This window comes from Pezoporus flaviventris, unplaced genomic scaffold, assembly GCF_033815535.1.
Source record: "Pezoporus flaviventris isolate CSIRO_AGI_PZ_B2104156 unplaced genomic scaffold, CSIRO_AGI_Pfla_v1 ptg000025l, whole genome shotgun sequence".
Taxonomy (NCBI): Eukaryota; Metazoa; Chordata; class Aves; order Psittaciformes; family Psittacidae; genus Pezoporus; species Pezoporus flaviventris.
In genome coordinates this window covers 7824087-7968265 of record NW_026892573.1, presented here as the reverse complement: position 1 = coordinate 7968265, position 144179 = coordinate 7824087, and the positions used below count along the sequence as shown (strand labels likewise).

Sequence of the window (144179 nt, the reverse complement as noted above, 5' to 3'; positions counted from 1 at the left end):
AGCAAGTTGGAAAGCAATGAACTGAACCAGCGAGGTAAAATATGACTAGCTAGTCAAACTGGATATTACTTTCTTTGCCCTTCAAAGAAAAGACTAGTGGAAGTGTTCTCATGCTTACAGCCAATCTTAAAGAAGGGCGCTGTGGTATTACATCAGCCACAAGATTACTTTGCTTTCAATATCACTACTCAAAGAAGAGTTAAACACACATAATAAGACTACATCACAGAGAAATCATCTTCTATAAAAAAACTGTTTCATAATAGGTAACTCTATTACCTTTCCTGCCTGCAAGAGATGATGAAAAGGGGACTTATCACCAGCCACACTGTCTCCAGCATGACAGGCCAATGTGCAAGTGATATTTCACTCCACTTCATGAGTAAAATTGGGAATTCGTAATTCTGTCTAACACAGGAGGACTTGAAAGCACTTTGGAGGAAGCTCATGGGATGTGATGCCAGGCAATGATATCACGGCCCCAAGGGAGGGGCATTTTAAAGACTAAAACAATAGACTTTGTTGGGGCAAACCTCCAACACCGGATGAAAGACGGGTCCAATTGTGTATGTGTGCATATGTACATACATGCATACACACACAGACTCAGTGGAACAAGCATGTGCTTAGCTTAACGTAGCTATCAATAGTTGTGGCACTGCATTTCTCCCAACCTTCACTAAAACTGTTTCAAAAAAAAACAAAAAAACAAGCACATCACGATACTTAACAAGTTTTGCAGGAGCAGTTTAATATGTAGCTTCATTAAATCTCTACATGTTGGGCTACCATAGCTGTATCAACAAGCAACAAGCTGTCACCAAAAGAGGCTGTTTCCATGAAGCAACACAGCAGAGCTCTCATGATGTGTAGGTCAGATGCTTAAGCAGAGCCAGGCCAGACTCACTGCCCATAAAGACAAAGGATGAAAAGCACAGGGAAGAAAACAAATAAACAGAGTGTCCAGGCTGTGGTGGTCACACATTTTGTCTGAGTTGCCAAGTGTGACACCGCATCCTTCTACTTACTTTCCTGAAGAAAGCGTAGCCCCTGTTAGAGCTCAAAGGCAGCCAGCTCCTACCAGAGCTCCCCTGTCTGCCAAACCAGCAGAAGGCAAAGCATTATTTTAAACCAAGAACAGTGAGGAACAAGATGTTGTGAAACAGGGCAGCTCTGCCTGCAGGGAAGACTTCTCACGTCTCCATGCCCTTTCTCTCTAAGCAGGCTTCTTTTCCAGGGGAGAGACAAAGGGCAAGAATCTGCCCTTCTACATTCGGAAGCTTAACACTGATGCCTGAGGTTGTTATCCTTTGCAGTGGGTGCCCAGAAACTGATGTATCAATACAGGGTGATACATCTGACTTGTCTTAGATATGGCTTTGGCAGTGAGATGAACATCAAAGCTTGGACAGATGAATCCTATTCAAGGCTCCAAGCACCAGAAGACACTTAGCAATCTCTTTTTCTTCCACAGCTTGGAAGCTCTTGTTCTTGCAGAGTGCAACTTTCCTTGCTTTGCACTTTCTGTCCACTCTCTTGAAGATCCAAAGCCCCATCAGTTTGTGCAGGCCCATGGCTAAAAGGAATTGTGCAACCTGTAACTGCTGCCTTCTGATTTCAAAAGTCCAAAGGACATTTTAAGGAAGATAATGGGTGTCCTGCACATTAGAAAATGGTTCCTTTAAGTGTGTTTATTACAGGAAATTATACCATCCAATAGAGACGGGTCAGAGACTAAAAGTCAGCAGACCCGAACTCCACAGTTAGTTCACTAATTATCAAATAATTTCAACTCTGAAACCCATTTTCTTAGTCTATAAATTGTGAATTGTAACTTCAGGTGTTTAAAATACTTGAATGCTGCTTAATGAAAGGTGACAGAAGGGAAGAATTTGCTGCTCTTACACCAAATCAACATGGAGATTTTTTGTCCCAGAACACTTCTTTCATGTTAACGCATTTGCTAGACTTCATTCAGTGACACTTTAGAGTGGGTTACTAGGGAACTCATCATGCAAATCTCAAAGAGAAGAAGGCAGAGAACCCACTGCAGGAAGGAAAAAGAGGGTGTGCTTGGTTTGGGTTTTTTCTTTTATGACTCAGTTACTGATGAAAGAATGTGGGGTGGTGTGGGGGGGATCTGAGAGAAAAAAGTGATCATGAAATGGCAATACTCCTGAATAGGAGTAGAACTGTGACATTTCATTTATCCTAGGCTGTGGGCAAATGCAGGTTCTGAAGAAACAGGAGCTACAGAAAGCTGATTTGTTCTTGAAAATCTTAAAACCCTTGCTTGTAAATAACTTTTTCTAAATTTCTTTAGAAGTGTTTCTTTTTGGCACTAACTTGGATGGAATTTATTGTTGAAGGATCTGAATTCCGGCTCCTTGTGTTTTACATGTGTAACACCTAAGTGAAGAGCTGTGTGCTGTGAACACCTTTGGGCATGCCTGCCGACTTAGAAAAGGTGACTTGGAGCTTTTCAAGTCTTTTTAGTCTTTTTATAGTTCTCTGTTCTTCCCCTCAGCGTATTTCCTGTTTCCTCATCCTGTAATAGTTATGTACACTTAAATGGTGGATCAAACACCTTTTGAGCTGTTGTTGTCAAGTTTTATTAACATTTCCCACATCGTTTCCTGTTTTCATACTAATACCCCAGCAAAGGTCTGCATAAGTGAGCAATGTAGCTGGTCGGTATTCAGCTACCCTGAGTGCTGCTACCCTGCTTTCATACTAATATCCCAGCAAAGGTCTGCATAACTGAGCAATGTAGCTGGTCAGTATTCAGCTACCCTGAGTGCTGGCAGATCATTCTCTTCATAGACCATCAGCCATCCCAAAAGATATTAAAATGATGTTGCTGCAGCCATAAACTTAGTAGATATTAAAGGAATAATTTCATCCACCAACAACGTTCACTCAGCTTTGAGTGAAATGGAAGCCTGGACACAGACCTAGGCCAGGGAGTAACAAAGGATGATGCATGTGCCTGAAAACACAGGGGAGGTGTATGTTGGTACGCAGTCTTTTTCCAGCCTTGTATAGGAACAATGCCTTTCACAAAAAAATGGAAAAAAAATGCCATTTTGTTCCTGCAAGCTGCAGCACCTCAATACCATGTTCCATTCCTGAGGTTACACTTCCAACAGTGCAGTGTCTCAAAGACCACTGGAGACAGGCACTCATAAATTTAAAAGAATAAGAAAAGTTTCCATAAACTTCAAAGTAGCAACTGCTTGCAAGCATCAAGTTCTACTAATACATAGCATGCAAGATGCCCAGTCTATAAGTGTGTCATGCCATAGGAAAACTGATTGCCCAAGTCAGCACCATGCAGCGACTTTATGGTGGCTGTTAACATTGCTTTCCCATGCAATCTCCCTGCAAAATACAGCAATATTTCTCTATGGTAATACAAATTATGTGTGTCAGTAGGGGAGAACAAATCAAGTGCTTTGTGTTAGCCAGCAATATTAAAAGCAGCGGACACATCAAGGCGTATTCAGAATTTGTCAGACAGTGACTGAAAGCAGTAGGAAAAAAGCCTACATTCTCCCACATCAAGCTTCAACAGGGTTTGAGGGAGAGGAGTGGAGCTTTACATGGTTTGGGGCTTAAAAAGAAGCCAGATCACAAGAGAAAACCATTTCAGATCCAGTAGGTCTGTGTTTCTAACCAAAAGTCTGTGTAAAAAAAAAGGAACAGAGAAGTGTGTTTTTCACAATTTTCTCGTGGTGTTTTGCTAAGGCTGTTACTTCACAGGATGTTCTATTGTCTTCACTGCCACAATGCACAGAAACACCCTGCAAGCCACTGTGGGCTCTGATACAGTGCCTGGCAACATGAAAGATGTGTTTTTGCTTTCAAGACCAACAGAATGAAATTCAATATGTGAAAGCTTTGTCACCCACACCTGGCAGGCAACCTTCCTGGTTCAGTAAGATTTTGATGTAAAGGAGAAAAACCACTAAGCCCACTGCATCCAGATTGGTGTTTGCTGGACTCCTGAAGTCCTTTTGCTAAATCCCAGGATTCAGCCATAATTGTGCTCTTTTTTGTTTCCCAAGGTGCTTTCTGTGAACTAGGAGGGGATGGAAAGAGGACCACTGACTTTTTAAGCTTTTATTTATTGTGCTGGAGACAAGCTATTTTTCCAAAAGTATTCACAGCTGGGATTGCTGTGTAGTCCGGGGCTAACACTAGAAAAGAAAGAAGCTTTTATGTGGAAGTCATCAGCACAGGCCTGGGACTCCATGAAGATCAGCATGTCTTTGCTCTGGTGGCCTGAAATAAAGGTCCAGCATAAGAAAGCAGGAAGACCAGACCTTATACCACAAAAAACAAGATCCTTTTGTTTTCAAGTTGTCAAGCACAAGTCCCTTTGTGCTCTTTCATCTGATGGGGACCTGAATTCCCCCATTCTCCATGAAGCAAGTTCCTGAAACTGTGGTGGGTAGACATGAGAAAGGGCTGGTGACCAAAGATCTGAGACCACACTACAATAGGAGAAGACCTAGGGATATGCTTAACTGCACCAAGACCTATGGCCACTATTTGTCTGCACATCCATAGCATGTGACAACTTAGGTCAAAATGGGCATTTGCACCGGGCTGACTTTGCGGAAGTAAGATCAGCAAGCGCCTCTTACATCAGGCTCCCCCTTGAGCCAAAACAAAGAGGTCCTTGTGAAGAATAACTTCAACAGCCCCTCACTGGTCATGCCTGTGTGCACCACAGCCTACTCCAGACTGGGACATTAGATGCCCAATAGAACTCTCAAAGAGGTGCAAGATGAGCCAAAGTGCCAAAATAACATCAGTATGCTAGCAAGCCTGCATTCAGTTTTAAGGTGGCTATGTTTTGCAAGGGGGGGTTGAAGGTACAGGGGGAGGTTAGTGTGTGTCATAAAATGTCGGTAACATTTTTATACAACCAGAAAAAGTCTTTTGGGGTTTGGTTTTTTTTTTTTACACCTACATAGTCTATACGTTATCTTTCAGATGCCTCAAAAATTCCCCTTAGCACTTTTATCATTCAATATCACTCCAGAGTTTAGTCAGCCAAACCATACCCTTTTCCAGTTAGATGAATTGCATCTTGAAAACAGCACAGCCACTAGTATCACATCGTCCTAGAGCTGAGCCACATGATAGAAATCTCTATCCTGTTTTTCTACAGAGATGAGTAAGATTTTCCTGTGCAATTAATTTATGATATCTTTCCGTGTATTTGTGTAAATATATAGAACAAAGATACCACTGCAAAGATAACAATTTGCCAAAGTGCTTTTTTGCATTCTTTCAAGTGTGGTTGTTTTATTTGCAGTTTACTGTATTTTAGTCATGTTTTGACATTTGATGAATTTTCATTGAAAATAGACCGCGTACTAATAACAGAACCAGACATAAAACTCATAGTAACAAGGAGTAGCAGATTTACTATTATTTACTATTTATTATTGTAATCTTAAACAACAGATTTACTATTTATCGCATACATTTATTATGTAGTAACATTAGAGTATTTGAGTAAAATGGAAATAATTGTATCTTTTTAATGAAGCTAAAAACATAATTTACTTGCACATATGTAACAGTAATGACAATAATCATGATAAATATTTTTGGATGGGTTTTGCCACTTGCAAATACTTCACCCTCTTAAAGACAACAGATCTATTTCTATGAGTAAGTCCTGCATGTTGCAAGGAAGGCTGCAAATTCTCCAGTAACACAGAGGTGAAGAATAATTTACAAAGACATAAGAAGACAAAGTCCTGATTGAAAGGAGCCTAAGTATTTAGAGCCAATTTTCTATTGTCCACTAGGCCATTATCACTGAGATCTGGACAGAATTGGGAATTCTGTCAGTCTTGGCTTCGATACTTAGTTAATAATCCAACAATTAACTTCAAACAATCAAGCAGACCAAAATACTCTATTTAACAAGTGCTTTTACAGAATAAGGGTTGCCTCATGATAAGATGGGGTATATGACCTTATGGAATTTCATGCTGTCATCAAACAATGGGATAAAATTGTCAATGATTCATGAGCAGCAAACAGGGGGCATAGAAAGACCGGAACACGCAGAAATACGGACAACCAGCTTGATCTACACCTGCTGATTTTGGACAGGAGGCATTTGTTCAAATGGATTCATTTGTAATGGAAGACTTTTCCTCTTCCCTGGGCTTTCCTGGAAGTGTGATACTTCTAATCTCTTGCAGTGATGTCAGATTTTTCAGTAACATCTGAAGCTCTGCAGCAGGGGAGGTCACAGGGAAGCTGTTTGGCTGCTCAGCGTAGCCAAGCCATGCTCAGCCAGCAAGACACTAACTCAGCTCCACTGCTCTGAGCACACCTAGCACAGACCTTCCTCCTCTTCCTTTCCCCTTTTAGACATCCCTTGTGCCTCCCAGCTTGAATTTTTCATATTCAAAATAAGGCTGCTTGCAATTGCAGCTGCAGCTGCAGTCACGACGATGCCTCCTCCCAGTTGTGCAAACCCTTTGCTTTCTGTCCTTCGGGTGGCCTTCTGCAGAGCCATACATCCCATTTATATCCCCTGGTTTCTATTGTCACTCTTTGATAACTGTAGGACACATTAAAGTAGTGCAATTCACTAAGGACAGCTTTCTATTTGCTCTAAAACCTGAGCAAAACAGTTGAGCAATGTGACATTGCCCTTGTTCTCACCCTCTCTTCTCACCTTTTTAGGATTCATTGAATTCTTCATTAACAGACACAGACAAGAACCATCTGCATGTCCTATAGATGCAGTCCATGTGTGCCAACAACTCCACGTCCCATGGTGCACTCCAGCCTGGAGCACCCCACCAAGAGCAGGTTCAGGCACAGGGGCTGACTGGATCTGACAGAGCATGATGTGGAAAGGCAAAGGGAAAGGGTATCTCATGGGAAGGGTTTGGGAGTTTGAATTTTTGTCAGCTTTGCTTCAAATAATTAGCACTGCTTTGGAATGCAAGCTGTGCAGTGGATAGGGAGTTGTCTGGTTACACACACTGAGGTTTTCTCCACGTCTGCCAGCAGCATCCAAGATCCCATACAAAGCACTGTTCTCCTGCACACGGTGTGGGGCTGTGGTCCTTCCATGAGGCTGGACCCTGCCCTAGGGCTGGGCAAAAGTGCAGGACTCTCCAGGAGGGCAGTGGGCAGGGGCTGGCTAGGGAGCAGGCAGGCACATGAAGTGCCCACTGTCCTCCTGGCACCCAAACATGTTTCATCATCTGGCACACTTTGCCTGTGCAAACAGGTCAAATTCAGGGAAAAGCAAAACCAAAAATGGCCATTTATTTCAGAAAGGCAGGTCTAAACATTGTCTTTTCCCCTTCTCCCACCTCTGCATAGCCCCATCCTCAGACCAAGGGTGAGAGAAGTGGTCCCGTGCAGTGGGACATGCTGCAAGAAGCATGGGCATGACACAAATATCTTCCCAATGAACAGCATCTGTCCTACTTGCACTGCACCATCACACAGTCAGATGTGCCTGTGTCATATGGAAACTAGGTTAAATTAAAGGGGTGTAGCTCTGTGAACCTTCACTTCAGCATTGTTTTGCACCTTCTGGATCAATACCTGAGGGTTTTGGTCAGTTCTGGTCCAGGTAGAAGAAGGTCTACAGGAGGTTTGCCTGAGTAAGAACTAAAGCAGGAATTTGAGATTTCAGCTGCTGTGAAGTGAAAAGACACCTGGAAAAGATGTTTTATCAGCCTAAAAGTGCTACTCTCTGTGGTTTGTACTGTTTTTAGCTGACACACCAAAGCCAGACTTCCCAAAGGATGCATTGGAGCCTCAAGCCACAAAGCTGCCAATACCCCACCTTTCCAAACACTCCTACTCTCCCTGTCACAACAAAAAAAAAGCCCAAGTTAGCACATTGTGCTGGGAGCAGGTGGTTGTCCCCTGCCAGTGCAGGCTCAGTCTCCATCCCTCACCCCATTCCTTCCTGGGGCAGCAGCAGCTCTCACATCCCCTTTCTGCCCAGGGACAGGGACCACCTTCCCCAAAGCCTCCAGGGACATGATGCACCCCAACATTAAAAATACCATTGTGCTAAAAGATGTGGGAGAGCTGTGAGCAACCTGAACCTTAACTCTGGGCAGGTTACTCATGACTAACTCCTACACAGGCCAGATCTTACTCAGCAAACACTGGGCTGGGGCCTAGGTTGCGCTTTCACAAGCAGTTCAGCCCACTGAGAGTGAGAAAGGGTGTTTCATTCCTTGTGGCAACAAAACAGTAAAGAGCTTTCTCTGGTGATATTGTACCTACCATGCTTTGGGTATTCGCCATTTAGCCAGGGAGAGGGGACTCGTGCAGCCTGGGTCCCTCATTAAAGGGAATATTGACTTGCAAAAGGTGATCTAAGGTTTAACTAAACAGAATTTAATCTAAAAAACAGCTTGCAGTGTTTCAAGCCAATTTGCAATTATTAAGCATCATTATCGATCCATTTTGCTTTTCAGACCATCAGGAGATACTCTCCTACTGACTTCCACAAGGTGCATAGGAGCTGGGTCAGTAAGTTTACGCTGTCTGTAAACTCAAGTTTTGTTACAGGTGATATATTTAAGTGCTGCTTGTTAACAAGAATGCCAATGATGTTGTGCTGCGGTATCTGTTGTTCCGTGTGTATCCATCTGTAGTATGGCCATCGGCACCAATTTTGCTTGCCTCACCCGAACTGTGCCTGCTGGTACTAGTGGGTGTTTAAAAACAAGCCCATCAGCAGATTCAGAATATTCTTTCACCTCTGTTTCCTTCTTTTCCTTCCTGAAAAGCTCCTTCTGAAATGCTGTTTAATACATCTAGAGAACAGCAGAAAATTAACATCGTACATTTGTGATTGAAGCCCAAATACCAACCGAGAAGATTTTGAGATATTAAAAATGATGTTTACAATGCGATAACAGCATTTTCCCAGTGCAAATGGTACTGTTAATCATAAAAGCCAACACCTTAGGCCATCTCTACTGAGCACAGCTTATGGTATTGGTCCCGAGGGAGCACGAGTACTCCAGTGCTCAGTGGAGGAGCTCTGGTATAACATATCCACTGACCTGCACTTGAACCTACCACTTGCTGTGTTCCTCTTATAATCTAAATCTGGAAATGTGCTGTCTGGTCAGTAGCATACTACCAAATAATTCAGTGAAATGCTCTGGATGCCATAAAAGCGTGCCTGTGCTTGCAGCGCCGTAGAAAACCAACTTGTAAAATATAGCCAGAGCGCAGCTCGCAGCCGCCACCGGTATCGCAGGCAGCCCATGTGCTGCTGCGGAGGCACCTCTGTAACGCAGCCAGGCAGCAGCTGTGTGCATTGCAGACATTGCGGGCGGTGGGTGGCTGTCTGTCTGTGTGCTCAACAGCTGTCCCCACTGCCACGCCAAGCCAGCACCCGGCCTCCCCAGAGAGCACCCCGTTTGGCTCAGCCAGCGCCGATTCAGAAGCACCCTGTGGGAGCAGTGACACTGCTCGCACCCATCCTCCTCAGTGGGGTCTTGGGGGAAGCAGCCACCTCTGCCAGCCTCAGGCTCGGGAAGAGCCCAGTGCAGTGTTTGCCTCTGGGTAACTCGATCAGCTGCCACAGCCGTCTTTGTCATAAATGACTACAGACACCAACTATTTACTGGACAGATTTGTGTTAAAAAATACCAGGCAGTAAACTGCAGATTTGGAATTTTGCCCTTTTTATTCCCCAGCCCTGAAGTTCAGTTGAATCCATTCACTTTGGTGAGCCTGTACGTCTGTTGCCTTTCAGCAAATCCTGTGTGTTGATCTTGGTTGTGCGAAAGACATGTGCATGTTTATGACATTTGTAAAGGATGGCATTAATCCGTCCACAAACCTTCTTACTTTATGCCGTTTGGTAAGAAAAATGGAGTTTAGTATTTGTTACGAAAAAAGCCCAAAAGCCTAAATTTCCAGGTCTATTCAGTCTGCCATCAGCAGAGGGATGCTCTTGGCCATGTTTGCAGAAGCCACCACCTCACAGTGTGAGGGTCCTGGGGCAGGCCAGCACCTCAGAAACATGAACCTTCAGAACTGCATCTTCTCACTGCAGTTCAGAGACTGTTGTAGCAGCTGTAAGACCACCAAGGGCTTGGATGGCAGTGAGCACCGAGATCACTGGCAGCTGGAGGGAGCCAAGTGCGCGATCTCACCTAAAACCACCTGAAATCAGTATGTGTCTTTCAATTGACTTCAGTGATCTTTGCCTCCCTCCCCAAATGAGTAACAAGGATCCCCACAGATTAGGCAACATGCATGCACAGATAGCCACACAGTTTTAAATGTGCTTACTTATGTTTAGATACTTTAAACTTTCCTGAAGAGACTGACACTCTCCATGAGTCGTCATGGGTTTGCTTCTGGGGTGTTTTCCAGTTTCATAGCAAAAATCCCCACCAGCTATTTCAATCACTGCATTGAGAAAGGAGTATTTTTCAATGTAACGGGGGGGGGGGGGGGGGTCAGGCTGTATATTGCACTGACACTTAACATTAAGCAAACTGTTTAATCTTCTCAATTTATAATGTGTCACTTAGCAAACTTTTAAGCAGAACTATACACTTTGCTCATTCTGACTAAAATACTGGATTTTTTTAAAACCATACAATATGCATGAGAGCACCAACTGAGCAAACAAAACCTTCTTTTTCCTTCCCAGGGTTACTGCATGAGCTCTACTGAATTTTCCATTGTGATGCGCTCCGGCTGCAGAGGCAGGGCTATGACTGTTTTGGGCATAGGAGGTGGCTGGGCTGGGCACACAGAGACCTGAACTTTTAGGACTATTCTGGGAGTACACAAACCATGAATGTAGGGCCTGAGTTTAAAAATAGCCTCTTCTTTACAACCGACACTCCAGCTCAGGACACAGGGATTGCAATGAAGCAAGTAAAGATTAAACAGCTTCAATGCAGGACTTGGAAACCATAGCTCTAAACCCTTCCGCAACATAGAATCATAGAGTGCTTAGGGTTGAAAAGGACCTTAAGACCATCTAGGTCCAACCCCCTGCCACAGGCAGACTTAATGTCATGCTGGACAGAATTCTTCTAGGCTTGGAAGAACAAAAGAGGATGGGAAAATGAACAGGATTTGTAAAACTCCTTCTCTGATGGTGTTTTGTTGTTGTTTTTTCACATAAAAAAAATTCACCCTTCTTCTTTCCTCTCTCTTCATCTGTCAAAGCAGCTCTGCTGCCTCCAAACAGGGGCAACCACAGGTTAAGTATCAGGGCCAGTTGGACAAGCCTTCCACATTGCCAGGCTAAGGTCGTTTCTCAGCTATAAGGCTGCTCTACCTTATGCAGAAATGCTGTTTAAAAGCCAACTGAAAGAGGAAAGGAAAACTGAGTTACGCAAAGAATTTCTGTCCCTCTTGCTCCATCTGACCAAGCAGAATAGAGAGGCAAGCAGAAGAGAAAACAAGCTCAGAGGAGTCTTTTCTGCTTTTCTGCCGTCTGAAAACCCCCTTGGCATTTCCTGTGCACTAAAGATAATCTCAGAGCTCATATCCAGTGACAGCACAAACATCATGTGTCTCAGCACACCTGACGCCCTTGCACAGTTTTGTGATATTAAAGTTGCTCCATTTAGATAACAGCGAACAACAAGCACGGGTACCCACTCTTCTCAGCAGGCCTTCAGGGCTTGGCAAGGGGACACAGGGCATCTTCGGGACCTCTTTATCCTTGGAAGAAACCAATTAAGAAGCCAAAGGACATACGTAGATCTGTTGTTTCCAGTGAGGCTGTGGCCCAATGCTAGAAGCAAACCTAAATGATAAACTACACACTGCATGAAATTATTAAATCCTACACCGTATAAAGAAGCGTATGTTAAGAAGTGTCCAGAAACAGTTATTTTCATTACTCACTGAGGACCATCTATTTAGCAACTGATAGATTTTGGAAGTCGTTTCATCAGCACTTGCCAGACACCCACTTCTCTTATCAGACCTCTGCTCCCAGGGAGGGCGGGTTGGGAGAGCCCTCCTATGCTCACAACTCCTTAGATCACAATGAATTCTTTATATTTACAAAATCTTTATTAGCCTCTGGAGACCTCAGACAAAGACAAAAGACCATAAAAATGTCCATTGGAGCTCAGACCAAAGGTCCCTCTAGTCTAACATCTAATGCTGGCAATAGCAGATGCCTAGGAAAGAATACAAGATTAGGGCAAGCCTATAATAAAGCTACCATGACATACTCTCTCAACCTCCAGTGATTTGGAGGTCAGGGACTTCCTGACCCAGATATGGTATGTTCGTGTTCGAGGGCAGAGAAGGATTTGAACCTCTATTCCAAGCATTTGAATGCTACAGGAAAAAAACACTTAACCCAGCTGGTGAGAGAAATAAAATGCTCACTGTAAATACAAAGCTGGTGGAAACAGACCAAAAGTGCATTTCCAAGCCCAAAACATTACCTCTAAGAAAACACTCAGCCTTCTGAGGCCAAGAAGCATCTTTAGCCTGAGAGGCTCCAGATGCTCAGCATTCCCAGGGCAGTGCTCACCCAGATCCCTTCTTCCTTCAAGCTGATCGCCCAGAAGAAAATGGGGAGAATGAAGTAGGACCAAGCCATTCAAAGCCTTCCCATTAAATAATTCAACTAGATACTAAAGGCTCTTCTCAGGAGAAATCTCAGGTTGGATAGTCAGGCATCAGACCAAAACGGTATCTTATACTGGGAAGTGGTGGGCAAGTGAATCATTTACTGGCCAAGCACAGCTATCCTGGATGCAGTTAATGTAAGGAAGTAGCTGTGACGTTGATGTCAAAGGGTTACCATGGTGGCCCAAGTGCAGACCAGATCATCAGGCAATGCCCATGCACTAGCACGCATATGCTGATGGTAGCCCAGGGCAAAATGCTGCCGCATCATGAACTGTGGTCACCAGGACAGATATCACAATAGGTCTCGGTAGCAACAACAACAAAAACAAGCACGGGTCCCTCCACCACATGAAAGGCTGCACATTCATTCCCTTGCAACATTCTGCAGGGGCCCGGCACTCACATGAAAGAGCAAGAGCGCATCAGACGTACTGCACTTTTCTCTGCCAGCCACCACATCCCCTATCGAAATAATTTCCTGTTTTATTTGTAAGATTGCTGTTGTCATAAGCTGTTGCTGGGGTGGGGGTGGGGATGGGAAGGTGGTGTCTGACCAGAGAGCACAACAGCCTACTGGATGAGGGTCAGCTTGGCTGCTGATCCGTGGTATGGCACTGTGGTGGAGCAGCACCATGAGGAGCAAGGGGAGGGTAATGCTCACTGCTCCATAGCATGTCTCCTTGAAAATCAAGGAAAACAGGCTTGATAGGACACAGGGAGAGAGCCTCATCAATGCTTTGACTACAGAGCTGATGTTTCAGGCCCTTCTAGTTGAAGAAAAGCAAAAGCTGTGTGGGACAAGAGTACCTGTTTGAGGATGAGTCTCAGTAACTAGAACAGAGATACAACACACAAATCCAAATTCTAGCATCAAGAGCTACAGCCAGCATAGCCATCCCCTCTCCTTATGGTAGGCATAGCAGAAAAAGTAAAAAAAGGGAACTTCAAACCAAAAATGGTGCTAAATCATGTTGTTAAGCTACAACAGCTGCATTATTGCTGGTGTTACCTTTGCCTCTGGGTTCCACGTTCATGTTTCATTTACACTGGGACAAGTCTGTTGGTCCACTATAGCCTCCTATTGGATTTTTTTATTTGTCTTAAAAATACACAGAGCGAGCGGCAGTTTGAGCGAGGTGCAGGTCAGATGGGAAGGCAGGACTGAAATTAGCAACAACCCAGCTGCTGGAAATTATTTTGCAGGCTCTGGAACAAGCTGCTCAGTTTCACTAGGGGCCACTGTGCAGCACAGCATTTGCCCTTTCCACGGGGCTGGCAGGAAGGACCAGCGTCACATCACGGGCACAAGGAGGGAGGGGGAGGAGGATGTGTTTTGGGGCAATAAATTGATTTTTGAAAAGCCAAGACTTTTGTTCAGAGGAACTTTTCAGAAATTCACCAGCAATCCGTTTCCAAAGCCAGAGTAACTGCAAAATTCAGCGCTTTTTTCTCTTTTTTATGCCAGAACTCAAGTAATTTTCATGGCTGTGAATCAGAACATCTTCATTCTTGTGGCATGTTTTTCACTTTTATGAACACTAATTTCACTACATTTTTAGAGTGGTGACTTTAGCCACAGCGTGGCTGCTGCTAAGTTCCCACGGCTACCAGTAGGCCTTTTATGTGGGAAATCTGTGGGCAGCAGGGAGCCTCCCTGTTTGTATCAATATGAACTTCCCAAGCACATCAGCCTGACATTTTCTCAGCCCGAGATCCGGAGCACACATGCTCTCACTTAGAGCTCTCTTTTCCTAAGCTGAAGGACATGTGTGATCATTTTAATTCCGACAGTTTTCTAGGAGCCTTTTGCACACACAAAATTCCTGAGGGTTTTTTTCTCTTCCGCCATGCAGAAGCCCAATCCTACGAATTGCTGAGTGCCACTGCAAGGCACTAAGGGACTACAAATCCCAGGAGATGTAGGAAGCATCCTTCCAAGACCCTGAGTACTGCAGAGGCACCCACGTTCCCTCTCCACCATCACAGATGGGGCTGTTGGTGCTGGCGGGTCATCGTCGGCACAGCCATCCCGCAAGTTTCCCAGCCTACACATTCCAGAGATGACCAGACATAAACATATCTCCTGCACTTGCATACTGGAGTGTTTTCTGCAGCTGGGTAATAAGTTGAAGAGCACATTAAAAGAATATATATTATCTGCCCAAACTAAAAAATAAAAGCTGATTATATTTTGTTCTCAGAACATAAAAATGCGGTGGGAGGGCAATGGGTGAATCGTACGGCTTCAGCTTTATTAGAGATAATATACGGCAGGAAAAAAAACAGCTGTGGAGAGACACCTTTTAGACAACATTTAAAAAACGCACAACCCACAGACATGACAGGACCATGCTCAGTGATTCTAGCTGACTATTGCTTCCTATTTCCACAATTGCAACCACACTAGCTGTGGAAAGGTTTCAGGTCCATAATCACTAATGATGGACATCCATGCTCAGGAACGTGAGGCACTGGGAAGCAGGGAAGCAGAAAACCTCCATCAATTTTTATCACTTTAGTTACATTTATCACTTCAGTCAAAAAGGCTGCTTGTCAGTGAGAGATGCTCCAGCTCTGCAAGAAGCTGAAGCCAAAGGAAATCTCCAAGTCCTGATCTTTCAAAACCCTCATAGCTCCCCATTTTTGATCCAAAGTGTTCAACTACTTTATGAACCCATCCTTTGGCAGCCATTGCAACTTCTACTCCTCATACCTGTGCAAGTGAAGTGCACATGACACTGCTCTGGGCATATTCCTCAACGTCATGCCACATGTTCCACAAGAAGACAGGAATATTGTGAGATACACTGCTCTTCAGCTAGCAGTGAGAATGTTAACATAGAATTTACAAGGCTTGAAATGAAAGAGAAAATAGAAAGCTGAAGGTACTTTCACAGTTGTTGCAGCCAGGATAGTCCAGGGCTATAAATGTGGTGAGGTTTATGGGAAGAGGTAATATCTTCCCCAAGACCAACAGACATATCTGGGGGAAAAATAAGATAACCTTCCTCTAGATGAAAGCTATCACTGCTGGGCTTTAAAGTTCTCCAAGTGTGACTGCTAAAACTCGGAAACTGTTTCCTCAGGCAGAACAGGGCTTCCCCAGACACTTGCTAAATGGTGACTTTAGAGATGCTACGTTTTGGCAGTGCTTAAACCATGACAGTCAGAAACACTCAAAGACATCACAGCTGAGTAAAATTCCTGCTGAAAATACTCACCAAAGGCTAGTGCAACCAGTAGTAAAAGAACACCCAAAAGATTTCTCTGCTGTCTATAACTTAGTCCCACTTTGTAAGGCAGTCTCGGTGTCTGTGTGGGCACATCTGTGCCTTTTCCCTTCAAAAAGTGGCTGAACTCCTTGTCCAAAGGAGCCAAATGTGACAAAGATATCAAAGTCACCAGCATTTCTAAAAGCCAAGTGAAAATATTTTGTCTAGTAGAAGAGAGGACACCCATACACAACCTCTACAAGCAGTCGCACTAAAAGTGGAGCTGTGGTATGAACCTGACATTATGTCCTCCAACACCTACTGTAGGGGAAAGAATCTGTAACACTTCAGTAGGGAAATGGCTTCAGCACTGATTTGTACTCACCCATTATACAAATCCATCAGGCTTCAGTGGTCTTGATGTTCAACTGATTATTTACTGACATTAAGAGCGTGTTCATTTGCAGGGTATGGGGCTGGAAATAGGGTTTTGCTAGGTACCTCATGGTTTCATCTCATTGAGTCAGTGGCCACTCTTTACTGACTCCCTGGCCTCAAATAACATCAATCCCACAAAGGTGCCTGCAGGCAGGAGTCATGTGTGGAGGTGCCCTGAATGACGGTCTGGTGAGAGAAGCTGAAAAATGAGAAATGTGCAGAAGAAAAGCAGAGAGCAGCAAAAACAGGGCAGAAGGTAAGACGGAAGGATGCAGGAGGTCAGTACTTTGGTCTCTGCAAAACTGGTAATGACTTTTTGGTGTCAATTTGTAAGAAGGGAAAGTGGGTGGCTCTAGAAACACAGTAAAAATGAGATTAACTTGTCTACCAAATTCTCAGTCATCCTTCTCTCATAACCACTGCCAGGAAGTATTAATAACCCATCTAAATTTAAATAGAACAAAAAAGAAAATACTATACAGTGTGGCTCGACCACAAAGAAACCATGAATTTGCTCTTTTAATAATTAAAAGTGACCCAGCAAATTTTCTACAGCAATCATCTCTAGTTCATGGAATAAAAGGCTATCTTCATTCACCATGTATGCATAGTGTGCTGCATTATCTGCCCAGATAATTGCATCATTTTGCCTGTTTGGATGAAATTACATTTTGTGAGAGTGACAAAGTAATTCCCCATGCACCAGTTATATTTCTGCTTAGAAAATCCATGCAAAATTATTCCATTCATGGAAGAATTGCAATGCCTTAACTACCTACTTGCTCATATTTTGCAAATTATAGAAGAAAAAAAAAAGCTCATTGCCTCTGCCAGCATGACACAAATATTTCACTGCATATGACTAGGGCTGACAAAATTTCCACCCCAAGCCCTTTTGAGTTCAGCCTGGGACATGCCTTACAGACTTCTCTTTGAACTTTCTGCTCTGCAGAACCAGTGTGTTCCTCCAGCTCAGCTAGCGCTGTGTGTGCTTTGACCTTCAAAACCAGATTTCTAGGTTATCTTCACCCTTGGATATTTTAATGTACTTACTTCACTGAATGGGAGAAACGTCATTAATATCTGTGTCTTGAGAGTTCTCCAGCAGGTAATATCTGAAATGTAGCTCTCTGGGAGCTATTAGGAGAAAGACTTCACCACTTTTAATCCTTTGCAGCACAACCGCTTCACACAAGACAGTGAGAGTAAATACTGTGCAAAATGAGTAAAGATGGCAGGAGTGAGTTTGCAGGCAAAACCCACCATGAGTCAAACTGTCCCCCAGCTACCACATTAAATCATGCCGATAGAGGTGAGATTGCGCAAATGCCATGAAGACAGCTTCTGTTCATTAACATCTGAGAGAGCTTTTCTCAGATATGAGTGTGGTCCCAGATCTGAAATCCATTAAAACCTTGAATCATTCCGGATCTGGCTTTGAGAAAGAAGGACAGTTACTGGTGTTGAGTGTGACTGCATGTATTGAAGCAACCCAAGTCATTGAATTCTCAGTGCTGCTGCAATGGAAACAAAGAAGGAAACAGAGCTGAAGGGACTTCTGAGAAATGTTGCAAACCAGTTAACCGGACAGGAATTGGAACAATCTATCAAACAATACGGAAAGAGACTGGTTCCTAGGGATACGTCATGTACAGCCATTTTGTTCATACAGCGCATTTCAGTACTGTGTATGAGACCCATACATAAGTGTTACACTACTGAACAAGAAAAGAAATATCCTTTAACAATGTCCATAGATTAAAGCGTAATTGAAGTAAAAAATAGCTTTTGTTGCTGTACCACTGTGCACAACAGCTCTTGACTAAAAATTAGTAATATATTGCTTACTGGGCCTACATACCACATCTCAATGAGTCTAATTTCACTGATTTTAGAATCACTAGCCTTTGCCTTTTATCAGATAGAGAAAAGGGAAATTAGCACTCTCTTTGTCATGTTTCAGAACAAAACTATGAGCTTTGAAGTTATGCATTTGTGAAAGAAACCATCATGGGCTGTTAAAACAAGTTTTTGGTACTGAAAAGGTTAACTAATTTTGTTTCACTGATAAGTTTATCTATGATCAGAACTGAGTCATACAGAAAATACTCCTACAAGAGCTGACCTTTTACTTGTATCCCACACTGAGATAATATTATACTTAAAATGGATATCAATAAGAACTTTGTTTGAAAAAGTATATTTAAAATAAATTACTTTTAAATAACAGAAACTGTTTTCAATTAGCCCTGTTAAAGGAAATCAACTACAAAGTTATGTATGCTTTCTTATTTTCTTTATATAAATTATACCCAGGAGTCCTATGATAGCAGCACTGTACAAACTATGCACTACCTTTATATTTATTTCTTATCAAAATAAACTTAACAAATTAGATTTGTTTTTACAGCACTTTATATCCAATAATGACAATGTTGTATTGGTCCCAGGATAAAAACAATGAAAGTAGCAGCTGAATGGTATTTTTATTAAGAGTTAACAAAAATGTCTTATGCAAACAGAGTGTATAAAGAAAATTAATTCCATAATTCCTCATGATGAAGGCATCATTCTGTTTTTCTTTTTTACCCACAATATCAATCTCATTTGGAAAGATCATTCTGAGGGGAAAACTTTAAGTTTTAGCATTACTTACTCAGCAAAATGATATGGCTGAACTTAAACATTGCTGACTGCTAGGATTTAATATTAGGACCTGGCAAATGTTTTGATAACTTAATACTTTTTAAAAGAAAACTTGTTTGTTACCAAAGATTTTGGGAGCCCAGAAGAAATATAATCTAAAAAATAAGAGAAAGTGCTAAAGATCCAAAGCAATGTTTCTTCTTTTTCCCATTTTTTCCATTTCCTCTACCTTGAACTGGTTCCTCCATGCTAGCAATTTAGAGGCCTTTTTATTGGTGGCAGATTCAAGTATCTCTGAGATATTCACCGTACAACTCAGCAAGAGTCCATGTTTTCTTCCAGCAGTGGCAAAACAGCAGAGCTAATAGTCTGGGGCTTGTTACTAAAAATGAGTCCTTATAAAAAAAAAAAGAGAAAAAAAACGCAACCATTGTTTAGAACATGTGGTTTGCTGCTATTAAGTTAATAGTGGAAAACCTCATTACTTTTAAAGTTCTTTTTATTTTGTGGTGGGATTGTTCTCTAGACTGAAGCAGATTTTCTCTTAAGCAGAGCCTCTAATTCCACCTTACAATCTTCTGTTCAACAAGTCACTCTTTGCTTGGCAAGATGCATGTTTTAAGTCAAAGTGCTGAATTAAAAGGGAAAAAAAGAAAACAAACATTTTCTCACACGTGCCTCTGGGGCTGCTAGCAGGCACTCGTGTGTCATATTCTCCAGCTTTTGCTCTGACAGGAGGAGTTTTCCAATAAAGATCTTGGGTTAAAGGTGCTCTTTGAGCAGTGCTAACAAAGTTTCTGTCTCTACTGAAAGATTAGATGCTGCTGAGGGCTCTGATGAGGTCAATTAGAGGTTGGATAAATTCCGATGCCAGCTCTGTGCAGGAAGCACCACAGAGAAGCAGAGATGCAAGAAAGGTGTAATATGGTTTGATGGAGCCATGGGTTCTGAAAAGCAAAGTGGCCAAACAGAGAAGAAAATAGAAGATTGCAAAGGCTTCTAGTTCAGGTTTCTTCTCAAATTTTGGAAGCATCTAATCTGAGTGTTCATTGAGGCTATAACGATTTACAATAACGGAGAACCAAATCTGCAATTTGAGAGGAAAATAACCCCAGGCAGAAGCCTTGCTTACAGCTTGCGTGCTATATATGCCTATATATATATATATCTCCTACTTACAAGTTACTATGACTCAAATCTGAAACTCTCGTGGTTTAAAATACCAAGCGCAATTCAGAGTCACACAATATTTGTGTTCCACCAACAGCCCAATATTTTTTCAGTTACATATGTTCACACCATATAAAATTCACTCTTGTGTAACTCAGTCTTTGAGCTGTATTTCAAGATACCCTTAAACCTTCAAATTCAGCCATTCCCCTTGCACTCTGCACTTTCCTAGGTACCAGTTCAACATGAAAATTTGACATATGAATAAGCAAAATTTATACACACCACACAAGATCACTGATTATCTGATGATGGGGGTTTTTTCCTGAACATCACTCTAGCTCTTCTCAGCAAAGTTGCCAAAGCCTGAGATCTACATCTAGAAGCTGACTCACTTGGCCTCACTGCTGCTCAGGTCTTGCTTCTCCATCAGTGGTAATTCTGGAAGCTCAGGAGTTCAGTCCCTCAGTGTTTTGGGGGAATGAAAATGGATCAGCTGCCCAGCAGACAGAGGAGCCCTGACCAGTCTGAACTCATACACGCTCAGCAGTGACTACCAAAAGTAGCTCTGTCTCACTGCAGTTCACAGGTTTGCTTCAAGCCAGTTATACTAAGCTTTGCAAAAGCACAGCAGACGGTTGCTCATCGCTTCACTGTAAGTAAGAGTACCTCGGGAGGAGAGGTCTGATCTTCAAAGGGCATGAGCACCTGCAGCTCCCATACCAGCTCAGAAGAGCAGCAGGTGTTCAGCATCTCTAAAATACCAGGCTTTGAACTTAAAACACATGAATGCTTGGATAACCTTGCAGAGGTGGGGTGACTCTTGCCATGTAGAGATTTAAATAATTAGTTCAGAGCTGGATACAACTATAAACCACATAAGGGCCAGGACTGGCCTCTCAAGTCCCTTGTTTTTCAGACAGATGAAAGCTGTATGTAACCAGCCTGGGACTGAGAAAATTTCATCTCTTGGCAGATGTCTTAAGTGTCAGCTGAGATGGAGAGTGAGACCTTGCTTGGGCAGAGGGTGACGCTTTAGAGCTGCAGTGTTTCTCTGTTGGTGCAGTGAAACCAACTCATTTTTGACATCTCACACGCATACAATTGAAAAGTGAGCTTGTAAAAAGGGGTTACTGCAAGAGCTGAGTGAAACTAGCTTGTTCAGTTCGCAGAGTTTTTGTGTTAACTTTCTTATGTTTTGTTTGGTACAGTCGTATACTCCAGGAGTTTTGCTTTGAGTTTTAGCTTCAAAAAAAGCAAAACTGATTGTAAACCACTGTATTTTGACTTTTCATTTTGAAACTGCATCTCTCCCAGAAAGTTTCAAAAGACAAAGTGCAGAGTACTGGTAGCCTGGGGTTTAACTCAGCCTGTGTTCAAGCTGTCAGACTGAGGGTCATAGACAAGATTCGCTTCCGTGCAGTGATGCTGAGACCTGGCTTTTCCGTGCAGTCTCATGTCTGCTATGAAACTACACAAAACTACCCGATTTTATGTAGTTTCTTCCAGGAATAATAGGCAAACCCATTCCAGAGTTGTCAGATTAAACTAACATTAAATAGTGGCAATTAGCAATTGTTATTTTTAATAGATTTGTTTCCAGCTAGGTCCAATAAAATTATTATAAACATTTGCTTAAACAGAAATCCAGAGATACAGATAGCACTATTTACTGGTAAATGAATGCTGTTTGCTTACCTTCACCTTAACAGACACAATTTGTCAGAAGCAGTAGGGTAGTGTCCAGAAACACCTTCCTGAAGGAAGCTTTGAAGAAACACCTACCTAAACATACTTTTATCCTTATTTTATCCACTTCCACATTTATTTTCTTAGCAGCCGTTCAGCCCAATGGTTAACACATTGGATTATCATTCCTAATGGTCACAGAAAACCATTTCTGTCTAATTTACAACAGCACTGATTATCATATTTCCATGGTCATCATTTAACTTTCCACTATATTAATAACCAAGACGAATTTTACCTAGTGAGTAACCTGACAAAAATATTGCACGCTTATTTCTCTTTCTAACCATCAAAGGTCACGACGATGACTCTGGGTATCAGCATTTTTCCTGTGTGATTCACTTACACCAAGAAAACCCTCTAGACATATATTCTTTTTTTTTGAATTCCAGCTTAACCATGAGGATCAACAGGTCCCTTTCTCTGTGGGTGGTGATAATGTCAGTACACCACTGCCCAAATAAGCTTTCTCTATAGGGAAATGCTAACATTTAATTCTTTAAATTTAAACCACATGTATTTTGGTCTCATAACTGCACTCTGTATTAACTGCCTTTTGTTATTAATTTGTATCACTAAAGCTCCTAACGAAACTGGTTATTTAAATTGGAAGTGTTAGGTGCAGTAGAAATCTAAAATTTCCCTACAAGCTATAATAGATCAAAATATTTAAATATTAACTAAATATTTTACCTAGCCATTGTAAATTCATTTTCAGAATTAATAATGACACAGCTCTGTGTATGTTCAGTGTAAAGCTGTGTCTCAGAAGAGCTGTTCTTTTCAGCCCATTTCAGGGAACATAAACAATGGCTTCCAAATGGTTTCTATCTCTTACCTTCATCTTATTCAGAAACAAGAGGTGTCATTAAAGTGCTGTCTGCATGAGACCTCCACCAAGAAGAGCAAATTATGTGTGGGTTGACCGCATCCAGTTTTCCTCCTTGGTCCTGTCTGGAAGAGTCACTGCCACTCTATACATTCTTTGCTTACATTGCTGTAGGGTGACTGCAAATACATAGCTGCCAATGGAGTAAAAATGTTGGTATTTGGGACAAATGCTCAGGGACTTCTTGTTCAAATGACACAAAACACAGTTAGGATTAAGTGCAACAGTTTCCCCAAACTGAATTGTTCCTCAGTAAAATGTAACACAACTGCAAATATTAAAAAATGAATAGACAGATTAGCTCTAAAACTGCAATTACACTAAAAACTAGTAAGGGTAGAAAGACCATAAAATTGAGTATTTTCTGTAATCTCTGGAAATTAAACAGTTTATTTAACATTCACACATATGATTTAGATAATATTTGCATAGTTCTATACTTATGGTCATTATTTTAATTATACATTTCACGTTTCATTGTACAGATATTTAATGCACATAAACCGTAAACCTTTATGTTGCAAATAGCAGAGTTTAGATACAAGCACATTATCTTTTGAATAGCATTTTTTGAACCATGTGCCACCTCCCAGGGACAAATTCATGCTGCCTTTTTTTTTTCAATCTGAATTCTGCAGCTAATTCCATAAACTACATCTTTCACTGACCAGAGTGCGCTTCAATCTCCTGGACTAATATTAATAAAAGGAACTTTTCCCACTCTGGCTGGGAGAGCTTACTGGGGCCTGGTAAATCATATCAAAAATAACAGTCATCTGAGATGGTTCCAATAACTCAAGAGATATTCTCTGGGCTTGGCCACAAATGTCAGGGTGCTTAGGTTGTAACTCTCTGAGGCTTGCCATAATGCACATTCTTTACAATTTCACAATCTTTCAATTAATTCCCAGTCCATAAACTTTTATCATGTGCTCTGGTATTTAGTAAAAATATTAAAAATGCCGTTATACCCTTCTTAAGGGACAAACCATTCCCAGCTCTCTGTAGGAGCCTTCCTCCACCTTCATTCAAGCTCAGATTCCCAGTGATCAGTGAAATGAATGATACCAAGAGGGTATCTGTTTCTTTCAAACCACTGCAGCCATGCCTTGGGGGTTGGTCCTGAAGAAGCCTGATAAAGACTTTAAAAAAAAAAAAGAGTACATGAAAACAGTTCTGCTTCATTTAGAAATGATAAAATTACTGCAGTGCCCCACTAAATCAGATTTCATGATTGCTTTTTAAGTGACCCAACTTCGTGCCTTTTTCTGTAACAACTTCATTTTCTAAACTTCTACAAAAGTAGTCCAAATTCCTATTGCTCGTAATGCTAGTGACTGATTAAAAAAAGCTCCTGGGAAAGTGTTCTCTATCCATACAACCCTAATTAATGCCCATTTATCCAGAATGTTCTATCTTTCAATAGGTTTAATTTCATTTTGAAGATGAGTTATGTATTTTATATGCATACAATTTATAATTGGTATAAATTATATACAGCAAATTCTTCTTTTTATAGAACAGTTCAGTACTTCTCAACGTCACATTTACAATTCATATATAATTACACTAACTAATATATTCAAGGTTTTTAACTTCCCTCTGATTCAGTAGACCATCAAAACAGGGTCTGATTAACATAGGTTTCTAATTGCCTATGTAATTAATGCAAGCATTTCTCTAATTACCTCTATCTGAGTTCCCTGGTACCTGAAATTACTGCTTTCTTCAGTGAAATTAGTCTCCTGCATCATGCCTGAAACTGAGGAATTAAGATTACTTTTGCCAAACTCTCAACAGTTTTGAACATCAGACTGCTGTGTTCCTGATGAAAAGCCCCAGATTTCTGGCCAGGACCTTTCATAGTGTGTACCCTCAGCAAGAGCAGCTCCCAGCTCACGCACAGGTTCAGCTCAGACACCGTAATTCAAAACAGATTCTTGATAGCACCCCACTGAACACACTAACTCTGTACTTGTTAGATACAAAATTATTTTCCTGCCTCTATGTCTTGTTAAACTTAAACAAAACACCTCGGACGGAATTACCTTCACAGCTGTGCTATCTTTAATTTTGTTAAGCATTTGTAGAGGCATATTATCTTCTACATCACTTATCTAAAGGACAAATTCAAATGCCTAAAAGAAGGTACTTAATGTCTGCTGAAATACCCTGGAGCATGCAGGGCTGGAAGAGATGATGTGGAACTTACAGGAGACTCACACCTTTAAACTAGCAGTGAGAGGCCAGGTGGGATACCCAGGGGCTCTGAAATGACACAGGTCTGTGTTTAGACACATGCGTTTCTTCTAAAATTAATAAAACACTAACACTGAAAAACAAAAGAGACTAAAGAAATTTTTATATGATTTCACTTAACTAAAAGCATGAAAAAAATTTAAAAACTCCAAAGAAATAATAATTTTGTCTAAATCTCATACCTTACTGCATAAAAATGTCTCAGAGATCATCACCACTTGCTACATAGGTCCAATAGAAATAAAGCACATCATGAACTGGTCACATTCACAATACTTTTATACTTTGTAATTTCAAATTTTAGAATACCACTATGTTTCCAAAGTTAAATACCCAAAAAAATCAGAAAAGGCTTCATGCAAACCCAAGACTACAGCTTTTAGCTATTCTAGAGTGAAGTTATTAATTCTAAATGTATATACTATTTTGTCTCATTCAGCAACCAATTGCTTGATACGGGTCACAAGACAAGCGTTGTGACATCGGTAGTTAAATGATGCCCTGATAAAGTTATGGTTGACTACAGTACAATCATTTTACATCACTTTGTTGTGATTACAAATTCTAAAAATGTATAATTAATTCCCACTTCAAGGTGGTTCTTGCAGCGAAGCCTTGGAGCTTGTTCTCATAGTTTTCCTCAAGCAAATTTCCCTTTGATTCCAAGAAGAGTTTTTGGTGGAGCATCACATCAGAGTAGCAAATAATCCTTTGTAGTAGCATTTCTAGAAATGGCTGAGGAAAAAATTAGCCTGGCTGGGCTAGCCAACTGGAAGATGACTGCATTGAAGGTACAAGAAAAGTAGATACAGTGCTAAGATGGATCAGGTGAAGTATTTCTAACAGAGTGCGAAAGCTGTTGCATTAATGTTGTATGCAAGGCAATAACTAAGGGTACACACTTCTGCTTGCCTTTGTTTAAAAGCAATCAATTGAGCTTAAGGTAATGCTGGGGGATAAAAAACTAAGCTTCTGAAAGAAAACATCCAATAGGATATAGGGTGGGCAAGACACCCTCTGCATGGATTTCACAGTAATTTTGCTTTTCACTGCCAAAAGACTAAACTTGGTAGACCAGGAGCCCTCAGCAATGAACCAGCAGGATCTTGGGTCTTTATAACTCAGCCATAGTTTTCTCACTCTGATTATGAAACACCAAAAAGAGTCTCTTCATATTAAAAGAGACTGCAGCTAATACCCAGGTGGACACTTAAAGGAAAACATAAATGTTACAACAGACATTAAAATGATTACGTGATTATTTTCTGCTTGAGGCTTATTTATGGAGTAGAAAATGAAATACTACTTTTGGTTACTTTAGCCTAAATCCTAAGCAATTCTACCGGTTTCAGTTGCTTCAATAGGATTACTTCAAGTTCACCTTGAAGTAAATGAGAGCTGAATTCAACATCTTAATTCTGTGTTTCCTTTGGGGGAACTAAAGCCAAAAGGCCACCATACAGATCGATGAATATCACTGATTTTATAGTCATGGGCAGTGAGTAAGCAGTGGTGAACATGTCACAGAGAACAGCAGAAAACAGAAAACAGCTTTAACTAGACATTGGTTTGCCTTACTAACCATCTGCCCTTTGTTGGCTATATGGCAGGATTACATGCTGCACAAAAAATTAATGAAAAATGCAGACCAGCCAACTTGCTTTTGGTTTTGATTTGGAGTAGAGTATCCTTCAAAAGCTATATTTTAAGCAAACATTTTTTTTTTCTTGTCACAGCCAAATTCTCCAGTTCAGGAATTTACAATATTTTCCTTTTTCCAGAATGACACCTGCTGGTGGGAGAAGCATGGATGAATTGCAGATACTTTATAGGTTTGATTGCAGCTAACCTGACATATTCTCAGAGCATGCTCAGCATCTGTGTCCAGGTAAACTATTGCAAATAAAGACTTGGAAACTGTAAAGGTGCTATAAGGAGTATCTTGCAAAAGTAATAGTTTTCCAATCTGATTTAAAACCCTCCCTATCTTACCCAAAAAAGCTGCTGTGCTGCTTCAAACCATCAAGTGCAAGTAAAACCAGCTGCTAATGCAATTATTGGTGTTTAACACCCCAAAAGATTAGCATCTCAAAGACAAGTATTGTGCACATGTTCCTGACTCGGTATAGGAGGACACTGCTAGGAGAGACAGAAAGCAAGTTGTACCTTTGCCAAAGCTGTGACAAATACTCTTCAATACACCAAGCAGCGTTAGGCTCTGTAATGGGCTTCCATATTCATAGCACCTCTGCTTCCTGGGTCTATTGGCATAGCCTGCCCTCCAGCTAAATTGAAGCCAGGCTTGAGATTTTGATGCTTTCAACACATTTGCAGCAATATTTCCAAAAGTGATTTCCAATGCTAAGAATACCCTCATTAGGAAGGCACAAATTTATTTCCTCTTTCTGAGATGCCAACTATCCGCCATCTTCTATAATGGCAAGCAGAACAGTAGGTGCTCAGGACCCTGAAGAAAAGTCTACAGTTGGACTCTAAACATCTAGAAATGTGAATTATTGAAGCTACTCTAGGATATTTTTGGACAAGAAGTTGTGGTAATTTTAAGAAATCAGATTTTGAGACCTTTGTTTTAAACATGACTTGCGAAGAAATATTTGTGGAAAAAAATGCTCGCTTATACAGAAAACAGTATTACAAATACAATTCAGAATTAGAATTTAAACAGTTCCTTTGAATTATTTAGAAGAGCATAGGCAAACATACAGATTCAAATGTGCTCCCCTTGGGTCAATTATTAATATATAGGTATTGCTATGGCATACCTCACTAACATCAGAAGGCAAACTGTCTTGTTGATCACAATATTTAGTGGCATTAAGCTGCAACTCAGGAGACTTGGTTTCTGTTCTAGATTTGTCACTGGTCTTCTTTATGGCTTTGAGCAGATACATGGCTTCACAACTCTGTTCCTTCAGTTCTCCCATCTGTGAAAAGAAGATAACATTGCTTTAGTATGATAGTTAAGTGACTGATTTACAAAGATGTTTTTATTTATTTTGGTAAATGCAAACACATGAAAAGGGAGTACATTGGTGTAAACTAAGGCACTTTAATAGACTTTCAATGGATAGTTTAGATCTGGAGAGTTTCTTTAAACGTATTTCTTGTGAAGTTCATCAAAACTTCAGTCCCACCTCTGGTTGTACATACTTCTGTTTATAAAGTCCTTGCTTATCACATACGATTACAACTATCAAAAGCTGGAACCTTACCATAATTTTGATTTATCCTCCGTAACAAAGCAATGACTTCATAAGGAGCCCAGCTACATCCCAACATCTTCAGAGTGGGGCTTCAGCCCAGGGTTAAGTACTTTGCTGAGAACAGAAGCAGGCTGGAAGCAGAAAGACTGATATAATCCCCCAACCTATGATAGCTTGGCCTTCTCCACAAGGTTTGAGCTAGCTGAAAAGCATAGAAAAATGCAGAAAAGATGCTTGTGCAGATATGTTCCTACCTTTTACTGCCAGAGCCTGAGGAGATTTACTGAAAAAGGTTTTCTAGCTGCTCCACTTAGCTCAAAGAGTGTCTCCTTGAGTATGTCATTATCAACAATTGACTGACAACTGTGTTATAATGCAGCAAAAAGACCCTTCTCATCCCAAAGTGATAGCACTGCTTGTCTTGTCAGAGTAAAGGTCAGCTTGAGCTTTGAGATCAGGTTACTGCTTACCCTTAAGTAGTCTTTCCAGCTTTTAATGCCACACATGGTGAATAAAATACATGCATGGGACAGACGCAGCCTGGGATTCAAACAAGCCTCTGCACAAAGATGAGAGCTCTGAATCTGGCTGAATTTGGCAGAATTTTTCTGCTCTCTCAACTCCACCTATTGAGCTCACATGGCATGGAATAACCCGGTGTTGGGATTACTTTCATGTCCCATTCTTTTTATTTCACCTAGGACATTCTTAACTTAAAGCTTTTAAGCCTTGCTTGCCAAATCATTAGATATGCATCATCACCACAGATCTATCCCACTTCTTAGTAGGCAGCTACTAGGAAACTGGTTTGGACCGAAGCACTGCAGCTACAGTGTTTTTAAGCGCTCTCATCATTTCTGGTAATGTGTTACCAGCATCATTTCCCACAGAAATGCTCCTATCCCTTCCCCCATCAAACAACATATGCCCTATGACCAGTCCCAGCTGACCCAGACTCCCTTAGCTGCTAAACCATGCTATCACCAAAAAGCTCCTCCTCAAATGCCTCTGGCTTAAGCTGACCTCCCTGAGGATAGCACTGGGCTCTGCAGAAATGATCTCCAGCATCAGAGTTAAGCATTACTTTAAACTGATCCGCACGGAACAAGAAATAGCAATATATCACACCATGGTTTAATTTTCTCACTAGTTTTGCATGTGTAGCTTTTCCTCTGCATGATGGACAAAACTTTTCTTCCTCCTGTAACCGGCTGCCTCCAGCTTTGGTTGATTCTGTACTTCAAAGAGTACTTTCTTCCCCAAAAAAGACTATGATGTCCTTTTCTTCTCTCATTTGTATCAAGCTTTCTTTTTTTGTCTTACCCACATAAATTCAGTATTTGTAAGGGACTTTATCAGCATGTACTTTTCTGTGGCCTCTCTCAAAGGACCACAGAATCACAGAATGGTTGAAGTTGGAAGGGACAACCAGGGGTCATTTAGTTCAACCTCCTGGCTCAAGCAGAGTCACCTAGAGCACATTTACTCAGGATCGTGTCCAGACAGCTCCTGAATATCTCCAGGGAAGAAGCTTCCACAAGCTCTCTGGACAATCTACTCCAATGCTCAGTCACCCTCACAGCAAAGTTCTTCCTCATGTTCAGGTGGAAGGAACTTCTTGTGTTTTAGTTTATGCCCATTGCCTCTTGCCCTACCACCTGGTACCACCGAGAAGAGTCTGGCCCCATCTTCTGGACACTCTCCCTTCAGATAATTCTATACATTGATCAGATTCACCCTGAGCCTTGCCCCTCTCCTCTCATCTTCTCTTTTTCTCTCCTCTCTACTATTATCTCTTCTTTAGGCTGAACAGGCCCAGGACCCTGAATTTGCCTTTGTTGAATTTCAGAAGATTCCTCTCTGCCCATCTCTTCAGCTCATCTAGATCCCTCTGACTAACAGCAAAGTGCGGCAGGGGATCAGCCACTCCTCCCAGTTTTGTATCATCAGCAAACTTGCTGAGGAGGCACTCTATCCCTTCATCCAAGTCACTGATGAGTAAGTTAAACAATACTGTACCCAGCACTGGCCCTTGGGGAACACTGCTCTAAGAGAAATTCCTCTCCTTCCAACTGCAGTCCTTTGCAACCAAGTCAGAGGGTTATTTCTAGGGTTCAGTAACTGCTTTGGGCTGCACAGATACTGTGCAGACACTTCTCGGTGCACAAGCACTTGTCCCACAAGGATGTATACCAGGTAGCCTACATTTTCTGAATGCAACTTACCCTATATTGACCTGAAGAGACCTGAAAGGCTCAGGTTTGCAACTGGGAAAGTATGCCCGTTTCTTCAGAGCACTAAAGGCTGGTGAGTGCTGGAAGTCCCCCGTGTGCAAGGGGAGCACACACAGGGGAAACACTAAGAAGTGTACTGCTGTGTAGAGAACCAAAGCTCCTGGAAACCTGGACCAACCCATCTGTCTGTACTGCCTGTGGGACAGATCTGAACACAGCCACAAGTACATGCTGCTCCCACCATACTTGAGGAAAGCTCACTATGCTCTTGGCTGGGCAGTCTCCCTGCCCAGACCATGGAGCAGCAGAGGAGGTGTACATCAGCCCCTCCTTCCCTTTAGGAAAGGTTAGTGCTATACAGGAGTTTGACCCCCAAACTTGATACAGATCCAGAACCACAAGAGCGCCTCTGCACAGAGGAAGTAAGAAGGTTCCTGAGTGTTGCATATTTTTGCATTTCTATTTTTGCATTGTCTTTTTTTCCCTTTTACATGGTTTCCCTTTCTCTGAGTTGTCACTTTACAATCCTATCCCAAACACCAGAATTATATTTATGGTTTTCCAACTAAAAACATATACTTTCAGCCAAAATGTCATATATTTTAAACTCTGATAAGAGAGAATCTATGCTGTGCATGTCTTCCACGTCTGCACATGACTGCAGACTGCACAGGGTGTATTGTCAGTCCATGGAGAAAAAAAAGCATAGCTACCTCACCCAAACTAGCCGGTGAACTTGATCAGAGAATTGCTATTTCACTATTCTAAGCCTCTTTATATCCCCCCAACTTCCTTGTTTGTCTTCTCCTTCTCAGAGAAAAATATTTTCTGAGGACATATTAAATATGCTGCTGTACCATAGTAAATTCTTCACTGAGATCCAGAAAGGTTAGATTTGAAAACATGTCACTCTTCCAGCAAATCAATGAACCAGATTTCAGATCTGCACACCATGTTCAAGGGCTTTTTTTTTTCTTGCTTTTTTTTTTTCAATTTTTTTTTTCCTATTTACTGTATAGAAATTTCTTTCCTTCAAGAACTGTTTCAAAGCTTTGCACCCCAGAGGTCAAACGAATAGGCCTGCTTCTGTCCATGCAAGTCTCTCCTCCCTTCTTACACAGCGAAACTGCTCTTGTCATATGGTCCCTTTCCTCCTTATGAGACATTCACACATATAGTTTCATACACATGTTCTGCCTGAATTCTGGGTCAACATCCCACTCCCCTGAGTGAAGCCCATTAATTGTCCTGAGCTTTGCTCCCTCATCCGCTGGTTATCTGCCATTCCCATACCCACAGTAAGCCTCCAGACTGCCCTGGTGCTAGATCACCATCAGTTTATCATCTTCACAGCACAGGAGCCTTTCTCTTTCCCACATTTTTTCCAGAGGAAGAAATATTTGGTATTTCTATCAAGCTGATTTCATTTATTTCCTTTATTCCTACATACCCTGCCTTCTGAGATACAATGTTCTTTGCTGATCCCTCTTTTAACTCTGTCCCTGCACTACCTGTTAGCATCTTTCCTGTGATGATTACCCACTGAATTAGATATGGTGCCTTTCCCATTCTTCTGCTTAGGATATAAGTTCTAGGCAGTTTTCACATGAAAACTTTAAAAACTCTACACCTCCTCAATATTTCGACCCCTTGTGTCCTTAGTCTGGATTACTTCAGTAATTAATTCATGTAGTTTATCAAAATATTCCTTTTCAAAATCAGTTCTGCAGTCCTGCTTCTGTTTATTCTTCTACGTAATGTGAACACAGTAGACTTGTGAGTACTTGTTTCAGTGTTTCTTTTGTTACTATTCTTCCACAGAAGCCATGGTGCTCATCTATGTCTAAAATAGGACTGGTTGAGAAATTATTTGGTGAAGAGGTATTTCATCTACCATGTTTATGGATGCCCTGAGAAATAGGTCCCTACTTCATAGAATCACAGAATCCCAGGTCAGAAGGGACCTCAGGGATCATCTGGTTCAACCTTTCTAGACAAACATGACCTAGACTAGATGTCCCTGAATGCTGTCCAGACAACCTACATCTAGGAAGGATCAGTCTCCCATAAAGATATAATTCCCAGATGTAATTTATTTCTCTATACAGCAGAGATCTCTGTTCACGTCTAGATGATAAAGATTAACTAAGGACTACAGCAGCCATCTGGAATGTTCTCTACAGGTTCTCTTCTAACTAACTTTTCCCAAAGTCATTTCAGCACAGACAAATTTTGTGTTAGGTCAGCAATAAATCCTAATAATTGCTTTTTTCTTTTTTTTTTTCCTTCCTTTTTTTTTCTGAGGGAGAATTTATGACACACTGGGTTTTTTTGAGAAAGCCAACATACAATATTTCCAGCTTAATCCCAAAGCAATTGCATCATTGGACAGCACAAACCCCAGGGCTGCTGGACTCCTGGCTGCCTTAACACTAGGATACCTCAAAAAAAGCAGCCACCTGTAAATTAGGAAGCCTTGGGGCTGGGTAGCCTAAAGGGGCAGCAGCCTGAGGACTCAGGAGGCTTGGGAAGGGTGTCTAAAAGGCCTGATCCTCCATCAGCCTGGTAGGAGGCACGGGGAGGAAAACAGAGAACTGTTAGCCCACTATGTGGACAAGGTGAGCTGGTTATGCTGGAGCCAAGGGAGACCTGGAGTGGGGGAACCAGAATTTACTCCTTAAGGGGCGACTTTACTCACTTTGTTATTTTCTACCACACTGGTGGTCTATCAGCCCATCAAAGAAGTGAGGGGTGGCTGGTGGGAGCCACAGGACAGTGCAGCAGCCCCCCATCTCAGCTCCCTCCGGCGCTTCAGTGGAGCTGATGCACCACATGGACAGCATTTTTATTCCGCAAAAGTGGCATTTGCCAACTGAGCATGGCTGCGCCCAAAAACTTCTGATGAGCTCTTGCCCGCAGCATGCTACCGGCTCCAGTTACCCACACAATATTTAAATCTTTCACAAGCATTGAAAATGTGAAGCAAGACCAGCATTTCAGCCACTAATGAGTAATACCTCTGAAGCAGACTCAGCAAGAAGCTTGTGGGAATTTTTGTCTAGCATTATTTACTACTACAAATTACTTACCAGATCTAGCCTGTTCAGGCTGCTGTGCTTGTTACACTAGCAGAAAAAAAGCTGAATTCTGGGAGTCTTTTTTTGTTGTGGTGTACTCTCACTCACTCTCACTAACACCATACAAAAATGATGCCTGGAACTACAATAGCATCATGGAAACTTTCCACTACACGTCAGCGATCCTTAAGGGAAAACATGTACGTATGCACTACAGATACTGTATGCATTTCCGGGAACCTTGTTAAAATAGGTCACATGAAAAAAAAAACAAACAAGTCAATTAGGAAGAAAACTGCTTCATCAACTTCTTCCGTTACTCATACCATAGGGCAGATAACAAGACCAAAACCAAAAGTGTAATTTTCAAAAGCCTTTTGAAAATCTAGCTGGGTTTTCTACCTTGTTACCTTCATGAGCCACACAGACAATGAGCAGTCCATGATCTTTTGACACACAAAACACCTAAAGTAGTGACAGGTTTCAGGATTAGGTCCAAACACTGAATTGTTTAATTCAAGAACAAACCACATTGTATTTTGCTTATGCATCTGTAAACAGAATACGGTATGATGAAACAGAAAAGTCTCCTTGCGGTTTTGTGTGCATCATCGTTGCCACTTTCATAATTAGAGGACATAGGCTACCATTAAAATCAAATGCAAAGTTCCCATTGACTTTAGTAGATGTAAACCAGGCATTAACATTATGCTTTTCAGTTTTCTTGAGGTTTAAACACCTCATAAAATAAATTTACAGATGAACTAGTAAATGTATGCTTACAAAGAAACCTCCTAAGGACTCCCCAAAGCCATATTTCTAAATGCTGCTATTCATTCAGTTTATATCATCAGACAGATTAAGGGACTGTCAAACAAAGGTGCATAGATCAAGAACAGCAATAAGAAACGCTGAAAATACATTCCAGAAATATAATTCCAAAAATCATTTGACATATTTGACAAAATGGACTTGGAAGAGGGTTTTATATTATGCGACATATTACATAAGCTCAGAAAACCCTACCTATTTATTTATCTGCCTATCCATTTCAGCAATCTGTAAATGCAAACACATACAGTATATGCACCCAGGGTTTTTTTCAGGAACCCTTTCAAAACCATTCAAATAAAAATGCAAGAAAAGCTAATTGAGAAAGACAGAAAAAGTGAGGGGGAAGAGAGATTCTAACCAATGGGAAGTCAGAAATACTACCATCCGGAGCTGACATTTTCTTCTTTAGAACTATGTGCCCGTTGGGCATAATTTCTGATCTCGCAGACTTTCCACGTGTAAAACTCCAATTGACTTCAGTGCAAACGAATGAACTGCAGGATATAATTAAGCCTGTTGAGGTCTGAAAAACAATCTCATTTACTGCCTGAACATTTCTGTGAATTTCAGAGATTTTCAAGATAGTTTGCTTCATTCATTGCCAAATAATAATTTATAAATAATTATAAGGTGTAAATATAAATAGAAGGTTAAACATTAGATATAAGGAACCAACAATTACCTGACTTAATGAAGGTAGTATTAAATCAAACATCATACATGACATTACCAAAGAAAGAGTTGTGATTGATGGATGACATTTGCACAATCATCTTGTTCCAGATACTACCGGCACAAGCAGAAAGGTGCTTTTGACAATTAATAACCACTTGGGAAGTGTTTGCCCATTAGCAAACATGAGCATGGTAGAAGAAAGGATACTGTCCAGCTCTACAGAGAGAAATTCAACTATCTTAACCTGGAGACCTTGTTTTCTTTTACTGTCATGCCCTGCTTTATTCAGAAAATACTTTGTACCTTCTCAACAAGTGGAGTTCTACAGTTATCATCCACCAATTCTCTTCACTGCTGCTTCATCTCCAGAAGAGGCTTGTACTAGACAGGGATGAAGCCATATGAGAAAAAAACAGTGCAATCACAAAACTAGGGTCAGTGTTTCAATGCAAGAGTGTTTCAAAGCAAGAGAGATCATTCTGTTATTCTTAATTTTAGGATACTTGTCCATGTAGCTTGAACATTATCTCAATGAGGTGTTTTGCATATGCTTGATTTTAAAAACAAACTAATCAAGATTGCTTCCACTATGTGCATCATGCCCACACCAATCCATTAACTAGGATGGTGCCTTCAGGCCCACACAGACTAATAGAGAAGCATACAGTGAAGAATCACAGAACCATGGGCATTAGATCACAGAACATGGAGCATTAAGTCAGGAAGGATCTCAGGAGCTCATCTGATCACACACGCCACTCTTTGTAAGGCTAATTTCGACATTCGATGTGGTTGCTCAGGACCTTGTTGAGGTTGTCCAACCCCTAAGTGCATTCAAGCTAGTGGCAAAGAGGAACTACACTGAAGGCTTGCCAACAGCACATGGATGAAAACATTTGGGAGCCCCAAACAGGGGTCAGACTCCCTGCTCTCAGTTCCACTGAGAAGCATCGCTGCAGCTCAAACTAACACCCAGGGACAATACTACAGGGGTTGTCTCTGGTTTGGCCTCTGGTGCAACCAGCTCAGTCATTCTGTGAAGATGCTGTATGTGTGGAAAATCTGATCATGGGAAGGAGCTGTGCAAGGCAGAGAAGACAAAATCTGGAAATATTTGCTGTTAGGCTTTAGTAAATCTCTGTGGAATATTTGGTAACCGTGGTTTTTTCCATGTCTTGAAACAGCTGACCAAATTTGAAAGGCTTTGTGAGTATGGCAAAAGGCACATACCAGACTCAAAGGCAGAGAAAGGTCTCTCTTTGCTCCACAACCTTTAAAAATACAGGGGTAAGATTTTTCTTTTTCTTTTTTTTTACATAACAGAAAAACATAATTTTTACTAGCCTTTTCTTTATAAATAGGTCAATCACTTTCAATTAAAAAGAATAAAAAACCTAGAGACTGACACTGAATAACAATAAATTTAGCCCAAATACATTAAATTTGGCAAAGCTCTGAAAAAATGAAAACAGAATCTGATAACAGGAAGTGTTAGGAAACCTTCATCATGGGCAGAGCTGCCCACCCTGCCTGTAATATTGCTTGGTAAGTGCTCTGGAATCCTTAAAAGTGAACAGAACCACATAACTGAAGCTGCTGGACTGCATTTCTCTGCTCCCCATTTCTGCTGCCGTATCTTACTGTTAATTATTGTCCTAACCCGCAGCTGGCTGGTGGAAGCACCAGGCAAGTATGTTTTCCTCTGGAACTAAACTGCAGGAAAAGAAAAAATTCTGACTATGCACTGCATCAGGATTAAAGGCACATTTTGAAGTTTGCTTCCAGACAAAATGCTGGTGCATTCAAACCCTATTAATGTACAGCGGAGGGAGTGCCAAAGGACAAGAGCACTCCACAAATACAGCTGCAATTCCATGAAGTCAGAGCAAACAGCTCCTTGCCCACAAGATGAGGTAACTAAGAGATGTAAGTGTAACAGCCCACATAACCCAAATGGATCTTGAAGCTATCTGGGCTGTGAGGCCCCAAAACTAACAGTACAAAACATATTGTACGTATAGCTTTTGTATTCAGCTTGGATTTTATTTGTGGATTTTATTTAACAGTTCTAAATCCTGATTTTTTAAAAGTGTTCTTCCTACCATCATCATTATTATGGGCTGGTTTTTTCTGAGCTTCCAGTATGCATCATCACTGGTAAGGGACTGGAGCTGGTAAGGGATCACCGGTGAGATCTCTATCCTCTTGTACTCAGCAGAAATTTGCTACTGATTTCAGAGGAGCAAAATCTTCACCCCACAGGAAATCAAGGTAAGTGGGAAATAATACTTGTTTCGTCTTATTAAATAGTAAAGTTCACACGTTTTCAGGATCTCAGTCCACAGACATTTCCTTTTTCTGTCAGAAAAATACAGTTGGGAGGATATGTAACATAAAGTACAAAAAAGGTGCTGTAACACAGGGTGAGACAAGGGGGGCAAAGCTGTAAATTCCTTCCATCGACATGGTAATCTGTATTTGTAGAAGGCCAATATTGAGCAGGCAGTGAAAACAGAAACGCATAACCACATCACATCGTTCCACTGCCAGGAACATTCATACTAATTTCACCATCAAACGCACAGTATGACTACTTAAAGCCTTTTTTTTTAACCAATCCTACTTATAAAAACAAAATCCTCAAGATGGTATAACTTCACATTTTCATATTCTGTAACATGAATATACATCAAATTGGCAACAATCTGCACCTTGTGTACAAGCCTCCTTCAGGGTCATTAACATGGAATCAACTCCTTGCAGTAAGTAAACACCTATTTTTCTTGGGGTTTATGTTAAAATTTGAAAATTAATCTTGCAAGTAATTTTGAACCAGCAAAACAGGGCTGACAAAGCAAGCACTGTAGTACGGTATCTTTTATTAGGCCAACTTAGAGCTCAAAAATATGCAAGTCTCCTTGACCACACACAAGTTCATGTATGCAGAACTCCAGGCTGGACCCATAAAATGTATTAAACTACTTTGTCGCTACAGGTATATATAGTACATATGTATATAATGCATATGCATACACATTTTGAAAGTCTTCAGAATAAACTCTTCATTGATAGAGGTTTAAAATAACAATTCTGAAGGACTTCTGTGGGTTGGCATGTAATCTTGCTATATATCACCAGGTTTCATGAAGAAAATTTAGCAGCACACAAACCAAACCCTGCTTCTGATTTCTAGTGAGGTCTAATTCCTATGAAAAACTCATGACTCCTAGTAATAGTGTTAGCAACCATAGGTTCTTTGCTGCTAATAATACCAATGGTAAAACCCAGCAGAGATATAGCACTGTTTGTGGTTTACATCAAGTGTTTTACAAGGAACAATACAGAGTCAGTAACCTTGTAACAGATATACTTCAGGATTCTATATGCAGGTAAAACCCACTCTAAACGGATGTCTCTTCTGCATCAGAATTCAAATGTTTCTAATGTTACTACATGTCCACAACAAGGTGTGTGCATAACCCACTCACCTCTGCTTTTCATCCACAAGCATGTAAACAGATCACCATTCAGTTCCTCAGCAGCACTCAGTCCACATGATGAGCCTTCCACCCAGGGAAGAGAAGGGATGGTTGTGGGAGCTACATACAAAGAACATACCAAAGAATTACAGTATGAAGGCAACCACTTTCTTCTTTCTTCAAGTTCTGGCACCTGTGAAACTGTTTCTGGGTGTTTTGTCAGGAGTGCAATCACCCCAGTAAATGCAAGCTGTTCATTGGAACAAAGACTGAAGAATCAGTGTCCTTCAAGCCTTTGTGCCACCAGCCCAAGTACTGCTTCATGACTATCAGTGATCGTGTGGTGGTTCTACAGTCTTCAGCTGCTGGAACTCTGCCAACACATGCTGTGGCAGTACCTTATGTTCTAGTTGTATATGCCTTGAGATGGGTTAGTGGATCTAACCTGATAGCATCAAATGTGGCTCTGATAAAGTCTGCTAACCCATTTCTAGTGAGTTTGAAGTTGATGCTACATCTTTTTAGATTTGATTGTGAATAACAAAGGCTGTTTGAGACCAAAGAGCGTCACAGATTTGCAGAAGAGCTTTGTCTGGCTAAGGCAATACGTTCATGAAGGATCAACATTTTGATCCTTCTGCTGGGGAACTGGGTCATGGAAAAAAATATTGGTAAGTGGATATAATGATTAATAAGAAATCTGAAACCACCTTTAGAATAAATTTAAGATGTGGCCTCAGTGTTACCCTATCCACCTGAAAATAATACGGAGGATTAGACATAAAAGCTAGAACTTTATTTACCCCTGAGCTGAGGTAATGGCTACTAAAAATGTGGATTTCATTGACAGATGATTTAGTGAACATGATGACAGACACTCAAACATGGCTCCATTAAAGATAAAACCAACATGCTTAAATCTCAGGAGGAGGGATTTTTTCTTATTGGTAGAGAATGCATGTCAAGACCTTTAGAAACCTAGGAAGCACACAGTGAGAAAAAAACAAAGAATCAGCACTCATAAGCGTCTGGCTGAAGTTCCCACTAAATGGACTTTGATAGATCATTTTTAACTGACAACAAAGGCACCAGAAAGATTGCCTGGATTGTAGCTCCTCACTGAAATCTGTGATGAAAAATACTTCCTGCAGCCAAATGGAAAGCTAAGGAGAGAACTTTCTCCCTAGAAATATGTTTTTTGCGGATACAGAGTGAATCTAGTCTAGAGATACCATCTAAGAATATCAATATCGTCAGGGGCAGAAACAGGAGATGTACATACAGCATCAGACAAAAATATTGGAACATCATGTTCCTTGAAGATGCCAGCTTTATCAGTGACTGGGAAGATACTGAAGATCTAACTACTAAAGTTTGCTATGCTTTTGCTTCTGAGACTTCAACCTCCACTGCCTGCTGCAGTACCAGTTGCAATGCACAGGCTCAGCTGGCCTCAGTGTTCTGTCTTTTGCTGTCTGGTATCAGCGAGGGTACTGAAAGGCTGACTAAGAGCTGTCCTCCCTGTCTCTGTGGGCCTCAGCAGCCACTGACTGCTGCTACAGTTCTGGTCTTCTGGAAACCCTGGTCAGTGGGTGACTTCAGCCCTCTCATTAACAGGACATTAGAGGAGAGAAACAGACACTTCTAACACGTGTTTCTTCTTATCATAAAGTAAATGCCAAAAACAGGTTGGATGAATAATTCCCCAGAATTACCTCCTCCTCTCCATTAACCATAAACTTTAGCAAGATGACATGCTTAGATACAAACATCCATACTGCAGACATCTACATTTAGATTAGAAGAATCCCACCCTAGACATCTGCATTTCAGAAGAGTAAAAATTGGCGCCTTATGGCACAGATGCATATAGGAGGTGGTATTACCATAGTATTACAGTCTTCCACATTACAAAGACTAACAATTTTGACTCCCAAGTCTTCTCTGAGCATTCACAATAAATGTCAAACTGCACATTTGGAAGGAATGTGGCCTACTCCTCAAGAGCAAAACGTAGATCATGGCCACCATGTTATCCTTCTTTCACACAAGGCTTAAAATCTGGGAATTTTATAAAGCTCACCGTTAAATGAAATTGCACATATGTTAACTACAGTTTTATTTATTTGCCACAAACACCTGCTGTAACAATAAATACAGAAATGAAGTACAGGAGTAACAAACCATCCCTGATTAATATGCCCAAAGAAACACTAGGGCTAATCTGCTTCTTTGCCAAGGAACTAAAATGTAGAGATATGCAAGGTTTGAGACTGCTTTTCACCCCTGGATGGAGTCCTGTGCAAAGAAAATACATGTTCTGTGATTTAACAAACTCAGGGAAAAATAAGCTTTTCCTGTTGCTTTGCAATAAGATTCCTCCATAATATTTTCATAATTAAAAACTAGGAGTAGGCAGGTGAGAGGCAGAGCTGTTCCATGCGAACAAAGAGATGAGAAAGAAAGGCATAATTGGGGCTCCTACTTCCAGTTCCTACTGCACAAGCTATAAAATCACTGCAATGTCTTTCTCGGAGAGCTTTAGTATGTTATTTCATATTGTCTTCCAAGCTAAAGTAGGCCTACAGACCTCCTTTGATATGTTCACACCGAATTAACATCAATTAATGATGAAGGGTACAATGAACGATCCGTTCAGGTGACCAAATGTAGATGCCTACATAAGACAGAAATGAATTGTCTCTAAGCTCCATTGATTGTATTGATTAGTCTGACTACAAAGACCATTTAGACACCTAACTCACATATGGACACCTACATTTACTCCAAAGGTAAGTATCTAAAATTTCTCCCAGTTCTCACAACTCACTGGCAGATAGGTAAATATTCCAGACTAGGTTAGTAATGAACTAAATGATCTTAACAAAAGGGAAAAATGCTCTGAAAACAATAGGAGGCAATTCTACTGAGACAGAATAAAGCTCTACTCTTAGGCAGCACCTGAAGGATGGGAGATGATAGAAGCAGTTCTGAGAAAAAAATTAATAAACTGAAGATCAATTAACAGTATCATTTGTTTATGAAAAAAGCAGTCATAATATGATGGGATGTACACCTGACGAGGCATATGAAGGAATCCTTACATTCTGTTTGGCACAGGTTACATTACATTCAGTTTTGGGCACTGCACATCAGGAAAGATGGAAAATAAATGTAAAGCATCAAGAATGCCTGGAGATCAAGAAAATAAGTTATTCTCAAGCCATTTCAAGTCAAGATCCAGAAGAGGTAACAATGGGCTTAACTTGGAGCAAAAGAGATTCAAGCTACAGATCAGGCTTACACATGTGACACACACAAGTAAAAAAGGACAGTTTTCTAAAATGACACTAGAGTGAGCAGCTTTGTAAGATTCTGAAATGTCCTTTTTTGGGGACAAGTTAAAGCAGGAAAGCAGGTTAGTCAAATATGTATTACGGAGAACATAGGTTTATTCAATTTAATTTTGCTTTGGTCAGAGGGAAGGAGTAATGACCTCAATCTGCTCTATCCCTGCCTTCTATAATTTTTTGATAACAACCCATTTTAGAGATAAAGAAGCAAAAATATGACTTGCCTACATGTATGACTGCAAGTGTGGCACATCCAGAATTAGGACACTGTGGCTTATATCATTCTTTTAAATAACACCAGCCACTAGTATCAGCATATTCTTAAAAAAAAAAAAAATCTTTTAAATAGCCCCATTTTTAAAATAGATCATAGGACCATAGAATAATTGGGGTTGGAAGTGACCTTAAGGTAAAAATCATCTAGTCCAATCCCCCTGCCATGGGCAGAGACACCTTTCACTAGACCAGGTTGCTCAAAGCCCCGTCCAACCTAGCCTTGAACACTTCCAGGGATGGGGCAACCACAGCTTCTCCGGGCAGCCCTTGCCAGTGTCTCACCACCCTCAGCATAAAAAGTTTCTTCCTTATGTCCAATCTAAGCCTACCCACTTCCAGTTTAAAACCATTGCCTTTTCTCCTTGTCACTACAGTTTCTCTCCATCTTTCTTACAAGCCCCCTTCGTATATTGAAAGTCCACAATAAGGTCTCCCAAGAGCCTTCTTTTCTCCAGGCTCAATAACCCCAATTCTCAGCTTTTCCTTATAGAAGAGGTGCTCCAACCCTCTGATAACTTTTATGCCCTCTAGACATCTTTCATCTCCTCTGAACCTGCTCCAGCATTTCTGTCTTGTACTGGGGACCCCAGAACTGGATGCAGTACTGCAGGTGGAGTCTCATCTGAGCACAGCAGAGGGACAGAATCATGTCTCTCAGCATGCTGGCCATGCTTCTTTATATACAGCCAAGGACATGATTGGATTTCTGGGCTGCAGCCACACACTGCCAGCTCATGTCCAACTATTCATTGACAAGTATCCTGAGGTCCTTCTCCGCAGGGCTGCTCTTGCTCCATTCATCCCCTAGCTTGTACTGAAACTGGGAATTGCCTTAATCCCAGGTGCAGGACTTTGCAGTTGGCTTTGTTGAACTTCATGAGGTTCACATAGGCCTACTCCTCAAGCCTGTCAAGGACCCTGTTTATGCATCCCTTTCCTTTAGTGAATGAACTTCACCAATAAGCTTGGGGTCATCTGCAAACTTTCTGAGGGTGCACTCAATCCCACTGTCCATGTCACTGATGAAGGTATTAAATAGTTATTAGCCCTACTATGGACCCTTGAAGGACACCACACATTATTGGTTTCCACTTGGACATAGGAGCATTGACTGTAACTTTTTCGACACAGCTACCCAGCCAGCTCCTTATCCACCTAATAATCCATTCATCAAACATGTGTCTCCAATTTAGAGATAAGAATATTGTAGGGGATTGTACCAAAGGACTTACAAAAGTCCAGATAGATGACATCCATAGCTCTTCCCTTGTCCACAGATGCAGTCACTCAATTGAATAAGACTTCTAATCAATCAGGCACGATTTGCCCTTGGTGAAGGCATGCTGGCTATCTGCAATCACCTTCCCTGTCTTCCACATATTTTGATATAATCTTCCAGAAGCACCCACTTCGTGATCTTAGATGGCTGGAGGTGAGGCTGACGGGTTGGTATTTCCCAGCATCCTCCTTTTTTAAATATGGGTACATTATTTCCCTTTTTCCAGTCACCAGGGACTTCAGCTGATTATCATGACATGGTTTGGCATGGTTTAGTGGGAGGTGGCCCTGCCCATGGCAGGGGGTTGGAACTAGACGATCTTAAGGTCCTTTCCAACCCTAACTAGTCTATGATGACTTTTCAAGTAACACAGAGAGTGGCTTGTCAACTACATCAGCAAGTTCCCTCGGGATCTCTGTGATGAACCTCATCAGGTTCCATAGACTTAGATATGTTTAGGTTCCTTAGGGGGCCTCAAACCTGATCTTCTCTTACAGTAGGAGGGACTTTGCTCTCCCAGTCCCTGCCTTGAAGTTCAGGAGCTTGAAAGATGTGGGAAGGGAGATTACCACTGAAAATTGAGCCAAAAAGATAGATAAGCACCTCGGCCTTCTCCACGTCATTTGTCACTCATCTTCCTGTCTTACTTGGAGGGGAGGGAGGAGTGCAACTTGCAAATTAAAGTAAGTGCATAAGTACATTATTGTTGAATCTGTAAATACTGTGTAATTTCACTATTTTAATGTACACAAATCACACTCACAGTTACTTAGCATAATTTAGCACACATCAGTTACTTAGCATAATACATATATTATGTAGCAAATAGTGATACAAAACTGTGCATGCAATTTCATGCAGTATTTTTGTATCTTTTTAAGTTGCCTGTAAAATCCCTGAAACAAAGAAAACTCAAAAGACTGCAGCAGTATTATCTCTGTCGTATGTAAAGATCACTTTCATTTTCTTCAGTGTCTTCCCTGCAGAATAATCCTAACACAGACCCAGAAGTATGATCTCATTCTTTGATTTTTTCAGAACAGATGGGTTGGGGGATCACCATGAAAACTGCAACTTTGCAATCTTCTAACATGACTGTTAAATCCATGTACCTTCTCAGAAACTGTGCCAATCATTTGTACCGAATTAAGGCAATTTTCTGGCATTATATTTCAATGACCTTGGAAAAATACTTAGTAATTTGTTCTAGATGGCCCAAGCATATACCCACTACTTCTGTGGGGTCCTACAGCAATACTACAGAGCCTCCCAGCAAAGTAAGGAGCCTTCAGGAGGAGGAGATTTACAAACCAGGCAATTAACATTTTAAAGCCAAGTGTTCTTTTACATCCGTGTGGGCTTCACCTGCCTATGCTCCCTTCTGCAATGAATTATCATGGTTAACTATTTCTCAGGAATTCTTACCAAGTTTTATAATTTAATTGAATTTCCCAGTTCAGTTTCGGGACAGATATCTACCTGCATCATAGAACTCTGGGGGAAAAGTCTAGCAAAAATGGCATGTCTGACAGAGTCTGATACATACAACGTCTCTTCTCTGTGCCTTGTGAAAACCCCCTTCAAAATCAACGTTCAGCAAACTGGGGTTTTATATCCTAAGCTTAAAAGACTAGTCACACATGCTACCAGACTTTCAAATCTGTGACCTTATAAGATATCAAGGTCATCAGATCTATCAGATTACAACAAAACTCCCATGCTGTTTTCAGCTTTCACAACCTCTCAAGCAGCAATGTAGAAGCCACTGGCTCTAGGAGAGGCACTGCCTTTTGGAACTCTAACAGTGACACTCACCATCCAGATCCAACTGCAGCACAAGCAGTTCAGCCCTGTTATCAGGCCAAAAACATGCTCAGGATTTGTCCAGACAAGGAACTTCGAGAAAATTAATCTGGATCCACCAAGTGAAATGAACTGTATGATACTGGATTTACACTCTGAATAAGTGAATAGGGTGTTTAATACTATTTAGTAAATTTGCATTAGAAACCTATTAAGATTAACTTTCATGTCTCACAGATAGGAGTCTTTTGTGCTCTGTGACAATGGCAGTTTCTTAGTATGAGCTCCGTAATGCCAGCCTTAAAGCCTTCCTTTTTCTCAAGACTTTCTCAGAGCTAGGAGGAGCTCCACCTAAACCTGCAGCTCTTAACCAGGCATCAAGAGGAATCATGGCAGTTATGAGAGCAGCAATCTATCCAGATGAAAAGCTTATGCTTATATTTGGGGTTATAACTAGAGGCATTTAGATATTGTACATTTTATTAGTGCCCTGCTGATATCAAGCTTTCCTAAAATTTAGATTAACGGTACATCCCCAGTGAAGAGATATTGTCCCTCCCTCCACAAGAAGTAAGAGACCAGAAGTGATTCATTATGTGTTTGACTCAAAAAGGAGAAAATGCATAACTGAACATTAGTCTAAATACAGATGTCTACACCTGACCTGTCAGATCATGCTCTACACAAATGGGGCACAACTCCTCTCTAAAACAGACTAGATGAATTATGGACTCGAAGTACCTGCTTCTCTCTTCTATAAAGAGGTGTGATGTGACATGTTTTATGCTGTACACCTGTAAGGATAAATAATGACCGTCAAGATTTTCCAAATCCTGGTTTGATCTTGGCATGCCCTGTAAGGATGATCAAGTTAACGACTGTAGGTTTCAGATCTCTGGCTGCATATTGTATTTCCCCTGTCCCTCTGCAGGACAGCTTCTGTGCATTGTCATTACATATCCAAATGAAAGCCATATTTTAATGGTTTATTTTTCTCTTAGTGTGTTCCAGAAATCCAACTGTTTTCTTTTTCTTTTGCTACAAAGGGCGTCTGAATGTCACCTGGCTCAAACGCTAGTGTCTCAAGACACCATAGCCACTTGTAGAAAAGATGGATGGAAAAAGGCTCTAGGGCAGTGTCTGACATCAGATTGCTCTAGCAGCCCCACTGCACAGACTGTGACACCACATCAACCCTGACAGATGTACTTCAGCTTGTGAGCCCCTGGTTTGACTTCAGTCAGGTTGATGCCTCCCTTTACAGGCAGTGCCTTTGGTTGAGGTGATAATTTGAGAACTGCTGCTCCAGGCCTCATAAAGGTTTGAATTGAGCGTATACAGTCTTTTCCAGATTACTAGACTAGATAGTGACATACTAATCTAGTTTCCTTCTGCAACAGGATAACAGATGGGAGAAGCAGGAGGTGTCATATCTTGACTGGTTTTTATACTGACATGTATTCTTCTACCTAAGACAGAGAAACACAGTTTAGAGGAAACTAGCATGGGATGAGTACAAACTGTCTGCGAAGTCATTCACTAAAAGCATTTATCAATGGTTAGTTATTGAAATGAAAGGATGTATAAGCTAGGATTCCCCAGGAATCTGTGCTAAATTTAGGGCTTCTCAGTATTTCCATTAACAACCTGAACAAGAGAAGATAAATTATGCTTATTCATTACTGCAGATAATCCCATGCTAATAGAGTTTGCCAGCGCACTGGAAGATAGGTTTGAAATTCAGATTACCTTGACAAATTGGAGAAATAGTCTTAAAAGCAGGTGCCAAATCAAAACAGAGTATACAAAGTCCAGCACTTTCACATTGCACAAATACAAGCTAGGCAAGAATTGGTAAGACAACAGCCCTGTTTCCACAGGAGAGGAGCACAGACAGGATATAATCAACTACACTGCTGCATTTAAGTGAAAAAAGAAAGCTAACCCCAGAGTGGGATATATAAAGAGTCAGACAGCCTTCAGGAGACTTGAGTTGTCTGCTCCCTCACAGCAGTCAACTCTCAGCTGGAATACTGGGTCTAGTTTGAGATATGTCAAAAAAAGGAATTGGATGGAGTTCAGAAAAGAGAGGTTAAGAATTGTCAGAGGTCAAAAAAACATGACACCTATGGAGAAAAAGCAAAAGGATTGGCATGGTTTAGTCTATAGATGACTACAGAAAACACACCAAGACTTCCAACATGAAGGATAGTTAAACACTGGCATAGATTGCATGGGGCTGGGGGGGGGGGGGTGTTGGGGAAGCAGTGGGTGTGAAATCTCCATCCCTGTATCATGGTTTAAGTCCAGGCGGTAACTCAGAACCACACACCCACTTGCTCACCCCCTCCCAACCTCCCCTCCAAGGGGGGTGGGGAGGAGAATCGAAAGAATGTAAACCACATGTGTTGAGAGAACAGTCCAACAATTGTTGGACAACACCCGCTGACTGATACCCAGCCTGACCCAAGCAGAAATCTGCCCTGCAGAGTAACTCCCCCCAGTTGCTATACTGGGCATGACGTGCTGTGGTATGGAATACCCCTTTGGCTAGTTTGAGTCAGGTGTCCTGTCTCTGCTTCCTCCCAGCTTCTTGTGCACCTCTGCACTGGCAGAGCATGAGAAACTGAAAAGTCCTTCATCAGGATAAGTACTTTTTAGCATCAACTAAAACATTGGTGTGTTATCAGCATTATTCTCGGAATAAACCCAAAACACAGCACTGCAACAGCTACTAGGAAGGAGAAAAAATAACTGTTAAAGCTGAAAGAAAGACACCCTGGATGTCTTTAGGAACAGGCTTGACAAATGGAAAAGACAGCGGGTCATCAGTGCATAGGGAGAGGTTCATTGAGGTCCTTTCTAACACTGTTTTCTAGAATGCAGTCATTCTGCATCTTCTAAACATTTTGTTGTGAGTAGTTGTGTTTAGAGTAATTGTGGAACGACCAGCATTTCTCATTCAGCATCCTTGGAGCTGAATGAACCTGAGTTTTTTACTTGTTATAAATTCAGTAAGCCTGCTAGTTCTCAGAGTTCACTGCACTAAAGCTAAGGCAGTTAGACAGCCTGCTTTTATAATGCTTTCATTGCATAAATTTGCACAGCTGCTACCTAGAGTCTACACTATTGCTCAGCACCACTTTGTTAATTTGGAATCCAGATCTGGTGACTGATTTAGGAAAACAGTTCAGCTAATCCCTAGTGAATAGAAATCCTCAGCCTAAGATTGTATGGCTCACTAGATTCCCACACGTGCAAATGCAGCAGCTGCCTTGCAAAGGGAAGTTAAAATATCAAGCCCAAATGTTGGGTTTTTTTCATATGACATGCTTATTTTCCTTCCTCAGAGACAAGGGCTCCGAAAGGAAGGAGTAGAGATGATCACAAACTTCTCCAGTAGCCAACTTTTGCTGCAAGGTGGCAAGTGCACATATGTATTCTAGAAAGCTCCTTGAGGGCAGCAATTCTGGCAGTAGAACATTCAAAAATGTTCTGTTAAAAAAAATTATTCTGCTAATTAGCCTTGTCTTGTTTCTTCAATCAGCCAATATAATTAGCATAAGTATGCATGTGATATCAGTAATCCATATATTTTAAATGATTTCCATATAGTTGCCTCCTGTGTGATAGCACGTTCAGGCAGAGTACGGTAAATTGCAGATCCTCAGTGAGAGCTTCTGGGAAGTCATTCATTGTTATGGGAAGCCCCCTGTGCAGACCCCTTCCTGCCTGATAGGAAGCCCTGGATTGACCCACAACCTGTTGAGCTTTGGGAGACTACACAATGCTGATTTCTTCACTCAAACTTGGCATGAGGTGAGCATGCAGCTGATTTTCCTGGGCGGTTGAGACAGGCCAGTCAGTGAGACACATATTACAGTACGTATACTGTACCTGCTCCTGCAGTAGCTGTCCACATTTAGAAATAAATGAATAAATGTAATGAAAATAACCGTTTTAATTATGACAACAATGAAAAGCCATTTCTTCCTCCAAATTATTTTGAAGATAACTGCTCTCAGATAAGTCCTTTAAGTAGCACTGTGTAAGTGAATGGTTCTAGCGCAGCTGAAACTAGTTTTTACTGAAGACAAGCACAAAACTTCCACCTACCCATACTCATGAGAATATCCCTCACCTACAATTCTTTCTATCATCATATTACTTACAATATGAGTTTTGAGAGCATTATGTACATTGCCTGGTTATACATCAACTTATATATGACCCTGGATATCTCAGACCTATGCTTCCCTCTTCTCATTCTTGCTATGCCCTCCCACCCCACTTTTTTTTCACTTTCCCCTTCCTATACTTTCCTCCAATGTTTCTGAGATTTCTTGTCTTTCCTTCCAAATGAAGTTACATGGGATTAACCTTGGAGGTTCTTTTCAGCAGACTGATACTTCTCTCCTATTCTCAGGAACTAAGAGATTTACTTATACATTAATCTCACCTCCTGCCAATTACAAAATGGAGTGGAGTTCTCTAACAGTGCAGTGCAGGACACTAGACCAGAACAGCTGAAATCCCTTCATTGGAAGCTGGATATCCTTGTCCAGGTTACTTCCTAGTAAATGTACATTTACAGGTGCAATGACAGATCTTTGATATAATGCCTAAAAAAAAAAGAATGAGGCTCAAAATCTAAAGCTACTCAGATACTTACCTCCTATTACCCAATGAGAAATATCTAAATAGGAGTCAGACACCCAAGGATCCCAGATGACATTTGGGGATACGGGCCTACAGTCCCATCCGAGCTCCCCAAGCACCAAGTAACTCAGGATGTTCTCAGATGGGTGAGATTTTCATATGGAAAACTTTGCCAAAGTTTCGGATCCAAATGTACTTCTGGACAGTCAATTAGGTGTTGCTGCTCCTTTTCCCAAAAGCTGTATCAGAAATAGCCAGTGTGTTCTAGAAATGGTTGTGTGTTACAGGTAGAAAGCAAGGCTCTATACAAAGATGCATTGATTGTGTTAACTTACAGTTTTTGTAGTATCACACATAGTTGAGTCACTTGAACTGTAGTAAAAGCCAAGCTGTCTTAAATAAGGTAACTATTTTGTGATGAGCAAATACTTTCTGTATATCATTTTACACTGAAATTCTTTTAACAACAAGATTTCTTATAACATTTTGTAGTTTTATCTGTCTTGCTTACATCCTTAGGCCATCCTGGCTATGACGTGAGTATGACATTTTATAAGTATGCTAGAATTCTCCATAATCACTGTAAGTCAGTATACAGAATAGATGGTTTCTAGACTCCCCAAAGATTATCTTATCCACATAAGTTTATAAGCCAAGTAGGCAACATACAAACAAGAACAGGGTGTTACAGCTGATAAAAAGAATTTTAAAAATACCTGTTGAAGTGAAGAAATGCTGATCCTGAGGGGACATTCTTCTCTTTTAGATGTTTTTCCCCACAATTTTATGTTTCTTTTTGCGGAAGAATGACTGTAATATGAGGAAAAAGAAAAATAAGTGTACGGTACCTGTAAGCTAGACGCTACCACATGCAGACTTCAGGGACCTAGCCTCTAAAGTAGGATACAAAGTCCCAAATCAAGTCCTTCAATTTGCTGTGAAATACATGAGAAAATCTGGACTCTCAGAAGAGTGACAAATACTCAGTTGCACATTAAGTCATGCAGAGTAAGGTGATACAATAGGCCAGGTGCGTGAAGCTTCTGAAATCTGATTTCTCTCTAGAGTTTACACACCTTGAAGCAACCACTCAAAACCAGTCTGAAGCCTAGGCTGGAACCTATGATTGTCCTTAAGCACTGATCATTGCTAGTATGAGTGAGCACCTCAGCAGGAACACTACTATTACTCTTGCATGTTGCAGATCTCCCTGGCCCCAAACACATGTCATTACCCAAACTCTTTTCATTTGTATCTATGCAGACGTTTCTCCATATATTAGCCCTTTAGTACGCTAATCATTTTGGTTACTCTTCCCTGAATTCCCCCTAAAGCACTTATTAATTTATGATAAAGAAGTAATATTAATTAGTCTATTAAAATGAGGAAATAGACATTCAGATGTATGCAAAGAAACATTTTTTCTCTATTTACTCTTAATTTACATCTTTATGAGTCAAATCCCCACTGTTACATTGTCAAGTCAAATAGAATTTCACTGGTGATTAAAGTTGCACAAAACACACACCTTTAATGAATTTGGTCTGCTAAATGGCTAAGAAAGAGTATCTCTAAGCAAAAGTAATGAATAAAGTATTTTTTCAGAGACACCGGCATTTCAGAGTGAAAGTAATTGTCAATTTCAACAGATGATTATCAATACTGTTGATATAACTATGTATAACTCTATATAGTAAGTCTATTCCCCTGGAACTGTTGTCCCACACTTACGGGTACATGAGGTGCTCCAATAGGTTTCAGCTTGCTTGGGAACCCTAAAAGGCCACAGCTGAGATGCAAATATAACTCTGCTTTTAAAAAATAATTAAAAGGAAAAAAAAAAAAAAGAAGTTCATGAGAGTTTTGGGTTGTTTTGCGGTGTTTTTTTTTTCCCTTTAATTTCCAGCCGACGGGCCCGATTCTGCCACCACAAGGGAATGGGCAGAACAAGGGCTGCTAGAGGGAGCACGCCGGGTCACCACCGAGCTGGGGGGAGCCGCCGGGGGTGGCGGAAGGGGAGGGGAAAAATCCCCCCAAAACAAGGGAGGAGACCACATGGTGTATCGGGTGCAGCCGCAGAGAAGCCAGGCGGGAACGAGGTTATCTATCTGCCGCCTTTCCGAGCTCTAGGCTAGACACTGATTTTTACGTGGAAGAGATGCGGGATGGGCCAAACAGACAGTAGGGCAGCTCCGTGTTACCGGAGAGCGCGGAGAGGCGGCGGGTGGCTGTGAGGAGCCCGGAGAGAGCTGCAGGGAGAGCCCGGTGCCAGCTCCCGCACGCCGGCCCTTCCCGCTCGGACCTTCCGCCGCGACCCCTCGGAGGGGCTGTGGCCGGGGCAGCGGGTGTCCCCCCCAATCCACCCCTCCGCGGCCCGTGCCCTGGTGCGGCGGCGGTGCCACAGTCAGCTGCCCCCGCGCCTGTCCTGCCTTCCCTGTCCTGCCTCCCCCCGGCCCGGCCCGGCTGCTTACCCCTCCTGGCGCTGCCCTCTCACCGCCTGCCCACCACTGCCCCAGCTGTCCCAGCACCATCCCAACTGTTCCGGACAGCCCCAGACTGCCCTAGCACTGTCCTAACTCTCCCGCGTTATTCCAGCACTGTTCCAGGACAGTCCCAGTACCATCCCAGGATGTCCCAGCACTATCCTAACTTCCAGGACAGTTCCAGCCTGTCCCAGCACTACTCTAACTGATCCAGCGTGATCCCAGCCCTGTCCCAGGCTGTGCCAGGACAGCCCCAGCACCATCCCAACTGTCCCGCCATTGCTCAAGCACAGTCCCAGAGTCCCAGCACTGTCTCAGATCCCGTGAGGATCCATCTTCCTCCCACAGATCACCCGGGTGGCCTCGCGCGAGGCTGGACCCCGCGTACCACTGGCCAGGCAGCACGACAAGGGGAGCTCGTCCAGCAAACCCCTAAATGACAGTCCCAGAGCCACGGGCAGGGTTGACCGTGCCCCGGGACAGCCCACAGCCGCTGCCACCACGGCACTGATGGGAGAAGGAGCTGAGGGCTCTGCGGATGGAACCCTCGGGTAGCTTCGCAGCCCAGCTGTCGTGTTCATAGGTTTGCGGGCGCGGGGAAACGCCAGCAACTCTCCAGCTCCACCATGGAACTCCGAGCACTGACAAATCCTCAACTCGGGTGTCAAGTTTGTAGAAAATGGCCGGACACAAATCTCTTTCGCATTTTTCTCCCGGAAAATAACTAAATAAACAAACAAATAGACAAATAAATATTCTGGGCCCAGGAGATAAATGACTATATCTGGTGGTAAATACTGACCAGCAGCAGCAGCTTGGAGGAGAATCACCCTCACACCACCAGCGTTTTAACTGCAGCGTTTAGAGGAGAGGAGGAGAAACGCTAGATCTTGCGAGTCGCAACCGCCTGCACGCCACTGGCCTCACTGGCTCCAGTGTCTGCGAGGAAAAGAGGCTGGTGCAGAGGAACAATTAAAACAAATAATAATAACGAAGAGGCACTAACGACTTGGAAGCAGCCGCGGCCCCGCCGAAGTGCCAGCCCCGGCTGGGAAGCGCAGCGCAGGTGTCAGCGGCGGCGGTGCCGGTGCAGCGCCCGGTCCCTCTGCCCGATCCAAGGCGGCCAAGGGGACACGGGAGGAGCGGGGGGAAACGCACACCGTCCTCATACGGTGAAAACCAGCTGCCCCGCGGGGAAGCGTGAGGGCACGGAGAGCGCGGCTCGGCGGCACCGCGGCCCACGGGCCGGGCGGGGGACACGGCGGGCTCGCCGGGGACTGGGGGGGAAGACAACGCCGAAATCCCCCCAGACACAGGCGGCTCGATTTCAGCGGAGCGGCGTGGAAATTACTGTCATTCGCTAACAGGTCCTGAAAGTCTTTCTTGCGTTCCAGGCAGCCAGAAGTTACTTTTCGTGTCATTCCCGCCGCTGTCCTCCCGTATTTCCAACACACCGGAAAGTTTCCATCTGAACAACTTGAATATTTTCCAGTAACTACTCATTTTCCCGGAAGCCAGAACTAGCTTGGGAAGCAGCTCTGAAGCGGGCTGCCAGAGGCTCCCCGCCCCGCTCCGCCTGACCCAGAGCGGGTGTAGGCATGGCCCCGGAGCCGGGACCCCCCCGCCTCACCGGCACCGTCCGAGAGCAGCACGGGGATCGGGGGCTTCCTCGGAGGAGCGAGAAACCCAATAGAAGCAGCCGTCTCAAGCCCAAAGGGCGGTTGCATTTGGGGGAAAAGAATGAAAACAGAAAGGAGAGGGGAAAAAAAAAAAAAAGAAAATAACAAAGAAAAATAAAAAGAAGGAAAAAATAAAAACCACCAAAAAAGTTGTTCCTGCTTTTTTAACAGCCATATCCCAACTCTTTCCGACTCTCTGAACTTTTTTCCTTAATCGCACTGCTTGCCCTTCTGCTAAAAGGAGGTGATTCTTCGCTTCTTTCTATATTTTAAATAACTTCTGATGTGTCGGGAGAAATAAAAGTACCAGCAGACACCCAGCGAGCAGAGGATTTGTGTTTGATGGTTTTAAAGACGAGATTTTAAGTTGCTTGATTTAATTCTGCCAAATAAGAAGGTAACAGTTGTCTGCAGAGCTCAAATTACCTGAATTTACACCCAAATCTACGAGAAGTTTGACAAGAGACAATTCTGATAACCCCGGTGCCACTGAGGTGGGAGAGGGACTTGGGGGGACGCATAAAAACATGGGTTTGAGGATATCCCCGAGGAAAGGGGTGTCCGAAAACGGGGCGCCGAGAAACCTGACATCGAAGGGATGAGGGGGGTGTTGAGTCTGGCACGAAAGCGAGCCGTCATACTGAGATTTAGTTATTAGCAAGGCAAATCTTCGGACTGGGGAACGAAATGGGAAGAGAAACTTAATATCCGTGACTGGGGAGGAGAAGTGAGATTCCCGGGCCCCTGGTGCCCTGCAGGCACTCCCCGGGCAGAGCATTTCTGGGATGACACCCCCTGCTCCTGGCCAAAGCCCTGACATAATTAAAGTTTAAAAGAAATATATATATATGTGTGGAAAAAAAAATTGGGAAAACACAAGTCGTCGCTGGAACACCGCTCTCCAAACTCAGGTTACTGTATTTCTTTCGCTAAGATCTGTCATTATTTGCTGTATGTCCTCCGACTAGTCAATCATAATGAGCAGGTTTTAAAACCTCCACTAATTTACACAGAACGAAACCACTTTCCAGCCACGCTGGAAAGAAGAAGAAAAAAATAAATGGGGGAAAAAAAAATCCAAAACCTCTACTCAATTAAAAATAACGATTTTGTTCTTGGACAGCTACCAGGTTTTCGCTCTTACCATCCCGGGACTTTGATTTAAGGTCGGTAACATCCTGTAAGGCTACAATCCTTCCGCATCCATTGCCATGGTGCCCCGCCAGCCCAGCCCTGCCCTGCCAGGCAGCACGGAGCTGCCCGCAGCCTGCCTGCACAGCAGCTTTGATCGCAGAAAAGAACGTGATGAAGCGCACGGGGTTCATTAAGCTTTGCAAAGATCCAGTTGGTACGAGCAATAAAAAACCACATCCCGGTATTTAGCAACCTGGTTGCATACGCTGAGTATAGACAACAGGGTCTGAAGAAATAATGAAGAAATTACGCGGCTTTAAACACACCCAAAAAAAAAGTTTCCAGAGCGAAAAAGAAAAAAAAAAAAAATGTCCAAAATACCTCAGTGGGGGATCGAAAAAAGCCCCAGAATCTTCGTTTTGAGGCGCAGAGCACGTCCGTTCCCTCCACAGGTTTCCCAAAACCCCGCTTTTCGAGCCCATTCTGTGGATACAGAGGCTACAGGGAGGGGGCTCGCCCCACCGGGGCTGCCCGGGGAGGGGGCGGCGGGTCCCGGGGCCGCCTCGCAGAACCTGGGGGCTGCAGCCTGGGGGAAGCCGCTGGGCTCCCGGGGAACTCCCGAGCAAATCCCTTCCCAGCGGGATGACGGAGTCGCTCCCTCTTCGCTGGAAAGGGAGCCGCACCGTGTCAGCCCCGGCACTGCCAAATCCCTTCTCACCCCCCCCCCCCCCCCGGCGCTTCCTCCCCCTCTTCTCCTCCCGGGCTGTATCGGATTTTTATCTTTTTATTTATTTATTTCACCCACCCTCAGCACAAACGCCTTCTCCCCCGCCTGCGACATCTGGGGCTTGTGAGCAAGGAGAGCTCTGAAGCGGCGGTTACCACCGCGCTCTTTCCGTGACACCACGGGGGAATTTTGCAGGTTCTTTGAAATAAAATAAAATAGAATAAAATAAAACAAATGATACGGGGAAGGCGCTGACTCCCTCTGGAGAGGGTTGGCAGCACCCGCCCAGAGGTGGCTGCGCCACCGTGGCTCGTCCTCACGTCCCCCCGAGTCCAGCTGCAAACGCAGCTGGGAGGCAACGGGGCTTGGCGAGGAGCCACCTCCCCGCCGAAACCAGCCCTTCCCCGAGCCCCAAACCCAGAGCCGGCGTTTTTCCGCCCCGCTCCCCGCCCAGGGGCACAGGGATCCGCTTTCGATCGCTGGTTCCAAATTTCGCTGGTTGCTTAAGAAAGGAGACTGAAATATCACTACTGGGGAAAAACGCACTGCTGGTAAAAGTTTAGTAAAGAGCTTCAAATCAACTCCCCACCGCTGTTGGTACATAGGAAATACATAGTAAATAAGATTTAATTTCTCTGACCCATTTTGAAATGCGGGGAGTTGCCGTACTTGGCCAATAAACCCCTAAAAGTTTGCAAAAAGGTACGAGGACTAATGATGATAACACCAGAAGCGGCGCTTGGACTGGTGTGTAACCCCGGCAAACGCCTGACGAGAAAATACAGGCGCTTGGAGCCGTTTTGTCGTTTTACTTTGCTGTCAACGGAGTGTCGGTAAATACGAAGTGAGAACTGGGGGACGAGAGGGCAAGGGAAAGGTATCCAGGGCTTCTCTCCGAAAAGCAATGTTGGGCTTTTTTGAGGTCATTTCACCTCGATTCTTTCGTCATTTCAAATATAAAACCAAGCTGGCTGGGTGGTTTCCACAGCCCGTCGCCTGGCTGGGGCAAAGCGGTAACTCCGCGTACGGTTTACTTGAATCAAGTTGGTAAAACGCCCTTGGTTCTTCCCCTGGTGCCGAGCGTTAAATAAAATGTCGGGCTAACCGTCCGAGCTGGATTAAACTAAAAGTATTGAGAATGTGGACATTGCGAGCTTAATCGTTGCTACTTTCATATTAGATTACAGGAGGAATATGGAAAGCTGTTTGGTAAGGTTGTGATAGGAAATACAATTTCCTTCGCTATCTTAAGCGCAATGTGCAACACGTAGTAACTTTTCCCTATAAGGCATCTATTGCCCTGTGCAGGAAACAATCGGTAACCCTGCGGAAAATAAAGTATAGCTCTTAAAAACTTGGGAAAAGAACCAACTTTGTACTCCGTTTAAAGTATCTTTTCCCTTCACAGACCAGCTGGTAAACCAGCCCCGAGGCAGGCACACTGCTCTGCCCGCAAACCTGGGGGAAAAAGCACCCAAAAACTAAACAAGAAAAAGAAAAACCCAACCAAACCCAACCACCCCCGAAGGCGGAGGCATTCCTGCCGGCAGAAGTGAAACCGTCTCGATACAGGCGGGTTTATTTGTAAACCCGGGAAGCGGCGGGGGAAGGGGAGGGGAGAGGAGAGGGGGCGCCCGCGGGAGCGCGGCCGGAGCAGCCGGGGCCGGGGCTGCCGCTGCTGACTCGGAGGAGCGATGTAGGTCAGAACGAGTTCCCTCAAGTTACCCGAGTTCGAACAATTCAGCTTTTCTTTCGAGGCTCCCAACGTGCTGTTGCAACGCTCCTGAACTCCGGGGCTCCTGCCGCGGTTCAGCCCCCGGCTCTGAGCGTCTCACCTCCCGCCCCTGCCCTCTCTCGCCACTGCCAGCACACCCTACGTTCATTATTTTGTTAATCTTTTATCTCACAGACGTGGGTTTGTTGATTTTGGTGGTGTTTAAAAAAAAAAAAAACTTGTGCCAGCGCGTCACACTCCCCATTTTTTACTAGATTTAGAGAAGCAGCAAGCGAATCGCCTGCCTACTCCCCATTCTGCACGGCTTCTTCCAGGAAGGCTTATTCAAGGCTCGTAGTTTGGATCTATTCTTTGTTACCACTAGTTACTACTTTCCACCACCAGTCAGTTTTTACACCATCACTTAAAGAGCTATTAACAGAGTTCCCTCTGGCCACGGGTTTTGTGCGCAAAAGAAGTCAGTCTTTTGAGCGACACGGAGAAATGTCCGTCTTCCAAATGGGCGATTTTCGTTATTTTATTTTTTGTTCCTCCTTTATTTTATTATTTTTATTTTTTTCCCCATAGCAGAGCGGGAGGAGAGGAGCCGCAGTCCACACGGAGGATGAGCAAGCGCCGTGTCCTGTCGCAAGAGCAGCGAAGCGGGACTGAGACCTCGCCGCGAAGCGCGGAGCTGCGGAGGAGAGGCAAGCCCGGGATGAGGGGACTCTCCAGGACAGGAACCACACTCAGAGACTGGATTTTAACCCCTCGGAGCTGTTCCCAGCCGTCAACACCGCTCCCCAGCGCTACAGCAGGCAGGGGCCGTGAGCGGGCTGAGGACATTTCCGAGGGACTCCCACTCTCCCCCAGAAAATTATCACCAGGAAGGCAGCCACTGTCACGAAGCACAACTAAGAGGGGAAATCATCCGCCCATACATTTCACAAAAGCGAGCAGTGGGGGGAAAAAGATAACCCAAAACTCGTCCCGACCGAGAGCTCTATTTTTACCGGGCATACGCACGCCCCGTGTGTCCCTCGCGGGTGTTTTGGGGCAATCGCACACCCAGTGTCGCAGTCGCGCAGGCTCCCAGTCTTCCCCTTCCCTGCCGTTGCTCTTCAGCCCCGGCCGTGGTGCCAGCGGGCGAGGACTTCCCTGTCTAAACATAGACGGTTTCGCCGTCGGAGCAGGATCCCCGCGAATGTTTCCCCGAGCAACAGCACCAGCGGCCCCGCCGAGCACCGAGGCCGGAGCTGGGAGCGCTCGGGCAGGCTCGGACAAGCCCTGCCCCGGCCTCCGCCCGCCCGGGGCACGGCGGCTCTTCCTCCCGGGGCGGAAGGGGCCAGCCCTCGCTCTCAAAACAAAACCTTATCCCCCCCCCCCCCCCCCCCCCCAAGACGGGTGTTGAAAGCAAAGAAAGAGAGAAGACGGTGTGTCTGTGTGTTGGTTTTTTGAGGCTCACTGCCCTGCCCGGCCCCGCAGGCGGAAAGCACCCCCAGCCCCGCGGCATCCAAGGGCGGCGGGCGGGGTGCCCGAAGGCACTCAGGACGGGGAGAGGGAACCGGGCGGGGACGGTGGGGTAAGGCGGTCAAAGCTTAGGACCCGTTTAGGAACCCGTTCCCCAGCCTCGGCGGCGGTGGAAGGCCCTCCTCTGGTGTTCGCAGTTTTCTTTGTTTACATTCAGTTTAGAAACATTGGCCTTCGGCCAAAAAAAGCGCCGGTTACACACACACACCACTCCCCCTTAACCCCCCATTCCTTCCCCGGTTCAAACTTTCACGACCCCCCGGTTGTTAAAATGTTATTCCCAGATTAACCCTTCGCCCACCTCGGAAAGAAAACATGGTTGGACGGGTGAGTGCACCTGCCCTCGTAGCTCCCCACCGAGGGGCTCGCAACAGGTTCTACCGGGGGATGGAAGTGGAGGTTACCGACGAGAGACACGCTGAAGAGAGCGGAGCGGCTCCGCCGCTCGGTTCAGCGTGTCTCTCCTCGCTGCCCGCGGGGCGGTGCTGTGTGGCAGCGGCAACCGGGCGGGGAAGCAGCGCTGCTCTCCCCGCCGCCGCTCCTCCCGGTTCCCCCCGCGTTGCTCGGGGCGGCGGTTGGGGAGAGCGCTGAGGTCGCTTGTATGCTGTCTGTCCGTCTCGCTGTCTGTCCTCCCCTCCTTTCCCCACCCGGCCCGCCTCTCCACCCCGATATCTTCCACCACCATCAACCCCCCCCCCCTCGGCGAGGAGTAAAGTGCCACCGCTCCGCCTTCTCCTTTTCGCAATGTTGACGCAATCTATAAATAGTGGAACAAAAGAACCAACTTCCTCGCAGCTTTGCTGAAACTGCACAAAAAAGGCAACCGGGGGGCGAGGGGGGGACGGGACACACACGGTTATTTTTTGATTTTATTTTTTCTCCGGTTAAAAGGCGAATCCTTCCCCCCCTCGACACACACGCTACTGGAAGATTATTTATATTTTTTTTTTCCTCGCTGTCTCCTATGCTGGCAACGTCCTGCGAGTGGCTGTTTTGCTTTTGCGCCGAGAGTACGGCTTCCTCCCCGCTTCTTCTGACAGTAAGTGCCCTTTACTGCCTTTTCTACTGGGGTAGGGGGGACTGGGACGGGGGGGCTACCTGCTCCCCTACCTGCCTGCAGCCCCAGAGGAGGGACCAGGCGCTTCGGGGACGGGGGAGGGGGAGCTGTTAGAGGCGGTTAAGTGTAGGGGTTGCGCGCACGGGGGACGGCGCGGGGGTAACTCGCGGATTTGGACGGGGTGGGGGTGGAAGCACGACCCGGTGAAATAAGGTGATCGGGAGTGGGGACGCTTGCCTCTGCCCGCCGAACAAAAGCTGACGCTGATATTAAACGGGCTTTTGTTAGGGGGAAGTGTGTGTGTGTGTGTGCGCGGGGGGGTGAGGGGGGAACAACACCCCGCCCGCAGCAAGTTGTCGTGCGGCGGAGGGCACCTTAGACTTGTTTACCACTCGGCGCCGCGCTCACCGGCGTGTTTACCCTGCACACACGCCTTGGGGCTCCCCCCCTTCAAACCCCTTCCCCCCACAAGGAAGGGGGGGTGGGAGTGTGAGCGGAGAGGGGTTTAAAGGTGGGGGGCGCGCTGAGGAGATGCTGATACGATCACGCGTAAAACAACACCCCCCCCCCCCCCTTCCCCTTTGCCAGTCGGATCGGTGCTAGCGCAGGCAGTTACTGGCCGGAGGGAGAATTACATCATCCCCTGCTCCAGTGATGCTACCTTTAGTGCCGCTACCATGAGCGCAGGGAAACAAGGGGGGCGCGCCTCTAGCCTCCCCGCCGGATCGGGCGTGCGCTCGATCCGAGGCGGGGGGTGAGGCTCACCCCCGCGTCATTCACACACACACACGCCCGCCCGACTGTTTACAGCGCTCACACAGGCGTATTGTGACGTCGCATGATTGACAGCCCGCCTCACTAACGGGGAGGGGGCGCTGCCCCCGACGCCTAGGCCAGAACACGGGCGCCCCGCCTGGTTTCCCCTACTGGGGGAGTTGGAGAGCCGAGCCTAAGATTAAATACTTAAGAAGTTAAACCGAATTTAGACCCTCCAGCATGAGGGTGGTTTAGGTGCTGCCGATTGATTGGCGTTTATGACGTTTTGTGACGGTTTATGACGTTTCAAACGCATGCTACACGCTCGAGAAGCGATTTCTTGCGAGAGAAGCAAGTGTGTTTGTAAACGGGTCAGATCTGTGAAGTTAAACCCCCGCCTAAGCCTGGCGCATTCCCTCTGGGAGCAAATGGGGACACAAGGGGCCGGTTCTCTGCCTGAAGCATGCTCCTGGTGGGGTTGGCACAGAGAAAATGTCACATTGGTGGCCTTGAACACGTCATTGTCCAGAGTGGACAATAAAAAGCTATTTTTTATATACATATATACATATTCAATGAAAAATACACTTAAGCACCGAGAACAAAATCTCAGTTTCATACACTGTCTGCTTCCCCCAATGTTACCAGTGCAATGTTATAGGGTCAAAAACTTGTTGCAATATGCTACTTGGGGGGGTTTACTTAGCCTGTGAAAATATTGAAGTAGTACTTACCTACTGCAAAGTCAATAAATCCATATCACACTAAAACCAACAAAAAAGTGTTTTAGAAACGTGTCAAGAATTGTTTGCCAGAATGCAGCAGAGTAATATTATTACTAAAAGATCAGCATTTACTCACTGCAAAATCCAAGGAACCGTGAAGCCCTGTTTAGCAGCACACAACAGTTTTTCGTGTGTTAATAGTTTGGGTTTCTTCAAAGTGTGTTACTTTTTGAAGTCTGGGTGTTTCTATTTGTGCAGAAAATAGACTGAGAAGCTTTGAGCTCCTACTGTTACAAAAGTTAAAAGGAAACAAAGTTGAGCTGCTAAGTCGGCAGTCTGGAATGAGTCAATAGTATCTCCTTTGTCCTGCTAGCTCTCGCTGCTGTGGTGTATCTTTGCTCTATTTCCTCTGCACAAGCAAAGGGGCATTTCTACCCTCCCTACATTTAATAGTTTGACTATAGATCTCCTAGCTTCCAAATATTGTAACCCACCAGTAAAACTCCAGTGCGTCTGCCTTTCCAGACTGTATGCAACAGCCATGATACTGCCAGTGACAGACAGTACACTGCTCACTTTAACCACATAGATACTTACACATTTTCCATTATCTATAATTAATGGGGCAAATTATTATTGCTTTGTTGTAGTAAGCCTTCACAAAGGAACAAGTAGGCTTTTTAAAGTATTCCATCAGTTTAAAAAAAAAACAAAACAAACAAGCAAAAAAAAACAAACAACCCCAAAACAAACAAAAGAGATTGGGATGGAGATGCAAGGAGATGTAAATAACTCTCCCCTCATTTACTTGGGGATTCCCTGGGAGTCTCAGAGGGCAAGGGGGTAACATCAATGGCTTTTACAACAGGATCACAGGTCCTGACACAGGGTCAGCTGAGAATCTATGCTTGGCTAGCTAGCCCTGTGCTCCAGTTTTGTTTAGCTGGTAGCTAGTCCCTTGAGGGATCAGTGTCAACTGAAGCATGCTAACTTCTATAAGCAATGGGTTGGTCAGTGACCAAGAGCTCTAACCGGCTCCTGGAGGGCTCCCTAGTTCTGTTGTGCTTGGAGTTCAAGTGCTGCTGCCAGGCTGCTTCTGCAGCTTGGGAGCTTGTTACAGAAAGAAATCAAAGTGGCAAGAGTATAAAGCAAACCCCAACTCTGTCCGTTTTCTGAAAACAAAAGGTGGGTGGGTGTAGTAGGTGGATTGGAAAAGCAGCTTGGGTAGGGACGGGTAGGCTCACAGACTGAGGCACAGAAACTGGAATCAACTCCCATCGCTATGAGCTAAGTTTCTGTGTACCGCAAACCCAGTTCACTCTCAAACTATGGCCTTGGCATCAGCATTAGTTGTTCAACAGACCTGTCACACTCCCACAGATCATAAAAAAACGTCAGTTCATTATCCCACATGTAAAGATACTAGTGTTCAGCAAATAAATTAGCAGCATACTTTCTCTGTAATATATGTATGCCTTAAATTAATCCATTAAGGAAGGAGGTACATAGATACATATATGCACACACAGGTATCTCCTCACACTGATAGCCCCTTCTGGTTTAACTGTCAAAAAGCACTGGCAACTAGAATTGGGTTGAGTACAAAGAAAAGTGAAACTGTATTAACTCACTGGGAAGTTGAAACCTGTATTTTAATATATGCTTTGTGTAGTTTTCATTTTTTATGTTACAATACAAAGGTTTTTCAGGTCTGCAAGATCAAGATAATTTTGGTTTGTTTGTTTTATAAAAATAAGGCTTGTTTATTATTAATTTATCTAAATCTGCTTTTCTTTTGATTAACTGAATTACACAAATGAGTAATTAGGAGTATGATTATCTGACTGACCATCCCTTTCCCTTTTCACACTTGAAAAATATTACCAGTCAACTACTGCTGCAGTATTGTATCTGTGACCGTTCTGACTGTACCATTTGGTTGTCTGATACTTTAAATTTTTTTTATGTAACTCTGTAACCCACCACTTCTTTTAAAAACCACAGCCTCATAATTTCTAATGATAACAAGCAGTTTTCTCTGGTCACCATAAAGGCCTGTGTTACGGATTTCTACAGCTGTTGTTTAAAACTCTAAATACATTCCTACCTTTTCAGTTGTGAAGGGTGTTACTAATTTATATTTGGAAATCTGACTGGTACAGACAGCATAGTCTTCCTGGTTCTGCAAGCAGGCAGTTCCAGTGTTTCAGCTTTTGCACAGTAGCACTTTAACAAGCAGCAGCCATGCATAACTAACAAGACTGCAAGTCCAGTTACTGCTTTTTAGAAGCTTGTACCCAGCTCTTAAGTTATCTGAAATGTCCATTTTATATTGTTGCAGCCATATGTCAAAACTATTAACAGCAGGAAAGTGCAGTAGTTATTCACAATGGATAAGATATGGGGCGGGGGGGGGAAGTTTTAAAAATGGAGCCCAAGGCACAGGAAGAAAGCAGCACAGCTCCAGCTATCCTTTTATAGTAACTGGTGTTTTATGGAAAGTGGGAAAGAAAAGAAAACTCTCTCTTCCTTCCAGCAGCTAGCCAGTGATAGCATGACCCTTCTAACTGAAGACTGATAGCATTCTTGGAGAAATCTTTATGCAGGTTTCATTTCTAGTATCTGAGAAGGAGAAGTACTATTTTCCCCAGTTCCTTCTCTTGAACCTTACTTCTGGATTCTGGGTCTCTAGCTATACTGATAGATGTCTAACAGAACAGTTTTCAAATTTGGCATTAATGCTTAATAAAAAGAAATAAACTTTTTCAGAATATTTTGAAGTACTGTAGTAGTTTTCATGAATATTACCTACATGCACAGTTTAACAGTTTGAGTACTGCTTATGTATAGATGACATTAGTTAATCAGGGCATTAGTTTAAAATGTGTACACAAGATACACCTCACACAGACTAAAGAAGTGCTCTCAGCTTGGATTACAGCTACAAATAAATATTTTGTAAAAGATGAATGGAAGTTAGGAAATCAGATGAGAAATATGTCCTTTAGACTGCCCAAAGAAGCAAAAAATAAACATGCCAAAAACTAGGCAACACTAGCTGGCAAAACAGAATATTGAAACGACTGTACTTTCTCAGGACTCTTAGTATCCTTGTTTCTGGCTGAATGTGGTATGTGCATTAACATCCTTTCTTACAAAATAATACATTTCATAAAGATTCCACTGTATGACAGTGTACTGATTGGCTGTCACAACTACTGACTAAATATTAATTTTGGTAGTCTTTCCAAGTTAAATCCATGAACTACTGTATCTGGATAACTTCTAAATCCCTACCCACAAGTGAAACTCCAACAAGCAGATTTCCTGACTTGCAAATTGCCTACCTTTGTTTATAAAGATTTGTTTTGTAATTTACTTCAGTTTATCATTTTTACCTTTTGTAGGTGGTTGGAGAAATGTCAGATGGTCTCTTTTGATTTGTAGTTTACTCCATTTTAGTTTTTACAACACTAAACGTTGTGATAAACACTGCAGACTAAGGAGAAGGAGCTCCACCAAATCGCTTTGGTTTCATAACTCCTACAGATTTTTATCCCTTACACACAACGATTTACATACCAGTGAGAGAAAATGAAAATGAGGGGGAAGCTCATTATAACCCTCTAAGTGTACTTAGTTTCTCCTAACACAAACTAGATTCAACCTCACAAGAACTGTGAAGCGTGAGAGCAGAGGGTCCTTCCTTGTAACAGTCGTGCACATTTAATGCTCTCTTCACTCAACAGAGAAAACAAGACCCAAAATGGGACGGAGGATCTGGGCACCCATTCTTTCACCTTTGCTCCCCACCCCCACTCTTTGAGCTGTAAAGAAAAGATCAGGTTGCACTGTTTTAAAAGCTGGTGCAGTATGCACACTTCCTCTCACGGTATATTGGGGAGCACTGGGAGAAAACCTCTCCCGGAGCTCTCTGCAGGAGCATATACTGCTTCATAACATCCTTTATGCAGGACTGTGGCTTCTCAACAGAGCTGAGCCTACAGTTAAATATGAAAACTTCCCCTGTAAATGCACAGTATGTTTAGGGATGTATTTAAACATTATTGAACTAACTTACCTTTGACACATGGTTTTGAAAGCTTCATGCTTGATGCAAGTCATAAAAACCAAACTATCACAATAGCTCAACACTACAGGTAAAGTAGACCTGAAAATAAATGAAAAAAAAAGAAAACAAAAAACATTTAAATGACTTAGCATAACTTCTGAACACACTTAAATTAACTGGATTAACACATTAAAGTATATAATTGCTCTCTCTTTCATCCCACCATCTGAGTGCAGATTGCTACTTACTGCTCCCACAGACATTTAAAGTTAAATCATAAAGCTGATGTTAAATCTATATCAAGATGGAAGATGGATGGTGTTCTGGCCAAGGTTTGGAAATGGAAGTTCAAACACAGGACGTAATTCTGTCCCTGGCTCAGAATTTCACCAATGGCTTTTTTATCCTAAGATAGGGACAATTAAAACTTTCTTACCTCTCGCTGAATAGAAGAGACAAAATAATGCTTACAGGGTGTCCCAAGGCTACATATACAAAGGTTACAAAAAGTCTAAACCTAAGATCTGAAATAAGTGTTTAGCAAATTTTGTTTAACTTGTCTTTGTCTTTTCAAAATATCAAAATCATAGTTCCAGAGGCAAGGTGCCTAGTTAGTAGTGCCTACTGAATGTCAAAAGGCTAATCCAGCTAGGAAGATCCCCCTTAAAGGAGTTCTTATGCTGTATCATATCTCCACATAAAATAACTGAAAATTATGGTGATTCAAATCCTCACCAGTCTTCCATGCTCTTCACATTAGATATGAAGATATAGTACCTGAATAGGAAAAGGTACTAAAAGCCCTCACATCTCATCCAGAGAAGGATCTTTCTGTAGGAACTGTGGAAGGAAGCCATAAGCCTCCTCCTGATGGAACAGGAGAAGTTTTGGGTGCAGTAGGAGAGTCTGCAGAATAGAGCACTGCAGAGATGCTGGGCTGCGAGTCAGTGGCACTCAGAGGCTAAAAGAGCTGTATCATGGTACCATCTGACAAATGGCCCAACAGTGAGAAGGTATAAATGCTGTTTAATCTTGCCTCAGCCACTTCTATTCGAGCTCTGTGAGTTTTAAAAGGGATAAAATCTCATAGAGGCTTAAAAAAAAGTTGAGATCTTCTGATATAAAGCTGTATATTAGATCTAGGTATTACTATTGTAGTTGTACATGATTTCAACATACGGGTATTTCTTTGAAAGCAAGAATTAAAATAATGATGGGTTGTATCATATGACAACATATTTACGAGTAGTAGCAAAACTGTCTTTTTCTCATGCATAAGATCCATCATTCTAGAGGGAAAGTCTGCTGGAAATATGCAAGAGGCACATGAAAGGAAGGGAAGGAAAGATAAGTTCAGTGGAAGATGCTGTGTTGGATGACTGAAGTCTTCATCAAATAAAAAACCAGTATCCTATTTGCTTTCTGATGCTGTGTAAATGGATGAATCAAAGCCCACACATTCTCTTGCAAATCATGTCACAAGAATTCCACCTCTCTATGCCCCTGAGGTCATGAGTGACTATGTACTGACCCCTGACAGACTCCTGCCACCTTTTTTTTAACACAGCAAGCATACACCTCTCTAACCACTTGAGCCCGTAAGTACTACACATTGTACACTGCCTTCCATACCTTTAAAAAAAAAATTATTTTAGCAATATATGCCTCAAAAACCATTTCATATTATCTGTTACATCTCTCTACAGCCTGAGCTGATGTGTTAAGGTATAAGGAAAAACATAAAAATATAAGATTATTTCAGGGAGAGACCCAGCAGCTTTTCAGAAAAAGGAGTACTTTATTTCAAAGAAAAAAAAAACTTTTTAACTGAAAGAGGCTCATGTTTGTATTATCATAAAAAACTTTTAAAAAGGGGAGGAATCAGTAACTGCAGACCATAGTTCAAAAAGGAAGTTCTGCTACAGGACAGGCCAAACAATTTAAGTTCTTATAGTGCACAATGCTGAACTTATGCCTTAAATATCAAGCTGTGAGTGTGGACTGCTCTTTAATGTATCCAACAGCCTTAATGCTGAAACCTATACAAGGAGATCATTAATACAATAGCATTTGCCAAGCATGAAACTGAGATATTCTTTCATTGAAACTTCTCCAGCTCTAACAAAGGCACCATTCAAAAAAACAACAACAACAGAAAAGGCATTTCAAAGACCACTGTAGTTGCTGGCCATAGACTGATTCTTGAGCTAAAGACAGACATCCGCTAGCCAAAAGGAATAAGTCGAACAAAGGAGAGACTTTCAAGTTTCAGACTTTCAAGTCTGAGACCTGTAGTTTGAACTTATCTCTGTTTTCACACATCAGTAGGTTCAGTGGAGTTAGAAATATCCAGTATGTGTAATGAAAACAATCTTTATCAGTGGATACAGCATGAACATGATAACATATGTTTTCCAAGCCTAGAGCAATTGTCAAGCAATTACTATTTGTCAAGGCAACACACATGATAGTTAGGGTCATCTAACCCTAGGTCATCTCTCTCTACCTTATTCAAGGCAGGTCTCAGTAACTCAGCTGCCCAGCTTTCTTTAATTTGCTCTGATCATAAGTTGCAGACGCAGGTTTCTCTCGCTACACGCAGTGAGAAAGCGGAGGGAGGCAGCAGCAAGGGGTGCAGTTACTGCATCATGATGGCTCATGTAAGGAACAGCTGCTGTGGTTTTGTTCCAAGAAGGAGGGCCCGTGCAGGTCAAAGGGGACTCATGGACAACTGATTATTAACCAGGGCTTTCTAAAGCACTTGCAAGGCCCAGACTGTGTTTGTTTAGGACCCACAACTACAAGTGTATGTTATCAGCAGACTGGGTGGATTGGTTTGTGTCTCTGCGTTACATTACCAATTCTAGCTACCTTTCTCAGAAAAGAGTAAGGCCTTCTTTTAGGCCATGTTAGTCCAGTTTTACACTCCCTTTTTTTTTCTTCTTCCTTTATTTTAAAGGCCCTTATTCAATTAAATATACCCTCTTTATAAAATATGATTCTTTTTGCTATCCAGATGTTATTTCATGCTTGTACAATTTTTATTTAATCATCTATATAACTGGCCTCTGATTCTTAACTTTTACATTTTACAATAGAAAATTTAATGGCTTTTCTTTACCACATGATTCACTCTTCCAATTATAATTTGTAAACTGTGTGTAGATGGAAAATGGAATTCAGTTAAAATGTAGCAGAAGAGCACTTTTTTATCTGTTAAATAGCCATAGACGTACACAGCATGTAAGAAAACAAATGATCAGAACATACTGCACTGAAAACTGATTTATTCAACAAGGAATAATCGCTGCTGGTTGGTGAACTCATGTGATTGTTTCTGGTCAGCATGACCTTCAAGACTTCAGAACTATTACATCTACACCCTGTCACAGCTTTCACTCAGAGACCTGATGAGAAAAAATTAAATTGCCTGCTTTCTCATCTCCCAGTGGATTTTTCAGTTTTGAACATACTAATCATTAATACAAAGTAGATGAGCACATTCAAAGAGAAAAAGAAAAAAAAAACTATCAGAAGCAGGTTCAGCATTCTGTAGGTTACAGTTCCAGCTGCTCTGCCAGGGACTTCCACCCCTTCAGTGGTTTGACTTTCTCGAAAACTTTGGCATCAAAAATGTGTTGCATAGTATTTTTATTGTGTTATTTTAAAATACTATATTAAATTCAACCTTAATACTGGCTGCCACACTTCCATACTTAATTTTAAGTGGTCTTGTTAAAAAAGAAACATTTAATTGAAACACAGCGTACATGTAGAAGTCATTAAACATATATTAATCATTTCAGGAGGCCACACAAGTAATAGAAAAATGTTGATTCCTTCCTTTCCGATTTATCAACCATTTATGCTATAGTATGTTCAAAACAGAACAGGTTCCTACTGTGCTAGCTGGTGTACATACAGAATTAGAGAGACAGAGCCCTGGCACAGAGGTTTGCCTTCATTTGCTCCACACCTGAGGTGTTACTCGTAAAAAACCAAACAGAAGAAGCTATTTTTTCTTTTAAAGCAGTGGCTGTTCAGGTGCAGATTTACCAGCAGCAGGAGGCAGAGGGTGAAAGGATGTTATGAAAGGCTCTAGATCTGACCCTGTTTCTCCAGCCCTTCCTGTTCCCCTCTTCCTCCAGCTCTAGCTGTGTTCACCTACGCCTATCTACTGAAAACTGGAAGGACTTTAAGCTAACCAGGGAACTGAACATTAGCATCGACCATGTTAATCTCTGCTAAATATAGAGACTTCCCATTGAATTTCCTTGTCCTTGCTAAGTGACTTAGGAGGATAAACTTACTATCAGGACAACTCCCCAAGTTGAAAGGAAAAGAAGTTATTTCTGAGGATGTCCAAAGGTTGTGATCATGGCTTGCTGAATTCTGGAACATGACTTATAGATTTGGCATTACAGATCCGTGGATTTGATTTATTCACTTAACAAGGATCAGAATGAAATTCCTCCTCTCAAATTGCTGTGATGGAAACAACACTATCCCATGGATTTTCTATTAATTTTCTTGCTCTTTTCTTTGGCAGGCTCAAATATTTCCTCTCTGTAGTAGAACGAATATGACAGCCAGCATAAAGAACAAGAAAAGTCTTTACTCAAAGTTACAGTGCTTGCAACAAGTTTCTAAAGAGATAAAGATGAATAAAGCTTGACTTAGGTAAGGGCATGACCAAGTGAGGAAAAATTGGTGAGGAAGAGGTATTTCATTATCATGTGTCATAAATCTTTAAAATACCACAGATGGTGTAGCTAGCAAAGCTGACAGTGCAGTAAGAGGAGCGAGAATTACTAAGGTTGGCTCTAGCTGATTGAATTTAAAGAGGGACTTTGACTGTGAGTAGGCCAAGATTCATAAATAAACCTTATTTTAAGAATACAAGAGAGGTCAGACTGGTTCAGGCCAGGGATACACTTGGCCCATTTACCTATCTCCAACAGCAGACATAAGCCAATTCTTATGCAAGTACTCTCTCAGAGAACTGCAGAACCAGGACAAGCACATTTGATGATGCTTATGGGTTCCAGCATCCAACTTGGATCAGGAGGTTTCCTGATCCTGATGTGGTTTGTCTAGTCAGTGACCTTTACTAGATCTCTTCTCCAAGGTCTTGTGCAGTCTCTCCCTAAATCCACCTGAACTCTGTCATCCAGATTGTCTTTAGGTAAATAATGTCATAAGCGTATTACCCATGAACATATTAAATGATATAATTTATTGTATTATTTGCTTTGAACCTGCCTAGTGCCAGCTTCATCTGATGCACCCTCATTTTTCTATTGATAGAGAAGGTGAAAATTTGATCCATGTCCACCCTTTTCACACGTGATTTTAAAACATTTATTGCTGTTTTGAAGAAGTGTTAGAGGGGTGCTGTAATTAAAGTCACCGAAGAAGAGTCCACTGCCCCCTTTTTCTTAGCTCTGCCAATCCACCAGTTTGTCTGCTATCTGTGGCAGATGCTGAAGCTGCTATTGCACAGAAGTCCTTCCAAGATCCTGGGGAACTGGAAGCTTAGATGAGCACATTCTGAGAGAGCCATTCTTTTCTACTGTTAGAGAAGATGCATTAGAGGAAAAGATGCAGTCATGCATATTGTGCTCTTAAAACCCTGCTGGTCTTTCTACAAGCAGAATCTAAAAGAATAGTAGGGAATGGAAATAAAGAGAAGAAAATTTGCCAGTCCACAGAAATCAGGCCCATTCTAAGAAAATTACTTGCTAATAACTAAAGCTCAAGGAATCAATGTAAACTTTATCTAAAAACCAAAGTAGAAAATTGAATATAAAGTAGTTCAAGCTTCCTCTAAAGGAGGATGGCATTGTTTCTAGAGTTCGGCAGTAGACCTTAAGTACTCAAGGTTAACATCATAATTAAAACAGCAGAAGCTTGTGAGAGTTTCCTATTATTTCAGTAGGAAACCTGTGCAGTATAATCCTGTTTTCCCCTGCTATGTGTTTTACAAGGCACGGGAATATTTCCGAAGCAGACAGGAAAGCCTAGTTTCTACTAGTAAAAAATTATACAGATAGGTAAAACAGGTTTCCGTTCTTAGGTAGAACATAAACAAAGCCTTTCAGAAATCTTTCTACAGGCTAAGGTACATTGTATCCATGTACAGAAGATAAGCAGCTTTGCAGAAAAATGCATTTTTAGAGAAATTATGTAAACTCCAGTTAGCGTCAAAGCTATTAAACAGTCCTGTGCTGTTGAAGTAGAAGAGGTTAAGGGAGACTGATCATGCCAGGACACTCAAACAGGAAGTCTTTTCATTTAGGGTTGTGAGTAACTAGTTAAAGTGACTATTTGACACAAAATGATCTGTACTGTTGCAAAATAGTTTCTGTCAGCAGATTTCATCTAGGCAACACCCAGTCTATCAGCTATAATCATACTGGGTTTGGCTGCAGGATCTGATTATTATTTCTGAAGAGTATGTTTGGCTAAGCAGGTAAAGAGACTACTGAAAGTTTCACAAGACACATAGAAAGGCATACAAACTCCATGTTATTAAACAGATAATTTTTTTTTTCAGGAGCTGTCATCATCCCTCTAGTTAGAGTGGGACATTATTTGTGTCTATTATGAACAAGCACACATTTAGAAGTTTGAAAAGGGCAGCTCAGAAGACAGGTCATTGCTGTTGGCTCCTTGCTATGATGGTTAGATACGCTGAAGGTTAGAAAGGCTCAGAACCTCCAGCATTACCAGCTATAAGCCCAAATGTTGACTGGTTTTGACAGGCTTAATTCAAAGCAATATGTCATCTAAAAGTTCCTGAAGATGATCTTGCCCCTTACTGGCTTGTTGATAAAACATATAATTGATTATCCCTTTGATTATCAGCACTTGTTTGGTAAGTCCCTGAAAACCAAGCCCAAATGTACTTTTTGTTCAAGGCAGAGGGTCCTGACTCTGAGATGTTTATATAGAGACAAAGCATTCCCTAAGCATCACAGAGATTTTGAATGTGAGCAGATCCCTATCTCTGAACAGACCTGTCTGTCAGACAAACCCTTGGTATATTAAGATACGAAGGCAACACTGTTTGTTCCAAGTTTAATGAGTACTTCTCTGCATACCATAGACATCTGATGCAGCATGTACCAGGTAGTTGCAAAGACATGGTTCCAGTAAACTTTGTGCACAATGTAAAGTACAGAATGTTTTGTGAGAGACTATAAATGCTGAGATGTTTTCACTGATCGTAAAAGATAACCTAGAAACTGATTTAATTGTCCTGTTACTGTCTAGGATCTCTGCTCTGGGAAGCAAAATGCTCTGATGACGTATAACACCAAAACCATACCAAGTGTTTCAAATCAGTATTGCTAGTTTTGTAAGTCTGAGAAGTATTGATCATATAGTTTTAGACCTGCGTGAACCAAATCAATCATCTGTTGATGTACTGCACTTCACTCCTTTATCTTCTGACACAGGCTGTGATGATGGCTCTTTTTTGGAGGGGGGGGGAAGGCAGAGGGAACAGAAAACTAACAGAAAATTCCTGCTTGATTTACAATAAAGATTTAAGGGTACCACTCTGTAACACAGTCCAGTGTTCCTGTGAAGAATCTAATGTCTTTGCTGCACAGACCCCTATGTAAAAATAGACATCTTGCAGGCTGGCAGTTCAAAATCCCTGAGGATTAGTGATTGGTTAGGAGATTATGGATACTCCAGTCTGAATTTGAAATAGCAAATGAAAGTGCTGAGGCACTGATTGTTGACACTGAACTGATAGCCCCCTCACCCTTCCTGTAAAGTTGCAGATACATTGAAGGCTCTGTCACTGATTTGTAAAGTTGCAGATACATTGAAGGCTCTGTCACTGATTTGTAAAGTTGCAGATACATTGAAGGCTCTGTCACTGATCTGTAACGGTACATTTGCTTCTGCAATCAGTCATAGAAGGGAATCTATTTCTGGTGTTTATTGCTTCTGATAAACTGGAGAGCTTGTAGAGAATAAGAGAGAGAAAACTCACGAGACCAACAAATCACTCAGCACTATGTACAACACCGTACTGAAAATACAATCACTACTATCAGGGTTGAAAATACATAAGGTACTCAACACAAAGTGTGTCACTATCAAGGTCCCTGCAGGCAGCAAGCAAGGAATAAAACCGGTCTTTCCAGGCCCTGGATTTTAAAATACATTAATCAAAGACACGCCATATTGCTGATGAACATTTTATCCCTTGCTACATGCATGGGCAGCAACGCGTGCTGGGTATCACACTCCTGTTGCCTCCATCAGACCTCCCTGCCAGTACAAGTGAACCCTGGCAATGGGTATGTCCAAGAAGCTCAGAATCATAGCTTTCTGGATACTGCATAGGTGACACTATCTTAAATCATAACTGTAGCTTTACTTGTGGAATTTAGAAATAAATTGATTTCTGTTCAAGGGAAGTCTTCTTCCTCCTTTGCTCTATGTTCCCTCTTGGAAAAAGGAAATGTTACAATGGGACTTACTGCCTGCTGAAAAATCACACTAGGAAAAATCTTAAGCCCCAGTAACTTACGATTCCTTTATCCATATCTAAAAAGATATATTTAGTATGTTAACTCAAACTGTATTTTGCTAATTTCATAAGAAGACTTAATTTACAGCATGAAATTAATTATACTATTACATATGAAGTTAAATGACTCACACAGTACATACACTGAATTATTTCCACCTTTTGGTATGATGGAAATAATGAAATCATGAGTGTGTGTACTCGTGTCACTATTTAGTGCACTGAGGATAGTGGACATGAGGGTGCTTCAAGTAGTAGTCTGCTGATACCATCTAATGGACTCTGCTTGTCCAAATAATTTATCCTTATGTATGTGCACTTCTCCATATGTATGTGCACTTCTCCTTATGTATGTGCACTCACTGGGCACATACACACCAGAAATGAAATCCATCTCCACAACCACTCGAAGAAGCAGCCAAAAGCATCCCAGATGAGTTATTCATGCTCTTTATAAAAATTGGGCAATTAAAATAACTCTCTGTGCTTTGGCCAACTTTGATGGAAAACTCAGCTATACAAATTAACACACACATAAACTGCATTAAGCAAGCAACCATCTCTTTATACTGTTACAGTACATCACAATATTAATCTGGAGAGCCCAAAACTAATACACTTTCTAGTACTCTAGAGAAAATATTTTCTTAATCCTGACATTTTCATATTTATTTCTGAAAATTTGCCAAAAAACTTACATACTCTTAGATGGTAAGACTTACACTTTCCAACCTATATCCAACCATAGGGTTGACTTTCTGAAGCACAATTTGTACTACTTTGTCCAGTCCAATTGCAGTTATGTTAAAGAAGGGGACTGCCACCACTTTAAAACATTATTAAATCTGCTAAAATAGAATAACTCAGAATAACTTCACACCATGTTTTCCCAGTTACACCTCCAATTATACATTCTCCTGCCAACTTAAATAAATATTGTATCATTCCAGTTTCCTTGTATATGGTTGTTTACCTCATTTAATCAAACTGCATATATTCTTTTTTCTTCCTAACCACCTTTAATTATTCTTACTGTTTCAGAGTGTCCTTATTTAACTTGTAAGTAATATTTTCAGAATTATTAAATGACAAATTCATTGGCATCTTTGAAAAGGGAAGTTAGATCCTTGTATATTAGCTCTATTTTTTTCTGAATATCATACTATTCAAAATAGGCACAGGCACCTTGCTGGGGATTGATTTCGCATTAACTGCATTGGGCCTCTGAAGATATTCAGGAAAACTAAATTTCTCATCACAACTTCCCTCTGGTAAAGTAAATATTTCATTAGTCAGCAAAAATTATACTTAAACTGTTCCATAAGATATTAAATGGGAAAGCTGAAAAAATAGTTTGTATTTTGTAACTTGAAAATATAAATTGAAATGTGAATGTTCAGTTATTAAAATAATTACATTAATATACATGTTGAAAAGCAAGTTCTGACAGGTAAGACCAGACAACTTTAGATGTCAACTGTAAGTAAAAGAAGCCGTAGTAGTTTTTTTTATCTTTCTCAATTTGTTCAATTCTCTATGGCATCTCACAGTTTAGAACCATTATTCTCTCTTCACGGAACATCTTGGATTATAAACTACTTCTTTGACTTTCATGGGAAGTCCTTAGAAGCCTTTCTAAAAAAGTATTTCACGTCTATCCAGGAATTATATTTTCCTATCCTTGTAAAAAAGTGTGAGTTAAATATTCTGAAGTTGTTTGCTAGGCATTTTCCTTCAAAAGCTTCTCTGACTATATTGTTTTTCTTCTATATACACTGCATTAATATAAAGGTAAAGTGGTATGTGATTCATAGTCTTGAATAATTCTATTCAAGTTGACAACAATCTTTCTCCAGATTGGCTTGTATTATAAAAGTTTTAAGACTTTAGTGATCTCTTTCTAAGTTAATTCTCAAATAGCGTAAGTAGGTGTCTCCTACTTTAAAAAACCCATAAAGCTAGATAAGTCTAGATGATGAAACAGAAAAGTTATACTGGAACCCCTTGGTTCTATATCAAGATAACAAGACAGAGCAGCTACAAAAGCAAAGGGGTGCTACTTATTTTACTCAGATCTTCCTCTCTGGGAGGTTAACCAAGTGAAAGCTGTTTGACTCTCTATACACTATTCATATTTTTAACACAGCTGCTTCTAATAATCAAAATGCCTCTAATACAATTTGAGGGAAGAAGATACAATAAAATGTCCATTTGCAAATGTTCACAGCCTTTCCTGGCACAGACCCAATACAAGAAAAAACACTGGAAGATAAGCACTTTAATTTGAAGACTTTAATAATTGTTTGATATGAAAACGTAAGTCCTTAAGCAGCTAACAGATTATCACAGTAATAAACGGTTTTCTCAATATCCTCCAAACTGAATTTCTCAGAAAGAATAGACATGCTAGCCAGTATTCTGAATAGACTGTATTCTGTCAGTATTCAGAATAGCCAAATGATCTTCATTCCTTGCTCTCCTATGTCACTCATTCTATGTTCTAACAAAAGCATATACACAAATGATTCACATTTTAATCAGGCCCATGAATGCTGGTAACCATACACGAACCACAAATGCTATTTAATATTGTTTTTGAGTACAGAAAAATAAAATACCTTGAGGTTTGGAGCAGAAATACAAGTGATACTTTCTAATATCACTAACCAATTTCACTTGAGGGTTCCATTATCACAGCATAGGTTTCATTTTTATTACTAACAGTCTTTATTTATCACAGTAAAAACAGGCTGTTAACCACAGAAAGTAAAATTCATCATGAAAGTTCTGGTTTTGTTTAGGAATCAGACCTTTTCAGTTATTCTGTCAAATAATAAACTCTGGTTATCTGTGTGTGACTTAAAAGAAACTGCATGTGTTTTGAATGCAAAGTATTTCCGGTATATCTACAAAGCTATACATACCTGAAGAACATGTGCTATATAGAATTAGAAGCCAAAGAGAAAGGGTATTGACAATGCTGAGACCAGCTTCCTGCCCAGAGGATCAAATAGTGTAAGCAGAGTAATAGTACTGCTTGCATGAACAGGCAAAAAATCCTTATCGACTATCTGCAAATGGAAATTATACGTATATGAACTTAAAAAAGTGAAAATTAAAACACAGAAAGGCATACAAAATACAAGAAAACATATGTTGACAAAAGAATGATACCTGCATTTTGGATGATTTATCATCTGTTCAGACTATCCAATTTCACCTCCACATTCCAAATTTATTCTTCAAATTACTTCTTAATATTCCAGATTATTTATTGAGTGGAGCCAACCATTATGAAAGAGGATAGATGTAAGAGCATCTGGATGACAGAAACTTTTTGTCTAATCTGTTTGAAACTGCCAGTGAGGAGTATGCTCCAGCATCACCTGATAGTCTGGTTCCAGTCTGTCCTTGTAGTTAGAAGCCTTTTCCAAATATGTAACCTGTTCTTTTTCACTGTAAATAAAGATAATTTTTTCTTGTCTTTCCACAAGTAGGTACAAAAGACAATTGATGACTGTCTTCTTCACAATAAACTTCAAATGTTACATTATTTTTCTCAGTCTTCTCTTCTCTGGACTAAGTCAATACAACTCTTTTGAAACATGCCTTATAAACCTTGCTTTCCAAAACCCTTTTCATTCATGTGCTCTCCTATGGATTCACCTTTATCAGAAAACAACCTTCCTTTTCCAGACTTTAACACAAAGATACAACAATTTTATTCACTGACTTTTACTCTGGCTATTTTGCATGAGCATTCTTTGATTTTGCTTCATCTATTAAACTAGGTAGGTTCAATGTTATTTAGAATTTTGGGGTACTGAAGAGCAGTAGGCCCCACAGACCCTTCAGACACAATACATTTGTCCATCTCTTCAAGAACTTTTTTTTGGCAATCAGTAATGACATTTACTTTTCCTTGAATGCAGAATAAATCACTTGTTATTATTTTTCTCTTTCTTCAAAGAACTGGTGTAAGCGGTGAGGAGAAGCAAGACACGCCAACCCAATATGGGTGATAAGCAAACTTCTACTTTATTTGTGGCACACTTCGCTTATATCCGCGTGGTGTTTAGCCACGCCTACCAGTCACAACAGTATTGGTCAGTTCTACACAGCTTCCTTCACATTCTCCTCCCACATCCCGTATCCGGTTACCTGTGAGGCCTACACCTTGCTTTGCTTGCACAAGGCCTCTAAGGCTCCATGGCCTTGCTCTTGGAGCCATTCTGCAACAGACTGGATAGAAGAGGGATTTTGTATACTTCCTACTTAGTAATACTATAACTTTTATTTTAGCTGCTAGAACAAGAATTATAATACTCTCACATAAGCAGACAGATAGATGGATGATCAGGCAAGCGCAAAACTAGTTTTCTTTGAGAATCAAGCATAACAGAAAGAAGATTTGACTCAAAGTCTCTCTATTGTCTCAAAATAGATAATGTCTGGTCAAATTGAGGTAGGAGGATATTGCTAGTTGAAGTCTACTATGGAGAATCTTTTTGATGTTTACACAATTTGTCATTCATAGTAGAAGTATGTCATGTTCGGCATTGTTTTCAATGAGTTTTATCTGAATAAAGCAGAAACATTCTGAACCATGAAAAGTAAAACAAAGGATGTAAGATAATAACAGGTGAATTAGTGCTCTAAAGGCTGCAGTGGCCATCTGTCTTCAAATTTAGTTCCAGATGCCTGCTTTTAGAGAATTGAGTCTCCTGACATTTTTTAACCTGATACAGTTTATAGCAGGAATCTCCAAATTATTTCCTTGGAAAGAAGAACAACCAACCAACCAAACAACCAAACAACCAAAAGTGAAAACCTGGGCAGCAGTTTATGACATCTAGCCCAGTTTTTCTGCTTCTTTGCTCTACTTTGCTTGCACAGGCTATGCAACTATACCATAGTCACACATGAAAGTTCTAAGAAGTGGTTTCTATGGTTTGGTTTTGCTTTTTAATATGCATATAGTTTATTCATAGGGTACTTTCATAATGAATTCCTGAAATTTACTAGTTGTTCTTTGTAATCTAGTTTATTCATCTGCAAAACATCCAAATCCCATGACACCCAGGTATGCTCTCAATATACTAAATGAGTAAACAGGCTTAAGGGCTCACAGCAGCATTACACTCCTGCTCAGAGCCACCCATTCCCCATCTTTGGAAAAGCTTTTTTACAATTCTTCTACTCTTCAGACAAAATTCTGATGTAGTCATCTCCTCCTTGATATAGTCCAGCTTAGCTTCCAGCAGCTCCTAAAACCTATGTCCCCTATTTCCTTGAGAAATACAGACAGGCAAAACCCCAACAAGTGATTATCTAAGCAGGAGTGACGGGAACAGAACATATTCAGAATGGACAGAAGCAGTATATGAACACTTCTCTAGCAGACAGTTGTACCTGCACTATCTGCTAAAACATTTTTCAGAATCTCTTTTCACAGAAGTCTTAAAACTATTTTCCTCAAAACAGGAACTACCAGTTCTGTCACTTCAGACATTAGGTTTAAAATATGTAATATATTCAGAGAAAAGTGGATAACTTCAAACATGTTGTTTGGTTGTTTTATGTCATCTTCTAAAACTATGCTTGAGGGGATCAGAGTATTATAATTTCATATAATGCATTTGCATTTCAAAATTACAAGGTCATTATAAGAAAGAACACTTTTCAGCTTTGTATGTAATACATGTGACAGATGTGCTTTATATTTTTCTCCATCTATGTGTATATAATTCTACCTATGCTTTTAAATTATATTCTCTTGATTTATTAATGAAACTTCAATTATTTTAAGAATCAATTTCTATTATTCACAAGAACATAACTCTGCTGAAGCCAAAGCAAGCCAAAGGTGCAGAATCGCACATTCATACTGCAGAATTGATATTTCCCAGCCTAATTCCCCACTATGTTGCACATACGGTTGATGGCAATACAGTAAAGCCAGAAGAGCCAGTCAGTTTCTGCAGAAAAGCTGCCTGTGTTTCTGCAGGACTGCTTCTCCAAATACTTAATCTACAGGCAAATTTATTGTTGAATAGTTATGATGGTCTATTTGCTTCCCAATGTTCCATTAAGAATAATTTCCTATTAAGAACTGTTTCCAAACACCTACTTTCAACCTTCTTTCTCAACTTCTGGCCATTTTCCTTTGATCTATAGCACCCTAAAATTTTGCCCAATTTATTTATTTCTGTGCTTTATGTCCTCAGCACTCACCAGAGGAGCCTATCCCCTTTCAGAATCTGCACAGAGTTTTTTGAGTTTTTATTCCTCTTTTTACTTCTGAGTTACTTAAGCGACAACATACAACTGAATGCTAACGCATCCTGTTCCAACATTGTCTGACTTGTCAGATTTTCTCTTCCCTTTTCTTCTTTTTATTTTCTGTCTTGAGATTTAAGCAGTTAATCCCAGATCACAAAGTAGTCTATGAATGTAAATTTATTTCCCCTTTTTGTGCATCCTGCACATAGTTTTCTACAACCTGTAAAATTAGAAATTATTGTGAAAATAACAGGTGACCTCACTAGGTCAAAATCTGACCTGGAACCTAGTAGTAATTACATCACATATTGGAAACCTATCCAAGTAATACAGACATTATGTTAATCCCAAGATACTATTGCATATCCCTTTTTGAAATCTGTATAAATACTCTGTAAGCACTTATCCCATCATATGCACAATGAGGTCACTATATTGAAGTGTGCCCACTTCAGCATCCGGTCCTTCTCAGAAGTCTCAGAGTAAAACACCATACACAAATGCATTATATTTTAGGCTTTTATCCTACAAGAAGGCCCACATAGGTGGGACCCAAACTGCATTTTAATAATGAACTAAATCTGTTTACCCAATTTCTCAGCCTCTGAGGGGGAATGAATCTTGCCTACCGCATGTTACCTCCACTGGGCAGAATAGGGGTACAGAATCTGAACCCTGTAATATTTTCAGATATTTTTTCTATACTTTCAATTACCATTTTTCTTTGCTGTCTCTTCAACCACCTTTTTAAGTAACTGCTCTGATTTGTAAACAGTGGTCTCAGATTTCCTTTTACTCAGTATTACTCTATTGAAAGAGAAAAATTGGAAGTTGAACACATTTGAAAAAAAAAATATCTAGTGTTTCCTTAAAAGTTTCACTTATTTCAGGCTATTTTAGCAAAAGTATACTAAGCAGATAACTAGGCTCTCTCTCATATAGCATGACATGTTCTAAACTTTCTTTCCTTTTAATTTTATCTTGCATAATGGCAAGCTTAAAGTTCCCATTTCCAGTTCTGTTTTTTTTTCTCCTATTTCATACTTCACTAAACATTTATTCACAGTGGAATCTTGTTCCCCTTCTATTGCAGTGTTATTGCTGAACCAGATTTCTGCTGCTACTCTTCAAACTCTACATTTCTGTCAGTGACTTTCACAGTATGTTTACCCTTTTTCTGGTCACTTTATTAAACTGGAAGTATTGTACATTCAGAAAGTCACTATTTTAGTTCAAAAAGTTCATTCTTTATTTTAGATCTAGTACCTTTTTTTTTTTCCTTATCGCTATCAGATCCAGGAGTGAATTAACTCTTATTATTTTTCCTGGTTTGAAGTTATCTTACAAAAATATCCTGCTTATTTTGACAGATTTCTCGCATTTAATTCACATTCCTCTTTCACAGCTTTTCACGTTTATTTTCATATACAAAGCAATATGTGGGTGTATAATATACATATAATGTGTGTATATATATCATAATCATGGAGATACTCATAATCCTAAACAAAGTTGAATGAAACAAACCTTTAATACAATCTTCATTGATTCTGCATCTTCTTTTCATTCGTGAAATTACTTCTGTGTTTGCCAGCCACATGAATCGCAGAACCTGCAAGCATGGTGGTTGTTTTATAAATTATGCTTCCCTCACCTTATCTTCGTAATAAAGCAACAGATAGTTATATTCTATTTATGTCTTAGCCAGACTTGTTTGTAATGCGATCAAAGAACATTTCATGGAATTTGTAGTGGTGCTTTTCCTCTCAAGACCACATGTACCTAAGCTGTGTTTTTGAAAAGAAAGATCTAATTTGTCACTATTATTTCCAGTAGGACTTCATAGATGAAGTATGTTTTCACATCTCAGTGTAGCAATACTCACTCAACTTTCTTTTCCTCTTGCAAGTGTTTCCCTGTGGTTACACTTACTCATTTGCTGAAAAATCTTTCCTGTTTTGTTAGTATTTCCAGCTATGCTTTCCTCACTGCTCTTCATATATTTAAAAAAACAGACCTTTAAACTGATTGTTTTAACTAAGACATTATCACCCCAAAATTGCAAATCAAACATATACAAACTTGAGTGTAAAAATAATGTTCTCTTCAAACAACAACTTTTAGATTAGTAGTCCTATTAAACAAGCAACAGTTTTCTAACCTAACAAGCAATATCAATACAGTACTCTCAAAACCAAATTTTCTAGAACTATGCTTATTCAAATCAGTTTGATGTACTTCCTTCATACAATAATATGGCATTGTTAGAATTTTATTATTTCTCATTCTGAGTAATACCTTATTCCATAACTACTTTACTATAAAATGAATACAAGTATTAAGTAAGGGACTATTTCAGGATCTGCACTCTATTATACAGTCAACAGGACACATCTTCAGAAAGCAGTGGTGAGTTAACTTTTGTTTTACATAGTTTTTAATATTCCTTCTTTTGTTATGGATCATTTTCATGTAGATAATTTTTACAAAATTAGTTGCAGTTGATTCATTCTAACATAAAACTTACTGCTACTACCGTGCAACACACTCATCGTCAGTGTAACTGGTTTAGAGATTCCAAATTTCCTCTGCTTTCTAATCCTTGTCTGTAACGTCATCCTCATACTCAGTAAATTAATCTGACAAATAAGGTGGTTTTTAATAGGCTCAAAATTATGCAAAGTCCTGCTCATAACGACACTAGTTAAAAACTTTTAGGCACTATAAATTACATTCTCAGCCACACCTCAAATAATTTTCTAGTAACTTGCTATTATTACTGTTATTGCAAATTACTGTAGGTATCAGAAGAGTCCTCAGAATCGTATTTTTCACATCTAAATTGAAAAGTTCTGAACTTCACTATTTAAGTTTTATCATGTACTTGGAATTCCTTTTATTGCAATCCAAAGAATTCAGATTATCTATAGAACATTTACTATAGCTAATATGTAGGTAACTACTCTTCAGTAAGCATTATCTTTTATTTAATATTTCTGCTATAACAAAGCATGATGTGCAGAATTTCTCCTGACTTTATGGATGTCAATATTTTAGTTGTTTGGGTTTCGGTTTGGTTTGGTTTGTTGGTTCAGATTTTTTGTTTTTGTTTTGTTTTGTTTTACTTTAACTGCTTATATTACTTTCAATACAAAGCATTCTTTCCATTAGCATTTCTCTTTATCTGCAAAAAAATCGAAAACCTTCTGCCATACTATTCATGACTGCAACATGTTTGCTTTCATTCAGATGGTCTTTTTAAGTTAGCATTCCTATATTGAACAAGTACCGTTAAGTCCACATTTTTACAGGAATGTTTATCTCTATCCATAATTATTATTATTCCATTGATGTAGGAGGCAAGGTACTCTGATTCTATGAAGGCATGTGTGTCATAAAAAACTTAGAATGCTGTCACTGTATTGTTAAGTTTCTCATCTGGTTTACTGAAAGTGCTAAAATAGCAGATCCATCCAGTGTCTAGAAGTAAATATATTCTTGAATATATACAGTCATGCTTAAGGCAGTACTTTAGGCAAACAGATGCACAAATGAGAGAAAAATGGATCAGTATTGAATCATAAGTTAGGAGAGTTCAGTGCAGAAAGGAACTGGAAATTTAGGTTAACAAAAGGAGCAAAAAAAAAAAAAAAAGGGAGAAGACACAGAACTCAAGAGAAGGAGAGGACTTTAACAGGTATAAATCAAGAAAATATTATCATAGGGAGGAAGAGAATAATTTCATATTTTAATAAGTTAGACTTTACCAGTACACAACTTTGTAAGTCTATCTCACTTTTTGTGAGCCATGTAGCACTCAATTTTTAAAATAAAGACTAATGCTATATTTTGTTAAATGTCTTTAATACGGATTTTATATTCTTCACATTTGATTTTACATTTCTACAAACACCTTTAAATTATAAGTACGTTAGGAAACCAGCACATTTTATATGAAGATGGAAGAACAATACTTCTTTACTATTCAAAACCATTAAAAATTCCATGAGTGCCATGTTCTTCTTTTTCTATGTCTTCACTACAGTACTATCTCTCACAGAAAATACGGGTATCAGCATCAAAGGAAAGGTTCAGCAATCTTCCATATCAGAAGTTAGGACAATACTCTCAACATGGAAGGCAGGATGGTCAGAGAGGTAGCAAGCGAAAAGCTTCAGAAGGAATGGTAGCTAAAAAGAGTCAGGAAAAAGAAAAAAAGAAAAAGAAAAGGAAATATAAGATAACAAATTGAAAAGATCAGGAAACAACAAAATACACAGGAAATAGCAACAATTGTGCTTATTCATTTTAGAAACAGTACAGAAGAACACTGACAGAAAAGGTGAGGAATAAGGCAGCCATTCTTAAAGAGTTCTTCAGAGAAGACCTAGTATGGTATGAAATGCTCTGTTATTCCTCTCTTAAGGTGACATGCCACTCTTAACTTTTAGTTTGAGCTAGTCAATTCAAAATAGGATTCCTGTGAAGTCAGTAGACTGAAACAGGCACCTCCAGAGGGCGATTCATCCCATCCTAAGGTCTGAATCTTAGACTCTGAATCATGTATTTGAAATGTAATTAATTTTGTGATGTTCACTAGGTATTTGTGAACCTAGCAGTATATATTTAAGCTTAATTCTATGGATAACAACATGTGTATTAAAATAATATGAGAAACAATATATTTTCAAATTCCTTTACTCTGAACAAAGCAAATTTACTAATGACTTTCATCTGCATAGAATAATATGCAGATATTTTTTATTACTGAACATTACTCATGTTCACTATACTGAGCACAAAAATTAAGTCTGACCCATAAAAAAGAAAGCTTGCTTTTCTATTAGGACTAATTAGGTAATCCTGGGACTTTATCTGCTGTAAGTAAAAATTAAAGCTCAACGTCACTAGGATTCTCTATTACCAGCATTAAGACCTGATACACGCAATATCACATTTAACTCATACTTACAATAGCACTGCTGATATTGCAATAATTTGTTACTAAATACAGTAAATACTGTTGTGAAAAAAATCCACTGAAATCCTCTGTCATGGTCATTGACACTTATAACGGTTGTTTTAAAAGAACTATAATTAAATACAAGAGTCATGGGTGAAGGGCTGGTTTCAAAGTCCATAAATAGCCCAGTCTCTGTTCAGGAAGCTTCAGTATGGAGAAGGCCTATGGGGACAACCTGTTCATACCACCTTCACCAGCTTGCCAGCCCAGACACAAAACCAAGACTCTGCTCTTACAGAACTGCAATACGAAAGCTTAAATAACCAGAGAAGAGGATGGAAAAGGGACGCTTTCATCCTGGGCACTGATGTGGGGCTGGAATATACACCAAAGGGACAGTTCACAATCTGCACTCCCTTGTTAGTATGAAAAGTCTGACAGAAATAATCCTGGGACTCTGCAATTCATACCTCACTGGAGACCTATGCGTACAATAGTCTTCCACTAATGACTATTTCAGAATACAGTCATCCTGATACTGCCTATTACATGAGGACAACACAGAGTTGCCAGTTACAATGCAATTAAAGACATCTTTAAAATCTAAAATCTAAATATCACACTTGAAATGTGATTTTGTACTGAAGAATTTACATAATCTAAACAATTCCAGAGTCATGTAACAAAATAGTGTAACACTAACGCAAAACAGCAAGGTCTAATTATAAAGTATGGCACGAAGCCGCTGTTTAGAAGTTCAAAAAGTTGTATCTGTATTTAATTTCATTTTCATTTTAGAGGGACCATAAAGAGGACAGCTATGTCAGTTTCTGAGTATTCATATATTCACTGGGTGCTCTTAAAAACTGTTGCCCAGTGAGTGATGCACACTGGACAGGAAAGGGAACCCTATCAGACAGCAATTTATAGCTTAATTCTTATGCAGATCTCTCTATTAGCAGAAATTCATACACCCCCTTCCAAAAAGTACACACTACCTCATTTGTGAATTGGCACCATAAGGCCTCTCCTTGCTCTACCCATTTTCACTCTTTCAGTCCCCAGAATGAGGATAGAAATGGGGCAGCTTTAGAGGGGATACTACTCTGCTCTACATTGGCTCAGGGTTCAGTTACCTTGAAGTGTTGCTCAGGTGGAAAGTTAAGGCATCTTATATTCACCAAGTGAATATAAGAAAACAGGAGGTCCCTATCTCTGTATTTAAAAACAAGTTTTTAGCATGGTAATTCATGAAGACCAGTTATAGTTACTATGTAAATATTACTTGCTTAGTTTTAAGAGTACATAATTTCCCTAAACAGTTACTGCATTATAATACCATATATACTCCTGGGTATCATACATGAACAAATTATTTAATTTAAACATTTCTTTCCCATTTCCTAATTTATTTTCTCTTATTACAGCTTATGGATAAAATCCACACACTGATGTCTAACCTGTAATGAAAGCTGATGTAAGTAATCCATTGTTTTACAGCTGTATTTGCTGATAAATTAATTGACTTTACCTAGTTCTGTAGAATAATGGTTAACAGTTTTGATTTTCAATTTCAGCATTATTACAATTAAGTTTTGCATGCAAATTTTGCCACTCTTAAGGGTTACTGCCAGCATACCTGCCAGTGCCCTGCCCCAAATCGTACTGAATAGAATTAACAGAAATATATGTAAAAAACTGGCTTTGATTTTTTGATGTCCAACAGTAGGGTTTTTAAGAGCTAACATTGGGTAGTCCTCTTTTTCAATGCATTTTGTGACTCAGATTAGCTCTGAGTGTCAATTTAAAGCCTTCTTTAGAAGCAAAAATGCACAGAGAGTAAAATACAGCTCAGCAGAGCAGTTATGTCAGAAAGGTGAAGTCTCAGACTGTTTTCCATGCAAGCATAAAGGATGATACATGTCTGAGTACTAAACACAAACTACTAATGTAAATACTTACCTGACTCTTCCCTTCTCACCCTGTTATTTCTCCTATGCTCGTTACATTGTTTTTCATCTTTCCCTTCCTTCTGCAAAGGAAAAGAATTTCCTCTTCTCTGTTTAAGTTTCTTCCTTTCACATCTGCTTTTTCCTACCCACCTGCACAATTTCTGAAATTCCCAAATTTAAAAGGGCTATGGATCCAATCCTGGGGTGAAATACCAAGTCCTGAAGTTTTTAGAATGGCTGAAGATCAGTGACTTGAATTTTAAATTTTTGTGTTCTCTCATTTTCAACAATGATATAAAATCACCAGAATAAAGTTTAGCAATGAAAACATATTTAGATAACTGTAATCTTAGAATGAGATCACCATTCTGTGAAGAGCTCTGCTCATACAGCAAAACATGATTTTTACCAATTTGGAAGTATATTATTATCTCTGATACTTTATGCTTAGCTGTTATGAGAAGCCCACGTACACTTTTCTCCTTTAGTAGCCATTTTAAGTGATGCACTGAATGCTTCAACAAATGAAATGATTCATGTCTTTAAATACTTTACAACCAGCTTGTGATAAGATATTTAGGAGATAAAAATAGTTAAAGTTAAGCCTAGCATATTGTATATAAATGTAAATATTTTTTTCTCCTGTAGCAGTTCATAAACAACATTTATTACTTGTATCCATGACATACATTTTTAGATGCCAGCTCTTCTAAACACAGAATCCATCTTCACAAGATTTTTTTCCAAGTAACTTAATAGCCATTATATCAGATGTTGTTTCACACATAGTATCAACATTTGATGTTTTACTGACATGATAACAGAAAGTCAGCCTAGTATAAGTTACTTTGTAGAGGATAGTGGCAAAACTTCAAGGCATTACCTCTCAGGAATCAAGAACTCCTGCGATCTTGAAAGATAAAATGATATATGACAAGAAAAAAAGAGTAGAGTCAGTTTTTAGGGATCAACATTGACTAACTGAAAGAGGGATCTCTATATCCACTGTAAAAATCTGCCTAAGAAGGAAGCACCAAAATAGTTTACCATTAAAATGCACCCTCTAACAAATGAAGTATGCTTTATTTTATTACTCTTATGGTGATTTTGCTGCCTAACCTGTCTGTATTGTTAGATGCTGAGAGACTTACTAATTAATAACTGGATCTGAAACTTTTACAGAAATGATGCTTCTGCCTAGCTGAGTTTAGTCAAGGACATAAGTATGCAATCATGTATTAAGAAGGAAAGCTTAAATAAAAGCTTAAGGCTTATGAAAAGCTCTGTGGCAAAAAATAAAAAATAAAAATGCTGCATTAAAAAAAACACCCTTGCATTTAGGGTTGCCCTAAGACACTGGCTTTCAGTCTTTCTGCCGACTCTTTAGTCTTTGTGAACAACTTCTAAGGGAGTGCAAAATAATAATAAAGCAAAGCAATCGTCCAGTGATTCAACTGGTGATTCAACTTATCACCAGTAGGTGCAATCACCCACTGATTAGTTAATTTATTTTTAGGAAGGTCACAGATCACAGAAAAAGGCAAATCAAAGGGACCATGCTTTAGAAATCTGAGCTTTCTTTCTGCTGTTTAGCAAGACAAGCATTATCCAAAATAATTCATCATCATCTGGAAAAAAACACATTCTAATGAGTACTACACAGAAAGGGTAAAAAAAGAAAAAAAAAAAAAAAAAGAAAAGAAAATACCAGTTCACCTATGATCAGCAGATTTCAAATGACAGGACGTGTTCCCCTTGGAGAATATGCAAAGTGTATATTGGAAAGGAGAGACATTTTGCACCCAGCACTTTCACAGCATCGCACTCGAATCCCTTTTACCTCAGCACTCATGAGGCGGCACCTCAAATACTTTGTTCAGTTTTGGGCCCTTCACTACGAGAGATATATTGAGGTGCTGGAGCAGGTCCAAAGACAGGCAACAGAGTTGGTGAAGTGGCTGAGAGGACTGGCGTTGTTTAGCATGGAGAAAAGGAGGTTCAGGGGACACCTTACTGCTCTCTACAACTATTTGAAAGGACATTGTAGTGAAGTAGGTGTCAGTCTCTTCTCCCAAGTAGTAAATGGCAGGACAACAGAAAACGGCCTCAAGTTTTGCCAGGGGAGGTTTAGATTGGATATAAGGAAGAATGTCTTCATCAAAAGGGTTGTCAAGCATCGAACCAGGCTGCCCAGAGTGTTGAAAAGACGTGTAAATGTGGCATTTTGGAACATGGTTTAGTGGTGCACTTGGTAGTGTTAGGTTTGTGGTTGGCCTTGATGATCTTAAGAGGCCTTTCCAACCTAAATGGTTCTGTGATTCTATTCTGTGATTCATTTGTCTGCCTGCACGTGCCGTGGAGAACCCATAGGCTAGAGACAGAAAAAAATGTAGTGGAACAGAAGAGAGGCTTTAGATGGGGGGGATTTCTGGGACCATTTGTACTTTTGTGTGTAACTGTTCACACAGTAAACAGGAAAGTAGGTTTTCCAATTAAAAGGGTCATGTGCAGGAACTGGAGAAGAAGCTGGGGTTCCGGAAGACACAGGGAAGGGTGTAGCTAGGGCAAGTATAGCATGAGCTAGATTCAGCTAGAGAGCTTTAGCCATGTTATGTTGTTAAGTGACTTCCAACTAACCCTAATATGTTTATCCAATTGTGACCTCTCCAGCTCTTACAGAAACTCTGTTCTGACTCCTGAATTCTTCATTCACAACACACTCATCTCTCTCCTACCTATACACCCATCACTGCTTCTCTATGCATGTGCCTTGCATAGGCACATGAATCTCTCCCTCCTGTCACTTGCAAATGACACAAGAAATAACCTTTTTCCTTACTACAGCAGAAGGCACTCTCTCCTCCGTTACATGGTCTTTTCTGATACAAGGCAAAGATTCCCCTCCATCTCATATTCTGCTAGCAGCTTAAGCCTGAGCAAAGACAATTTCAGAATCATACAAGTTAGCAACAGGTATTCAGCAAGATAACATAAAAACATCCGCAAATGTTTTCCATTACATTTTCCATATGTATCAAAACACGTAAGAAACACAGAACAAAAAGTTTACACAGAGCCTGCCAACTTTCTTTAGTTCCTTTTAAAGCACTATTGCCAGTAACATTTGTTTCCAGTATTTTGTTTGAATTCCATAAAATACACTACAGTACTATTAGATTAGACAAACTGGTTTCAAGATAAACATATTTATACCATTTGAATTAGGCTTATAATTTGGCATTTCTCTAATTTGACATCATCATAATTCCTAACATAAAGAAGTGCAGAATGCTGGAAAAGACAAAATCTTCACAATTTAGTTATGGATGTGCTTGCATTGTACTCAAGACAATGGGAAGTAACCTATGTCAAGAGCAAGAAAAAGCACTGATAATAGAAATACTATATGAGTTTGGAAAAGTTTCACTAAGAAAAAAAAGTAGTAAGAGGCCTGATATGAGGATAAAGAAGATTTCTACAACATAAAATTACCATTCAGGGAGCTGACATAAAATAAAAGAAGTTGGTCAAACAGAATTGGGATTTCATTTAAAAATAATAAACAGATATTGTAATTAGACATGCTAATACTTGAAAGGAAAGTTTATGTTAATAATGACAGAACAGAAAATGTAAAAATCTCTTTTTCTGGTGATAAGAAACCAGGTATTAATTCAAAGACATATATGTTTTAAACTAGTGGAGTTGACAAGTTTAATCTTTACCTGCAGAGGACCTAAGACTTGAAAAACTATACTCCTCACAAAACTGAAACCACTATGCATGAGTATTTATGAATATAAAAAGTAGGTGTAGCAAATACTTTTAGTGATACTTAAGAACAACAAAATGATTGATAACCCCACAATCCTGTTTCTGGGGAGGGCCTGGTGGGGACAGAAGTGTTAATGCTACCAGACTGCTCTTCCGGCTCCTTTCTGGGAACCTCTTGCTGTTGCTGGTGGAGAGCCATGCAACCTATCTAAAGCTAAGAAAGCAGGGGGTGCTCTTTACCTTTTCACACACTCCAGAACAGTGGTTCCCATATTTCTGGAACAACAGATCGTTACCAGCCCTTAGCATTTTTCAAAACGTATCACACACCCATCTGATCAAGCTTTTAACTGGAAACACTATTTAAAACACTGTTAGCTATGGTTTAGGCAAGCAGCTGTTCAACTTACCACAGCCTTGTAGTCCACCAGGGGTTTGTGGGCCACAGCTTGGAAACCATTCCAGCTGTTTCAAAGGCACAATGATGTATGTCTTCTACTCCATCCCTCCCTCCAGACCTTCTGGTTGCTGTGTGAAACATTTCTACTTCTTTATCTGGTTCTTCCTGGGATTAATTTTATGGCCTACTACTGTGTTTAGCCTTCTGAAGTAGTAGCAAACTGGCATTCTTCATTGCCCACATTTCTGCAAACAACAGAAGTGAAATTGATCTATCTGCCCATCTATAATATTGCCACTGCCAGAAAAAGAACAAACAGAAGCTGAGGATAGAAAAATACCTGCAGAGCATTTTACATTTGATTAATGACTGAAAAGTTATCACTTATCACTGAGGAATACTACCTTTTATTTACAGAAAAGCAGTAATTCTGCACAGGTTGGATTTTGGCCAGAGCTGGTTCAGGTCAAGTGGAGTTTTCAAGACCAGGTTGGGTTTTGTGCACTTGAAAAGATCTATCCACAAAACTATGGCAGATAAAACTGGTGCTAAACAGCCTTTTGTCATCTTAAAGATCCCTGAATTAAATAAAACAGTGGCCAAAGGCCCCTTATTATTCTATTATGAGAAACAGGGAGTTACAGTTCTCTATTAAACACATGTATCCATAGTTTTAGAGACCTTTCTCATGTCACTTACTCCTCAGTCAACATTACTCCAAACTGAGGAATCCTGATCCATTTCCTGTCCCTGCAGAAGAGCGATGCCATATCTCTTAGTCAACCTTTTCTATATCACGTACAGTTCTCATCAAAGTTCAAAACTGACCGTTATGCCTGTGCCACTTCTCTGTCTCAAATACCATTTGCTAGCCACTTTTTGATAGCATCAAATACATTCAGAGTAATTTTAGGAAATTAGCAGGAGCTGCTAAAAATCCATGCAAACACCAGTGAGATGGATTGAGACCTGGCATCTCACAGCAGCCAAGTACCACCTTTCAGTTTAATGGTGATATTCCACCCTTGTTCTTCAGGGCTGTGAAATCCTGAGAAATGGGGAGAAAGAATCTTTAGCTTGCAGCCCCTGCTGTGGTTAGAAAGAACAGCTACAAATCCCTGCCATCTTGAGTGGCAGTACTGGTCACAGCCTGCTGAGCTCACAGCTACGGGGTGATAGCTCCTGTAATCCAACAGCCACTGCCTCTCTCTGCTGATAGATACGACTGAACAGCAGGGTCAATGATATCTGACCTTTGTGACAACCCTGGCTCCTAGATCACCACAGGTCCTGCTGTGAGATCCTTCTGCAGCTCTTCAGGGTCAACATTAGGTCCGACTCCAACTGAATATTTTCCTTTTATCATTGGCAATCTTTATTGCTGCACTTTTTCAGACCATTTAGGAACAGGTAGACCGGCAAAGGTGCCAGTGGAAATCTCTGTGAGGAGGCATTGTTAAAACTGCCCATTAGTTTCTATATTGTTCCTCATTTTGTAACAATTTACTAATCCACAAATAATTTCAAGTAACTCAATACTTCATTTTGGTAACAGTCTTTGGTTATGGAGCTTTCTTAAAACTTTTGTGTCACCCTTTCCTGTGTATCTGTTGTCTTCTTCAAAAAAATAGCAAAGCTCTAAGACAAAACTACCTTGTACAAAAGCAAAGATCATGGCTGCCTACTACACCTATTCATGTCTCTAATAATTATATTCTTTATCACATTCACTGGCATTTTGTCTTTCATGGTAGTCAGACTTGGTCCATTAGTCCACAATCATCCCTAGACCCCTTTTTAAAACTAGTGTCACATTTGTTACTTTCCATTCCTCTGTTATGAATGCTAACTTGTTTGACTATACAACACAGTTCATGGCTTGCCAATTTCATTTCTTAATTTCTCTAGGACTACTGAACGAACAACATGTAATTTGGCAAACTGTTCATATTTATTTAATCAATTTGTTAAAAAAATCTTTTATTGATATTTCAAATCTGAAATATTCCCTGTAAAGAACAGCTTTCATGTGGCCATGTTCTTAATCTCCCTGTAATAAGCCTTGTCAGTGCAAAGAGTTCATTTGTTTCTTTCTGCAATGGCTTTGTCATAAAATATTACTCCCCACCACTAGCAACATTTACACTTGAAAAATAAATCAGTTTTGGCTTTTAGGATGTTAACCTGTTGCATTTCAAAACCTTTCTGTTCTGTCTTATAATAGCTCTACATTTAACTTGCCAGAACTGTGCTCTTTTCTGCTTTGCTTGCTTGGATTTCACTTTTTGAAAAACCTCTGCTTATTTCTAGTCACTTCCATTACTGTTCAGTTGTGTTGGACAATTCATATTCATTTGGGCTGGAATCAGAATGCAAAGTCCCCGTGTCACTTTTAATATTTATTTGGATTGTTATGTTCATAATTCCTTTTTAAACAATACTGTACTTAATTGTTATTTATTTAATTCTGCAAGTATGAGAAACTTGAGTATGATGCATATCACTACTGAATGGCTCTTCTATAGTCACTTCTTGTGTGCTAATCTAGGCTAAATCCAGGGCTCTCCGGGCTCTTCTGAATTTTCTACCTGCTTTGCTCAAAATGTAGTTCTTGATGATACCTAAAAATACAGCCTGTGCATGATGGCCTAATGTGGCCTAATGTTAAGTTTATCCAGTCTATATATAGATAACCAAGAACTCTGTTATGATCAAGCTTTCAGGTTGAATAGCCTCTCCAGTCCCCAACAGCATTTCATAGTCACTGTCTCCATTCCATCAACTATTGCAGAGCTCTTACTAGGCTTTTCCTATGCAGATAAAGAATCATTTGTAATTATGTTTTGTGGTTTATTCTGATAAAATTAACTTATTTGACTGTATTGTCTTTGGTATATATATTGCCATTTGTCTGCATAGTCCAATCTACCATCTCTGTATCAGCTAGGCACTAAGCATTCTATCATCTCTGTACAATTTATAAACTGACATTTCAGCATCCCTTTGAAAAAAGGGATACATGCAGATCAACTGCCAAAAACAGGGTGACATACCTGGGGCATTCCTTATGGAATTCATGCTTACCACTCTTCTGAAGAATCATTAACACATGGAAGACACAATGGAAACAGAGCACTACAAGACAGCAATGTACCAAGATATCAAATTAGAACTAGCGTAGGTTCCTTCTCAACAGAGATCAGACAGCATTTGACCAATGGTATAGCTGGAACAACTGCTTGTGGTTATTCAAGATTTCTGTACCAAGAGATGCTGTGTCAGGAAGGGAATGCATTAAGGACCAGAAGGATGCTATGGAAGTATAAGGAGACCTTTAACCTTTTGCAGACACTTCAGAACTCTGTAATATTTGCATTTAGTTCCTTCTTTTAGAAGGAAGAGTCTGCTCTGACTGCTGTGGAGAAGAGAGGGATGCTTCAGGACACAATGCCAGCAGCTATTGACTTGGGTTTGACAGTTCAGAAGGCAACTCACTTCTTCCATTTGTGAGGCCTCTAGCTGGAGCACCTTCTTTCTGCATTAAATATGATGTGACATTAGGCACAGCAGAATCCAACAGCTACATTGCAGTATCCAGTGTGTATTTATTATCATTTATTTGTATTACCATAAACCTTTGGAGGACTCACCCTGACAAAGACTCACCCTGACCCACTTCTCATACAACTTACGGCAGAATATAAATGCAGTGACACAGTACTACCGTGATAAGCATTGGCATTAATATGCCTGCAATATAACTGCTATCTAGGTAGATTGTTTCAAGCTTCATCATACATAAAACTTACAAGAAAATAGTTAGATAGTGAACAGTTTTGTTTATGAAGAAGCCGACTAATATGAGAGGCAGCTGAGGAAAAAATATCCAGTGTGGTTTAATAATTTAATGACTGAATGATGAAAGCTGGTATCATATGTTGATCAAAACTAGAGTCAACCTCTTGATACTGAAGGAGAAGTATCAGGTAGAAGTAGTCTTGATGGGCCTTAAAAATAAAGACAGATAGCTTATCTTTATTGCTTTAAACTGAAGGAGGAAATTGAAAATACCAAAGAAGTTTGGAAACTGATATTTACAGTAGAGTAGCACTTTGACTAGGTAATGAGCAAGGCAAGAATGCATTTTTCAAGGCAAAAGATTTTCTAATAAAGACATAATACGTGGACAACCTAGATGTAAAATGTAGGTGTCTGACAGAGAAGAAAGAACATCCTTAAAGGGCTGGAGTAAGATTCCCAAAACTCAGATATAACCTAGGTTTGATGACAGCGGGGTGGTGTCATTCATACAGGATGCAAAGAGGTTTTATAAGGCCCTCAACCTAAATATGAAAAAACCTACTAACAAAAGACCAATAGTTCTAACTGGAAATAAAGAGCTGAGGGCACAACTGAAGAAAATTCTCATGCATTAGATGTGCTTAGGAGTGGAAAAGAAGATGGGAGGAGGTACGTGGAACACATAAAACATTGTTTTTCCTATAAATACTGCGAAATGAGAAAATTCTTTCATGTCACATTTATTACTAATACATTACAGCTATCTAAGCTACCACGTTTTGACTTTCAAGGGCTGAAGAAAAACAGTGTTTGAGATGTTATAATATGATGGGTGCCTCATTCAACATAAACAAAACATGCCACATCCATCTTGAAGACAGGACAGTCACAATACAAGCCAAGTGCAAACAGCAGCAGAGAAAAAAACCTCATCACTTAAACTTACAACTAACATGCATAATGCTCAGGCATGTTCCTTTGCTCTTCCTTCTTAGTGCACAGAACCAGGGCTATCACCTTAGTTTGCCACTAAAAGAAACTTTACTCTCTATTGTTGTAGCTTGGTATTCCAGCTCTTCAAGTATTCCCAAGCCCAGTTTAGCAAATGCTCACTCCCTCCAAAACACCAACTCCTCCTTTTGGTATCTGCTTTCTCACTGTTCTAGTTTCAGTCATCTATGGCATGAGTTAAACCAAAGACACAATCAGATCAAGTGCTCAACAATGGGGGTAAGCAGCAGCGAGTAGTGGAGAGCTGGTTACAGCAGAAGACAATTCAGAGTTCCTTTTCTTCCAAATAGTATTCGTAGCAGCACTACTGCAGGCAGAACAGAACTGACATTCTCTCTCTCAAAGTACTGGGAAGTTGCCATCACAGGAAAGAGAAGCAGTCACACCTAGGTGATCTGCCTCTCAGTGGTGACAAGTGAAAAAAATAGATACGCATGAAATATCCAGGGGATTCCTCATACCCCAGTCACTAGTGTGTCATCTTTTTCCCACTTCTTCTCTAAAACTAGATCTATTCTGAGGCACTTCTTTTGATCTGGTTTGGGGTGGGGCAGGCACAGCTAGAGGGTCATACTTTTTTTTTTTTTTTTTGCCATCAGCTAATCTTTCTCTCCTTTTCTTTTAGTACAAGTAATAATAAATATGCCCAATGGAATTAAAACGTGAAAACAGTAAACCACTGGGTCTAACCTTTTTAAAAACAAAAAAATGCTGGTCAAGATTTTTTTATGCAAAATTAAACATCCAATGTTCTCAAATCTTTATTTCATTTTATATTGCAAAATCGCTACAGAATCACTGTTCAGTTATAAGCTAGAACTTTGAAAATTCCCATCCCCTAACAAACATAATGAAATTGTGTTTTGAGCTATTGAACATGATACATTCCAGTATCATTAAGTTCTCTGTTTGAACAAGAAATAAGGCTTCTGCTTAGCACAAATTGTAGTTTAGCATACGTAACTCATTGTCCTCAGTTCTTAGTTGTAACTGTCATCTTGAATCCCTGGTTTATACAGCTGATTCACAACTACTCACTTTCTTCAAAGCCCGTATACTCCCCTTCAACAGAAAAAAAAAATTACAAAAAACCCAACTTACTGGAAGTTTTAAACTTAAATCTATCACCAATTCAGTGCAATGAGAAATACCACTAGCTACACATTTAATTTTCCTTTCAGGCATATTTTTGCCATTCATTTTCTGGGGTTTTTTGTTTGCTTCAGTTTTTAAATTGGACTTTTCTAGTCTGCTTTTGATCTGAGTTTATAATTTCTCCTTTGGTCTTGCTCTTTCTTCATTATTTTCACTTCATGCTGCTCTTGTGTCAAGCGAAAATAAAAATACAAAAATAAAAAAAAAAAAGACAAACCCCAGCCAACGAAGCAACCAAAAAAACCCACAAGAAAATCCTGTCCTCAGTCTTTACTCTCCAATTACTACCTGTGTCCTTGCTCCATGGGAAAGAATCTAATTGTCCTTACATATATATCCTCTAGACCTTTACAGCCCTTAATAATTATTCACAAATTCAGTAACATTTCCAGTTCTTCCATTTTCAGATACTAAGACCCCATTGAAATCATTCTTGTATTTGAATACCAGAAATGAAATACAGCATCATAAAAAAGGGCATGGAGTTTATAATACTCCTTTTGTTATACAGGGAAAACACCTACATGTAGCTTTTGCTCATTTGTATGTAAAAATAGGAGTCATAGCAATGACTGTACCCATAGCTACAGGAAAAGAACTTCCTCCTTAATCCAAGCATAGATATTTATAGTTATTTTGGGTGAATCCACTGACATATGGTATGGGTAACTATTATTGATTAAGCACAAAGTACTTAGATACAATAAAATATGTTGTTCCTGCCTAAAACTAAAGCTAATCAGCATGCATGATCAAATTCACTCTTTAATATGAGCTCAGTTTAGTTTAATTTTACCAAGTTACATTGACACAAGTACGAATGTATATTTATTAACATTTCAATATTCAACTCTGCAAGACATTTATGTTAGTAAATCCATTTGCAATATCTACACAGATATTGGTGGTATAAACAGTTTTTATAGATCTATAAATTTCAGAAAGTTTATGGGTAAAAATACAGAGCAGGACTCCAGGTTCACACGGCGAATTACCCAAGAATAATGAAATCCTTAATGGATATATTGCATATTTTCTAAAAAGAACTGAAGTCAGTTGACATAAGTCAAACCCCTTGATTCATCTTTTTATCATTGTTAGTTTGTCAACATCAGTAAAGACTAACTATTGAAAAATTCAATCATTTCAATGTACTTACAGCTGAATTTTTTCATCATGTGACCAATTATCCACAAAGTCTCAGTGCCATTAAGAAGTTTTGAGGAATATAGTATTTGTTACTGCCAAAAAAAAAAAATAATTAAAAGAATGCATGTAAATTACATTCATCTTCTGACTAGAAACATTTTATGATTTTTTTATATCTAAAGTACATTTGGGGGAAAAACAGGACTTACATTATCCCAAAAGGCAGGTTCCAGCACTATCAATGATACACTGACAGAATTCACAGTAAGGAGTCACAGTAGAGTCCTGATCTTGCAACTGAACTTTCACAAAAAGAACCCTGCACTATTGCAGAATCTCCTGAATTTCAATAGAGCCCTACCCACACATAATCAATTACAGAGTCCGCCTATGTGGGAGCAACAACAGGGAGAACAGGACCTGCTCCTCCACACACCTGCAAAAATATCAGGATAAAAAGAAAAAAGAAATTAGTAACATGCAGCAAAGCCTACTGATAGCTTGTTTTATTACAGCGTTTAGCACATAATAAAGAAGCTCCATACACCTTTAAGTTGCATATTACAGGAATTTCTAACTCCTTCTTTAAAGAACGTCTGCTTAAAATTGCTTATGGTTTCACATGTAGTGACAGCACATTATGGGAGCATCTACTGATATGTATCTGAAACATACATTTTTAATCATTTTCTAGAAATTTATTATCCTATTTTCTTTGGTCCATGATGCATATCACTTTTTAGTGCTTAAGCTTTCTTAAAATCTGTCCCACAACACCCATTTTGGGAACACAGCATAGGCCTGTGAATTTGAGATATTCATGATTGTGAAAGTATCTGACCACATATAGCAGCATCCAAGACCAAGGTCTTCAAAAATACATGACAAGAAGTAGTTTAGTATTAATCATTTTTAGACTAAAAAGGATTAGCTTTTTTTAAACAGAAAATCCTTATGTAAATCAACCATAATTAATGATTTGCTGAGTTTAAGCTCTTAGAAAGCACCATTTAAATCACAGGAAGCACACAACATGATGTTAACAAGAATATACCACCACTTTGCTGTTCGTGCAGAACTGAATCATAATCTGACCTTACTGTTCTTATTGAAAATACGTATGTGTTGATCTTTAAAAGGAAAATATTATAAGCTATAATGTTTTTACATATTATAAGCCATTTAAAAACAGGTTAGCCATAGGTTCCGTGAAATAATATTTAACTGGTGACATTATGCAAGGGGACTGGTGATAAAGGTTATAAGAACAACCACTAGATCCTAGAAACATGCAGAAAACATTTCTTCATTCCTTTAATACAGATAGCGTTAGGGAAACATAAAAATGCTGGACTAAATGAAAGGATTTGAGAATGTAACAGAAGAACCAAAAGTTCCATATAAATGGAACGCTGTCTTTTTTTTTTTTTCTTTTTTCTTTAATGAACAGTTGTTCTTTTACTGGCTTTGATTTCATGAAAACACAGACAAGTAAATAAGCAGAAAACAGAGAAGAGCATCCCAGTTTTTCATTCCTTGCTGCCAGGTTGATGATTTTCAACTGGGCAGGAGGATAAACAGAAAAATCTAAAATAGACATTTCAGGCTTTATGACAAATTTCAAGGCAGTTGTCTTACAATATTGAATTGGAAGTGTTTCTTTTCATGTTACTGCTTTTAAATTTTATGTTTCATATGCATGACTCTTAGGCTTCTGTTATTCTGAGAAATTCAACTGTTTCTAAAGAACAGTGCTACATTCCATTTAAAAAGCATTATACCTTGGCCCCTGTCTAACATTACACAAAAAATGTAAAAGTATCAGACTTCTGCCAAGTTAGTGCTGCCCACCTAAGCCTGTAAAGTGAACAAACCAGTGCCTCTGGCAAGTGTAATCTGCCCACTTCTCACTGGATGAAAAGAATAGGCAGACCATACCCTTCAGGACAATCCTGGTGCCCATAGTCATGTAGCTACAGATTTAGTATTTCCCAAGTTGCAATGCAACATGGTAACTTGATGCAGCCAGATCCTAATATTGTTTTCTGTCCCTGTGCCTATCTCCACGTCTTCCTTCACAAAGGAAGTAAACTGGAATACAATGCATGTTTCCTGCACTGCTACAAAAGTGTAGGTTGTAGGATGGGTCAAGGACACATAGCTGCACTCTACATAACAGTTTCTGGTGAAAGCTGAAAACAGTTTTACAATTTTGACAGCCTAAGGAATAGCTCAGAGCTCATATCCAAACAGTTAAAGAAATTAAATACTGAAGCTGTCTCAACAGTTCCCTTCTCTGACATGGATAGGAAAAACATGCATCTAATCCAGGTATAGAAACTACCATAACTTTTAATAATTCACAAGTAGTTTGGGAGATTAGAAGGCCCTGGAAAAATCAAGTTCGGTTGGTGGTTGTGGTTTTTTTTCATGACTAGCAGAAGTAACAAAGTCTAGTTACCCATCAGTGTGCATGTGCCACCAACACACCTGTGCAGTAATCACAGGCTGACACTACCCTGGCTGGCTTCCTACCCCCTTCTAAACAGATTTCCCTAAATTCCTGCAGAAAACACCAGCTTCTGAGTTCTGCAGAATAAGAGACAACTCACATTGTGGCTAGGTCTGAGCTTGACATGTGTTGACTGGCAGACCAACCAACCATGCTGACTGGCAAGTCAACAGGTTGAACAGAACAGAAAATTTATGAGTCCATGCTGCAGCTTTTTCTACCCCAGGGGCACTAATCCGAGTCCTTTCTCTGCTCACAGCTGCTAAGTTTCACACAAATTATAGAAACTTGACTTTGTGACCTCTATCTCTATATCAAATGCAGCTGAAATGAAGCGGTGGAGTCAAAAGTTATTAGGAGACAACACAGTCCTGTATATCTTGTTTTGTTCAGAAACTGGGCACAAAAACACTGTATCATAATCACTGTGAAAATAAGTAATGAATTTTATGTCACTTATTTTTTTCATTCAGGAGTTACACCACAAACTCAGCTCTAACAGAACACAGATTTTTACATGGTGACAGCACACACAAATCCAGAGAATATAGAGACTGTTTAAAAAAAAACTGGCTTTGTTTTGCCACTGAGAACAGGGCCCCAAACATATGTTGCTTCATGAAGGTGAAAATTTAACAGAAATAAAATGTAATATTCTTTTTTGCACTTACCAAGACTGTAGTTGACTGCCCTTCACTGAGATCCCTGCTTCTCTTGCAATTCCATGCTGTCTCTCATAAGGCTTAAGAGAAGTTCAGTGATACATAGTTCAGTAAAAGAACAGTGACACGAAGTGTAATGAGTCTATTCAGTATACATGGACTTTTCTTTTGTGATGTCTTTGGGGGGTTTGGTTTTGAGGGTTTTTTGATTTTGTTGTGGGTTTTTGTTGTTTGTTTTTTTTTTTTTAATAAGCACAGTGATTTTTAAAGAATCACCTTAAAATCTTGATCCTGCTATCTGAACCCATAGTCTGATGCCCCAATTTAAGGAATCATTTTTAATAATATGTAAGTTCCAGTTAGTTTTTTTCTTTTTCCACAAATGAAATCTACAGCACTCTGCATACCCTTTCTATTGACTTAGCCCTGAATTTTGACTTGTAGGTTTCTCACCAAAAAGGTATAGCTGAAATCAGAGGGGTTTATTTGTTGTTGGAGTCTAGGAACTGATGAAAGAAGGAAATAAAATGAAAAAAATATAGTTACCTCTCCAAAACTCCAGTTAGGAGAGACAAAGAATAATCAGTATGAAAAAGTTAACAGAAAACTGGTCATTAGAGGAAAGGTTAGCAGGAAACAATGGGTATAAGAAGAGTCAGGGAAGTGAACATGACTTAATCAAAAAGAGGATGGACTCAAAGAAACAAAATTATCTTTTTAAGCAGAACAACGAGAATGGGCTTTTCAAAGCTGTTTGACGTTGGCCTATCTCTTATTCTACTGAAGTAGAAGACTCACATGAACTCCAAAAATGCTTTAGGAAAAGCTTTAAGCCACTTAACTTGAACCATTTAACTATAAGCACATGGAGTATCTAAACTCTGCTGAGCTTAACAATTAAAGAAGTGCTTAAATTTGAAAATAAATTTAAATCATCTCGTAATCATTCAGTAGCTCTGTAGTCTCGAGTACACACTCAAATCTCAGCCCAAACTCCTTATCCTGCTAACATGCAGGCTCTCACTTTGGCATTAGTCTGGATCCAGCCTACTGGTTATCAGACAGACAAAGTCAAGTACAAGACACAAGGGACTAATGTGGATTCAAACTTTTCTCTCAAAAGCCAAAGCCATGCAAGTATTGTGACTTAAGTACAAGACTGTTTGATGAAGCAGAATGTAAACAGTTAAGTGCTTAAAATTAATTTAAGAATCAGGTCTCAAAAAGAAAACTAAAGAAAAAGCATCTGTGAAAAGAAAAAGATTGTTGAATGTGTATTAAAAATAAATGACCTCTGGGTTATATCTCAATATACTCTGCCTGAAAACTAGTGCTTCTTTCCGGCTTAAGTATTAAATCTTATTTTTAATACATGAAATGGTAAATAGCCTTGGCAAAGGTTAAATTAGTTCAGTGGTTGATAATGGTACTAAAGTAAGTCTTAACACAGGGTGTAGTTCAGTTATGGGTATAAAGGGCTCACCATCTGTCCTGCCTATTTAAACACAATTGCACTTCCAAACCCAGTTTGGTCAATAGCTGGTAGAGAGTTAATATCCCCTATTCCAATCTCTATGGTAACAACCATAGAGATAGAAGAAAATGTGGAAATCATAAACCACTAGTAGAGTTCTGTCCCTTTTACTCCTTACTCTACAATACAGTTACTAAAGGAAAACAGAAATTGAGCCACTTTTTGAGATACCAAAAACGGTCTGGGGCATCTCTCAGCATTCTGCTATCACTGTGATTTATCTCCCAAACTGTAGATCATTCTGTGCACCATTATTTTAAGCTGTCACTTACCTAAATGAGTAAGAAGCCAATACCAGCGCTCAACAACTGTATTCTTACACACACAACCCTCTGCTACCAATATTCCATCCTTTATCTATAGCTGTAAAAATAGGAAACTCCCTGGTTTTAAGATATATCCTTAACAAAACCATCCATACAAGAGTTGTTACCTAATGAACAGTGCTACAGTAAGATTAAAGATCTGATTAAGGCAGTGAGTTAGAAAGAGAATTGGTTCATCTATAGATTCAGTCACCTTTTCATAAAATAGTTAAATAAAATTATCCGTTCTTCTCAGGATAATTATGAGCAGTACTAAAACTTCATAAATGTTTTGAAGCTTGGATTTCAAAATTTCCCAGAAATTGGGAGACTAGAGAAGCAAATGAACAACTTCCATCAGCTCTCTTAAAAGGAATAAATCGAACAGCATAAAGACAAACAAATTAGTACAAGCTAAAGCATTTCCAGATCCCTCACTTCTGCATTCATTCCAGCAGTATTTCATTTAAATGCAGGCAAAGTTTAAGCTTCAATCTTTAAACAATTCCACATATCTGAACTTCACTCCTCTAAGTGACACAACTGCATCTGCAGCTGCAACTATGCATGTGGACAAATTTAAGCACATGCACAAGAGTAAGGTTAAAGCAAGTAATAAAGAAATTAGCTAATGAATTCAATGTACCACTAACAATTATTTTTGAAAAGCCAAGCACTGCTAAGAAGATAGCAAAGCTTGAGAAACCAATGGCTGAAATTCTGCAGGGAGGTGATTAGGTTATGGTCCCAGCAATTACCCTACAGAAATCTAACTTCAGTTCTAGAAAGAAAAAGATATAGAGCATCCCCTCAGTAACTTCATGGTTACAACCACCACATGATTTTCTCACCATTTGATGAGTCCTCTTCAGTTCAAGGCTGAAGTTCATGGGTGCTGTGGAGAAGATCACTTGGCAACTGCTCTGCTGTAATTAAACCAAGAATAAACAATGGGCTTCAGTTTTTACAGATAACAAGCCAGCACTTTTCACAACCATCAAATCCACAAAAGTATTAAAACATTCAGAAATTAGTTAGGCCATTTTAGCAAAACTTTACCAGGAAGCCTGAGTTCAATAACAAATCTTCCTGAAATTCTCAGGGATGTGTTCATTATTATGAGTCAGGCCTATAGCTATGTTAGTCAACAGTGTAAGATCTGAATGAAATACAGTAAACCCAGCCTTGCAACACCGTTAGTCTCTTCGCTATGTTGAGCATTTTTTAAGGGTTTTTTTTGGCTTTCTTTTTTTTTTTTAAGCTGGAAGTTTATAGGAAAATCTAATTAAGCAGATGCGAGTCCTAAGACAGCACATACTTCTTGCAGCCCTAACTGCCTGGAGAAGCATCCCTAAACCAAGTCTACACTGGCAAGTTCAGAACTCTGTTTTCACTGTAAAATACTAAACGCTGTCCACTTCAGTCTTTTCTAGATTACAGCCTCTGGCTATAGAAGGAAGTAGAAAACTCATACATGAAAGAGGATGCTCAACTACAGCTACCAGGTTATTAAGCTGAAATTTTAAACTTCAACTGGTATCAAATTTACACAATAGGTCTGGAGGGAGGCTTAGATGAATCCAGAAGAGGAATCTAGAAGGCTGGAGAAGCATCAGGGGCAAGGCAGGGCCCAAATTAGAAAAACAGAAAAAAAATACAGGATTTCTATTGGCTGTACGTTCATATGCCATACAAACACAGAATACTAAAATAATATGTAGATGTGCAATTATTGAGAAGATTATTATAAATACTACATGTGTGTATATGTTGGTGCCCTCTATCTGGTCTAACTTACCTAGGAACTGGACCAGGTGAAGGTAATGGAGTAACACGCAAGTACTCAGGCAAGCCAAAGAACCTAACTAAAAAGTTACGTGGTAATGACACAATGCCAGATTTCATTTCAACAAATTCCTCTAATCCTTACAGCTGTAAAAGAAATCTTAGAAATACATAGCAAGGTAATTTGTAAAGTAATGTGTGCCTGAGTCTGAAGACAGCCCCCAGCTTTGTAACCATTCCTGACTAGCTATGAGCTTCTGTGCCATTTTGGCATGTAAGTACTTTGCTTTGGGTTTGCCACCTCTCAACTGGACCTCAGCTTTGGGCAACTTGGTATATCCAAGCACAAAGTCCGCTGCATATAGGAAATTCCAAATACAGGAAGCTGGGGGGGGGGGCATCTTACCAACATGGGCTATTCTAAGTCCTTCTCTTCCACTCTATACTGATTTTATCTAAAATTTTAAATTATAAATTCAGAGTCTCAAGATCCTCCAGGGCCTAAATCCAAGATTTCCAGAGAAATGTCTTACTTGGTCTCTAGACTGGATCCAGTTACAAAGGAGAAAAAGATATCATTTCCAGAGACAGAACTTTCTCAGGGCTGGTACAAGTCTATGAAGTAAATGTGCCTAGGAGCAAAGGGCCATCAGAAACCTAACTGCATTTTGCTTGAAGAACAGAACACATTACACTGACCTTGCCTCACTACCATAAATACAGACCACGTATATGGAAGGAAAGACAGATAAAATAAATGGAATACATTCAGCTGCACATGCTCTTTCCCCTGGTAACAAGAGAACAGCTAATATAACAAATGCTGGTCATGTCACTTATTACGGTACGAGGCGGTTCTCTGACAATATAATGACACACTCTGGGGAGGAGAATCTCTAACAGAGGACAGGCACTACTAGAAGGTGTTCAGGTAGTGCTGTAATGAGAACTGTATGAGGAAAGGAGTCCATTATAGGAACTGCAGCTTAACTTCATATTTGCTATGACAGCAGATAAGACTTTTATCATTCTGATGAGCCCAAGTTGCTTGGAATGGAAATTCAAGCTAAAGAATTGACATCACTTTAGGTGAGGCCCAAAACCCCTTTCTCTCCCTTCTGTCCTCAGCTATGTTCCTGCTGTGACTTTCTGGCTTCACTAGTCATTGAGGGAACAAAATAATGATTCCTCTCCAAGATGCTATAATGAAACCTCATGGACTTTTAGACTGTAGCAATTGCCTTTCTCACTTGTTCTGATACTCAATATTTACCCATTCTGATCCTTAAATTATTATAATTGCACATTATTTAAGAAATATGAATGGAAGATGTAAATCAAGAGTACTACATCAGGTTGTTGTTTCACAGTCCTAAGTAATACTGAGAATAATGATTGTGTAGTATCACTATTGGTTTCTTAAGTCTGAAATGCAAGACCATAGTAATGAAGAAAACTACTCAGTGTGCTTACACACAATATACATTTCAGTCTGTACAGGATGGAGGCCTACGTGCATTAACTATGGAATCTGAGAGCAGGTATTTCCTATTAGGGGATGTAAAAATTTCACTTTCAGTAAAAATCTCAATGAAACCTTAGGAATGACATCTGAAAGGACAATAGTGTGATTCATGTATGTCTTGCTAAACAGAACTACGTATCTTCTATACCTTATTCTTACATTACTGTTGGGAAAATGTGTGAAAAATAGTAACTGGAATTATTTTAGGGAAAAACTATACATAACCTAAGTACAGAGAACTGGTATCAGCAACATCATAACTTTGTATTTTTCTTTACTTTTTTCATTGCTATCTCTATTGCAAAATGCTCTTTTCAAAGCCACATAACCTTCAGAAAAAAAAAAAACATAAAAAAATTAGAAAACATTTACTATCATTCCTTTCAGTTGGAAGGCACACTTTTTGAAAATTTCACTCATAGTAATTTTAATAAAATCAGAGTAAAATGTAAATACACTGCAAATCATTTATATTTCCTCCTTTTTAATAGACAGGTTTTATGAACTGAAGCATTGGGTTTTTCATTTGGCTGATTTTCACTATGGAACTTGGTTAAAAAAAAAAATGAGGAATCAGTTTCTTTAGCAATACCAAACTTTGAACCTGAGGAAAAAAGAGTAACATAAATGCATAGTACTAGCTATTTGATTACTTACAAGTCGCCTTATACTACTTTTTCTGTAAGGAGCTCCAGAATTACGTATTTTCTGAGTAGCTGTAGTGTTCGTAGCCATGATGGTCTCAGCTTTTTGAGCCCCAAAGCCTGCTGTTTTCAACTGTTTCAGTCAAAAAAAAAAAAAAAAAAACCAAAAAAAACCAAACAACAAAACAAAGAAATTACCTCTCCCTTCAAAACTTGTTCTTACATTTTTGTCAGTGATCTATAGAAGAGAGCAGTGGAATCAGGAGAACCATTAGGCCCTAAGCCTGCTAACATTCGTCTGCATGTAGTCCAACTGAGTTTAAGAGGACTAGCTCGCAGACGTTAAGGGAGGATTTTGAAAGTCAGTGGGAACAGAGCTCCCAAACTCTCATTATGTACTTATGAAAATCTTCCCCAAAGTCATGGGAACAGCAGCCTGCAGGTCTGAGGCCTCTGCCTTCTGCTGCTTTCCTTTTCCCTTTCTAAAAGCCTATCAGATTAAAAAACATGAGACCCGCTGAAGCCAGCCCCGCTGGGGAGCCGGTCGCAGTGATGCGCTGGGTCTTTGCCGAGGCAGGGGTCCGCATAGCCCGCGGAGAGCTCACAGGAACGACTCCTCCAGCAGCCCAAAGTCAAGTGCAAGCAGCGGCTCCGGCGGCACTGCAGCCTGCCTTCCCCCGCGGCTTCCAGCGCCTCGCAACCTCCATGTCGGCTCCCCCATCTGTGAAACGGGGATAGGAGCACGAACCCAACCCTCAGGTACCTTATCACCAGCCACAACTTGGGGCGGACGGGCTGGGGGGGGAGAGGACGCGGCATGAAAATGAAAGTTCACGTTTCCCCCCGGAGCACTGCGAGCGGCCGAGGCGGGAGCCCTCTCACAGTTGAACCTCGGCTCCGCCAAGTTCCTCTGAGAGTTATTTATTTTCAAATGACCAGCATACGGCACTCCGGGCCCTATCTGACCCGAGATGCGCCCGCACCGCTCCGCTCCGCACCGCACCGCCGGAGCCTGTTCCCAAGCCCGGGCGGGACGGGGAGGGAGCCGGGCGTTAGGGCTGGGGTGGGGGGGGGTCGGCCGGTTGTCGGGGCCACTGCCGCGGAGCCGGTGCTTTGGAGCGCGTGAGGCGGGAGGGGGAGCGGCGGCTGGTTCCAGGGCGGGATCGGGCCCCCGCGGTGCGGGCAGCGCTGAGCGTTGCGACCGCTCTGGCGGGGTGCGCGGATGGAGGGGGGGGGCGGGTGTGCTGGAACCTGAGCGCTGCGGGGGTCCTCTGCGGCGCGGGCGGGTGCGGGGAGGGGGGGGGGAGGCGCTCTTCATATTTTCCTCAGGTCCTGTGGCGCACGTCCCCCTCCCCCCGCCGGCTTCCTCTCCCCACCTTCCCAAAACGGGCTGCCCCCCCCCCGCTCCCCCTCCCGGCGCCTTTACCTTGACAAGTCCGCGAAGCTGGCGGAGGTCTCGCTGCCCCTCTGTCTCTCCCTCACGCATCCCTATCGCGCCACCTCTCCCCCCGGAGCCGGGACTCCGGGTGACATTTCCCTCTCCTCCTCCTCCCTCCTCCTCCTTCTCTCTTCCCCCCCCCCCCCCCCCCCCCCATTAGTGGCGGTTGGGTTGGGAGCGCGGGAGCGCGCGCTAGCGGGGAGGGCGGGGAGCGCGCGCTGCCTGCGAGCGGAGGGGAAGGGGGGGGGGGGGGGGGGGGGGCTAAAGGGGGGAGGGGGAGGGGCGGCATTGACAGCGAGCGCCGCGTCCGTAGCTCTGCCTCAGCCCGAGTAGCTCTCCCCCCGCGCGCCCCCCCTCCCTTCCCGGCATGCCCCAGGGCAGCGGGGCTGGCGCTAACGAATTTGAATGAAGAGCCCTGCTCTTTCGGCGCCATTTTCGAGTGATGCCCGATCGCATCGCTGCCGCGGGGGAGACGCCGATCGCGGGGCCGACCGCTGCTGTCGCCGAAAGTCACCTCCCTCACTCGCCGTTCCCCCTCCTCTTCTCCCCCTCGCCGCCACCATCACCGTGCGTTGGAGTGAGTGCCGCCACCGGCATGGGCGGTAAGAGCCAGAGGGACCGGGCGCGGCTGGGGCAGAGGGAACTGGGCGGGCAGGCGGGGGAAGCCTGTCTTCGGTAAACGGGGGTAACCTGCACCCCGCCGCTGCTGAAAAAAGTCGCTTCAGGATCCCGGTGGGCAGAGGGCGGGAGGCTCCCGGAGGTGGTGGCAGGTTTCGCCGGTGGCTCCTGAGCGGATCTGTCACTCGTTTCCCTCAGCCTCAGAGGGTGGGAGCGGGCGGGAGCAGCTGCCTCCTCCGGCAGGTAACGCTGCCGCCCGGGGCGGCGACGGGCAGCATCTCTCCGGTGGGGATCACGGGAGCGCCGCTCATTCTCCGGCGGCCCGATGAGGAGGCGGGAGGGGGGAGCCCGGGGCGGGCGGGAGGTGCGGCACAGCCGGAGCGGAGGGTCGCGCCGTGGACCCGGTGTGCTCCCCGCTCCTTCATGACATGACAGGCTTCCCTCTGATCCCCCCCTCTCCTTGCCACCCCCACCCCCCGCGGATCCCTCCCTCCCGCCTTCTCCCCCGCCTCTCCGCCTTGGAAATTTCGGGGCAGCGCTCGGGACACGGCGGCTCCTGCTTCCCGGCTCTGCAAGCAGCAGCCAGGATGACTTCCCCACTTACATGCACATCTCCCTTTCTCGCACGCCTCCTCCTCCCCCCGCCCCCCCCCCCCCCCCCCCCCCGCCTCCTCCTTTCTCTCTCCCCGTGTTTTCGTAATCCGGATTAATGCTCCTTCTCTCTTTCCCTTCGGTTCCCCCCTTCCCCCCAAAATAAGAAGACAACCTTCGCTTTTTTCCTCCGTTTGTTTCCTATCCATGTTAGCAGATTAACTTCTCCGTTTAAGCGCTTTCTCCACCTCCCACTCAAGCGCTTAATTTCCCGTGTCACGATATCGGAGCCGCCTTTAGCAGAAACCTGGGTGACGGTTATGCTGCCACATGCTATCACATTTATCATCTCTGTCCCTTTGGGTATTAACGAAGGACCAAAGTGCTGTTCATCGAGGATTGCATAGGGCTATTTTTCCCCACTCTTAACGTGAAAACGCGAGTTTCCTTCCTGAACTAGAGGGGGGGAAACATAATCCGAGGCCATTTGAATCGTGCCAGCTATTTGTAGGTGTTTTTCCTATCCTCCTACACACCCCAAAAACGAGTAAATACCCTCCCCATAGATAGCCCAGCCTAATACTGTGATCAGAGCTGGCCATTCACCTCCTCTTCTCCGCCTACAAAATTCTCTGTCTCTGTCACCCGGGTCGCTATTTGTCATTGGCTTAGCTATTTTTTGGTGGCTGTTTCTATGTCATTTCTCGGTGGCCAGCAGCTCTCGGGTTTTCATTGCTGGATAAGCGCGATCGTTCTTATTGTGATAGGCGCCGAATCCACTCCCTCTTCCCCTCTCGCAGTCGATCTGGGGAGCTATTCCTTCGCCACACACACATAATATGTGACACGGTGCCTTTTCCTCCACGATGCCGTTTAACCCTCTCGGGGCCGGGGTTGACGTGGGCACTCGCGTTTCGGACTTGCATACACATACACGCGGAGAGACACATAACAAGACATATTTTTGTTGCTGCAGCTCCTCGGTGTGAGCGCGGGCAGGGATAACGCCGTGCAGCGGGGTAGGGAGCTCCGCAGCCGCTCGGGCGCTGGCAGGCCAACGTGCTCCTTCCCAGCTACAATTTCTAGCGTTACTTTTTATTCCTCTTCCTACTTCTCTCTTCGCTTTCGGCCGCCGTACCGTTTTGGGTTTTTTTTGGGTTTTTTTTTTTTTTTCGTGGTTGGTTGGTTTGGTTTTTTTTGATTGTTATTTATTTTATCCGGAGGCAGGAAGGCGTATGGATATATTTCCCGATGCCGTGCGATCGGCGGGCGCTCTAGGCTGCCGTCGAGCTGGTGGGCGCGCAGGATGCGCAGCGAACGCAGCATCGGGCCCCTTTGAAGGCGCTCTTTGAGCGGAGCCCGGACCGGTTGCTGCCCCCCCTGGTTGTCTGCGGGGTCGCGGGGCTGGGGCTAGGAGGTTGGACGGGGTCACAGCCTTTCCCCTCTCCTCTCCCCGTTCCTCCTTCACCACCACCCCCCCACCCTCCAGCCCCCATCCCTCCGCGGCGTTCAAAGCCAAAACCGGCCGCCTCAGGCTTAGCACCGTCGCCACCGAAAATAACGAGTTAAACGAAGAACGTAGGAGGGACGTAGAGAAGACTTGGGGTGCAGAAGTGCTGTACAAAAGATTTCTGTGTACATGGCTGAGAGCGTGTAGTCTTAAAGTGAAATGCAAAACTTAACGTTTCCAGCATGACAACTGGATTGTGATTCAAGGTATTTTCTGTGTGATGCAGAAATACACTAATTCAAAGAGGTTTTTCTGTCTCAAATCCTTAGTTTCCTTGGATTCTTTTAATCCAGTACACAAATTACATTTTTCAGTCCTTTTTTCCCTGGGAATAGCTGCTTCGTTTGTCTCTGCGATTTATACCTTTATGCCCTGAAAGCTAGAAAATTCAGTTTAATCTTGAAATAGTGATACTAGTGAGATCCTATTGAAATTTAGCACTTATTTCTTTAGATTTGCATCGGCACTTTCCAAGTGGTTTGAGAAACATTTTTAACAGTTAGTATGGGAATGTGCACAGAGCTGTTTCATTGTAGCTGTGTATACTTCCAAATATCAGGATTTGAAGAGATTTACACTATTCAGCCTGGAAGTGCACTCCCAGGCACGGACTTTCACTTTCAAAGAAATAACTGTCCTGACTCATAGCTAGTTTATGAAAAAACATCTGTAATTCAGTGTTGTACAGGTGCGTGTACATTTTTCCCTACTATTTGACAGTTGTGTTCAATAGCATGAATTTTATAACCTTTTTTATTTTAATTAAAATCTGTGCTTAGCACATATTTGACTATATAAACCAACTGTTCTTTTCAGGTTTTTTATTTCTCAGCTCCTCCATTCCCATATTTTACAATTACATAAAGGTGGGTGTGGCTAAAATGAAAGCAGTAAGCAATCTAATATCAATATGCGTGTCTGTTAAGTAGGTTTTCCTTTCTTATACTTGATGTACGCCTTATTTTGAGATATTTTTGGGGAAAAGAGTCATGTAGCTTAAATAGACCCTCGTAGAACTGCTTGCATTTTTCACCTTAGTTAAAATGTCAAACATTAACTGGATTACTTGGCCCTGGAAAAGTTATATTCAGAGGAAATACCAAATGAACTTAAAGATCTAAACATATATATTTATAAGCAAAAGTTCAAGTTTTATGCTTAATAGAATATTGCTTAGGTATGCTGTGTAGCATACATGGTGTGTGTATTCCCCCCCCGCCAGTCTAATCCTTTATCTTGATTTTTAGGAAAACCATCCAAATAAGCTTCAGGGTTTTTTTTGGGGGGGGGGGAGTTTTGTTTATTTATTTTTCCTTTCTTTTTTTAGCCCATAAGTTGTACCGAAAGTTTCAAAGAGATACCCTTTAATTTTCCAGATATGTATCTATTAAAGCTTGAAGTAACTGAGATTGTTATTTTTTTTTTTAATTTATTTTCAGCAATAACAGTAATTTGAAAGTGTGACTCTACAGCTATGCAACTTTTTCATGTGTTAGGGTGGTTTTACATAGCAAGCTTATTGTAGTAACGTTTTAAAGGTAGACTGTATATACAATAACAAGGTGTCATGGGGGGGTTCTGTTTTTTTGGTTGATTTTTTTTTTTTTTTAATTTTTTTTTTCTTAGCTCCTGGAATTCTGAACTTCTTACGGTTCCATCCAAAATCTAATGTCATGGAAGGAATTTTGCTGCTAAATGGTAGTCTTTATTTCCTTAATTATCCTGATGACTAATAAGTCAGATTCTGTAGTGAAGTACAAGTGGAACTGCATACACACTACCTGCCTGTGTACACCCTGCCTTTGAACTCTAGGAAAGGTGCACATCTCATCCATCTTGAATGTCAGAAGCTATCCTAACAGGTGTATCAAAGCTTTTCTGTAACACTTCTATGTATGTACAAGCACATGACCTTTCTTCACATAAAAAGTAGCCTCGTAACAGTTATCATTTCTTTTATAGGACATTACACGGTTTTGATATTTGTATTGGGAAGCAATTAACTACTGAATATATAAGGGAGGACCGAGAGGCTTGTCACTATATTCTACAAATATGCTGCAGGCATTCATTCTGTTTTGTAAATGCAGTTATCCACCCACACCCAAAGGCCCATTGCAAGTCATTTCAGTAATTTACATTCATTACTAACTGTGGAAGGTAGTGCACATCTTGGGCTAGTTCTGACTGTGGAAGAAATAGGGAATGAAACTGTAGACTTCTGTATATAAACAGAAAAATATCTTTATGATGAAGTTTTTAAAACTAAAAATAACTTTATGTAACCCAATAAGTTTTCTCCACAGATAATTTTATATCTATATATATTATTACAAATTCTAAGCATCTTAACACTGGAACCTGATTTCAAAAATTAGGATCTTTCCTACTATCAGTAGTACTTGGGCTGCCTCTTCAAACAACATTTTCCAAATTACTCTGGTACATAGTCCCCTGTGACTCTTCTCACAGCTATTTTTATTATTTTTTTTTTTTAATAGAGCTAGTAATGAATTTTAAAGGTAAAAAAAAATGATTATATGCCCCACCAATACAAGGGGGCCATCAGACAGAGTGCAGATGTGCATTCGCAGATTTCTATTAACTTTTTTGTTACTCAGAGAAAATGTTCCTTTGCAATTTTATTTTTGTTTTGTACACTATTGGCAGGAGTTATATAGAATTTTTAGGTAAGTGATGTGTTAATACATAACAGGCTAGATAAGTTAGGTTTCAAAAGCAATAATTTTATTGAAAAATATATTCATTTTGGATAGTGGAAAATTTCAGAAAAGGTTAGAATCAGCTAGGTATAAAGTTTTTGCTCATGTTTAATAGGGTGTAAGGCAGTGTCTGTACTGATTTCTTTTTTGTTTTTAACCCTTTATTGTAAGTTTTTAAAATATTCCAATTCTAATAAAAAAACTTTGGGCTGTGTCTATTCACTAAGCTGCTCATAGTGCCACAATGGAGGAATAGTTTTGATCTTAGCTTCATATGTTATTTTGTGAGAACTCCAGCAGGCTTGCATGAATATTAGAGAAGGGTAGCAGATCTTGAGCTCTGGTGCAGCTAACACTTAAAGTTTGGCAATTTTTTACTCCAATATTTGCATCTAGTATTTTAGTGTATCATTAAAAATAGGTTCTTTTTAAAGAGAATATGAAGTTTTATCACTCTGAACACTTTTCCGTATCTCAGTAACGAAGAGTTGCTGGTGTGTAAGGATGACCTCAGACTCACAATTTATCACCAGATACAACAGTAGAAGATGTAAAATATATACATTTAGGTTTTATTAACAGTTTCCTGTGATGTCTTCTAAAACTGTAGATGATAGTGTTATATTGCTCAGAACTGAAAAATAGCAGTGACTTTTGGTGATCGTTACTAATGTCTAAAGGAAACCACTGTTAGAAATAGGACCCCCCCACCCCATGACTGTTTAGTTTGTTTTCAGACACTGTAATGAATGTATCCACAGTAAATAAATTATTAATAAAGTTTTCAACATTGAATCTAGTTGCAACGAATTATTCTATTTAGCATGAACTAAAATTCACTTGAAGATTAGGTCTGAGAAAAAGATAACTACACATCGAACAGGGCTTAAGCTTGTATTTTGAGTTTAAGTGGTTTTATGTAAGACCAAGTTTCAATATTATCTTTAAGTATGTTAAATATCAATATAAGCATGATGGGGAAGGGGTTTTCAGGAAAACTTTTGTGTTTCTGTTTAAGAACAGAAACTTTTTTAAAAGATGAAGTAGAAGATGTGTGGAATACATGAAAATAAAGACAAATTCCTTTTTCTTGTTAAAGCAGGGTGCTTGTTATAGTTCTATACCTGTGAAGGGGGGGGTTAGTATTTTCTGGAATATGCTTAAAGAGTAAAGAACAAATTTATGCAAATATTTGTAAACAGGTGACCTGATCTAGGCATCAATTACTCACTTATCCAGGCATAGGGTGTGTTTTGTCATGGTATCTAAAGTGAAAAAGTCAAAATAAAGTCAAAAGAAATTTAAGAATTTGGCTGTGTGAATACATTGTTTCCTCCAGTAGATACTGGACTATAGTTACTACCTCTATCAAGTTATACTTGTTTCTTGCCTGATCATGGCTAATTACTCTCATGGCTGCTTTCTTTTTCTTTTTACTTTTTTTCTTTTTACTTTTTTTGTTTATTTAAAAATAGTATTTTCATAGTCTTATGTGACTGTAATATTTTCATTTATGATTTATAGAAGCTAACATTTGTAGGCTGTATTTTAATAAAGGCAATAATGGTACTGCCTGGATGAGCAAAGTAAATTAAAACTCCTTGAAAACATTAGTAGTTAAATACTTAACAGTCAATAGCATGTGTTAGGAAATATGACAGTAGTAATCACACAACCCTTAAGTAGTTTAGTCTTACCTTACTTCTTTGAGAGTGGGGGGAGAGAGTGAGGGGAGGGGAAGGGAGAACAACACCCTCCCCTCCCCCCAGCTCCTGGGATTTTTTTTTTTTTTTTCCTTTGCCTTACTTTCATCTAAAAATGCTGTGGGAAGAATGAAAGCAGAAACGTGCTGATTTGTTTCAGGGGGCTTCTGATAATAAAGAGGCATATCACAGGTGTTCCTAATCAAGTCAGTTTGGCTTAAAAAAAAAATAAGTATTTTTAAAATTAGGATTTCCTGTAACATAGACAATGTGAGGGTCAAGCCGATGACCTACATCTATGTTTGGGGATCAACCATGAAACTGTGGGTGTTGGAAATACGTTATAATACATGACATTTTTATTGCAGGTTTTGACCTTTCAATAGAGAGCTGATTTTGGAGAACGGCTTGCTCCTGTGATTGAAAAACTCTCTGGAAGGTTGATGGAGCATGAGAATGGTATATATTATATTAACATTTCTCTTATCGCACATGTTCTGTATTAAAAACAAGTATACAGTAGTATAGCTTATTGAGATTATTCAAAATAGGTCAGTTCTGCTGGGTTTGTTCAAGTTTTTTATTAAAATAATTCTTCTTTACACTCCTTCTGTAAAATAATAAAAGATTAAGTAAAAGTCCTAGCACAGGCTGTGCTCAAAAGGAAATGAAGTGGCCAAAAGTATGTATAAAAAGCTGAGTTTGCAACAGCCTTGATCATTAGACTTGCATAAATTCTCCATATAGTATTGTTCTTATGTTCTTGTTTTGGGAGTTACTCCAACTGAAATGTTGCTAATCCGAACCCAAAGTATGGATGATATAGTGTTTATTTTTAAATAGCTAGTTTGTGTTTTTTTTTTGTTGGGGTGGTGTATTAAAGATTAGAATAGAGAGCTAGCTGAGTGCATTTCAATGTACTATGCAAAATTTGTTTTTAAAGGCATTAGTAAACTAGCTACCTGACAAGCAAAGAAGTAGAAAACGGGAAGAAAATGGTCTTCAGAGCCCTCTGTCTGTACCATAATAGTCAAAATTTTTATTTATTTTCTTTCTTTGCTGGGAAATGCATATTATATAGTAAACCAGTGAGCATTTAAGAATATTTTATATGGACTATACTACACTCATATTGCAAGTCCTGCTTTGCACTAGAAGTGCTAATTTGGCTGAAACTGAGAAATCCATTCAGAGTAATCATAACCTATCTACATGTATATGAATAATCTTAACTAACCATTTACATAGATGATTGAAATTAAAATAGCTAACTGCTCTTGGATTGAGTAAATTTGTTTAAATAATAAATGGAGTAGTAAAAACTGTAATATTTTATCTTCGGCAAAATATATTACAGTACAACAAATTTTATGAACATGTTGTGACTTTAGCAATTCCAGCTTTCAGCTGGAATCCAGTTTTTATCCATAATCAGATCTGTCTGTCTTCAAGAGCATTTTTTCTTATTTTTTTCTTTTTTTTGTAGGAAGTAATTGTACCATAAAATGAGAGAATTTTTAAACCCTAAAATTTTAGATTATCCCAGTAACTCTAATTTACACCAAGCAAATCCAGCGAGGTGTAAATTTCATATTTCCTTATTGTTGTAACTAATGGCTAGTTAGCTGAAGAACTGCTGGCTTTTACCAGTAATACACCTCCTGTTACAGAAGTATCCAAAGTAGATATGTTCTGAATATATTTTTCACATAATACTATGATTTCAGGATAGTTAAGACCTCCTATGGAAAATTATCAGTTGACAAACAAAGCTCTGAATACAGAAAGTATAGGAAGTGAAACATAACTTTACAAAAGATTTTCAGCTTGTGAGTAGTGCATAGGTAATTCTTAATTTTTAACCTTTCCTTCTTTCTGTGATTAAACACAGTGAAAGTATCTTGATTAATGCTCTAACAGTGTTTGGGTAACATGCTTAATATGCTTCCAAATAAATAAATATTTCACAGTGTGTCCAGAAACTGCTCTGAATGTACTGCAGTGCTGGTTTGAGGGATTTTTTTATTTTTTTTAACTTTTTTCCTTTTTTTTTTTCTTGTTATCTGAGGAATATAAGGGTTTCGCAGCACACTTATTTGAATTTCATTTTTTTTTCTGTACAAAAGCAATTACATTCATGTTAATGAAAATCAGGATTATATTGCAAGGCAAAGGTATCTAAGGCTCCCTTGTGAGATATTTAAAAGGTGAAAGCTTGATGGACTGTTCCTTGGTCTGACACAAGTTCAGAGTATTTCTCATAGATTCTTATTCAGCAGGTTTCTGGTTCACAACTGTAAATCAAAGGGGTTTTAAATTTATGGCCTAATTCTGCAAAATTTTAAATACACAGGTAGTCCTAATGACTCAAAACCATGAATAAGGATTTGCAGAATTATGTTCTCATTAGAAGCAAACTTTATTTCCTTGAATGAATAAAAGATATTGGAGTATTTTGAACTTTGAGACAAGTTTAAATAATTTTTATAAAGTCAGAAGAATTTTGCAGTAATGGAGTAATTGAGTCTTACTCATTTACAGGCTCAAGTATCTTTCAAGAGTGCTGCAGTTGTTACTATCATTAGAATCCACTTTCTAGGTGTTGATTTGCTCTAGAACATTTTTATGCTGAAATTTGGTTTTGTTTTTTTTTTTTTTAATTGAATTATTTTGTATTTGGTAGTTAGCATGGCTCTTTCATTACCCAGAGAGTAGGTGGAACTTTAAAGAGACACGTGGGGTGTATTTGCTTTATTTTCTTACTCTTAGCCTCTGCTATTGTAGTTCTTTTTTTAGCAAAATTCCCATTATTTTGTTGTAAACTGATCCTGAAATAAGGGCTGCAGTACTTGCTCCTTAAAAATAGTTGGTGGGGCTATTGCAAATTATATGCTTGACTTCATGAACTGTTTTGCAATACCTAATTGTAAGAAAGCTGAAAAGATAAAATGTACAGACTTCTTTGCTGAAGTGCTTCTCGTGTCACCTTTCATGGCCACTTTTACTATTCGTACTTTAGGTACACACTTGAGGCTCTACAGGACCTTGTTGACTGAATCATGATTTGAAAACTGAAATGCATGCTTATTGCTCATCCAAAAACTGTTGCAGATTTTGTCCACTCTTATACTTTCTTTAAGGACTTTTCTTGCTTTTCAAAGGCAACTTAAATAGTTTTCCTGAAAGAGATATGTAGCTATAAATGCAACCCATGCCTGCTTATTACAACACATGTAAAATCAGCCATTGTTTGAAACCCTATGACATCTTAGGCATGGCTGTTTAAAGTTTTGAAATCTGAAACAACTGAATTTTCTGAATTTTGTTAATTTAAACTAGATCCAGCCCTAACATTATTTTTAAATGTAGTTTTGTATACTATTAGACTTAAATAGACATTAACTTTTATTATTAGATTAGGCATTTAATGAAACATGTATATAGGAAGGATTTAAGACTGGTATATTTACACCTCATTTTTCCTTGTCTGTTGATAAAATGGTCTTGCAAGGCAATAGGAAAAGAAAAACAAATGACATACAAATTCTTTAGGAAAAATAGTTACAACATGCTAATTGGAATATTTAAATGCTTATCCTTCTCACTCAAATGCAAATATATGAAAGTAAGGCATTGCCCCTTTCTTTACTACTCTGAATTTTATATATTTATTTATTTCAACCAAAACCTAAGTAGAAATTTATGTAAACCCGTAAATTTAAGCTGTGGGTGGGCAAGTGAGAAATGTAATTCAAGTTCTTAAATGGTAAGCTACTGTATTGATGGATTGTTAATCCACCTTGTTTTAGACTGCTGTTCACACACTAACATGAAAAAGGGCATGTATGAAGGTGCAGTTGCTGATTAAGTAGTGTGTTTGAATAAACCCCTGTTTCTAGCTTTGCTAATTTTAAATTTATTTTAAATATATGGATATTCACAGTAATTTTTTTTTTATTCTGACTATTTGGGGGCAGGTTTATTTTTTTACAGAGAACAAGCTTTTTCTGTTACATTGTTAAGAATTTTTACACCAGTATTTTGAGGAAATGGGTGCTTTGTAGCAAAATACACTACTAACATAATCTGTTCAAAGCAAGAAATCAGCAATAGGTATTTTTTTTAAAATTTGTGCAGCACTTGGAAATCTCATCAATGTGTAAATATCTCTAAAAGGTTTACACCTTTCCATTAACCCACTATATGCATAGAGCTTGCTTTTTACTTTATCTGGGTGTCCTATGGGTTTTCTTGTTCTGGGGGTTTTGTTGGTTTTTTTCAGCCTTCAGATCAAAGATTGTAATGATTTGATCCATCCGCCTCTTAGTTCATATGAAGAGTGATTTTTTTTTTTAATTGTTGTTTTTTGTTTTTTTTCTTTTAATTTCCCCTCTCCTCACAGAAAGAAATGGATTTAAATATTACTATGAAAGTGGACATAAACATTTTGAAAGTATTGTAATTATTAACATGATTATGGTCTTCCCAACTTTAACTGTTAATTTCTTACTTCAGAATAGATACAGCATAACATAAGTCACTTTCAGATTTAGACAGGAATTCAAGTGGTTCTGCTGAAGCAAAAGTTTGGCTTTGGAATTTCTATATTCCTATGGAGCAAAATTTTTCTCTTGGTAGAATGGGTGTATACTGTGGCCTTAAGTGTGTTATCACCTCAGTAATTCTGAAAACACTTTGCTTCTTCTTCTTACAAGTTAGTCCATATTTTAGTCAAGATCGGGAATTGGAAAAGGAAGATGCTTCATCTTCTGTGAAACCTTCTCATGGGTCTTATGAGAAGGTGTATCTCTAAATCAAAATACATTTTCAAAAGTCTGTTGCAGAACAGAGTTTTCTGTTGAAATTATCACACTTACATCAGTGTCTTGCACAGGCAAAAAAACTCCCTGTCAAAAAGAATGTATATGTACTGGTTACCCTGTCCTCAGGCTCCCCACACCAAAGGATTGTTTTTCCAGGTTCACAGGAGAAGGGAGAATGATGCTTTTAATGCCAAGCACGGGGGTTACACAAGCAGCAGTCCAGTGTGTTGGGGTTTTTTTCCATTTGTTTTATCATCTCACTAACAGTATGTTTGAGTTCTCAGGCAGACTGAGTATTAGTTAGGGATTGTAGTTCTGTATAACCAAACTGATTTTTTTAAATAGAGGGTCATATGCTCATCTAAATGGTATTTAAGATACTGGTATCTGGTAATGATATTTAAGATAATGGTATCCATAGGCTGTTTGATATGCAAGTGTTATGACTATGTTCTCTAGACTTCTTTAAGTCCTAGGTTCATGGCCTTTCTAATCAAATTCAAGAGTAGGTAAAATATGGTTTGATATAAACTCACAGGAAAACGCTTGCACTCTTCTTTTTGGAATTACCAGGTTGAAAATCTGGATCTTCATTTGCATGGTGCCTGTTTTGCATCTAGTTTTTAGAGTGTAACTAGGAGACTCTTGAATTAGCAGTGGGAGAATAATTCCTTCCAGGGTATTAGTACTGCTAGACTGTGTTCTGTTTTTACACCAGTAACTCTTCAATTTTCATTAAGGTTTTGATCCCAGCTATGTCACTGTAATTACAGTGAATTTGGCTGTGAAGACTGTTTGCTTCAGAAATAGTTTTGTGAAGTTCCATAAGAAACTAACTGAAATGTAAAATACAAGAATGTTGGTAAGTTATCTCTTAGATTTAGTCTTGATATTTTATTTTTTTTTCTGTTTAGAGATATAGATTTCTTCTTGTGTTTTCAGTGTGTAATCCTTAATTTGTCAACCTCATGGTCTTCTGACCTGAAAATGATCATTCAAATTGCTGTTCAATTTTTTTGTTTGTTTTATTTTTAGATGAATATAACTTATGTTGCTGACCCACTTTCCATTATGTAAAAACCTGAACAGAATTTGTCATTGAGGTAGGAATTCACGAAGGCTGACACTAGAGGGCAATTCAAAGCAGCAGCTTACCCCTGAACAGTTGCAAGTTGGTGTGGCCCTGTGTTGAAAAAGGCAGAGCTCACGGAGGCTTTCCAAGGGTCTTCTCCAGGCAAATCTGGTCTTTCTGATTACCCTCCTAAACAATTTATTTAAGTCGCTTTTCATGGCCTTGAGTGCTCTACTGAGTGAGGAGGAAGCTAAGCCAGTTCTTATGCATTGGTGAATTAGAAGTTAAGGAACATCTTCCACGTTGTCTTACCTCACTCACTCTTGCCACTGTCAAAAAGGTAAAACTTAGTTGGTGGGTTTTGTTTTTAATTTGCTGCCCTGTGCTACATTGACCCTTTGTCTGAAAGATACTGGGGTTTGGGAAGGAAGGTAATATTGTACTGAAATTTAAGCGCCTTTTGTTAAATATCAAGGAAAACAGAATATATGGTGAGTAAAATATATTCTTATGCATTTTTTGCAAAATACTGCAAAGTTATGCAATTAATAAGACTTATAAATAATTCATTTCATGTAAAATTAAAAAAAAAAGCAAAACCAACCAAAGGGGAGAAAAAAAACCACACACACCACAAACAGAATCACCAGAGAGATACTCTGTCCATAATTTTATCAAGGAAAATATATTACACCAAACATAAAAAAAAAAATTAGTTGAAGATGAGTAATCAGGTGCTGTATTTAATATTTTGGCTGAGAGAGATCATCTGTGTTTATTGTGCACAATTTAAACAATTTATATAACAGTGCATTACATAATAAATGACAGTTTTCACAGTTGCAATGTTCGTTATAGATTTACAGAACATCTTGAATGCTTGTAAATAATAACCTGTAATGCAAGTGGTGATGTCATGGTTCTTGAAAAGCACTCAAGAATTCTTATTTTAGGAATGCAAATTCTCTCATTATATTGAGAGCCATATAAATGCTTTTGCCACAGTACAAATTTCAACAAGCAATTCTATAAATGTGTGTGTTTAAACCTGTCTCTCTGGTTTTATATACATAGATATCATATATTACTGTACATTTTATTTTTATATAAACCCCTAAGATTAAAATGGCATGATCATTCTGAACTCTGTACCATTTTTTCAAGTAGTATTATCTTTGCATTCTCTCATGTAAGTTAGTATAAATGTCTAAAACTTGTTCTTGGTTTAACTGTTCTCAAGGATTTTTATAAGGAATACAATCAATTTTATAAGGAATACTTGCAATCACTATGGCAGTGCCACAAATCAATAGAAATACTACAATACATTGTTACAGTAAACATTTGCACCTGTTTTCTGCAGGTCTGATCAGCAACTCCATTGCAATTTGAAAATATGTAATCAGCTGGAGGCGATGTGCCCAACCTTAATCGGTGCTGGAGCCTTTGGAAGAGAGAGATTGTGTCATCACACAGTATATAGTCCAACAATGACTGACCTTGGTGAATCTGTGAAAGAAGAAAATAGTTTTCTCACTTCTTAAATTGCAAAATGCACAAAAGAAAAAGAAATAGTAGAACATGTGGAATTTAACCCATTCAAGTTTTTAGATTCTCTGGGGCTTAGGGGAGGTTTTGGGGCAGGGGCACTGTTGAAGAATAATTTGATGATCATGTGCAGTGATAAAGAGGTCTTAATCACACACATGAACTCTTGATTTTGGGAATGTGAATATTTATACCAAATCTGGCTGAATACTTAAACCGAGCATGCACGTAAGCTTTTAAGGAACTGAATACTAAGTCTTGCAGGTAAGACACTGCCGAATTAAGAATAAGCATTTTTGTGCCAACATGAGTCTTGTGTCTTTTTTTTTTCCTTTTACCAGCTTGATTTTTGGCTGTAAATCAAAGAGACCAGTTCTGTTGTTAAGCTAACATTCAGGCTGTCTTCAGAATTTTCTTTATTTCAAAAAAGCAAGAACAAATGTGTAAGTACCAGCAATGCACAGACCAGTATTGCAATATTGGTCTGTTCTATCTTTAAGCAGGTGGTTTCATGTGGCAGGCTGGAAGAGAGACTCTTTTTCTTCCCAGCTTTTGACAAAAAGATGACGCATATGACTCAGAATTAGAAGGGGAAATCTGCCAGTTTGCATCAGTTCCTTAACTTGTGGGCTGCTATTCACCACAAGGAGAATCAGTATACTCGCACCAGTGCTTCTTGAGAGATGAGGAGTAATCATTCCCTTCAGAAAGTGTAGGATGATTGGAGTAGGCCTTTCATATGTTACACTAGGCTTTTCCTGTAAGATTTCTTTGATTGTATTAGATTTTTAGAAAGAAAAAACCCATGATGATACATTTAATGTTTAAAATAAGAATCGGACATCTTATAGCTTAATGCAGTGTAAAAGCAATCTGCTTCCTTTTGAAAATATAAAATTTTTGTTTTGCTGGCACTGAGACTCAAAAACCACTGTAGATCTCCAGTCAAAAGGTAAGTTTTTAGTATTTTTTTTCACCTAATTCCATATATCTAAATCTCCATTTCCAGCTTTCAAGTAAGTTAGTAGGACTGAAAAAAAAATTAAATATAGTAACTTTGAAGGCAGAAGCCATCTGTTTTGAAGGGGAAAATAATTATTTGAAGTAAGGAAGATCTGATTTTCAAAATGTCGTCCTCTAGACCTGCTAAAAAAGATAATGTACAACTTAATGATAGTTCCAATTCCTTCATATAGGTTTGGTTTATGAAGTAGAGAGACTTCTTGCAAGACTGTTACTTGCTCAAAGAATGTACTGTCAACTAGCCTTTAAAAAAAAAACCAGGAAAAAAGTCAAATGCTGATTGTTCAGAGATTAATGTCTTCTTTTTAGTTAGTGGATATTTACTCAGTTTGACAGGACTGAGAGTACAGTTTTATTTATTCTTTTTACTATTTGTGCTCTTTAGGTATTGTAATTCTTTTTCTTAATATATTAACTTCTAGTTAATTCAGAATGGTTTTACTTTAAGCTTGCTAGTGAAATATTGAAAATCTGGCTTAATATAAAGCCATAAAAGACACACAGCATCCTTATCTTTTTCCTCCCCCCCCCCCCTTTTTTTTCTCCTCTTCCTCTCCAGTGGATAAAGTTCCTTTCATTTGGCAAAACTTATTGTTGTTGTTTTGAAAAAGCATATCCTAAGTGAAGTTCATTTTCTAGTTGGAAAAATGAACTTCACTGCTTAGCAATCGGTGTCAGCCTTAGAAAGCACCATTTTATTTGCAGTGCATACAGTTCTGTGAGTAGTGGATTTCACTGATAGGGAGCTGGGGAACCAACCCCTAAATATTTTGGAAAGGGACTATACTAATTTCTGTGTTAGATGGTATCTCTTCTATTAATATTTCACAGAGGGGTAGGGGGAAGATTGAAACAGCCTTCTGAGTTGCTGCTGCTGTATGTTTCCTCACCTACCCTTAAATTAACAAAAATCTCAGATATAATAGCTGGGAAGCTGTACTCCAAAGGTTTAAGGACACCTGAAACTTCTGCTGAAGTGACTGATTAAATAATAAAGCTGTAGAAATACAGCTAAGGATCATGAAAGTTCTAGCAATTACTAGGAGGTGTTCCTCTGCTGTTAACTAGTGGATTCCTGTAACAATTGAGTTGATTTCTTTCTAAGAGTTCAGTCTCACGTTTTGTAAGTCATACGGTTGTCTGGCATTTTATGGAAGCCATGTAGGGATGATGTCAAGAAAAAGACAAATTTACTGTCTGAGCCAGAAGGCAGGCTTACAAAAAGCAACTTCTTTTAGGACACGAAAAGCTCTTTGTTCTGTGGCCTTGGTCTTTTTGTGCTTTGACCCTTGTATTGTAGCATTGTCACTCTGACCCTAAATCTTTGGAAGCAGACATGCAGCAAATTTAGCCCTTTACAAGTGGGGTTGAATTCTGAGCTATGCGCCTGGTTTTTGTCTTTAAGCGTTATAGTCCCATGCTATACTGAGATGTACCAAAACAAAAATTTAAGATTTGTGGTTTTGTGTAGTGCAGGCAGTGTTATTTGCATATCAGTCCCTTTTCTGTATATATATTGCTATATTACTGTTGTATGATTTATTATTATTTACCAATTTCAGATAAGATAGCAACTAGGAGGTCAGTCTGGTTAACACTGACTAATGTATTTTTCCACTTTCCCAGCAGTACTTTGAAAACTGATCCTGTGCATAGACCAGGGTTTCTGCAAAATATTACTTAAGCATTAAGTATTCTGTTGAGGACAAGAAATGCTTTGCTGTACATTGTAGAGAAAGAAGATTTAAACAGCAATACTTATGTGGCTTGCTTTCATAAAAGACTGGTGCCAGCTTAGGAGAGCACACAATCTTACGCTAGGATTGTGACTGCTTCCTGGGCTAACGTGAAAGTCCTCTGAGATATTTTTTATTGTTATTATTATTAATTCTTTAAGAAAGCTAGAAATGAATGAAAAGGTCAGAAAACTACTAGCTGTTAGGTTTTGATTTTTTTTTTTTTTTTAAAGAATCTGATATATTCAAGAGGAGAACCTCTTTCCCTATCTTAATAACTCTCCATTATATAGTTGGTTTGTATTGTATGGGTATTGTTATTTGGAGAGGATTGTTCCATTTTCTCTTTTGCCAGCAATGATTCTATATAGTTCAGGTTTTGTATGTACTATAATCTAGGATAATATTTTCTGAAGGTAATAGTGTAATAATCTAGGGATATGTTTCTTGGAGAGCTTGAAAAAATATATATGGATTTTTATTTTAATCTGAAAAGGTGTTATGAATTTTGCTTAAAATACTGATATAGAAACTGAACTTGTATTTTAAGACAGAGCTGGCTTTATTTTTGCCACTCGAGTATTAATATTTTTTGTGATAAAATCATGAGGGAAAGGAACATTTTCATGACCACTAAATGAAATGTAAAAGTTCACAGAACACAGAAAATGTTTCTTCAGTTTTCTTAATTTCCTATATGTCCTTTCAAGCAGAAAGAATGCTGATACAGATTGAAAGTGTTCACACAGTTTTCTTCCTGTGTGCCTGCCAAAGGTGCAGGGAAGACAGATTTTTAAAAGTTGCGTGCAATCAAGAGGGATCTGGAAAGCTTTTCTGAAATAAAACTTTTACCAACTCTGTTAGAACCCAGAGCTTGTTACACTTTACAAGTTCCCTGTAAAGTATTTCATATAGCAGTTTAGTTAATGCATCTACATCTGACAAAACACTCTTTAGAAGCTGGGAAAAGAGGTGGGAGTAGTTAGTCTTATTTGATTTTATTTTTAATCTAGAGTTGATACTGAAATATACAGATAATATTCTAAAATATACATTGATAATATTTGTGTGCTGTATCAGCTTCCCTTAGTTCTGGTTGGTTTGTTTTTTTTTGTTGTTGGGTTGGGGGGGTGGTTGATTTTTTTTTTTTTTTTTTAAGCTAGCAAGTTATAAAAACTGCTTGACATCCTGTACTTGTTCAAGTCAGAACTGAACACCTTTAGTTTCTTGCCTTCCAGATAAATCCTCTGTATTTTTGTTGCTATTCACTGCTCCAATGGAAGCATCAGTACTGCAGCACCAAATTACTGTCTTCACTTTGGTTTGTTTTTGTGACTGCAAGGGCAGGGGCGACTACTGCACCTCATAAAAATGAATATGAGATAAACTAGCTTAAGCAGAGGTTGGAATACTGGGATGAAGTAAAAAAGATGTAAAACTGAATTTGATGCTGATAGATAATAACTGCACTTACAAATTTCCAGGTATTTATATACTTCTGAGTTTCTTGATGGTTTTACTTCCTGGTTTTTATTTTTAGCTGGCTTTGGGTTTGTTTTTTTATGTTTATCTTATGCAGTAGTTCTCCAGCTAGTCTAAATATGTTTGTTCATGATCCTTGGAGAGATGGTTGGACACATGATATAGATGCTTCAAATTTAGTAGTAGTAGATTACAATAATCAGCATTTATCTGCTTAACTTTCATTATTAATACTTTACATTGCAAACAGTTTCTGCAGTTCCCCCAGCCATGGTCCTATGGCAAAAAGAGTTGACATGATCAGAAAATAGTTAACAGTCAGTCTTTGTCAAAATTTTTATGCTCGACCTTACCCATAATTTACAAGCAAAACTACAGATTGGTGCTAGATATCTCTGTTAAAATCTTTGTGTTCAGGAAATTATCCAAAGCATTAATTGTAATTTTTTAAGTTTGATAATAGTCTTGGAAATATTTAATTGCTTGGTTGAATGTATGGAGAGATCTATTATACATGGAGAGTGTGTATAAGCTCAGTCCTTAATGACTGCTCCTTTTTGACGTAAAGTGGGGCTAATTTATTGATGGATTACAGTCATTTAATAAAAAAAAAATTATTAAAAAACCCAACCCTATCACAGAGTTGCTAGGTTGGAGACAGATTGTATTTTAGAATTGCAGCCTTAAACATGAGTTCAAAATCTTACTATTACTTCAGGAGAATAGCAATTAAGGTGTATAGTTTATTCTCTTAATTCTTCTTCCTCTATGATCATAAAGCAGCCTAAATCAAGTTGAGCGAATTAACCAAATATCATAGGTTATACCTAAACCAAATAATAGTGTGATAGTAGCCAAAAGTACACTGATAGCTTTAAAGTAATACTTTGAAATATTTCAGTTGAATCTTTTCTCCTTTTTAAAATATGCATATCACTTTAAAGGCTGCTGACATTAAGAATTAGGGGGAAAGGAGCTTCCTTAACAAAAGCAACCAGAAGGCAGAAGTAAAAGAATATACTTCTAAATATAAGTTTTAAGAATGAGCAAGAATTATAAATTTCAGTGTGTTTGCAGTATAAATATTACAGTGTTGAGTAAGTATATGACAAAAATAAAGTGAAACTACTATTGTTTAAACGGGGGGGGGGGGGGGGAGAAGTAAACAGCATATTATCAAGATACAGCTACATACATTTTTAGGTCTTACAGTTTTGATGTTTGGGAATAAAAGTGTTTAGATTTCTTAATAGTGAAGTGAGATTATTTTTAATTGTCTTTTTCAGAGATGAATTTAGTATTAAAAACAATACATATTTGCAGCAAGAGTTGAACTGTCAGTGTATTTATTCATATTTAATGATGTATTCGTGGCACTGAACTGTGAGCTCTGAGAGGAGAGCTTTGCAAATTCACCAGCAGTTGTCCAAAAAGTGTATCACTGCAAAACGTCCTGTCTACCATATGAGTAAGTTATCATGGAATGCACAGAACAGGACACACTTGTCAGAGCTGCCTAACTTCATACTGTGCCATTTGAGTGCAAAGCCTGTCTCATTTCTAGTTCAAACTAAGAACCTAACCTGGGAAAGCTGAGCTATAGAGATGTACTCTGATGTCTGTGCAGTGGGAGAGAGTAGCACTGGTGGACAAATAATGTACTGTTTTAGACAGTGGGACACCAAGAGCCTTTGGGTGTCTTTCACCTTCATATTTCTAATTTTAAACTGTAATAAGGTTGGGAAAGGGTCACAATAAACAGTGAAGCAAGACTTGTTTTTATAGTGGAACTGTATTGCTTTGCATTAGTAAGTAGCAAAAGCAATGGAATATGGTTGTGTGCAAATTATGTGTACCTATCGATGAGGAAGGTGTTTTGGCCAAGAAATATCAGAAGAGTGTTTTTGTTGTATGAGCAAAAGGCACAAGGGAAGTGTTTTATCTTATGTTCTGGGGCAACTGAGACAATATACAGTACTTAATAGAAAGGCCTTGATATGTTTTACTCCAGATCACTAAATGTCAGATTGGTGGCTAGTGGTACGTTTTTTGATACAATATGTTACATAGCACTTAAAGAGCTTATTAGTAGTTACAGTAGCATTTTAGGAGCTTATTAGTAGTTATAGTAGCCAGAAATTCTGATGTAGCTGGTTTTCATGGGGTCAGAAAGGGATTGGATTGGGCTTCATGTTGTAATAAACTCCTAAACATAAACCAATAAAACTGAACGTGATATTTTTTATTAGGCCTGGTCTTTGAGAAATCAACTAATAGTGAAATCAAGGAAAGGCCCCATATTGGGAACACCCCAATATAAAAATAACACACCCTTTTTTTTTTCTTTTTTTTTTTTTTTTTTTTTTTACTGTACCAGCTTTTTTTTCTAATGGTATTCCTGGCTTCTGTGTATGTGTGGAGAACCTGCTTCTGTTGAATTTCAGTTCTGTGTCTTCAGTATCCTTCCTTCCACCTTCCTTATCAGACCTTTTGCTTCCAGGGACTTGGGGGGAATCTAATGGAAATGCTTGCATACATGATTTTCTGCATCGATAGAGGTCTTCTGTCTCTCACCCACAAACTCCATCTTAAGATACAATAGAGGTAGGAGAAGCACTCTTTATAGTATGACTATACTAGCTCTGTGAACAAAACATAGAGGTACAAAGCTTTGTGCAGACACTCATGGATTTCAGACTTCTGGCTTAGCTGTCAGTGCTTTTTATCTTAGTCTTCTTCCTTTCATCCTTCCTGTTCTTCAACCCCCTTCCACTCCTTCTCTCACATATAGTGTCTTAATTTTTACGTGAAAACTTGCTTATTCTCCTTACAGATAAAATATCGTTTTAATAGCAACTTAGAAAATAGATACAGTTGTGTTTGATTTTGTTTGTTTGTTGGTTTGTTTTGGAGCATTTTTGGTAGTAAAGTTTAAAGAAAAAAAAAAAGATCCAAAGCCATAAACTACTTCCACTCCACCCTCAATCCTGTAACGCATGTGAAGTTTTGTGTTCATGTTTTGGGTGGGTGGGGAGAATTACCTGTAAGTTCTCTTATCAGTGTACTTACTGTAGAAAATAGCATAATAGTCTTGCCAAGTCTTCATTTCATGATATGTCTAGTTTAATTTTAGAGGGATTTACTTATGCAACTGGAAAAAAAACCTCCATGGTGAAGCTAAAAGCTAAAAACAAATAGGCAAATGAAACAACAATATCTAGTTAAACACACATGTAGTTTACAAATGAGGAATTTGGCCTGAACATACAAATAAGAAACGTACTTCTAAAGGTATTAAGTGTTGCAGCTATTTTATTTGAGTAATTTCCTTTCAATCTTTTAAGGTAAATCTACAAGTAAGAGTGTTTTCTCTTGCTGGAGAGCATCTTTTGTATTCTATTTCCACATTTCTTACTGCTGTCTAGCATTTTTACCTGCATCTATGTTCATCTTTGACTTCCATGTTACAGATACGTATGGTGGAAATTTTTCTCAACCTCTTTCTCCATTGGATTTTCCTTAGCACAGTTTCTTCAAGGGGGGGGGGAGGCCAGCTGTCACAGCATTCCTTTACAGTTAAGTTTATTTTGACTCTGCATTCAGGTTTACTTCACCAAGGTACTTTGTAAGTTGTGCCTATAGAATCTAGTTTGCCTATTTTATAGTTGTCCAGTTTAAGATAAATGAGTAAATATAGGTAGTAAGAGGGAGGGAATGTGTAAATATAGTTGTGCATGTTTAAAATATACTGGAAATGTCTCTTATACAGTTCCTAAATGAGCATTTTTAGCCTGATAGCTGTGTAAAAACCTCATTGTTGCTGCAGCTACCTGTAAACTCTTACACTGGCAAATCTCACTTTAATGGCACATTTGTAGCAACAAACCCTTCTTGCAGAGATCAGCCTGCTGTGTAACTCTAGGAGCAAAAATAGGAAGGGAGAAAATGAAAACTAACTGAACTTTACTTCCCCTTGTGGCCTGCTGAACATTTTTGTGCTTACAGATAGTCCTGATAATTTACAGAAGCTGTTTTATCATGAACTGAGTAAAGGCTCATTACAATGGAATGGAGTGCTTAGGTCCATGCTGTGTATGTATTTTTTGTCTTAATAATTTGGTTATCTAGGGAACCAGTGAAAGGACTGTACACACTTGAAATGCTGCATAATTTAGTGTAACAAAAGGATATCTGGCTGGGATGTGAACTCCCTGTCTACCTCTACACGTAAAGTAGCATGGTCATTCTAGAAGATGAACTCCTAATCCTAATAACAGATAAGTTACTGTTCTTGCTAACAATCTTGGGGGTGGGGGGGGAGTTATTATATTTTTTTTTTTTCATCTGAAATGGTTTAAGAAGCACTTGTAAATCTGTCTGCCCCAAAATTGTGGGAAAGAGTAGCCTGCAGATGTAACAAACTGCTTGGAGACTGACACAGTACTTGACAGAAGCTTATTTTGAAATTAACTCTTATTTTCTTACACATGAAAGTTGACAGGTTTTCTTGAGTTTTGGTTTGTTTTTTGGTTGGGTTGTTTGTTTAGTTTTTGGTGGTTTGTGTTTTTTTTTTGCGTTTTTGGTTTTTTTTTTCCCCACATCAGGCTTCCAGATGACCAAAAGTTAGATTGGAAAATAACCCAAACATTTTGTTTTGTTTTGAAGTAAACATCTGCATATCCTTTAGTTCCCCTAATCAGGCACACAATTGTTCAGTTCCTGGTTTGTGTCCCATGAAGGTATTGTGCACAGTTGACAATGAAGTCTAGATCTAGAGCTTCAATATGAATAAACAGCTTGGCAATGGAAAAATGCCTAATACACATTTTATAGTTTATTAATACAGCTGATGTCGCTACATGGAAATTAATGTTCAATAAGAAAATTCTGCATTCAGCTTTCAGTATGTGTTTCTATTTCCTTGAAGTATGGTAGACACCTTGGCATAACGTAGCAGCACATAATGGTTTGTGGGTTTTGAAAAGGTGCAGGCCATATTGTGCTGCCTCAAAAAAACAAGGATTTCATCATCCTGAAGAGAAATACCACTTACGAATTAGTCAATCTTGTGATGCTGATGTCTGTCATACCTTAGCAGCACGTAAATATTGGTGTTAAGACTGTAAATATCTCCAGTATTAACTGTGCTGCTGAAGTAAGGCTAGCCACTTCTGCATGTGAGTCATGAAAAAGGGTATTTCATGTATTTCCGGATGCCTTTTTGTTGTTATAATTTGTGCTGATTGTTTACATTCTTGGCTTTTGTTTGTATTTACATCTGTTCAGGAATAATATTTAGGACTTTATAGTATCTGATGGCAAATATAAAACAGGCACATACAACTTTGAATGCTTTGGTTTACACTGAAGCTGGGTTTGTTAAAGGAGCCATCTCAAGCTATACCTGTCTAACAATGCTTTGGTAAGTGTGTTTGTATGAAAAAAATACTAAAATGGTTTTACTTTAAATATCAGTATTTCTTTATTAAAACTCTTAAAATTGTGTGTTCATCTTTACAGCATTTTCTCAATGAGTGGAACTGGGAAATGTTTTGTCATGCTTTTAGCCAAGTGAGCAAACATAGCAAATATATCTTAAGTTTTTAATGTAACTTTTTAAACATTTAATTTCTTAAATCACAAAGCCTATAGACAGGCAACAGTTTTATGGTTAGAAGTTTAAACTGTGTATCTGACTGAATTTACTAATTTTTTTTCCTCATCTTTCACTAAGATTTTTCACTTGCAGGGGAATCTCATTGAGATGATTGAAATTGCTGCAGTGAGAATGGAAATTACTTGGGCTCCTTTCCTTTTAAAAGCTGTATGCAAGAACTGTGTGGTGAGTCAAATGTAGACTAATGGTTATGTAAATGTCACTAATTTTAGATACAGTCAAGATCTTCAAGTGTGTTTCCTTTTAAGATTTTATTTTCTTCACTATCATGACTCAGTATCACTTTCTAATCTCATTTTATTAGCCTTGTTGTATTTTACCATTAAAATACATATGCCTTTTTCAAATAAGTGCTCACAACTTCAACTTTATATATTGTATAGATGTTTTAAAATGAGGAAAAAAAGCTTGTCTCCACTGGAGTTTTGTTGTGACTTAAGGCTTCACAAGCATGCTACTGGTGCAGTTGCACAGGTACAAGCATGATGTAGATGAATCTTCATTCAAGTTGTTGTGATTCATATATCTGTATTATATGACTGTATAGAATTTCAGCCTGGTGTATGTGCTGGTAAAGTTCACACCTTTCTCTGCTGCCCCTGCTATGGATTTCAACTGGTGAAAGTACTGCTGGCTAAAATTTCCGGTTCCGTTCAGACCTCAATTGTAAAACTATGCAGTATTAGATAGCCTACAGCTTTTCATAAAGTAAACATTTCTGTGTTTACATTTACCTGCTACAGGTCTCTTAAGATATGCAGCCAAAATGAGGTTGACTACTGAGGAAAAAAAAAAAACGCTCTTTGGCTCAGACTGTAACTGTTTAACACTAAAGATCTGCACTTGCTTTTCAGCCATTTGAAAATTTAGAAATCCTTGGAAAGACCGACCTCAGTGAGTTATAAAAGAAAAAGACCTTATTCTCCCACTGTTCCTCTCACTTTAAAGGTCACTGATTATTGTTAGCACATTGCAAACTGTGATGCTTGCAGAGGACCTTCCCAGGACTCTTGTAGAATCCAGTACTTTAATGTATTTAGGCTTTTTCTCTGACTTCTAGGACTGGATGGGATTCTAAAGAGCTGTTCAGAAAGATCTGAGACCATGCAACAAGTAAGTCTATTTGCATGGCTGTGTCAAGATCCAGTAACCAGACCATTTGTTCCTGACTACTTCATTGTGCCAGTGCAGGCCTTCGTGTGAATAGTTGATGGAGAGTCTTCAACCTGTCCTGTTCAGATAGTTTTTCCTGCATCTCATCTTCAACTGGCACAAGGCTGGGGATGGCAGGCAGTGGGAAGAAGCAGAAGTGGAAAGGTTGAACTGCCTTGTTTGGTGGCCCTAGCAGCTTGTAACAATTCAGTGATATGATGAAAATACAATTTGAGCATTGTGAGAACCAGAGCTCAGCTGAGGAACCAAAGCTCCCGTCTAGATTAAGAAAATTACTTCAAGTGCTTATGAAGGCCTACTCAATTTATTTATATCCTAAACCTTTGAAAAGATCATCTTATTTTGCACAGTCCACAGTTGCCTTAAATAATATTAGCAGTTGTATTTTCCAGTTGTTTACCTGCATGGACAGAGCCATAGCCCATGGCTGAATGGAACTCCCTCCGCTTTGCAGCTCTTGAGATCCTAAGAGTTGTCTCATTTAACAAAGGAAGGCTTGCTGTTTTCAGGTCAGAGGGTTGTTTCTGCTAGGCTTAGGAACTGTATGGGAACAAAGATGCTTTCTTCATATAAAACAAAAAGAGAAGGTAGGCCTGCTTGAAAATAAACTGAGACTAGCAGCTGTATAGGAATGAAGACAACTAGTGAGAGAAGCATTAGTCTAACAATCTAATGTTGAAAGGTTGGAGCTGAGAACTGATAGTGGAAGGACAGATCTGATGAAATGGAAAATTCAACGGATTAGGACAGGTTGGGCAAAACTGGGGGGTTTTGTTTGTTGAAATTTGAACAAGCAGCAGCCTGACAAAAGGGATCTGGCCTGAGGCAAAGAAAATGAGTCAGGCTTGGGGAAAGGGGCTTTCGCATCTGGGATCATTCCTAACATTCACAGGAGCACACTGTGCTTCAGCTCCAGAAGGGAATGCAGACTGTTAAGTAGTAGGTTTTGCTGTCATCTGTGAAATCACGCAATTGCATCCCCCTCATCATATTCAACACAGAGAGGGCAACCTTTAGCGTTCTCAGCTACTTCATTAATTTTGGTCCTGAAAAGAAATTCCAAAGTAACATAGATGAGGTTGGAAAGGACCTCTGGAGATCATCTAGTCCAAGCAGGGACAGGTAGAGCAGGTTTTTTTAGGGCTTTGTCCAGTCAGGTTTGCAATATCTTCAAGGATGGAGAGTCTTCAACCTGTCCTGTTCAGATAGTTTTTCCTGCATCTCATTTTGTGCCTTTTGCCTTCTGTCCTGTCACTGGACTCAGCTGAGAGAAGCCTGGCTGTGTCTTTGCTACTCTCCCTTGTCCCCTGCATCAGGAATTGATAAATTCTGGTAAGATAACACACACACACACGCCTTTTCTTCTCCAGGTCGGAGTCCCAACTCTCTTGGCCTTCCTTCATGTCAAAGGTGCTTCAGTTCTCTCATTGTCATTATGGAAGTAAATAAAGTGTTTCAACTAATATGGGAATTGGAACTCAAAGAAGGAAATGCTTTTTCTGGGGGGAGGTGCTGGAAACAAAACACAACCTAGTAACTGTGAAAAGAACATGACGATTACAAAATGGAACACTAAGAAGTTGGGTAACTCCTGCTTTGAGATTCTGCAATCTTCATTTGCCCCCTTGTGTTAGCATGCTATGAAGCAATCTGCATGATCATACAGAATATTTAATCTAATGATAGGACTAGCCTGGTGTGGTACTGAGCTAGGGAAGATGTTTGTGGGCTGAGCATACAAGAAGCCTGATGCTGCTATAGGTAGAAAATTTCTGTAGGCAACAGAACAAAAGACTGCAAGTAGAGGAAACCATGTCCTTGTGGTTATGTCAAATGAGAATTCCTGAGAAGTGAATGTGATGTTTTTCTGCTTTTATCCTTATATGTTGCTAAACAGCTTACCAGGCTGTTGTTTTCATAGTACTTGTATTCCTCCTTTCAGAGGTGTCTGACTTAAGAGCCTAACAGGAAACACTGGCTGTTCACATTTGCAGCTGAGCTTCTTAGGAGATGTTGTTTGAATTAAAATATCATGTGATATGATGTCTGTTGAGTCTCTTCTTGAACAAGTTACCTCACATTCTTGCATGCTACTATAGTTTCAACATCTCCATGTCACACTTAAAATAGGGTACTTACCTTGAAGGGCTTTTGGTTCTTGATTTTAAAAACACAACACTTTTATTTAGCAGCTGTACTACAGTAATCCTCAAGGAATTTTCTGTGGCCTTTATTCTGATCCGAGAGGAAGAGGTGAGTATTGTGCATCTTTTAAAAACCAGGTTTGTAATCAATTTTCCTTGTTGTCAGCTGAAGATGAGAAACTGAGTTTCCACATTGTTGATTCATGGTCTATTCATCCAGTCCTGTGAACTCCAAAAAGTTGTGATTTGTGTCCAGTCTTGTCAGGGATTCATTTTGCATATATAGCTATTAATATTAAACACTTGTTTGTCCCATTTTTGTAATGTGGTTTCATGAGTAATATCTTTAATATTCTGCAGAATCTTTTACACACTAAAAGTAATGTTCATGTTTGAGCTTCAGCATATTTTACAATAAATTTACCAATAAGGATCTATGTTGCAAAAAGAATGAACTAAAATATGAACACAGTTTTTTTTCTGTACAGTGGGAAACAGTGCATCTTTAGAAATGTTGAGTGACTTACACCTATGTATTTAGGACTTTTGCAGGCCATTGTTCTTCGAATTTCAAAAGCAGTTTTCTTGGTACTGCATATAGCACACTTTATTGAGTGAAAGTTGTTCTGATCTTGATATTTGGATATAGAGACCTGAAAATGTTTCAGCTCTTCTCCTAATCATGGTATCTTGTTAAATATTGGGGGAAGTCTCTCTCAGTCCGTGATGATCAAAATTTGAAATGTTTATAGACTGCTTTTGTGTTCTTCCTCACCATGTCCTGTCATAGAAGTTTCAAGAAATGATAGAAATATATCCAAAGTGGTTAGCTGCTGGTTTACCACAGTTTAAATTGAAGCAGAGCAGCAATTCTTCATTTAAAAGAATTTGAAGGAAAACTTATATCTGTGATATATGTGAATCTCCTTTCTAAGGTGGCAGTTGCAAGTATGTATCAGAAAATATTTAACTGTAAGCAGAAATAAGAAAAAATGGTGGAGAAAAAACAATGGCATAAGTGACGTTCATCTTTCTGTGAGGGAGCTAATATTGGGATATTACCTTAGCAGCCTAAATGAAACAGTTCATTTCTGTTGTAAGTTATTTAATGACTTTGAGGAGCAAAAACTCAGGTTTTTTTTTTTCCCAGATTTGATTTGCTTATAGCTCTGCGTTTGTAAATAAAATTTATCTAATATTGCTTCCATCTCTCAGTGTAAAATTTGAATCCTGTGTTTAAAAGTTCTGAAATTAACAAATTAGTTATATCAGCATTTATCCAGTTCAAATCTCCAATCTGAAGTCTACAGTGCTAAGTAGCTAGAAACTGATTTACATAGCTTCTGTTGAGAGATGGGAATAATATATTCATAATGCTTTCTTCTGCTGTTTATAGCCATAGGAGACAGCCATGGATAGAAAGTTTCACATTTCCCTATGGTTTCTGCAGGGCAAGCATGTGGCTTTATTACCTATAAAACAACTTTCTGTCAGCAGCTTTTACACTTTTAAGTGGTTTTAAAAGTAAAACATTTTAGAATCTCTCATAAAATACTCCAAAAATCTTTAAGTATTATAAAATTTGAAATATACAAGGTATAAATTATAGAATATAAAGTCAAATGTATACATTTTTAATATTTTACTGATCTAAAGGCAAAGGAAAAGCTTCAGGGATTATATTATTGGCCCAGCTAGAACAGTCAACAATAATATATGAACATGGTTCAAGAGTCCTGCGATTCTCAAGCCAGACAAGTTTGGGACTGACAGAGTCTTCCTTTTTCCTTCAATATTAACCTGGCTCTGATACTTCCATGGTGGTTTCACTGAATGACTTTGGGTTCATTTTTTGTAAGCCCAGCCAGCTGAATGTGCTTTCTGTGTGAGCAACAGTGCTGGCACCAAGGAAAAGTTCCCTCTGCTCCCAAGGATGGCAGTCCAGTGTTAAAGTTACTTTCAATTGCTTAAGGCAATGTAAGGAATATTCAGGACCTTATTCTTCCTTTCTTGGTACTCCTGTAGACAGCCTTTGCATATTTGCCCTTTAAATAAGTATCAAAGGGGCTAACAACATCTTGGTCTGCTTCTTCTACAAAAGATTGATATCTACATATGACACTAACACAAAAATATTCACATAGATACTGCTTCTTAGCATATGGCAACAGCTGTGACTCGCCTTTCCTGTCAAGACAATGTGAAAATCTCCCTCTTCCAATAAGCAGTATCTGTTATTTTCAGACATAGCAGTAACTATATAAACTATATTATCCATAATGAAGCTTCAGACAACAAAAGACATTTCCAGTAGTATCAGACAAAGATGGAGAGCTCTGCTGTGTTGGAGGTAAGAAATCTATGAAATTACCTGTGCAACAGCCAGTTTTAGGAAGTGTGCAGGGATGGTAGGTTTTACACATAGGAAAAGGATTTCGCTGCAGATTCAATACCATCATGTAGCCAGACAGCCCCCTGTTGGTTGTATTATTACAGAGGTTCCAGAAGTGAATTGCACTTGAATTCAGCAACTTACTGCACACAGCAAGCTATTTTTTCATTCCCATATTGCAAATGGGGGGGGGGGGGGGGGGGGGAATGTGTGTGCTTGTAAAAATTACACTTGAATCCAATTTCATCCCCATTGTGTATAAGATAAATGTTAAAACTTGGTCAAATAAGAGTGTCTGCACTCTCTTTATGTGTTTATAGAAGCTTATTTTTAAAGAGCTGCAGTGAAAATGTAGAACAGTACCTTGTCCTTGTGATCAAACCCTAAGACTAACATGCTTTAATATCATATTTAGAAGCTGGCTAATGGAAAGTGTTTAGATAAACTTATGTTGAGAATGCAGGTAATAGATTTTGAAACATAAAAGTTTGTAAGCCAGCAGTGAACTAGCCAGAGACAGGCTCCAGCATTAATTAGTGAGTTGGACTCTCTTGCAGGCATAGCTAAGAGCCTCTGCTATTTAACAAGGTACAGTTTTACCAAGAGGCTTGTTTTATTTTGGTTTTATTCAAGTTTGCTTTGCTTTAATCTGTTCTTTTCTATGTGGCTTACATTGCTACCCATGCAGCTAGCTGCTTACTTCCAGTTTGTGTTTTCTCATCTGTTAAGAAACCCAATATGTTATTCTTCAAAAGAATTAAGTGTCTAAAATACTGGAAATTGAATCATAGAATCATAGAATCATAGAATAGTTAGGATTGGAAAGGACCTTAAGATCATCAAGTTCCAATCCCCCTGCGGTAGGGACACCTTACCCTAAACTGTGTCAGCCAAGGCCCTCTCCAACCTGGCCTTGAACACTGCCAGGGATGGAGCACTCACAATTTCCTTGGGCAACCCATTGCAGTGCCTCACCACCCTCACAGTAAAGAACTTTTTCCTTATATCCAATCTAAACTTTCCCTGTGTAAGCTTAAGCCCACTACCCTTTGTCCTGTCACTACAGTCCATGATGAAAAGTCTCTCTGAAGCACCCTTGTAGGCCCCCTTCAGATACTGGAAGGCTGCTATGAGGTCTCCACACAGCCTTCTCTTCTCCAGGCTGAACAGCCCCAACTTTCTCAGCCCATCTTCATACGGGAGGTGCTCCAGCCCACTGATCATCCTCACGGCTTTCCCTGGGACTTGTTCCAACAGTTCCATGTCTTTTTTATGTTGAGGACACCAGAACTGCACACAGTACTCCAGGTGAGGTCTTGCGAGAGCAAAGTAGAGGGGAAGGATCACCTTTGACCTGCTGGACCTGCTTTAACCCACTGAAGGATAGGTATAAATTATTTTGGGTTTTTCAGTGCTTGTAAAGGGAAACTAAAATCTGCCTTGTGGTGGTCACTGCATATCCATGTGGTGATGGAATGCTGTAGGTACTATATAAATGTATACAAGCAGTTATTATCTAAAGTCTGGTGATGTATACATGCTTAAAAGACACTTTTGTGGTGAAATAGGTGGCTTAAGAAAGGTTTCCAGGAAGAACTTTGTCTTAGAGTCTTAAAGGCGCAGGATCTTCTGCTCCAAGATAAACAGAAAGAGGTGATCTCTTTCTGCATTCAGTATGGCCTAAGTTACAAAAGCTCAACTTTATTTGAAGAATTTAATTTGTGGCTGAAGATTCATAGCTCTAACAGTAGTAGAGAAATAGATGTGAGAATTATCTTCTACATCACAGAAGACCAACATCAGGCACCACTCCTATCAAGACAGGCTCAGATAGTTGGGCTTGGTCAGCCTGAAGAAGAGAAGGCTATGGGGAGACCTTATAGCAGCTTCCAGTGTCTAAAGGGGACCTACAAGGGGAGAGGTGCCTGAGGACTGGAGGAAAGTAAATGTCACTCCAGTCTTCAAAAAGGGCAAGAAGGAGGACCCGGGTAACTACAGACCGGTCAGCCTCACCTCCATCCCTGGGAAAGTGATGGAACACCTTATCCTTGGTGCCATCTTAAGGCATATCAAGGATAAGAAGGTTATGAGGGGCAGTCAACATGGCTTCACCAGGGGGAAATCATGTTTGACCAATCTCTTAGCCTTTTATGAGGAAATAACACGGTGGATGGATGATGGCAGAGCGGTGGATGTGGTCTACCTTGACCTCAGCAAAGCATTTGACACAGTCTCCCACAGCATCCTCGTGGCTAAAATGAGGAAGTGTGGACTGGATGATCAGGTAGTGAGGTGGACTGCGAACTGGCTGAAGGAGAGAAGCCAGAGAGTTGTAGTCTATGGGGCTGAGTCTAGTTGGAGGCCTGTAACTAGTGGAGTGCCTCAAGGGTCAGTACTGGGACCGGTATTATTTAATATATTCATCAATGATTTAGATGAGGGAATTGAGTGTACTATCAGCAAGTTTGCTGATGACACTAAGCTGGGAGGAGTGGCTGACACGCCAGAAGGCTGTGCTGCCATCCAGCGAGACCTGGACAGGCTGGAGAGTTGGGCAGGGAATAACTTGATGAAATATAACAAGGGAAAGTGTAGAGTCCTGCATCTGGGCAGGAACAACCCCAGGTTCCAGTATAGGTTGGGGAACGACCTGTTAGAGAGCAGTGTAGGGGAGAGGGACCTGGGGGTCCTAGTGGACAACAGGATGACCATGAGCCAACACTGTGCCCTTGTGGCTAAGAAGGCCAATGGCATCCTGGGGTGTATTAGAAGGGGGGTAGTTAGTAAGTCGAGAGAGGTCCTCCTTCCCCTCTACTCTGCTCTGGTGAGACCGCATCTGGAATATTGTGTCCAGTTCTGGGCCCCTCAGTTCAAGAAGGACAGGGAGCTGCTGGAGAGAGTCCAGCGCAGGGCAACAAAGATGATTAAGGGAGTGGAACATCTCCCTTATGAGGAAAGACTGAGGGAGCTGTGTCTCTATAGTTTGGAGAAGAGGAGACTGAGGGGTGACCTTATCAGTGTCTATAAATATCTAAAGGGGGAGTGTCACGAGGATGGAGCCAGGCTCTACTCAGTGGCAAACAATGATAGGACAAGGGGTAATGGGTACAAACTGGAACACAAGAGGTTCCACTTAAACTTGAGAAGAAACTTCTTCTCGGTGAGGGTGACGGAACACTGGAACAGGCTGCCCAGGGAGGTTGTGGAGTCTCCTTCCCTGGAGACATTCAAAACCCACCTGGACACATTCCTGTGTAACATTATCTAGGTGTTCCTGCTCCGGCAGGGGGATTGGACTAGATGATCTTTCGAGGTCCCTTCCAATCTCTAACATACTGTGATACTGTGATACAAGAAATCTGGCGAGGTACCTTTTACAAGGGCATGTAGTGGACATGTAGGACAAGGGGGAATAGCTTTAAATTGAAAGAGGGTAGATTTAGATTAGATACAAGGAAGAAACTCTTCACTGAGGGTGGTGAGGCCCTGGTACAGGTTGCCCGGAGAAGCTGTGTCTGCTCCATCCCTGGTGGTGCTTGAGGGCAGGTTGGGCAGGGCTTGAAGCAACCTGATCTAGTGGAAGGTGTCCCTGCCCGTGGCAGGAGGTTAGAACTGGATGAGCTTTCAGGTCCCTTCCAACCCAAGCCATTCTATAGTTCTATGAAAACTGAAGTGCCCAAGGATTCTTTTTCTTTCTCCCCTTCCCCTTCAGTACACATTAAAATACTGATTTTAATCAGATATTTTGGAACAGTTGTCAGAAATTACACAGTGTAAGGATACATGCTGTCATTGAGGAGGAGAGCTGGAAAAACAGGGACAGACCAAAGAGCTGCTTAAAAATTGTCATGACTTGCCAAAGTCCATCAGAAGACTTTAAGAAACTGGCTGAAACAGTCTCAAGGCAAGGGGATAGAAAAGCTTGGTTTCAAAAGCCTGAAGGAATACAAGTTATTCTTCCAGGAAAGTGCCCAGTGGATGTTATCCACAGATGTTCCCCATCTTTCTTGTTAAATCAAGGATATGTGCAAAAAAAAGAAGTCACAAAATGGCCTTGTTCAAAGGTTGTTGGCAGTGATAACTATTACCATTAGCAGATGAAAGCAAGCTGCAGGTAGGATTTCAAAGGGTAGCAGAATTTGCTTTTATTGGACTAACTGTGCAGTTCCTTGCAAGTTCAATATTGCTTTCCTAAGATGTTTCCTGAAGTAACAGTAAAATGAGCATACAATAAATGCAAGTACCCATTAAAGCTCACTAAAGGAACACCTTATGTTTCCAATAGATGAACACTGAGATAACTAAATATTTGTGAATTGCATCACAGACCTCTGTTATGCCAAAGTTCTGGGGTTTATTGCTAAGAGAGCACCAGTAAAGGTGGCTTTAAATTGCTTTATGTTCCTACTTTCTCTAATGCTGCTGAAGAGGGAAAGCAAGGAGCAGCAAGCAGTGTTAAAAGACTTCATGGCTGTTCACCTCTTCCCTCCTTCAGTCTACCCACAAGCTGGTTTTTTTTTTCTGTGAAAATGCTTTCTGAGGGTTTAGACTGGTGGGGGTTTTTTGACAGGAGGGTTTACAATCCCCTCAAATTAGTGGCATTGGTAAAAAGCTATTCTGGGTTGAAGAAGATTCAAGTATCTTACTTTGATAAGAAAAGTGACAACATTTTTCCTCTTCTGAGGAGTGGTTACTTAGTCCATTTCCAAATCGGGATTAAACTGTTGGACTTCCTCC

At 40.1% G+C, this 144179-nt stretch overlaps 5 long non-coding RNA genes across 8 annotated transcripts; 2 read left to right on the top strand and 3 right to left on the bottom strand.

Annotated features, from left to right (window-relative positions):
* Window positions 1–18467: 18467 nt before the first annotated feature.
* LOC133271411 (uncharacterized) lies at window positions 18468–22698 on the bottom strand. Its single transcript, XR_009744126.1, has 2 exons — window positions 20513–22698; window positions 18468–19342 (listed from the first exon to the last, which is right to left on the bottom strand). It is a non-coding gene; the product is annotated as an uncharacterized LOC133271411 (long non-coding RNA).
* A 35298-nt stretch (window positions 22699–57996) lies between these two features.
* Window positions 57997–59672, bottom strand: LOC133271414 (uncharacterized). Its single transcript, XR_009744132.1, has 2 exons — window positions 59476–59672; window positions 57997–58453 (listed from the first exon to the last, which is right to left on the bottom strand). It is a non-coding gene; the product is annotated as an uncharacterized LOC133271414 (long non-coding RNA).
* Window positions 59673–59814: 142 nt separating this feature from the next.
* Window positions 59815–137446, top strand: LOC133271412 (uncharacterized). Of its 4 annotated transcripts, none has more exons than XR_009744130.1 (6): window positions 59815–60213; window positions 87008–87057; window positions 108279–108548; window positions 116741–116831; window positions 133806–134627; window positions 135299–137446. It is a non-coding gene; the product is annotated as an uncharacterized LOC133271412 (long non-coding RNA). The 4 variants fall into 4 exon arrangements; XR_009744129.1 differs by lacking the exon at window positions 135299–137446 and having other exon boundaries at window positions 133806–133909; window positions 134487–134941; XR_009744127.1 differs by lacking the exon at window positions 135299–137446 and having other exon boundaries at window positions 133806–134941.
* Window positions 73270–73925, bottom strand: LOC133271416 (uncharacterized). Its single transcript, XR_009744135.1, has 2 exons — window positions 73638–73925; window positions 73270–73559 (listed from the first exon to the last, which is right to left on the bottom strand). It is a non-coding gene; the product is annotated as an uncharacterized LOC133271416 (long non-coding RNA).
* Window positions 122639–123839, top strand: LOC133271413 (uncharacterized). The gene is made up of 2 exons (XR_009744131.1): window positions 122639–122758; window positions 123631–123839. It is a non-coding gene; the product is annotated as an uncharacterized LOC133271413 (long non-coding RNA).
* Window positions 137447–144179: the final 6733 nt, after the last annotated feature.